The 140,809-nt window shown below is 39.5% G+C and overlaps 7 protein-coding genes across 8 annotated transcripts; 3 read left to right on the top strand and 4 right to left on the bottom strand.

Annotated features, from left to right (window-relative positions):
- Positions 1-7,217: 7,217 nt before the first annotated feature.
- LOC110960367 (keratin, type I cytoskeletal 13-like) lies at positions 7,218-9,407 on the top strand. The gene is made up of 7 exons (XM_022207588.2): positions 7,218-7,751; positions 7,918-8,000; positions 8,098-8,254; positions 8,371-8,532; positions 8,627-8,752; positions 8,850-9,067; positions 9,173-9,407. Exons 1-7 carry the CDS (start codon positions 7,287-7,289, stop codon positions 9,282-9,284), a joined length of 1,323 nt encoding a protein of 440 aa, XP_022063280.1. The 5' UTR covers positions 7,218-7,286; the 3' UTR covers positions 9,285-9,407.
- A 9,776-nt stretch (positions 9,408-19,183) lies between these two features.
- Positions 19,184-23,112, bottom strand: krt98 (keratin 98). The gene is made up of 8 exons (XM_022207574.2): positions 22,221-23,112; positions 21,582-21,664; positions 21,279-21,435; positions 20,557-20,718; positions 20,352-20,477; positions 19,566-19,786; positions 19,422-19,432; positions 19,184-19,321 (listed from the first exon to the last, which is right to left on the bottom strand). The coding sequence occupies exons 1-8, from the start codon at positions 22,554-22,556 to the stop codon at positions 19,224-19,226; spliced, it is 1,194 nt and encodes a 397-aa protein (XP_022063266.1). The 5' UTR covers positions 22,557-23,112; the 3' UTR covers positions 19,184-19,223.
- Positions 23,113-38,657: 15,545 nt separating this feature from the next.
- Positions 38,658-41,732, top strand: LOC110959192 (keratin, type I cytoskeletal 19-like). The gene is made up of 8 exons (XM_022205974.2): positions 38,658-39,197; positions 39,466-39,548; positions 39,651-39,807; positions 39,944-40,105; positions 40,268-40,393; positions 41,018-41,238; positions 41,338-41,351; positions 41,458-41,732. Exons 1-8 carry the CDS (start codon positions 38,757-38,759, stop codon positions 41,499-41,501), a joined length of 1,248 nt encoding a protein of 415 aa, XP_022061666.2. The 5' UTR covers positions 38,658-38,756; the 3' UTR covers positions 41,502-41,732.
- Positions 41,733-51,558: 9,826 nt separating this feature from the next.
- LOC110959182 (stromal membrane-associated protein 1-like) lies at positions 51,559-60,215 on the bottom strand. Its single transcript, XM_022205963.2, has 10 exons — positions 59,923-60,215; positions 59,131-59,264; positions 58,185-58,270; positions 58,002-58,077; positions 57,846-57,908; positions 57,658-57,733; positions 55,917-56,047; positions 54,723-54,939; positions 53,600-53,937; positions 51,559-52,222 (listed from the first exon to the last, which is right to left on the bottom strand). The coding sequence occupies exons 1-10, from the start codon at positions 60,038-60,040 to the stop codon at positions 52,088-52,090; spliced, it is 1,374 nt and encodes a 457-aa protein (XP_022061655.1). The 5' UTR covers positions 60,041-60,215; the 3' UTR covers positions 51,559-52,087.
- Positions 60,216-60,438: 223 nt separating this feature from the next.
- Positions 60,439-68,925, bottom strand: cenpk (centromere protein K). The gene is made up of 10 exons (XM_022205124.2): positions 68,800-68,925; positions 67,148-67,237; positions 65,864-65,920; positions 64,781-64,844; positions 64,516-64,562; positions 64,331-64,413; positions 64,102-64,200; positions 62,581-62,716; positions 62,447-62,500; positions 60,439-61,851 (listed from the first exon to the last, which is right to left on the bottom strand). The coding sequence occupies exons 1-10, from the start codon at positions 68,800-68,802 to the stop codon at positions 61,696-61,698; spliced, it is 789 nt and encodes a 262-aa protein (XP_022060816.1). The 5' UTR covers positions 68,803-68,925; the 3' UTR covers positions 60,439-61,695.
- Positions 68,926-74,793: 5,868 nt separating this feature from the next.
- lbx1b (ladybird homeobox 1b) lies at positions 74,794-128,839 on the bottom strand. Of its 2 annotated transcripts, XM_022205944.2 has the most exons (6): positions 128,737-128,839; positions 127,301-127,425; positions 124,135-124,218; positions 121,839-121,944; positions 76,754-77,110; positions 74,794-76,281 (listed from the first exon to the last, which is right to left on the bottom strand). In XM_022205944.2, the coding sequence occupies exons 5-6, from the start codon at positions 77,079-77,081 to the stop codon at positions 75,794-75,796; spliced, it is 816 nt and encodes a 271-aa protein (XP_022061636.1). In that variant the 5' UTR covers positions 77,082-77,110; positions 121,839-121,944; positions 124,135-124,218; positions 127,301-127,425; positions 128,737-128,839; the 3' UTR covers positions 74,794-75,793. The 2 variants fall into 2 exon arrangements, with proteins under 2 accessions (XP_022061636.1, XP_022061627.1); XM_022205935.2 differs by lacking the exons at positions 121,839-121,944; positions 124,135-124,218; positions 127,301-127,425; positions 128,737-128,839 and having other exon boundaries at positions 76,754-81,275.
- On the top strand, positions 119,124-140,539 carry slc2a15b (solute carrier family 2 member 15b). Its single transcript, XM_051945936.1, has 12 exons — positions 119,124-119,177; positions 121,560-121,658; positions 127,259-127,419; positions 127,545-127,669; positions 128,708-128,853; positions 129,791-129,923; positions 130,070-130,257; positions 134,044-134,154; positions 135,172-135,273; positions 135,763-135,838; positions 137,042-137,169; positions 139,511-140,539. Exons 1-12 carry the CDS (start codon positions 119,124-119,126, stop codon positions 139,736-139,738), a joined length of 1,551 nt encoding a protein of 516 aa, XP_051801896.1. The 3' UTR covers positions 139,739-140,539.
- The last annotated feature ends 270 nt before the right edge of the window (positions 140,540-140,809 follow it).

The raw sequence follows: 140,809 nt of genomic DNA, 5'->3' as shown, positions 1-140,809 counted from the left end.
AGTTTTATATGCAAGGAAATCTGAGAGGTAGAGAGATGAGTAATAATGGAAAAAGAGAAGAATAAAACAAAGTTCTAATGCACAAATCTCTTATTTTTTTCTCTAATCTATGATTTTTGGTGGAATTTTGGATCATTTAAACATTTATTGAAATTAAAAAATAAATATTTTGTGGTGCAACTCACAGATGTCTGAAATGTTGCCCCGAATACATATTGCTAAACGTAAGAAGCCAAAACGGTTTTAAAAAAATCCTGTGTTCATCCTTAATGTGCTGTATTTTGAAAGGCTGTTAAATGATAAAGGGTGTAAAATGTTCACCTTAAAAGTAACTGAAGCTGTCAAATGAATGTAGTGGAGAAGAAACTATACAATTTCCTTTAGAAATGTAGGGGAGTGGAAGTCAAAAGTAGCATAAAATGGAAAAAAGAATGTAATTACAAACAGCTCAAGCTTGTATTAATGGACAGCAATTGCTAATAATGTACTAAGTTACTTTACGTCTCTGTCATTCCTGAGTCGCCAAAAATTTCTTGATTTTGGGTGGAGTTGATGCAAGTGGAGGCTTGATGTCTCCAAACATCAATCTCTCTAATTAAATGTGTTAACCTCCTGCTTAGAATGACTCAACGGTTAATTCTTTCTTCCTTTTACGGTTCTTGCGCTGTTTTATTTAAAACACCACTGCTACTTTACAATCCGTGGGATTAAATGTAATTAACAGCCCTTTTGAACAGCGGTCCACGGTGTTCCAGCTGTTTTGTGCAGCAGTGCAAAATCAAGTTCAGGCAGAAAAGATGAGATTAATTCACCTTGCTGACCAGATGCCATGATTTATGTTATTCTGCATGACTAGGCAAGACCAAAAAGCATCGTTGTTGTACCTTTGCAGCTCATGTGCCTAAAGAAAGTCACGCTTCAAACTGAAATTCTAACCTTGCATTTGCCCTCCTGGTGTCAAAGTTGTCAGACAGGATGGACAAATTCCCAGCTCGTGTGTGTTTTGCTGTTGCACTCGCTCACCAGAAACAGAAGGCTGAGCAGTTCATTTCGCCTCAAGTTTGTCTGCATAACATGAGGAAATGTAAATCTTCCTGCAGCTGAAAGCAAACCATTGATACCACAAAACAAACATTTAAGGCTTTAACTGCCTTCACATGGGCTCCTCATTCAGCTCAGTTAATACTCAGTAAATAAAAGCACGGCAGAGACAATGAAGCTGTTCATGAATTGTTCAACCTTTTTATATCACAAAAAGAATTCTCTCTGTTTAGATTTGCCATACTCTCTTTGCTGGAAATTTCCAGAGAATTGGAGCCTGTGCATGAACTGCTGCTGTTCTTCAAGGGTGTGGATGATTGCTGCAGGGCTCTGCAAGATGCAACAGAAACCAGCCTGGCCCTGAAACAGAATAGTTTAGCATTCACATAATGGCAGGCTGGCATTGTCAGAAGCAACAGCAGATCCAGCGGTGAGTCATGTTGTCGCTCATTTCCTCTACTTTAGAGATAGAAAATGAGATGTTGTTTCGTGGTGGTTCGAACACACCCAGGTAAAAGCACCCGAGGGTTGTTTGTCAGGCCGCAGCACACAGTGTTCCCGTTTTAACACAAGCTTCTGTTATTTGTGTCAGCGAGGCACTTCGTATTCAGACTTGAATGGGCTTTTGGCATTCAGAGAGGTCATTTTTTTCATTTAGCTGAAAAGTGAATGGGGTCTGTGGTGCAGTCAATGTGTCAGAAAGAGTTACTGACATGGTTTCTGGCAAAAGCCTGCAACCACAACCTTTAACCTCCCACATGCATCTTTACACAGAACACTTCAAATTTTAGTTCATTTTAAATCTTATCTTCTAATAAACTCAAACTCGTTCCTCTCAGTGAATGGAGCATGCACCGGTTCCCAGGAGTTAAAACCCTGCATATTTCCTTCATACTCTGCTTCATGCATGACAAACACAGTCACACCTTGTACCATTACAATACCATCGGCATTAATCACTCAATCAATCACCTGAAAGTACAACACTGTCTTTATTGTCAAAGCAAGACAATGTGTGGAGTATCTGTCAGCCTGTCAAGGGAGCAGTGTTTAAACAGCACATAAGGTGTGCTGTACACGAAAATCTGAAATTAAATGTAAAGCCGGTGAATGAATCTTTTAGCTTTCATTTGCAGGTTACAGTTCCCTATTTCACAACCACAGCTGCCTCAGTTACACTTTTATGTGATTTTTTTTGTCTGTGTTTTCAAAGGAACTTATATGATTTTTTTATGCATGCATATACAAGTATTTGAGAAGCACATCTCATGGAAACTATTGGCTTTTTCCCCACATGTCTGGACAAGCAAATGTTTTATTCTCTTGGAAATGGTGATGACAGATGAAAGTGAAATGCTTCGTTGAATCATTTACTGCAAGCTGCTACATGAGGCGGTGAAGCAACCTCAAACATCTGCAGCATGGTGTGGCGCAGCTGGTTTGAGGTTCTTCTACTGAAAAAATCTTTAGTTTGCAGCAAGTATGTCCTCTGCTACTGTGGCCATACAACGCCGTCTTCAATTTATCTGTCTAGAACACATTATGAAAAAAAGGCCTGATCTTTACCTGCATGTTCATTAACAAGCTAAAGTTTTTTATTTGCTCACCTCCCATGCAGGCCAACAAAGTCTTTCTGTGTTACTGTGACACCAGCGGCTGCCTGCAGATCCTGCTGGAGACTTCTCTTCTTCTTGTAGTAAAACACTTTTTCTGGGGGCAAATCTGTACTCTTAGAAAATCTACACCAGATGATTTTTTTTGTAAATGATTTTTCTCACAGTGGAATGATTTTTTTTTTTAGTAGTTTGGAGATCTATTTGAATCCTGTACCAGAGACCTGCAGGGATCCACTGAATGTTTCCTGAGGGCCTTTCCTGAGAACTCTTTAGATCTTGCTGTCAAAAGGTAAATGTCAAAAGGTAAAATAAAACGGGTTCCATCCATCGCTCCGAGGAGCTTCCTATCATCGTCACCTCACCTGAACCTCTTAAGTAATGGATGTGAAAGTCTGACAAATATGCTTACTTTTAACTTGTGTCTGATCTGGATGACGGTGACTGAAAATACCATCTGTATTTGTCATCAAATTGAATATATCACCTTCACTAATAAATCCTAGGAGCTCCTGTTAAAAGCAGCTTGAATTCTCTTTTAGGTTCTTGAAGATGTTTCACTCCTCATCCAAGTGGCTTCTTTAGTTCAGGTGAAAACGGAAGTCCAGTTGCTTCTTACTTAAACTCCGAGGATGACCATTATCTGGACAAATGAAAATCTACAAAAGCAGATTTACCTAAAAGTTTTTAGACACAGAGAATTTAACATTGTCTTGCCCAAATATGCAAAAAAGCACCAGTGTTTCACTTTTTTACAACACATTGTGCAAGAACAGATAAAGTACCTGTAATATATATCCAAACTGATGTACAAATATCTAGTTCTGGGATTCAGTTAAAATAACCACCTTAAAAGTTACCACAAAATCAATCTCTTTAACATAACTTGCAAGAAGAATTAAAGTTAAGCCCATCAGTTTATATCAGAATGATCAGGATTTACATTTAAGCAAACAGACACAGACAGTCTTTTCCTGCAGGAAATTGAACATCACTGAAAAAGACATGTTTTTTTTTTCATTTTTAAAAATTTTGCATTCACACTCATGTAGCAGCTCTACCTATGACAGAAATGCTGCAGCTAACCTGCTAACACTGGATAAAATACACTCTGTGAAGCTTTGCTCACACAGTGACGATGAGGGAGTTAAGAAATCTTCCATTAAGAGCTAAACCATGATACCTTTATGCATAGTTTTGTTCAAGCTGGAAATGTCAACATTTGTGTGGTTATTTATAATCTTACAGAAAGTATCGGATAAAAAGGGATTTCGACCTGATGACGGCGTCTGATTAAAATCCAACAGTCCAGATTTATCCACCAAATCTTGTCCCCTCCAGTCACTGAATAAATTAAATCTACAGATAGCGTGTCCTAATGCTAATGTGTTAAATGCAACAAGTTAAATAGTTTAGACATCAACAACAACAACAAAATGGCAATCATTTCACTGTTGAGTTTTTGTTTGTCTGCTCACAGAGAGTTTGTAATTGATATAATTAGTGGCAATGACAATTCCAGAAATTCCATATACCACAGTCCAGGACAAATATCTGTGCTAGCCAGAGAATCATACAATTCAATTCAATTTTCATTCAATTTTCAATTCAAAACATCCAACAGACCCAGGCTCAGGGAAGGCGGCCATCTGCCTCGACTAGTTGGAGTAAGAGTGATGAGGATAGTAAGATAGCAAATGAAATACAAACAGAACAGATGGATGGAAATTAGAGACGGATGTTTTAGTGAAAGGATTCAACTTTACCGTGTCTCCACAGCAGTTACCAATCACTGACTTCATCACAGCCACAGAATCAGGCTGAGAAACAACAATCTAGCAGAAAAAGGAACAGAACAACTCAGATTTAAAGTTTCAGCTGCACGCTAAAATAAGTCTCTGAGCAAGAGCAACAATATCCCCAACCTGCTAAGGAAGGTGCCCAACACATCTGAATACCACACTAAAATATCAACATTACTCAGTGAATACACAGACATGGTTTATAATGCTTTAATATTTTTTCATAATCCTCCAAGGACGTTTGATGTCTTTCTATTTCACTTACAAAAAGGACTTTAGCATCAGTCATTATCACTGTTAAACACCATGCATTTGATGTCAGAAATAGGGAAGCACATATCATTTATAATTAAAAAAAAATAAAAAAGAAATTTGTAATTCAACCTCAGCTGCAGCCGTAGCCACATTCTCGAACTTTCCAGCTTTTTTGAAACTGCAGATTAGTGACAGACAGACAGACAGAACCACCTCTGAAGCAACCGTTGCCATACCGCCCGAGGAAAAATAGTTCACTGATGCTTTACATCATTTTTGACAGCAGGCAATTACTCATAAAGTGCCTTCTTTCATTGCATTTGCTAGATGTCTTTATATTTCTAAACATTGCACTAATACTATTAAATGAATTATTAATTTATAAATTATGTGGTGTGTTCAGTATTTAGATGTTCCAACATGTGAGCCAGTTTCACAGCTAATATCAGATCAGCACAAACAGGTGAGTGTTAGAAAGTCTCATTTATCACACTTAAGCCTGATTTCAGTGTTCTGTCTAAAATCAGTCACACCTTAACACGTCTTTGACATCTGTTTTTAAAACTGTGACACTAACATATGGTAAACTTTGCAAAAACTAACTAAACCAGTCTCTTTATTAACTGTATTGTTTGCACACACGTTCATACAAACAGTTGGTTCTGTTGGTGGTGAAGCTGGTGTCGTTGTTTCTCTCTCTGGTGTCCATGATGTGCAGGTGAAGGAGAAAATGTCCGTGACACTGACTTTCTTTAAAAGTATTTTATTAAAAGAAAGAGCAGCATCAGTACAGACAGAACCTGCCTGGAAGGAGCCGGCCAATTGAATCCTCCTTGCTTGACAATAGCCAGCGATCACTTTTATAGGTTTTCAACATATAGGAGGGGTCAAAACAAATGGTTCTTTATTGCCTACCATATGGGGAAAGCAGAGAGCATCCCCAAACAACTCCCCCTTGTCTACAACAGCTGAAGAATCCCTAAATCAGTATTTTAGACAGAAGAACCCTCATAAAAACACCTCCAACAGGGCTCTGTAAACAGGAGAACACTTTCCCATGGCATGGGTTGAATATAATGCAGGTTCCATCTGTGGTCAGAGACACCAGAGCAAACACTGCATCTCCTTTCAAATACTAGAACAAACAAAACAGATTCCAGTCTACTGACTTATTAAGTAATACATGTAACAGATCAGATACCACACTGGTCTGCACTAAGACAGTGAGGCTGGGGGTGGGGACGAACCAGCAGAGACAGAACTACATGGTGCAGTTTGTGCACGCAGGGGTTTAGTGTGTTGGTGAGAAATGCTGTCTCCAGAGAAACACAAACCTCCTCACTCATATATAAGTGCAAACTAATCACTATCTTAGACATAATTTATTGCTGTTTAGCACATGCATGAGATGCGTTTGCAACCTAAAAATGATAAGTAGCAGTGAAAAGACACATCTGGTTTGTATTCCTTAATTGTGCAAAGTCTGCAGTAGTCATTTGATACTTAGAGGTAAAGAAAAACTCTCTGTTAGACTTTTAAAATTATTTCTACACACTTGATGTGAGACAGTTGAGAAAAATCCTCTGAGGCATTGTAAAAGAAATACCATGGCGACATGGAAAGAAGTGAACAAGCAAGAGCTTGTTCTTTTTGGGTATGATGCACTTGCCAAAGTATAATGCCAAATCAAAGTAGAGAAGCAAATAACGTGCAGAAGCATCTGTGCTGAGCTTTCCAACAGCGTGCGTTGTGCCCAGTCTTGAATAATGCCAGTTCTCGCCTGACATCACGTAGGTCTATAAAAACTGCCTCTAACTGGCAAACCCCTGCAGGCTACTGGAGAGCACAAAACAGAAAAAAAGTTTATGATGTGAAAATACCTGCATAAAAGAATCCATGCATGAATGATGCTCTTTATGGAAGTAAACACAGAAAAGAAAGACAAAGGTGTGTGAGGATAAATCTGCTGGCTCTGAGTCAAGTAAAATAAACTTGATAGCAATTCATTCCACTGTGTTTACAGTGCTTATTGCCTTGGTAACAAAACAAGTTTGGCTGGCATGGAGTGGCTGTCCTCCTCAAGAATAAAGGTACAATATAAAACCTGTCCAATGGTGGCTGAAGGACTAAGTTAAGGCAAACAGTGATGGGTGTGGTCCTTTCATAACCTACAGCTTATGTTGCAGAAACCGAAGCTAAAGGTTCACATGGATGCCCTGGTGCACAGTGATACTGAGCATTGCAATAAAAGCTCAATATTATAATGAAACCAACACGTTTACACGTCTGTATGAGATTTGCAGCTAGTTGCTTAGTTTAAGTGAATTCTGTAAATTTCCTTATAAAATAGGGTAAAGCTTAATCATACTTTCTCCCTTTGATGATTGCACAAAAAGAGTCTGAAGGATGTGTGTGAAGGGTGGGGCTGGGCACCCATTTTAGGAAATGCTCCTCCTCTCAGGCCTCCACCCACACAGCAGCCTTGTGCAGGATAAAAAGGAGGCAGCAGCAGAGCTGTGTATCTCAGTCTTCTCCTTCTTTCCAGAGCAGGCAGACCTCCTCAGCAGCATCCACCATGTCATCGAGACTCAGCATGACAAACACTTACTCTTTGCGCTCCGCGGGAGGTAGAGGCCAGGGCCAAAGGATGTCTGCCGCCACTACAATAGGTGGTGCAGGTGGATGGGGAACAAGAATCTCGAGGGTCTCTAGTGGTAGCGGTCTTGGATTAGGTACCGCAGGTAGCAGTTATAGTTACAGTGTAGGAGGCTCAGGTGGAGGCTTTAGCGCAGGTGCTGGTGGAGGATTTAGTGGAGGCTTCGGAGGAGGTTCCGCTGACCTCCACGTTGGAGCCAATGAGAAGGCCACCATGCAGAACCTGAACGACCGTCTGGCCTCCTACCTGGAGAAGGTGCGCAGCCTTGAGAAGGCCAATGCTGAGCTGGAGCTCAAGATTCGGCAGTTCTTGGAAAGCAAGACCTCACCTTCTGCACGTGACTACTCAGCTTACTTCGCCACCATTGCTGACCTGCAAGGAAAGGTAAGTCATATAAGATATCAAAGTATGCAATGCAATGAATGCATGCACATGTAAAAAGTTGCACTGGAACCTAAATCATATGTAAGAATTTCTGTCTGTAGTTGGAGACTGATTGACGAATGTGTTGCAGTAATTATGTAATAAGAAACATTTCTCCATCACACAGATCAAGGATGCCTTTGCTGTTAATGCAGGCATCTATCTGGCCCAAGACAACGCAAAACTTGCTGCAGATGACTTCAGAACCAAGTAAGTATCAGGAGGAACGACAACTTTCAGAACTAAACACAACATGGAAGATGTATACGAAATGTAAGATGATGCAAATGTCTGATCCCTTCCACAGGTATGAGAACGAGCTTGCCATGCGTCAGTCAGTGGAGGCAGATATTGCAGACCTAAAGAGACTGCTAGATCAGCTCACACTTGCCAGATCAGACCTGGAGATGCAGATAGAAGGCCTCAAAGAAGAGCTGATCTTCCTCAAGAAGAACCACGAGGAGGTGGGCAGCAAACACTAAACAGTCATCAGATCAAATCTACATCACAATTCTTTTCCAGTCTTGAATGCAGAACAACTCAGCAGACTATAAACCTTCTCAAACAATCTTTTCAATAGGAAATGGCAGCTATGAGAAGCCAGATGAGTGGACAGATCAATGTGGAGGTCGACGCATCACCACAACAAGACCTGAACGCTGTTTTGGCTGAAGTCCGTGAACAGTATGAGGCTGTGGCCAACAAGAACCAGAAAGAAGTCCAAAACTGGTTTGATACAAAGGTAAGACTTGTTGAGTGCATGATTTAACCTTGTCTGCATAGGTGTTGTTTGAAGGTATGCTCTGACAAATGACATTTTCTCATGTCTCCTGCAGTCACAGGCGATAACCAAAGAGGTCGCAGAAAGCACGGAAAGTCTACAAACATCCAAATCAGAAATCACTGAAATCCGACGCACGTTGCAGGGCCTGGAAATTGAGCTACAGTCACAACTCAGCATGGTAAATGAATCACTCCTCCTTACTGTCGCATCTCATTTTCCCGTCATGCCTTCAGTTTATTCATTCGTTCTCCTCTGCATCTTTCTTCTCCTCGCAGAAAGCATCTCTGGAAGGTACATTAGCTGATACAGAAGCACGATATTCAATGCAGCTCCAAGCCCTCCAGATGCAGGTGAGCAGCCTGGAGGAACAGATAATGCAGCTGCGTGCCGACATAGAAAACCAGAGCCAAGAGTACAAGATGCTGCTGGACATCAAGACACGGCTGGAGATGGAGATCGCAGAATACAGGAGGCTGCTGGACGGAGAGGGCAGGTAAGGAAATGCAAGGAAAATAAGAATAGTACATAAACTATCACTGTAAACTGAAGCCTGGGAAAGATTTTAATGTAATCCCTGTACTTCTGTCTGCCCCCACAGTGTTGGTGGTTTGAGTTCCTCCACCACCTCCACCACCACCAAAAAGGTGATCGTGGTGACAGAGGAGCTGAAGGACGGCAAGGTGGTGTCCACCTCAACCGCCTCAACATAACCTGTCTCACAGAACAAACGCAACACACAGAGGCCACAAATTCACCATCTGAGCAACGACAACTTGCTTCAAAAAGTGCTTCAAAAATGTGAACACAATAAAAGCCTCTCTGTTTGCTGCCTACAGTGTTGTCCTGTTTGTGTCTACTTATTTCCAAATTATGTCACAAGATTGCAGTTTTGCTCATGAAACAAAAAAAGGTGAAATCCCATATTTCATCATCACAAACAAGCATTTGCCAAATTGCAGACATCATCACTCTGACATATGAGTATAAAACAGAATTGAATTACATCACAGTAGCTTGAAGCCGAGGTTACTTTTGCTCTCTTGACAATATGCGGTGAATATGAGGATGCTGACTGTGCTAAAAGAGTCACAATATTCTCCCCTCTGAAGAATTTCCACTGAGATGATAGTGAGCTCAGTATTTGCACTACAGTGGCCACATAACATCCAGCAGTACGATACTACAGCTTTAAAGCTGTTCAAAAGCAGCATGCACGCTCAGTAGGATGTTTCCACAGTAAATAGATCTTTAAAAACATTTGAAAACACCCCTGAGAGTTAGTTACATCATGTGCAGTAACATTAGACTCATTTTTGGCCTATACTTTACAATTTTGAGAATTAGATATAATAAAATCATCCATTCACAGAACCATTTGCTATGTATTTTTGGCTGTATTGACAGCTGCAAACAGGTGAATCATATGGAAGTGATGAAATCTTGAAATCCTAGCCTGAGTTGGCCTTAGTGGGAGTCTGATACTGGCAACGTAGCGTACACTCTTGCATTGTCTGCCAGTCATCCTAATCCCCCCAGCTTCATGCCTTGTTTAGCATCAAATTTCAGTTCTCATTCATTGCTTCCTCGTGGAGTTTTCCATGTAAATCTAACCTGCTGTTCTAATCTTTTATTTTTTTTCACATTCATAGATGTTCAGGTTTTCCAGCTGTTTTATAATACATGCTGGTAACAACATAATGGGAAAAAAGCATACATTACATCAAAAATCCGTAGCTCATACACTTTAAAAATATTTTATAAGACAGTTCCCAGTACCGATATGCACTTTTAGATGTTGTGATAGGTCTTATTTCTGCGATTAAAGCAGCATCAACCATTGTTTGGCCACTAGGGGGCAGAACATCTATATGTTTAAAGAAACGGATACCAGATCTGCTCTCAAAAAAACTTAAAAACTTGATGGTTTTAGAAACAGGGGCGGAAGGTAAAAGGTATTTTTCATGTTTTTGGGTTTTTTTTTTGGCTCTTTAACCCTTTAAGCTTCAGTCAATTCCAGCCGTTTTCAGTACAAAAAATCGCTAATATTCTATTTTTAAATAAAAAAATTCCGAAAAATACGGGGAATATTGGACGGGCATCGCGAGGTGCATTTCCTTGAAAATGACCGATTTGGGGATTTTATACCGACTTCAGGACATGTTTTGGACAAAATAGTTTACTGGCTTGTGTCATCTGGATGTAAAAGGTTGGATTATGGCCGTTTTTTTTGGAATCTTTTTTTTTGTGTGTAATAATGAACCCGGAAATGTGAGTCGCGCTGTGTGCGTTGAAGCCGTGTATAGAGAACGGATGGATGAATATTTGTTTTTGTCGGACAAATGTGTTTTTCTCACCCGCTGTAGTAATCGCATCTGAAAGTGGTTTATACCGGCGAATTCATGAGAATCTAAGCTTTCCATTGGCGTATAGTGTTTGTATAATCGTGTTTGCAGCCGTCGGACATTCTTGAAATTCCTATGCAAATTAGTAGGTGTACCGCCGGCAGTACACTGAAGCTTAAGGGGCTAACACCCATTTGCTTTTAACCCCCTCACATGCTATGTTGTTGTAAACTTACTCTTTCAAATAAATACTCGTCAAACCCTCTGGAAACCAGCATTTGGACTGTTTTTGTACTGTTCCTCACCTCCTTCAGACAGCCAGGACATAACAACGTTTTCTGGATATGATGTTTTAGAGTGACATGCTATGCTATGATGTCTTTAGAGTGAATTACTATACTATGACATTTATTGGACAACATGCTATATTGTGACGTTTTTAGAGCAATATGCTATACTAGGATGTTTTAAGAGCGGGATGCTAAACTATGACATTTTTAGAGCGACATACTATACTGTGATGTTCTTAGAGCGACATGCTATATTCTGACGTTTTTAGAGCGACATGCTATACTATGACGTTTTTTGAACGACCGGCTAAACTATAAAGTTTTTTGTCCAATTTCGGATGACATAGTCAACTATGACGTTTTTGTCCATTTTTGGACAAAAAATGACAACGTTTTTGGACGACAGGCTAAACTATGAAGTTATTGTCCATTTTCAGACAAAATATGATGTTATTGTCCATTTTCGGACAACAATTTTTTGTCCATTTTCGGACGACACACTAAACTATGATGGTTATTATTCATTTTTGGACGACACACCAAACTATGATGTTTTTTGTCCATTTTCGGACGACATACTAAACTATGATATTTTTGTGTATTTTCGGAAGACATACTAAACTATGACTTTTTTTGTCCATTTTTGGACAACATACTAAACTATGACGTTTTTGTCCATTTTCGGACGACATACTCAACTATGACGTTTTTTGTCCATTTTTGGATGACATACTAAACTATGATATTTTTGTGTATTTTCGGAAGACATACTAAACTATGACTTTTTTTGTCCATTTTCGGACAACATACTAAACTATGACGTTTTTGTCCATTTTCGGACGACATACTAAACTATGATATTTTTTGTGTATTTTCGGAAGACATACTAAACTATGACTTTTTTGTCCATTTTCGGACAACATACTAAACTATGACGTTTTTGTCCATTTTCGGACAACATACTCAACTATGACGGTTTTTGTCCATTTTCGGATGACATATTGAACTATGACAATTTTTGTGAATTTTTGAACAAAAAATGACAATTTTTGTTGATTTTCGGATGACATACTAAACTGTGACGTTACTTGTACGTTTTGGACGACATACTTGACTATGATGTTTTTTTGTCCATTTTCGGGCGATATACTTGACTATGACGTTTTTTGTCCATTTTCGGGCGACATACTAAAGTATGACTTTTTTTGTCCATTTTCGGACAACATACTAAACTATGATGTTTTTGTCGATTTTCGGACAAAAAATGACGTTTTTTTGTCTATTTTCGGATGATATACAAGCGATGATGTTTTTTATCCATTTTCGGATGACATACTAACCTATGATGTTTTTGTCCATTTTCCGACAAAGAATGACGTTTTTGTCCATTTTTGGATGATATACTAAACGATGATGGTTTTTTGTCCATTTTTGGACGACATACTCAATTATGACGTTTTTTTTTTTCCATTTTCGGACAACATACTCAATTATGACGTTTTTTGTCCATTTTCGGATGACATATTGAACTATGACAATTTATGTCCAATTTCAGATGACATACTAAACTATGACGTTTTTGTCCATTTTCGGACGGCATACTAAACTATGACGTTTTTGGTCCATTTTCGGACAACATACTAAACTATGACTTTTTTGTCCATTTTCGGACAAAAACTGACGTTTGTTGTCCATTTTTGGATGACATAGTAAACTATGATATTTTTTGTCCATTTTGAGAGCGACATGCTGTACTATGACATTTTTTGGATGACATGCTATATTATGATGGTTTTTGAACAACATGCTATACTTTGATGTTTTTAGAGCGACATGCTCTATTATGATGTTTTTTTGGATGGCATGCTATAATATGACATTTTTAAAGCGACATGCTATATACACACGTGGACAAAATTGTTGGTACCCCTCAGTTAAAGAAGGAAAAACCCACAATTCTCACTGAAATCACTTGAAACTCACAAAAGTAACAATAAATAAAAATTATTGAAAATTAAATAATCAAAATCAGCCATCACTTTTGAATTGTTGATTAACATAATTATTTAAAAAAACAAACTAATGAAATAGGGCTGGACAAAAATGATGGTACCCATAACTTAATATTTTGTTGCACAACCTTTTGAGGCAATCACTGCAATTAAACGATTTCTGTATTTGCCAATGAGCGTTCTGCAGCTGTCAACAGGTATTTTGGCCCACTCCTCATGAGCAAACAGCTCCAGTTGTCTCAGGTTTGATGGGTGTCTTCTCCAAATGGCATGTTTCAGCTCCTTCCACATATGTTCAATGGGATTCAGATCTGGGCTCATAGAAGGCCACTTTAGAATAGTCCAACGCTTTTCTCTCAGCCATTCTTGGGTGTTTTTGGCTGTGTGTTTTGGATCGTTGTCCTGTTGGAAGACCCATGACCTGCGACTGAGACCAAGCTTTCTGACACTAGGCAGCACATTTCTCTCCAGAATGCCTTGATAGTCTTCAGATTTCATCGTACCTTGCACACTTTCAAGACACCCTGTGCCAGATGCAGCAAAGCAGCCCCAAAACATTACTGAGCCTCCTCCATGTTTCACCGTAGGGACAGTGTTCTTTTCTTCGTATGCTTGCTTTTTGAGTCTATGAACATAGAGTTGATGTGCCTTACCAAAAAGCTCCAGTTTGGTCTCATCTGTCCAAAGGACATTCTCCCAGAAGCTTTGTGGCTTGTCAACATGCATTTTTGCAAATTCCAGTCTCGCTTTTTTATGAGTTTTTTTCAGCAGTGGTGTCCTCCTTGGTCGTCTCCCATGAAGTCCACTTTGGCTCAAACAACGACGAATGGTGCGATCTGACACTGACGTACCTTGGCCTTGGAGTTCACCTTTAATTTCTTTGGAGGTTGCTCTGGGCTCTTTGGATACAATTCGAACGATCCGTCTCTTCAATTTGTCATCAATTTTCCTCTTGCGGCCACGTCCAGGGAGGTTGGCTACTGTCCCGTGGGTCTTGAACTTCTGAATAATATGAGCCACTGTTGTCACAGGAACTTCAAGCTGTTTAGAGATGGTCTTATAGCCTTTACCTTTAAGATGTTTGTCTATCATTTTTTTTCGGATGTCCTGGGACAATTCTCTCCTTCGCTTTCTGTTGTCCATGTTCAGTGTGGTACACACCTTTTCACCAAACAGCAGGGTGACTACTTGTCTCCCTTTAAATAGGCAGACTGACTGATTATGAGTTTGGAAACACCTGTGATGTCAATTAAATGACACACCTGAGTTAATCATGTCACTCTGGTCAAATAGTTTTCAATCTTTTATAGAGGTACCATCATTTTTGTCCAGGCCTGTTTCATTAGTTTGTTTTTTTTAAATAATTATGTTAATCAACAATTCAAAAGTAATGGCTGTTTTTGATTATTTAATTTTCAATAAATTTTTATTTATTGTTACTTTTGTGAGTTTCAAGTGATTTCAGTGAGAATTGTGGGTTTTTCCTTCTTTAACTGAGGGGTACCAACAATTTTGTCCACGTGTGTATAATGACGTTTTTAGAGTGACATGCTATATTATGATGTTTTCAAAGCGACATGCTATAATATGACGTTAAAGCGACATGCTATGACGTATTTAGATCGACATGCTATACTATGATGTTTTTTTGGATGACATGCTGTACTATGACGTTTTTAGAGCGACATGCAATACTGTGACGTTTTTAGTGACATGCTATTAGGGCTGGACCAGAATATTTGAATATTCGGTCGTGACGGTGGTATCCGGATATTAATTTTGAGATCTGAATTCATTTATATATCATATTGATGTTTAAATAACGGGAACTGCAGCCCACTTTCAGTCAAGGTAGCCAAATTACGGATAAACAACGTTTCCAGGTTTCTCTGACAAAATAAAAGCCGTGATTTGTTTTACGAAAAAATTGCATGATTTCAAAAATGTGACTTTGAAAATGTAAATCAAACTGTAATAAGAGTTAGCTAGCAGCTCCACTTGCTCTGAATATTTTTGTCCTCGTCTTTGTCAAGCCCAAACGAAAAATTAATCCATATTCTGGCTACATTACCGACAACAGCATCCATGGAGCGACTAGAAGTTAGCCGACCTAGCGGAAGTGCTAATGAGGTCTGCTCTGGCACGGATTACTACTGTCACACATGTAGCTTTTAAAATAAATCCTGTCCAAGACACAAGGCTGTAGCTCTGTTTTAGTGTGAGGTCTCATGTTTCTCTGTGTATGTGTCTGACTTCCTCTAATAAAATCCTCTGTTTACTGGGAGATGCAGCCATAGATATCTATCTATCTACTGATTTACAGTGCCTAACATAAGTATTCACCCCCTTTGATGTTTTACCCTTTTATTGCTTTTATAAATCAATCATGGTCAATAAAATTTAGCTTTTTTAACAAAAAAATATTGGAAAAAACTCTTTAATGTCAAAGTAAAAACAGATTTCTATAAAGTAATGTTAATGAAAGAAAATTATATAAATAAAAATGATTGTTTGCATAATTATTCACCCCCTTCAAGTCAGTATTTAGTAAATGCACCTTTGACTGCAATCACAGCACTAACCTGGCACCAAAACAATGAGTCGGTTACCATCCCACTCTCCGGACTTTATTTTCCCAGTTTCCTTCTTTCAGGATCACTGGGAAACCTAAACATGTGGAATCCCTTCTCTGACCGATTTGTGCACCCAAAGGCACAACGGCCCATCATTTTTCAGGGAATTTAGGAAGCGTTGGAAGACCTGGAATTATTCTCTGCGGTGTAAACAACGTTAACAGGAAAACCCGGCATTCATGAATAGGAAACAAAATGGCACCCATAGATCACGTGACCAAAATTTTTTGGACCCCTCGGCTGAATCCCAAACCGCCCCCTACACACAATCCCTACACACTACCCCTCCGTTTGCGCGTTCCCGCGGAGGGTCCTCCATATTAAGGGCCGTCCCAAACCGCGTAGTGCGGAGGGGGAGTGGACTGTTCAGCCCTTAAATAGCGAGTCTGCATCGATGCTCACTCTGGACAACTTTTTCAGGAAGTGCAACGTCGAAATGGAGGAGGAAACAACATATCGATGTAAGTTCCACATGCGTCCTTTATTTCTCCCACGCATTTTTCACACTGACAGAACATCACAAAAAGAGTGGTGTAAAAAGATAAATCAAAAGAAAAAATCATCTTCTCTGCTAACGTTTGATTTAATTGTGCACCCCCTAACACCTTAAAATTTGAACACAACTGACAGAATTCATTTATTCATTCATTCATTTGTTGGATTTGAAATGCCAGATAACAGGATTGGAAAACATGTGAGTGAAAAAAAAAGTGGGATGCTTTCGTCTTCTGGAAGCAGCAGCAATCCTTGTTAGTTGCAACCTGTGCCACAGCGCTACAGCCATACACAGTAGGCGTTTTTGTGTTACCATGGCAATGACGTCTTCCGTTTTCGGGTGAGGCGACCGGGCGTCCCATTCCTGACGATCGTATTTATACCCTCCCCCTTCAATAATAGGTGCCCTCCACAGCTGCGAGTGTGACTTCTTTTGGAGTGACACTCGGTAGTGGAGGGGGAGTGTGTAGGGGGCGGTTTGGGATTCAGCCCTCATGTTGCCACTCTGTTATACAGGCACTCTAATCAATCTCATGCAGCTATTAGCAACCCCTGCTGGTCAAAATGCTATATACTGTAATATTAAAACATCAGTATTGGTTATTTTTTTATCTTTTCAAAGCGAAGGGGATAATTTGTAGCTCTGAAGCGCCTTCATTTAAAAAGATGCTTGTGCAATTATGTGAAACCTATCAGATTAAAAAATTTAAATTCCAGTCTGTCTAAGTAATGTTATTGTCATGATAAAAGTATTAAATACTAATGTGACTTGCATGTGTATTTTCTTTGGGGTTTTGATGGTTCACTTTGTTGTTGTCCATAATCCTACACCACTGACATGAAAGCACCCAAACAAGCAAATTTTCAAACCCATTTGAACTTAGACCTTGTAGATCTCAGTGAAGATTCAGCAACTTGACTGATTTTTTTTTCCTGACCCTTATATTTGTTTCGAACCAAAAAAAATATTTAAATGGAACAGGAGGAGGGAGGCCCAGGTTCATGCAAGCTTAACTCCTGCAACTCCAAGTTATTTTTTTTTAAACTTTATTTTTCTTATATTTTGGTACAAACATAGTTAAACATACACAACACAAACAAAAAGGTCAGGCAGGGAGTCACAACTTAGATAGGAAAAAAATAAGATAAATACATACAGTCGTCCTCATTTGTCTATCAATATGCACATTCACACAGTAAAGATGTGTCTTTGTATACACCTGCTTAGGCGAGTTAAAGCAGATAGTTTTTGAAGTTACCGGGCTGAGAAGAGAGTCCATTTTTCCCAATATCCTTCCCCTATGTTTTTTTGCTGCCTCAGATTATAAGTGATCTGCTCCATATGATGTAACTGATTCACAATATTTATAAAGGTGTCCACAGACAAGCCGTGTTCTTGAAGCCACCATCTTGTGATAGCTTTCTTGCTGGCATCCATGGAGATCTTCAGTAGATATGTGTCACTCTTCTTTAGATGCACTGGGGGAAGTCCAAGGTATAGTATGGGGAAAGACATATTAACCTCAAAGCCAAGTGCTTTGGAGATTGTTTTGGACACTTCCTCCCAAAATAATTTGATGAGAAGACAAGACCTGAAAATATGGGCGTGTTCCACCATTATTCGACCGCACCTCATTTGTCTAGATTTTTGTTTTGGGGTTATGAAAAAATGAGTAATGTTTTTCCAACAGCAGTCTCTCCAAGTTAGTGAGTTTGTGAAGGAGACTTGTGTTTCCCATTTTGTGTTCCACATTTCCTCCGTTATCTCTATTTTCATCTCTTTCTATCACTTTTGTTTTATGTAAATTGTTGAATGTTTGTTCAGATGCCTGAATATATCTTGCTTATAATGCCCTTGTTATTCCCTGATTTATAAGCATTAGTAAAAATTCTAGTGAGTGCTGATGGCTCGGTTGGGCTTGTTCCTTTTATCTCTTTCCAGAAGTAACTGCGGAGCTGGAGATCGCGGTAGAAATATGTTCTGTCCAGATTATATGTATGACGTAGATGTATTTTGCACATAGCTGTAATGCCAAGCTGAGACCATCTCTTGTATCTGGAGTCGTTATTTCTGTGTCTAAGTTCATTATGGTTTTTAAAAATCCACTATATTCCACTGTAATTTTTGCCTATTGGACAGAACGACTTATCATTTGTTAAAGTTTTTAGATAGAAGTGTGTCTTATTCAGATACGAAGATTATTCATTTCAAATTTAGATGTTTTCTTGGTTGGGAATTTACCAAAAATAACCAAAGGTTTAAGGGTTAATTGATCTTCAGCTCTATTCAAGCAAAGCTTTTTCTTGCACCAGCTGCTGAGAAAAATGTCTGGATCTTTAGCTGCTCAGTATTTGATGTTCTGTAACAACTAAACATTAATTTTATATTTCTACTGTACTTTACTCTCAGTAAATTTGTCTATCTATCCTGCAGTGGGCTTGATAGTTATAGCTTGTAGCTTATTAGCTATAATAAAATCTTTGTTCTTGCACTTTCGTGACTTTTGCACTCCTCTGTTTTTTGTTCCTAAGAGCCCTGTAACAGTAAATTTCTCCTTTGTGAGATCAATAAAGTCTATCTTATCTTAATATGATACAAAAAACGCTTAAAATACAAAATATTTCTCCATGTGTTTGTACCTGAAACTCTTTAGTCACAAAATGAATATGAAAAACAAATACTAATTCATGCAACTAAATATATTTTGTCCGATACAGTATTAGTACAGTAGAAAAAAAACTTGATGTGTGATCAGTTAGAAATAATAATAGTGAAAGGAGGGGGGGGGTAATCTGTTCATCTCAGAATCACAAACAAGCTGCACAAGAGATTTCAGTTGAACTGCATGATCTTTATTGGTTTTTGCTCCCAATTTTTCACTCAATCTCATCCACGTCCACATCAACAGTCTTGCTGCTCTGAACCACTTTTCCATCCACAACTGTCTCCACCAATGTGATGACCTTTGTGACCACTGAGGAAAAGAAAAGAAACAACATTCAGGACTTTTTCAAAAACTACAGCATCATTTTTACTGATAAAATAGGAACATATAAATAAGAAACTTTGCTTACCTTGTTTTGAGCTGGTAACGGAGGGAAGAAGAAAGAACAAATCATTAGTCTCGATCACTTGAATATATTCATTTTTCCTCTGCAATTGCTGACTCAATATTTCCTCATCTTTTCCATTTGTTCTCCCATTAGTGTTTCTCTCACCTCTCATCCTCTCCATCCAGCAGCCTCCTGTACTCTGCGATCTCCAGCTCCAGCCGGGTCTTGAGGTCCAGCAGTATGTCGTACTCCTGCTTGTTGCTGGCGATGTTGGCGTGAATCTGGGACAACTGAGCCTCCAGGCTTGTCACCGTGTTCTGGAGGTTTGCAAGCTGTGCAGCGTAACGTGCCTGAGTCTCTGCCAGGGTTCCCTCCAGAGACGCTTTCTGTTTGAAGAAGTTTTCAGGTGATTAGACATTTTTTAAAAAAAACAAACATTACAAAAATCAGTTAAAAGGCCTGCAGGTGAAAGTGGATAACTAGAACTTGGGCAATACTTTTATTTGCTTTCCTGCCAGGTGTAAGATTCTTAAAAAACACTTGTATATGCTAATAGCTAGGGAGCAGCAACTTAGCTTAGCTTAGCATAAAAACTTAAATAAACTAGCGTGGAACAGATAAAAGGTAATAAAATCCATCCGCAGGCACTTTAAAAAGCTAAACAATTCACACACTACAACTTGTGTGTTCAGTCTGTATTTAAAACTAATCCCCTTAATGCTGCAACATTTCATGCACCAAACTCTTTCTTTTGCCGCCACCATGTGGTGCCATTGTCTTTATTCTAACTGCTAAGATCAGCTAACAGGCTTCCTTGGAAAATCTATGAGTAATATCAATCTTATAACTCTTGGAAACAATTTCTTATAAACTAGAGCTTAGGAAAAGTCTTGAAAATATGCCATCACAGCTAGAGTAAATATTTGTGATTATTGATATTTGCTGCCATACCATGCTCAGGTGCGACTGCAGTTCAATCTGAAGCCTCTGGAGGGTGCTCTTCAGTTCCTTGATCTCTGTGTGGGATGTCACCAGGATCTCTGTGTTTGTGAGCACTTCCTGCTCCATTGCTGCAATCTGAGCAGGAACACAACATGTTGAAGCTCCTGTTCACTTTTCAAAAATCATTTGAGTGAGTGTCAGCTCCATCCCTCACCTTATTCTGATACCACGACTCAAGTTCCTTGCGGTTCTTGGAGATCACACTCTCATAGTGATCCCTGATCTCTGTCATGACCTGGTTCAGGTCTGTAGATGGGCAGGCGTCCACGGCCACGTTCACCTGGCCGCCCATCTGACTCCTCAGCAGAGCCATCTCCTGCAGGGGTCAAAGGGCATTGTATCAGTCCTCCTCAAAATTACATGTTTTATTCATCATAAGGAAATTAAATGTTGGTGTATTGTGTGCAAGTTGCAGGTTATTTGATCAGTGTGTGCTGGGTGGGGGTGTTGGGCAACAATGAGCTAATAGAGGGAAAGAAGAATACATGGAAGTGTGCAGAGCAGGGGAAGGTCAGCCCAGGGAAAAGGAGAAGAAGGCTGAACTGTTTTAAAAAAGTCTGTCATTTCCTCAGTGTTATCAGTGTCAGGCAGAGGTCATGTGTTTGAAATATGACCAGTTTTGGCCACAATAGATGGCAAATAGTGGAAGTTTTGTCTGACAGTGAAAAGATGGATGATGTTGAACACTGTTTCACTGAGTGTAATTGCATTCTTTGAGGTCATGTGGATACACAGAGCAGCTGCTGGCATGTGTGCAGGAATGTATCAGATGTAAATTCATTAGTTTTGCTTCTTGTAAAACTGTCATCAGCAAACATGGGGCTGGTTAAAACTGGTGCACTGCCACAGGCTCGGCATTATCTTCTATACTCTCACCTCCTCGTGGTTCCTCTTGAGCATGATGAGCTCATCCTTCAGGGACTCGTACTGACTCTCCAGGTCCATCCTGGCCAGGTTGATCTCATCCAACAACCTCCTCAGTCCGGCAATGTCGGCCTCCACAGCCAGCCTCATGGCCAGCTCGTTCTCATACCTGAGGGGGCGACACACACAATGACAGGTCAGATCAGTGTCAGTCAGTAGTTGCGATCAGAAGTTGTCACTTAGACATGAGTTCAAGGTTTGACGTGAAGTGTCGCTTGTGCTCCAGGGAAAGAAAGGCAGGGAGAATGCACTCACTTCACTTTGAAATCATCAGCAGCCAGTTTTGCGTTGTCAATGTCCAGGACTGTCTTGGCGTTGCGCCTGGAGGCGATACGGATCTGACAAGGCAAAAAAAAGTCAGAAAGTGTTAAGACAAGCACATGTTTTTCACACTATTACTGAGTACTATATATATTAATTTTATAGACTTAAACAAACCATGTTTTGGAAATTTTTGGTTACTAAAACAGATGCTTCAAAGTTAACTTGTAAAGATGGAATGCAACTGTTGACATATTGCATTACAAAGTCAACATTTATATGCTTAAATTAAGAAAACTGTACATGCAGTCTGTGCAAAACTGTAAAATATAGTTCAATTGATACATCAGTTTAGCTTCACTAAACACTTGCTCTGTAACCTTGTGTAATTATCACTGTGACATCTCATCTTGGAATGAATCTAGTATGACAGTTATGAAAGCCGCATCTGCACTTCCTCCATGGCCTACTTCGAACCTTTGACAATGATGGTTTTACAGGCTTTCAAAATGAAACAGTTGTATCCCCACATACAGTACGTATCAACATATATACTCTAACAGTGAAACATCAGAAGGTTGAGCAGAGAAAAAAAACGCTGAGACACACCCATATCTGCCCCCTTCCTCTTACCTTGTCCTGCAGGTCTTCGATGGTGACGAAGTAGCTGCTGTAGTCATGAGAGATCACAGTTCTGCTCGCATACCAATCTCTGATCTGCTTGTCCAGGCGGTCGTTCTCCTTCTCCAGGGTGCGTACCTTCTCCAGGTAGGAGGCCAGCCGGTCGTTCAGGTTCTGCATGGTGGCCTTCTCGTTGGCCCCAACGTGGAGGTCGAGCCCATCGGCGAGGTTGAAACCTCCAGGAGCTGGGACATAGCACTGGGAAGTGGAGATCCGGGTGCCATAACCTCCTGCTCCACCGTAGACGCTCATGGTCTTTTGGCCGAAGGATCTGGTGCTAAATGACATGTTGGAGGGTAGGACCAGGTAGGATCACAGGAGTTGATCTGCAGTTGAGAGCATCACTTCGGTCTCCTTGGTTATATAGCCGCCACGCACAGCCAAGTGGGAGGAGTGTGGAGGGTTAGATGAAAGGGAGGAATGTGGCTGATAGTTTACCCCCCTACTCCTCTATGCAATCTCTCCATCAGGGGTTTCTCCACCTCTTTTCAGGTCAAACTTGTGATTCCACATTTTATTGTTTCACGGCGAAGGGGCGTTCATTCTTTGAATACTCTGTAGTCTTAACCTGTTTGCCTGCTTGTTTGGTTTCCTGAAAGCAAGTTTAGAGGCTCAGACATAAATTTTCAAATCATGTGTTCTTGTAGAAGAAACTGCTGTGTGTAGCTGTTTTGTAAAATATTCACTGTAATTGCCTAACTGCTCACAGCAGTGACAGAAATGACACATACCAGTGACAATTTCACCTCAGTGAAACCTGGGACTAAAGGCAGAGGGCAAGGCAGTTAAAGCTATTTTCATCACTTGAGCTTCATAGCAACATGCTAAAGACTGTGTTAATTAAGATTTTTACATTCTAATTATATTACTTTATGAATAAATGTTTATACTAATTAATACTTTGAAATGCTCATATAACAGGAGGGGCTGAGCACATGAAACTAACTGCAAATGAAAAGTAAAATCTTAATGTTTCCAATACTTTTTAAAACTCTTTTGTGTAAATTAATCAGATTTCCATCAGGCATAGAAGTAGTTTGTTTTCGTGCTAATTAGCAAAAGTTATCAAACTAACATGCTGAGCTTAAGACAAGGTTCGAGGTTCTAGTTAGATTTTAGTGACATTTCGGGCAAAAAAATCAATTTCTGTTTCATGGACTCAAAATATATCAGTCTAGGGTCAAATTTTCTCAGGAATCTGAAAATGGAATCATTTATGCTAAATCTTTTATGATTTCCACAATACCAGATGCACCACTCACACCCTCATTGCATTTTGTTATTCCTCGCTGAAAGGCGCATTTAACAATTGATCCAATACTGTTTGAAATGTTTTTCCTTTCATTGGCCTCAAAGTACTCATATGAAACTATACTCATATGAAAGCATTTCCTTAGTTGTTCTGGCTGGATATATTGACTTTATCATTGAATAAGTTCGTGAATACATGCAAAATTGGCAGACGTTTTCGAAAACAAATATGAAAACTTGGCCGTAAAAAAAACTTGATCTCAACTTATTAAAGTTGTTAGGCTAAAACAATATAAACTGCTTATAGCCCATATATATGGGTATAAGTGATTCAATTTTGGTTGCTATACATTGACAATTGAGTGAATGCAAGTTTTTTTTTTTTTTACAACAGCATGTATATTTTTCACAAACTGAAAATTGATGGGGGTAGGGTTAGTAAAAGTTATGATTTTACTTAACTAATGTTGTAATACACTTATGTGTTGGGTACTGCTTTATTCCCAACTAAATTACAAAGAGACTGATGTATAGTACATGCAGATTTACAATGAAATCAACTCTATAGGGTGAATCAAAAGCCAAATTCTTACCTAGAGTCTCAAAATTTCAAACAAAATTGTCACCGGACATCTTCGCAAGAACTCGCTGGTATGACATCATTTCTAGTTGCAACCACTGAAACTGATACTCATTCAAAAGAACACAACATTGAGCCTTATTCTAAGGTTAATAGTAAGCAAGTAACCAATAATTTGCAAGCAGCAACAGGATTAATGTGTGTATTCAAATTATTTTGTCACCAAAATATGGTCATTTTCACCTACTTTTCAGCAAACATCAAGCAAAAGGTCACTGAAGGGCTAGTGATACACAATTTTTGGTGCTATATTCTAAAACTACACTATTTTTTCTATTAAAAAAAAAACACAAGACATTGCATGTAAGGTACCCATTTATTCCACAGTATTTTTTTCACACTGATGTCACAAAAACCTAACTCAAACTTTCAACCTTGTCTTAAACAGTAAACATAGAAAAAGTTTATGCTTTCTACATCTGTATGCACAAACCAATCTTGACCTTGAAAATGGCTGAGAGAAGCAGCTCTATTCATGTCTGTGATTATTCCAAAGCTGTGTCGAGCACAGTGGACAGATATAGCACAGGATTTCCGGAGAATTTAAGACTTCCCAATGTGCTTAGGCACCGCTGATGGACGATGACAATGTGAATGACTGAAAAGACACTCTTTCTCTCATAGCGAGCATTAGGTTTGCAAATATCTCAAATATGAGCACAACATCTGCAACGGACTTGGTTTGATGATAAACATGCTAATAATCAACATGTTAGCGTTATCATTGTGAGCATGTTAGCTTGCTAATGTTAGCATTTAGTTCAAGGTCTTACAAAAACACACAATTGACTAAACTAACTTTTCTACCAACGCATACATTACATTCTTATGTAGCCTTGTTAGTAGAGATGAATTTAAGGGCCAGTTCATGCTTTCTGCATTTTGTGATGTGGTCATACAGTAGGCCTATGTTCATTTGATTTATTTATGAACTATTATATGATTATCTGATACAAGTCATGCAACAAAGATTTGAAAATGTGCTTTTATATTTTATTTTCTGAACCTTGGATTTCGTCTATGCAGATATGTAATTATCATCGTGGTGTCCTCATAACACATCCTCATACCAGTGAAATAACACAGAAGTATTTTTTCCTGTGGTTATCTCTTTGAACAACATAGTCAGACTGCCCCAGCTGCCGTCCTCTGTCATCATTTCACAGTTTCTTCTTTCAGCAGCCATGTTGATAAGCAGGGTGAAGCCTGAAACTGGGATGATTGATGGTTGATTTGCATCTCAAGAATGCCAGTCAGTCTGCATCTTTAAACATAGGGGGAGAAATAACATAGTAGGCACATGTCACAAGTAAGTCTGACAAATAAGATCATTTATGGTGGATGATTCCTATTAATGTACTCAATTGATATATCAACTCTTAAACTATGTTGTTTTTACTGAGGACAAAAAAAAAAGAATTTTAATGACAGAAAGTTCTTGGCTTTCTTTTGTCCACACAAAAAATTTGAGCGATTGTGGCAGATAAAGCAGAAGAGATTGAGGAAGAAAGCAGCAGTATTACTTAGACGTGTGATTTCCCTGCTTGACATGTCAGCATGTGTGCTGTGAAAAAGATTAGCTGCACTTATCTTGTATTATCAGCTATGTATCGCCCGAGGTCAATGCTACTCCTTTCCTACTTCTAGGTTTATAGTATTGAAGGCTGAATCTGGTTTCACATTTCCAACATTACTTTAATCTTAAGGTTTTCTGTGCATTAGGTTAATTCTGTTTTTTTATTCATATTTTAGTAAAGTTTTGCTTCACTGTTTTTTTCTTTAAAGCATTGTGGATTTCCCAGCCCTCCAGGGATGGAGCAAGCTGATGGTGACGATTGGCTCGTAAAACAACTTTCTCATTTCCACCATAATCCTTTTAAACATTTTTCAGAGGCCATTGTAGAAAAGATCTTTTGTTTTGTGTCTTGAGGAAAAATTTTTGCTTTGGCTGTTTTTTTTTTAACACCGACACCCTTCAGAGTCACTGCAGCTTGTAACGTTTTGATAATTGATGCAGTTTGCGCATGACAGAAGTATGCCAGGTGTATTAACACACCTTTATTTACTCATGTGTGAATGGTGTAATGTTTTATGTAATGATATTTCATGAAATTAACTGTAATTTTTGTGTTGCACTGTGAACAGAACTCAGCTGAACTTTTAATCCGATGACATCATGGAAAATTCAAAATGCAGTGATGTTCAAAGAAAGCGCATCACCCCTTCAATTTGTACTTGTTGTTAGAATAACCTAAATATATGGTTGTATTTCTTCTAAAACATAAGATAAAACTGACACGCATAGGTGATGATGTAATATTGCATCAGCTATTAGTTTCAGCTAATAGCTAATAGCAGTCACTTCTTACTTGTGTCAGAATGGTAGATAAAGAGTGAGTGATAAATAAGTTAAAATAATAAAATGAAACAAGATGAGGCCTCTGATAACAGCATAAACACCAGATTGTTTACCAAAACTGATCATCTGTGCGAACTATTCCTGTTAATATATAGTTATGATTTGTATTTGTGATGTTGGTCAGTGATTTAACACATTGTCGCAAAAAATAGTTAGAAATGTGAAATTCTGAGGTGCAGCATGCTTGTTTGAACACCAATGTAGTTGAGCTGACGTGTGCAGAAAGTATTCAGTGGAGCGGAAGCATCTGTCGACACAGAACAGAACAAAAACACATGGACACCATAATTAGATTGTTGGGACATTCAGAGCCTATGACAAGAGATTACTCTACTTTTTGCTCTTTATTTTTTACTTTTAGTTGTAATGAATGAAAGTAAGAACTTATACACTGATAAACAGGTATTTAACTTTTGAATGGTAGCTTTTAAATGTATATCCATCTCAGATTTGTTGAAAGTTTGTTGCTTGTAAAGACAACAAAGTCACTTCGTGCAAAACAAGATGTCACACTGTATACTGAGGGCAGAATGAGTTTGTACATATAAGAAACAACTGAAAGCCTAAAACGGATAGTAAATCCAATGTTTTCCCACAGTTATCTGCTCTTCTTTCAAATAATCCCACTAAATGTGAGATTACAGAGGACTTTGTTGAATTAAAGCAAAACATATGAGTGTTTAAACTGGTATTTAATGTTATAAAAAATCTAACAGTGGAATTTCTGGTGTCACTTACTGGCAATGAATGTTTTAAATTCACTGTTCAGTGGTAGAAATGACCAGAAGGAGCTGAGAGGGGAGTAGAAGACACGAGCTACAGGATTCAGCTTTGGACCAATCCTGACCAAGCATGGGCTCACCGCCTTTCATCACACCCACTTTATTTTGCTGCTCAAACACGGAGCACGCACATCAAAATGGGCTCAAATTACTTTCCAGGAAGAATGACTGCATTGTGTCTTTTTTTCCCCCTCCTGCTAACTCTACGAGTTCAGATCTCTTCCGTCATTTACTCGCATTCTGCAGCCGTTTGCTCGCATTACATGTCGACTTCATACATGTGCAATGTTTTGAATAGCTACATGTGTGTCATAGGAACAGGAAGAATGAGAATGCAGCCTACTGAAAATGCATCTCACACAACATTCTTTTATTACTATACTGATATATTTTTTTACAGCATTTATTTCATTTTAGTAATTGATTCTGGGAATAAATGAGAAAGCTGATGTCACAAGTTTTCTCAGGACAACTTTCACAACTCAGCTGGGTGTGGCAGAGTGATTCACTCCTACAGGGAATTCATGCTGAATCTACACAGAGAGCAGTTTTTGCAGCGATACTTGAGCTAGATCGCTAGATGGTGCACTTCAGCTACACATGTCAGAGAGCTGTTCTACCAGAAGGGTGTGGCCATGTGACAGTCCGCTGCATTAGTAGATACTACATCAGCTGCTTAAGACCTTTTTGGATTGTTTCTTTTTCTAAGACACGGTGTTCTGCAGCGTACTCAAGGTTAAAACAATGCTGTTGCCGATGCTCTCTTGGCATGTTAAGAATGTGCCAAACAATGAGGAAAATAAACATTAAATCTAGACACTTCTAGACAGAAAAAGCTCCATTGTAACATACTTGTATTAACTGTACAGTTAGAATGAGCCACAATGGGTCAACAGACTTTTGTTTGCTTATGTTACCATGGATGAAAAGATATGAGCAAGTCTATATACACAGCTGATAATCACAGTTAATTGCCATGAATCATGACAAAAGAAAAAGCAAAAGTTGAATTTCTATGATTGTTTATTTTACACAAATTGAAACAACCTGGAATCAGCATTTACAAAATGATTCCAAATGCCTACAGGTGTCACTAATGCTGAAAATAGAAAGGCTGAGTCTTCATACCTGATACTTCATACTACTACATTACTGCATAAACACAGCCTGGAGTTCAGCTGCAATGTCTCAGAAGTTTTGTCATATGGCTGTTGGTCACAGCTAATGGCATCACAGTTTTTGTTTTTAGACAGTCTTTTAAATCCATCCATCCATCATCAGCTGACTTAGAGTGAAGGCAGGGTTCATCCTGTACAGGTCGCCAGTCTTTCACAGCGTGAGAGACAGACAACCACGCCAATCTGTTCAGTGCAAAAGGTTTATTTTTTGGCAAATTTGTAAATGGCACATGCAGAATAAACTAATCTTGATGAAATATAATAATTTTGAGGAAACGCATACAGGATCAGTTCATGATCTCCAAAAGCTAAAAATCCAAGGATTGTTTCTGCTTTTACAGTTCTTGGTTCTGATAAATTGTGTCATTTTGACAATTCTTACGGGTCAGTAGACTTTGGGGTTCAGAGGGTTAACTGTAGAAACCCATCCCACATGGAATGAGCACACAAACTCCAACATGTCACATAATACAAATAGCTTGGTAAACATCGCACACAAGTGCAATTCCAGCTCTCAGCACATTTCACTGTGGATGATCAATCAATGATTCAGTCCAGGACTCTTGTCACAGATGTTGCATGCTGGGATGCTATTGCACAGCTCAGGGTGAATAGTTGAGCAGGATGTGATAATGCCTGACGAGGGGTGTGGCTCATTTAGAGCAGGCTCTGAGGACAATGTTGCTCCACACAGACTCACATCTGCGATTCATTCTCTTCTTTTATGCTCTCCATGTCTGCAAGATCCATACTTTCTAAATAGATTTTACTGTGTTTAATGGTTTGGCATAAAAGAATTTAAAAAAAAACCTCATTATATGACTTCCAGTGGATATGGCTTTCCACTAAAAGTCATGTAACCTTACAACTGATAGACAGAACGCTCATTGTGGAGAGCCCTGCGTTACCGGCCAACACAAACACAAAAGGCCACAAAGGTTAACTGCTGTGCCAATTTTTGCAGAATGTGGTGCAACAGGGCTGCTCTGTGCTGACATACTGTTTGCTGTTTGTATTCCCCAAAACAGATATGGCAAAGGAAGTTTAAAAAACAATCAATGAAATCTATCTTTAGTTTGATTTTTAAAACTATGTCTGAATGCTAACACCAGCTTATTTTTAATGCTGCTATACAGAGAGCGCTAATCAGATTTTCATTGTTTTCTGTAACAGTGACAGCAAATACCTATTCTATTCTATTCTATTGACATGACTGCAGGTCCTGTTTACCAAGCTGTCAATGTTATTTTAGCCCGTTAGCATGCTAATCTTTGCTGATTGCAAGGTACAGCAGAGGCTAATGGGAATTTTGTTCGCTTTTCTTGTAAATCAAACAACTGCAGTTGAAAATTCGATCTGATAAGACGAGTTCAGTGGTTCAGATGACTTGATCTGTTGGAGGGGTTTACATGGAAACACATTTCACACAGGTTAGCCCGTCCGTTACTTCATACCAGAAAGCCCTTTATATTTTTTTTGAAAGGAAAACAAACACGTTGCCGTTCAAACTCAAATGCAATGTGGGGGAAGTGAACCTGTTTCCTGTTATGAAGTGTGCTGTTTTGTCTGCACTTTGTTCTAATAATCATACAAGATAAATAGCATGTCAGCCACTTTTGCTAAAATGTCATGAAGAATTATAATTTAAAACAGAAGGAACAGTAATGAGGGAAACATTAAACTGTTACCTGTAACAATAAAAGTGACTGCTGCAGTACACACGTCTGTTCGATGATCAACATTATTTATATGTTTAAGATTGAAAGAATTATTTCATTATTAGACTGCAAGGTGAGTTTTTTGAAAACTGAGAAAGTTAGATTTCTTGTTTGATTCCACAGCTGTCATTTATTTAAGGGGGATTTTCTGTTTCTTTGTTAGCTCATAATGAAGACACACCCTGATCTTTAGGGTCCCATAAGTCTGGCTTTCTATTTTGTAATGCTTTTTCTTTTCTCCATTTTTTCTGTATTTTCATGTATTTTAATGGTCCTAACATGTTTTTGTGATTATTTAAAGTCCTTATTTGTTAAAACTGCATTTTGCAGATTCATTTTTTGATTTTTACAAACATCTTAAAGCAAAAAATACATTAAGAAAAGTAAAGATGTAGATTTTCTGCCATCCCTATTACAGTAATAATAGGAGGTTCAGTGAAAATAACTACATCTCTCCTATGATCTTGGTGAGGAAGAGAAGTCCGGTTGCTTTTAACTGAACCTGAGAGGAGAAACTGACTGCTGCATGTTGCCAGTCGAGTATCAGCTCCACATCTAACAGCAGCAGTGTGAAACTTGGAGGAATTTAAACAAAGAACAATGGTGCATTGATCAACTACCTTGATATGATGTCACGTGATGTGCCAACTTGCTGGAGTGACCAGACTGTGACAGACATGGGAACAGAAGCTGCTGCAGGATGCAACAGAGAGTGACGGTGCTGGGCTCGACATAACTCAGGTACAAGAACCAGATCATCCAGAATTTAAGACAATAGACCAGATTCAGGCCCAAGTAGTGACACATCCACTGTCCTCGTTACTATGCTGCAAACAAATACTGGATTATAGTGATGTTTACAGTCTATGGTAACTGACAAAAGGAAGAAACAGAAGAGCTGAGTTCCCTCCATGTCTCATCGAATGCCTCCCCTTCCTTAGGTCTTGGCTCTCGTTGTTTTTGCATTGAATAGAAACTGTCCCTGCATTCTTTACAGCTGAGGAAAGTTGTTTTAAAAGTGAGCACAATGAACAAAAAAACCAAAGTTGCTGCCAGAGGTAAACTCCCTGTTACAGATGTCTACTTCACAGTCTCAACCTGTTCACAAAATAAGTCATTACCTACATATAATTACATGTAATAGACTTAATCACTGTTTTTCAGTTTATTTTGACACTTGCTACCATGAAACCATGTTCATTGCAATACAGTGCACTGTACTGATTAGATACTAGAACAATACTATACAATAGGCAGAACAAATGTTGCATTGTGAAAGAATAAAACGCAGGCTGCACCAATTACAAACTCCTTAGGTAAAGGTTGAAGTCTGTTTATCAGCTATTCTTATCTTCATATTCATTTCTCAGGAAGCAACAGATTGGGATTCAAAGAGGGGAGTGGTTGGAGTAATACCTCCACTGAGTCACACATTTACTAATAAAATAAATCTCCCAAAGGACAGGTGTAGACATCTTGGGGTTTAAAGGAAGTTGGACAGAATTCTTTTAAAGATTTATAGGATTGAGGTGATTTAAGTATTTAGAAATGATGTCTAGACTCAGCAATAAGAATTAATGCAATAGTTGGCATTGATTTTTTTTTTTTTTTGGATGAAATTATCACTCAACAGACAGACTATGAGGGTGATTCTGCCTCAGTCCACTGAATGTCCCACACCTGACCAGCTTTAATTTGACAGATTCTTTAAAGTGTTCAATACTGGTTTAATTGATGATGTGTAAAATCTGGGTTCATATGTAACATTAGTCCTTAAGTTATGAATTCTTCAAGAGGGAAAAAAATAACTTCATGCTTTGTCAGTATAGCAATGTTTAAAGTGCCACAATTTGAGACTTGACGTAACTAAATTCTTGCAATTTTGTAGACTCATTAATATGTACAAATGGGTACGGTGCCAGTCAGAGGTGTAGTTTAAGAGAAAATAATGATTTAAATTTTTTTTTTTTTTTTTTTTTGCATTTATGGCCAATATTAGGACAATCAATGAGCTGGTATGATGGTGAAACCATTTCAAATAGTGGTGCCAACTTTTAGTTATATAATATTGCTACTGGGCTAAAAGGAAAATCAAGTTTTACCAACTCAAATCTGCTAATAAATATATGTTTTAATTTGTTTTTTTAATTTGGTGAATTGAGGTGGAATGACCCTACATTGGAATAATGTCTACAATCAAAAGTTATTTTGTATTAATGAGATATTAGAGGGGAAATTCTGAACACAAAGTGAAGAAAAATGCAGTTATCAAGCCAATTTTATGAAGTTACCTTAACTTGAATTTAGCTTTAAATCAACAAATGCAAATTTTTCAATTTAAATTACATACAGCATTAAGTTGAGTGAATTCCCAACACCATTATGTCAATGCAACCCATCAGAAACATTGTTTGTAACTTAAAATGTTTATCTAAATCACAAAATTAGACTTTTAAAAAAAAATCATACATTTCGTGGAAATACATTTCTTGAGATACTTTTCAGAGTGCATCTATGAAAGAACATGTGATTTTTTATGGTTTGCTAAGTCCCCTCTCCTGTTTGTTTTCAGTAAACCTTCAGTATTATAGCTTTCAATCCTGCAGAGCTACACACTAAAATTTCCCAAATCTGAGGTTCTCATGAGGAGACTCGGTCATTGCACGCTTCACTCATTCACCACAGTAATTACGCTGAAAATGGCTGCATTGATTCTTCAAATGAAACAGATGAAAAAGGAAAAAAGTGGCATGCTCGTGTCCTACATAGAATATTACAGTCAGCCATGAGTGTGAGTCATATCGGTTTTTAGTGAAACCGCCCATCTGCAGTGACCAGCCCAAGTAGACATGAGCTCATCTGCTGTGCTTTAACACAATGTCAAACAATGATCTGTGTCTGAAAGGAATTTGTCCGTACCTGCCTGTTTCCCAGGACCTGTGCCAACTTTGATTCACATTGACTCAGTTAGAAAGCGAGGAAGCCTTAGAAAAGCAAAGCTTTTCTTACAGAACTGTGAGGAATCTCTTTGCACAGCAGGTTGTGAACCCAACTTAGCAACTTCTTCTGTGTTGGACAGCATATGTCACTTCGACCTTGCACTCTTTTCCCACTCATGAATGACATCTTGTAGCACCTCCCTGACTTTTGTGTGCTTTTCCCCTCTGAGCTCCTGGTGGGAGTTTCTTCTGTTAGGATCTTAGTTTAGAGGAGTCATTTTTCAATCACTGTTTTCATAATGTGGGTTCTGACAGGCCCGCTGAGACTGTACGTGTTGAGAGCAATTAAGGGCTGCACAAATAAAGTAGTCATATTTTTATCACCAGTCAAGTCCAGAACCACCTGGGAACCATGGTTTGAACATTTTGGCCTTAAACTCTGTGCTAAATATATGTGCAATGCTGCAGCAAACAAGAATACTAAAGCAAGGAATCAATTTGACAGAAGTTGCAGCGCCACATTTTGGGTATTGTAGCCACCTAAAGGAATTTGATAAGCCAAGATAAGATAGAATGAAAGTTCAGCACTCTGAAAGAAATTCTTATGTCAGATGCTGATTGGAAAAAACTAAATGCTATAAAATAAGACATGCAGTGCCGAAAAATAGAAAAGCAATAAGATATAAGTACAATACCTACATAAAAAGCTAAAATAAGACGAGAAGAGAACAGTAAAAAGTAATGCTGGCAATTATACTGAGGTAATAGGTAACATTATATAGGATGGTAAAACATTGCTTACATTATGACATCATATGTGCTTTCTGGCACAGAGGCTTCCTGTATATGAACATGCAGCTACTGCAGCAGTTGGTTTAGCTGTGACCAAAGTGCTCCAGAAGCTTCATGATGATGGTGAAATTCCAATACTGACATGAAATTGGTAATTTACTCAAACTAGTTTCCACCGTTGGCCTTTTTAGAAATGTTTTAGCCATTAGAGACTTTCAGCTTCACTCCTGTCAAACTGTGTCAGTTTAGGGTTTATTAAGTCTTACTGATCAGCCGCACAGGATCATGACTCCGGACATGTGTTCATGTTTTTTTTCTATCACATCTAACAGCGTATGTGTTTTATTCAGAGGCATCAGCCTGCTTCTTCTGTACCTGCTGTTACTGATTAACTCACGTTTTATTAAGCTGCAGTGAACACACAGTAGCAGAGTCAGCTGTCTTCACATCAAACTAAAATAGCTCTGATTTTACTAGTGCAGTTTTAGGGTGGAGCTATTTGTTTTCATAAAATCTAAAGTTCTGACCACATCGCGCTAACTAAAATGATAGATTTTGCACTTTTCTTACAAGGACTTTTTCTTTTTGGCACACATAGTTTAAAGTCCTTCAGCCACTTCTCGCTCTTAGTCATTTTGGGTGATGCTCTACAGCCACCTGTGTGTACATGTCGCTGATGAAGTCACCTGGAAACCTGTCCACTTAGTTTTGGGAAACTATGAGGTAAACAATGACTACATAGCCCTTTGAGCAACAAACTGAAGACTTTTGCCAACCCAAACCTCCCTCCAGAAAATGGCCTTGGTTCCATTTAATATTCAATATAAACATCCAATATAATACATCATAACTTCTGGTCAATATATGAAGATAAAATTTAGGGATCTGCTTCATCTAAGTACCTTTTCAGTTTCTGTGTTGAACATTAGGACAGTTTTTCCTCAGATTCTTTAATTCACGGGTTTGTTCAGCAGCTATTTACTTCATTGAGTTTTGGTCACGGAGCAGATACCGATATCGAAATAACCTTCAGTAACATTGTATATAGAAGGATTTCTCAAAGTTTTTAGCCCCTTAAATCTCCAAAATAATGTTGCTACGTATTTACAATCCGACTATTCCAGCAGGCAGTTCAAACATATAAATGTTAAATGTGGTGCACAACACATACTAATAGGCGTGTCCAAACACAAAATTACCCAAAAACAGTAACGAACATATCAGCCTAAAAAACCATTATGTTATCGTATGGTAATTTTAACGCAGACTCATAGTTGAAAACACCAGACAACATGATCTCCCTGTGTAAACTAGAATACACTGTAGGAGCAACAGACTCACAACTGCTGTCTGTGTGTTTGTGCCAAGCAGCAGACTGTTACACTGTTGCTTTCACGTGCAAACTCACATTTTGGGAATTTTTGATATCTGGAAATCATCCCTCAAGGTCTCGAAACCTTCCTGAGGAATCCAGATCTGCAATTTGAGAACTACTTGTAACAAGTATATTGCTGAACACTGTTGTGTAGCCAATAGTGTTCAGCAGAAGTCTTTTGGGGGAGGACACTAAAAGTAAAGTTGATGGCAGGTGAGCCTGTTGCGTGGAAACTCTGTCGTCTCCAGTGTGTGTATGTGTGTGAATGAGAAACACTTTTTAAAGCGCTTTTCAGAGTGTAGCTAAAGTGAAAGAGCATTGTATCTGTGTGGAACATTTTCTATTCACATGCTTACAGACTAGCCTGCGAGTACCACTGTTATCTTTGTTGTCATTGTCGGTCGTGTGATCTTCACCTTCGTTTCCCTTCGTATCAGTGCCCAGACTCAACTCATTATCTAATCATCATTGTCAGCTCGTGCCCTAAAGTAAGGCCTCCCTCTGTTTTTCAAATGTAGTTTAAAGGTTCTTTGCCAATGTTTACATTCAAAGCACAATTAAAACATTATAAAGTTGTTAAAAAAGAAAAACAGTAGAGTGTAGCTATATTATTAGTTATTATTAGCTTAGTTATATTACTTCTGTTTAACTACATTTCTCTTTAATGTTGATTAGACTTCACATGCCGCTAAAAGAAAGCTGCCAAAAAAATCTATTTTACATCTAAAAGTTTCTGGTTGCCTAAAACACTGAGGTGTAACTGAATTGAGGGTGGTTTCTGGTCATTATTTCATAAAGCACCAGTAGATTTATGGACGGGATGGATAGCATTTGTTTTTTGGCATCACTGGGCAAAAAATTTAGACTGACTTTTCATGACATTGTAATCCCAGAAGTCTCAGAAGAAACTAGACTTCTGCACCTCCACTTGGCTCCATTTTACAGACTGAAGAAACTCCAGCCCTTTGTGGTGAATTTCTATTCTGAGCACCACACACCCTGAATCACTACAACACAAAATAATCATAAAAAAGGAAAAATGGAGCAGAGTCTGTGTTCTTCAGTCCACTTCGAGCGGAACTCGAGAACAACTGAAGTTCTCACAGAAAACATCAGCTTAAATGAAATTCTTCTTCCTGCCTAACATCTGTCATATGTCTCCTTGAAATTCGATTATCGCTTATTCTGACCTCCTGTCATGAGCTGCGTCACCACATTGTGTGTGATCATCCTTGAAGACTTTTGTTTACATATACACCCTGTGTAATCTTTGTTTTCAGTATATTTTGTGATTCCAATGTTGAGGCTGGCACAAAAGTTCTCCGTCTCACCCGATAACGTGGACCGTAACTCCATTAACTGCATAATAAAGTCTTCTATTACTGCCCACAAACACTCAGATGTATGGAACAATTAAAGAAAAAATTAGAAGAAAGCTTTGAGCTGGCTGTTGTTGCTTTAGGACAATGTTTCTCTCCATTGAGTGGCAGAAGCAGCCAAATGTGGCTTTGAACTGTAGCCCCATGAACCTGACTTACCCGACCTGCACCGTCTGACTTCTGACATTCTTTCTTCTGTGATGTTTTCTGGTGAGGTGGATAACTTTTTAAAGTATCCCTGTACACATTTTCGAAAACAGTAACGAGAGATTTTAGCCAGTCACAGGGCTTTTCACTCTGATCAGGTGAGAGACATGAAGAGAAAGAAAGTCCACAGTAGAAAAATGATGTAATTCAGTTTGATAAACATGGGACTGTCACTCAGGAGAGCAGGATTTTGTGGTAAACCATAAGTGAATGGTGCCTTATAGCATAACAGTTTGCATTTTTGTGTGCATGTGTTCATGTTGTAGGAGGGGCTTAGTACAGAGAATGGAGAGCTACAGTGCTTTTGTGTTGCATTTTCCAGATTTCTACCTGCTGCCGCTGTAAAGAAAGGAAAAATTGGCTACTAGTTCTGAAGACTGAAAAGACCTTTGAGATTTAACTGTGTTTGATGTATTCCAGAAATAACCCTTTGTCCACAAGTATCTGTAATTTTTCTGCAGATTATCTAATGCTGTAAGCATAGAGTGCTGCTCATACTCACAGTACAGAAGAAACATGATTCACTTCTTCCCTCTGACTGTGAGGTGACCCCGTGTGACTGCCCCGCCCCCCCACCCCCCACCCCCCACCCCCCCACCCCCACCCCCCACCCCCAGCTGACACCAGATGTTTCACTTCAAGAGCACCGAAGCTGGACAGAACTCAACGCTGAGATAAGGACGACGCACACACGCACACAGAAATACACTTGTGTGCACACCCAACCTCCCACAAATTAGGACACATGTATGAACACATTAACTGCTCTGTGTCATCCACAGGCCAGGCCAAAAGCAACAAAGTGAACACTGCACTCACTCACTCTCTCTCTCTCTCTCTCACACACACACACACACACACACACACACACACACACACACACACACACACACACACACACACACACACACACACACACACACACACACACACAGGATACAAGACTGAGGGGGGATGTTGTGTGAGATATGGTGAACAATGGGAGCGCTGACGAGCTCCCTTGACTTAAAATATGGAGAAACAATGCTGTTTGCTTTATCTGATTGCCTACAATCAGATAAAATTAATTAAATGCCAAAGGTTGTGAATTAAGTAGTTTAGAATAAGTTACTTATTATCCCCTGCTGCCTCTAAAACTGTGTATAATCTACTCTCACTGCTTCTACAAGTGATTATTTTGCAATCGTAGCAGTTTGTCTGGAAAATGAAATTCAGGTTAAACTCTGTGGGATCAAATGTTTCACTAAGATTATCTCTGCTTGATCTTACCATCGTGAGTAATTTCTCTCTGTGATGAAAGATATTCTTTGTAAAGTGCTTCATGTCAGTGTTGACTTATGGTGGGACAGTAAAACAATAAGTCAACGCCTTTTCCATTTGCACTGAGACACCAAGTGATGGGTGTGATCACATCTATACATGCAGGTATTAACGGAAGCTTACACGACTCATGAATGCAGATGGATGCACAAACACACACTCTGCGCGACATCCCCACACAATCCTCACCCACAGACGCACACATTCCACAACGGTGTCCTCACAGGACTGGAAAGAAATTGAACCCTGGTCCTTAAAGGAAAACAAATGTAGGTTCTGCCAAGCCCACGGCTGAACTGTGAAGGAAACCTCCCTCCTTCCCTCTCCGCCTCCCTCCTCCTCCCAGTCAGGCCAGGCCCGCCCCAGATCCAGCACTATATCAACAGCCTGCCTTGCTCTATCAAACTCCACAGTCCTGCCAGAGTGTACAGCTGTGTAACGGTCCTCTCTCCTCGTGTATTCTCTTGACCAGCAAACAGTCAGCTAAGATGTATTACAGCCAGAGCATCACCTCCAGCAGTCCTATCACCAGGCAGAGCCGCAGCTTCACCTCCAGCGCTGCTCCCCAGAAGGCTCACAGCTTGTATGCATACAACGTCAGGGGAGGCCCCCGCATATCAGCCACTTCAGTACACTCAGTCTCCTCTGGATTCGGAGGCTATGGAGCTGGAGCTGACTTTGGAAGCAGCTATGGCAGGGGCTTCGACCTGTCCCTCGCCACTGATCAGAGCTCTCTGCACCTGAACGAGAAGGCCACCATGCAGAACCTGAACGACCGTCTGGCCTCCTACCTGGAGAAAGTCCGTTCTCTGGAGGCGGCCAACGCCAAGCTGGAGAAGCAGATCAGAGAGTACTACGAGCAGAAGGGGCCTGCAGCTGAGAGGGACTACAGCCATTTCTGGGCCATCATCAACGACCTGAAGGACAAGGTATAGTGTGAGCTGAAACACTAGACAAGTCAAATATTTGCTGTGCTGTCAATGATTATCAAGGGAGGGCTTTTAAAATGTAGGACTACAGACATGACAAGAGACTGCGTGATCTGTGGCACTACTGAATCCTTGGTGTTTTGATGGATACTTAAGAATAATGTCGTCTAATCAGATGCAGTAGAGAAGATATATTAGTATGCAACTTTGGCAACTGGGCAGTGAACTGTGTGATTAAGACAAACTCTGCTATTGTTGCTTTCTTCAGATCCATAACGCCACCATCAACAACGCCAACATCCTGCTCCAGATTGACAACTCCAAACTGGCTGCTGATGACTTCAAAACCAAGTGAGCACCAATTGTCAAACTCCTGTAGATCTAGATGCATGTAAGGCCAAATGAGAAGGGTGATGGTCTCATATTTGCGTTCTCTCCTCTTCAACTAATCAGATTCGAGCATGAGCTGATGATGCGCCAGTCAGTTGAGGCCGACATTGCCAACCTCCGCCGCCTGCTTGACCAGACCACCCTGACAAAGGCCGACCTGGAGATGCAGATCGAAAGCCTGCAGGATGAGCTGGCCTACCTTAAGAAGAACCACGCAGAGGTGATTGATTCACATCCTCTATTAATACGATATCTATCCGAGCTATGAAAGCAGGACAATGACTCATCACACCTGTAAAGCTTCTTAAAACTCTGCAAACAGATCTTAATGCTTGACTTCTTTTCCCCCGGTTTAGGAGCTGGCAGCACTGCGCTCTCAGCTTACCGGCACAGTCAACGTGGAGGTGGATGCTGCACCTCAGCAAGATCTGAACAAAGTACTGGAGGACATCCGCGCCCAGTATGAGACCATCACCGAAAAACACCGTCGCGACCAGGAGGCTTGGTTTAATGACAAGGTAAAAGGATTTTCTCATAAACAAAGGCATCATATTCTCACATGCTGCAAATGACCGGGTTCACTCCCTCAGCAGCATAGCCTGTAATTAAATAGAATCCTATGTGAAACCGAGACAAGCATTCACCAAGACGTCTAACCGTGTCTTTATTTCTCGCTCCAGACGGCAACCCTGACCAAAGAAGTGGCCATCAGCACAGAAACAATCCAGACGTCCAAGACAGAGATCAGTGACCTGCGGCGCACACTGCAAGGCCTGGAGATCGAGCTGCAGTCTCAGCTCAGCATGGTGAGAAAAAAGAAAAAGAAAACCTTGAAACCCAAAACCATCTGTTCACATCTCACTGATCTTGCCTTATATGAGCAAAATTCCTGGATCCCCATTCTGTCAGGGAGAAGTGGAGACAGTGATAGAGGGTAGAGAGTAGAAGGGAGGCTTTATGGCAAGAATTAAGGGAGGGAGAGGGGAGATAAGAAAGATGGGAGCAGTGGAGACGCGAGGGAGGGGTCCCTGCTCAGGGAAAACATTTCAGAGACATCTGTTCAAATTCTGGGAGACATAAAAGTGCTGGAAGAAAGCTGAAGGAATGCTGAGCTGGACGGCTAAAAAGTCATGCTCCTGTGGGTTATCTGTGCCCAGCTGGAGTCAGTCAGTCAACACTCTATGCAAAACTACGCATGTAAAAGCAGAAAAACACCTTATGTATCTGCCTTTTATTCCCTCATAAAGGGATCTGTACAAACACAGCCAAGCTTTTGTGTCTGACTTACTGAATATAGGGAGTGGCCGGCGGGTACAAACTTTAAATCTTGAGAAGTGTCTTAAAAGAATAATTGCAGCACACTGGTTTGCAGGTATGAACTGCGATGTATATGTGTCTTAATTTACGCGCATGAATTCTCTCTACAACAGAAAAGTGCACTGGAGAACACGATAGCAGAGACCGAGGCCCGTTACAGCGCCATGCTGGCCGGTTACCAGAGCACAATCAACATGCTGGAGGCAGAGCTATCCAACGTGCGCGCCAGCATCGAGCAGCAGGGCCAAGAATATAAGATGCTGCTGGACATCAAGACCAGGCTGGAGCAGGAGATCGCAACCTACAGGAGCCTGCTGGAAACAGAGGAGTCCAGGTAGACACTCAAGCCTGGATTTATGAAACCATTCCCATCATACAGCAACCATTTTTATAAGAAACTCACTGTTTCTCTCTCCTTTTCTCTCCCCTTTAGACCAATTGGCACCGGTAAGTGAAGTACATTTTAACGCTACATTACAAAGCAACAGTAAAGTCGTGTAATAAAAGCCTGAAGTACTGCTGCCCTAATTTTTTTTCTCTGCCTTTTCAACAGGGGGCTCAAAGACCACAATCACCACCACCACTGTGCGCAGCTAGAAAGTCCAGCTGGCAGGACAAGCTGTTCTCAGACGCACACACGCACACACACACTCCAAATAATAAAAGCTGTTACACGAGATGAGTAAAACCTGTACTGAAAATGTATTAAAAACTAAACCCGTGTTAAAGTTCATGAAACAGTATTTTTCAAATTTGCGGGAGAAATTCTCTTTGCACTGTGTGTGTTTGTGTGACCTGTCTGAAAAATAAATCTGCTGGTGAATATAACAGCTGTGTTGTTTTGTCACTTTACTGGTCCTTCAGAAAAAAACTGAGCTTCTACATTTTTCCATAACATCGCTCTGTTTATACAGTTGCCATGGCAACTATTAAATTTTGGGAGGAGGGATACAGGGTGGAAGTCTGTGTTATGCAACAGGATCGTAGTCAGGAAAGGCTGAACAATGGTTAACAGCTCCAGAGTGGAAAGCCTGAGTATGTGGAGGAAAGGCCCGGCTCTAAAAGCTCTGTTGAAACTGAGACTCTCAAAACCCAAACAGAACAAGGAAAACTCTGGAAAAGAAGTGCAAATAAAAGGAATGACCCCAGGGTTTGCCCAGAGAGGTTTTTCAAACAAGACACACCCATATGGTTGACTAATCTTTGCCCTGGAGGCTTTTCAACAGCATTACATGAAGTTTGAGTAATTGCTGTCACCTAGAAACAGGAACACACACTCTGCTCAAGTCAGAAACACTGAATGAGTGCAAACAGTGAACAAAGGGAGTCATTGTGGAGGTTGGTGCTATCAAGGATGCAGCTTTGTGAACTTTGATGATAGCAAATGACCAATGAGCTGTTATGCAAAAGCATCATTAAAGGTGGGGTGACTTACTGTATATGTTGTGTGAAAGAGACAGGACTGTTGTGCTTATGTGCTGTGCTTTGTTGAGCACAGAGGGAGAGAGAGTAGCCTTGGAACCATTGCACCCTGCACAGGTCAGCACTCAGAGCCTCTGAAATTACAGTGAAATCCTGTGAAGAGGTCATAATTCTCAAATGATGGTGTAATGTTTGCTAGCGAAGAGAGGAAGATTACAGAGAGGATCAAACTGCAATTTCCAACCGTCTCTAAGGAGCTTCACTCACCCATATTTGGACTCATTTTGTTGCACATCAGCGTCTCCTCGGTGCTGATAGTTCATGACAAAGCTCTCACAGTTATGCTTGTAATTTGATATGAAAATCCAAAGCAGAGGTCATAAAAGACGTTGCACCAGCGGCAGGCCTTTTTCTCCAGTTTAGTGTTGAACCCAGCAGACCTGTCAGCAGGAAACTGTGCAAAGCCATGACTGAACATTTGTGACTGATATTTTTTTGTCCTTTTCCTGCAGGCATGCTGTGGCATATTATTACTGACAATGATCATGGTATTTACAAAATGAAATACTGATATCCTGGTAATAATACACAAATACTAAAATTGTAAATGATACATTGGCAGTAACTATCTGTACAGTTATGCAGTGCAGTTATGGTAACTCATCATTTGTGTGTAATTCATTTAACGAGAGACAGAAAACACAAAATACAAAGCTAAAGATGAATTTGACTGATACCAATATTATTATAGTTGAAATTTTCTATAGACATTGGGGTAATTACTATGAATTATCGTGTAGTAAAAATCCAATATCATGACAGCCCTATGTGTAAAATGTGCTATTTTGCTTTTGTTTCATCACTTTCTGTCAAGTCCAAGCCATTTTTGTCTTTATGCCCCAATAAAATAGCACAGAATATTTATAATCTGTACAGCCTCTGTACTGAGATTGTGTGCGAAACTCTTCTAATATGCACAACAGTGTTATAATAGCAAATCCTCATGAATATATAACCTCATATAATAGAGAATACACTAAGTGCATCAGAGCATATTGATCTTTGGAATGAATAGTGCTGAATACTGAACAGGTTGAAAGTAATGATTTGTAGCATTTGCAAAAATTTTGAATGATTTGGGATCCCAAAAAATGGCACTAAGTTTAAGAAGAACATTTTAAATTTGATACTTCAGCCACCAGGAGGTTAGCTTAGCTTAGCATAAAGAGGTAGAGGGAAACAGCTAGCCGGATTAAGTCTAAATGGGAAGGCGTCATTTTAATCACCCTAAAGGTCAGCTTTTCATATTTCTGGTGCAGTGCCAATTCCAAGCGTGTCTGTTTGGAACAGACTGACAGCAGTTTGCAGCATGAGTGAGTGATGGAAGTTATTTGTTACAGAAAGAATGTGGTGAGTCAGCAAATGCACATCTGATTGGGGTTTTAAACCTTCAGCAGTGATTCCACACCATTGATCTGGAAAACTGATAACAGGCCCAAGAATCAGCTGAGATAGGCTCCAGCCCTCCTTTGACACTCTAGATGCATAAAGTGGTCATAGCTCATTAAATGTTACATTAAATGTACTAGCAACCAATTATATGAACACGTAGTGAAAATCTGTTAGTAAGGGTGCCAGAACAAGTACGTAAAATAAGGTGGAACATTACAATCTTCAAAACGGTGAAAATTGGGAAAAGAACAGTACACATCTGTAAAAGAATGATGTTTGCAGCAGATTTAAATACAGTGAGACTGTGTAATTTCAGGGTCACACATTGTCAAATAGTGAACTTTAATTGGTAAAAAATACTGATTTTAGATTTGGAGCTTACCTACAATTGTGGCCTGTTATTTTATGTCTTTTAAAGTCAACAGGTAAATTAACAGTTTTTTGTGGGACTTTTTTTTAAATGTACAGAATTTTTCTTTCAAATAACAACAATAATGATAAATATTTGTAAAAAAAAAAAAGAGATATTTTGCTGATTTAACTACAGTAATTGTGTATTTTTATGGTTAAATGTTGTAACAGATTGAATTGTCATCTTGAAAAACACTGAATTCTAATATGGACATTATTTGTACTTTTGGTTCATTTTTTTTACAGTGAAGAATTAAAATACTTTTTGGGGACTTTTTTTTTTTGCATTTTAACCAAAAAGGAAATGTCTTTAAAACTACAGTAAATTGTTAAAAAAGATACATTTAAAAACTTTTTACAATGCATAAAAGGTGAATTTGTGGCAAACCTGCACAAAAAACTAACTGACTAACTTTTCCGCAAAGTGAGTCAGATGTTCACCAGAAGTTTACAACAAATCTAATTTGCATATTTAAACATGGCCTTCACAGTAACTGCCAAAGACATGAGACTTTTTAGTGGTAAGCACAAATGCCAGACGTGATCTTGAAGATTAGAGCTTATGCTAACTGAGTCAGCCAATGCTAAATAATCAATTGGAAAGTTGACTTTTATTTGTCGCCCACTTCGACAGTAAAGCAGATAGTAGGACAGCTGACAGTCACTAAAGATAGCACCCCAAATATGTGGACCGCTCATCTGAAACACTTTAGAATCAACATTAAATGTCCTTGGGTCCTTGATGAACTGATTAGAAATGTACCACAGTACAGCTTTAAAGGTGCAGACATAAACAGTGTCAGTATGTCAGTCCTACAGGGGAGGAGTTATTATCTTTTTAATCATCTTTAATATGCAACAGTTTCGAATTGCCTGTGGTGGATTTTAAAAGACAATTTCTTTACTGAAGGGGCCAACATATGGTATTTGAATGTGCTCTTATGTTAAAATGGGACTGGGATGATGTCATTTGTAAATCACCGACATACCTACACAACTTGATGTGGGAACGATTGGAAGAACTGGTTTAATTTGTAATGGAGCTCCACCTTGTCATAATAATGTGCTGTCATCAATGGACTGCAGGGAAATGAAAAAGAATTATGGATTTAATGGATGAGAAAATGACAAACAACAAAGCAAAGAAGCCGACAGTGAATAATAGTTAGGCTATTCGCCAATTTGCAGCATGAAAAGGCAAACTGTCAGCTTGTGGCAGCATAAAGGCGCATGATAAAAAGCAGTGCCAAGCCGCCAGCAGTCATTTCAGTGTTTTCTTCCTGCTGTTGCTGCCTGCCATTCAAAGTTAGCCTGAGGCCTGCAGATAGTGAAGTCATGGTAGAAGAAGAGAAGATGCCTTCATGTCATGAAATACTTGACAGAACACAAAAGCTCAGTCCAGTTCAATTACTGAAAAGTTCAACGTGAAGGCCAGCATCGTTTGGTAACATGAATGCTGTTCTGTCTTTTTGCAGAAATATGTGCAACCCTTCTATGTCCTGCAAGAGTATCTCTGGCCTTTAGCTGTAAGTCACCATGTGTTGTAACAATTTATTTACTGTAGCAAGCTTTGAATTATGCTGAAAATGGTAGTTCAGCATTTTAGGAAATGCATTTGTTTGTTCTCCTGCTGCGTGCCAGACACTGACTGAAAATAAGGATGGATTAAACTTAGATGATTTCATCCACTGGTTTCCTGAGGAGCAGTTTTGAAACTCCATGTGGTGGCTACAGCCATCACTATCGTGGCAGTGCCTGACCCCTAACCCAACGGACTCCTGTGGATGTTTCTGAAGGTAGGTTAGCGCTGAGTTTGGGCTACAGCAGCCACTCGCAGATTAGGCTGCATCAAGGTAAGTCTTACTGAGGCGTGTTTGACACAGTTGATGGACATAGCACAGGATTTCTGGAGAATTTAAAACTTGGACATGCACAAATCAAAGCACTTACAAAGTCTGATGGCAGCTATTTCACTTGCAGTGTTTTAAATGATGATGTATTTAGGTGTAGATGATGGAGACTGTCTCTCCTTATAACAAACATTTGTTTCAAGCACCAGTTGTTTTCCTGGCAAATGTGCAATTGGAGTGCTTGCAGTGTGGACAGTTGTGGTGAAAGGTTTTGTGCTGCACAAGGACATCCACAGACTTAGGTAGATGGCAAAATTTATTCACAGTGGCCACACACTTACTTATGCATAACTTTAAACCTAAATAAAATATAAATGGTTGAGTTATTTAACAATTCACTCCCTTTAAAATTGTCGTGAATGGCTAAATTAGCAATGTAGACCAAGCCTGTTTTATGTACCAGGCTGTAAACTTGGTCATTTCTGCTGTAAAGTTGCCCATTTTAACACTGGGGTCTATGGGGATTGACTCTCTTTTGGAGACAGCCTCAAGTGGTCGTTCGAGGAATTGCAGTTGGAATTTTCCCATTGGCCTCATTTTTCAATGTTGGAGATTGGTTTCTCATGTCTGTTTCAAAACGTGACACTACCACTAGCAACTGGTTACCACAGTTTAGGACAAAGACTGGAAACAAGGGAAACTGGAGTGTTGACTAACATGTAAATGAGTAAACAGTGGGGTGCTGGTAGGTGGATCACAATAGATCTTTTTCATAGCTGACAATTTGAACTGTCACAGCGGAAAAAGCATAACAATAGCGGCATTCCACTTTGGGGAAGTCTTGATATTGTTCATGCTAGTTCACTGTGAACCCTGGAACACCTATTGAAACTAACCTGTCATTAATTTCATTAGTTCAAACTGTGCTTTTTTTCCTTCTTGTGACACGCCAAAATGTCTCATGTGAAAAAGGTCTACAGGACAGAGCTTGGGCTATCTGTCTCTAGTCTTTGTGCTAAGCTAAGCTAGCCGGCTTCTGGGAGGAGTTAATATAAGCCTACACTGTAAACCCTTCTTTGAAAATTAAGTTCCTCTGCTGCCCTAAATCTGTGAATTAATTGTATTTGTAAAAGTATGCTAAACTTAGTTAAATTAACTGAATCAGAGAAAATAAGCTCAGTATACTCAAAACATTAAGTTGAATCAACTAGTCACACAGACAGTGGTCACAGACAGAAAATGCATATTGGAGACACACAGCAAGTTTTTTTTACCATGTCTAATTTCTTATACTACAAAAAACAAGTCTCTAAGGAGTTTTATTTCTCTAACAATGCATTCTGGGAAGTGTGCATGCAGGCTAATTTTGCTTCTTATAAACCTAATTTAATCAGCTGAGTAAACTCTCACCTGTTTAACTCAGTCAAAATGCATCATTATTCAAAAGATAAAAAGTCATTTATTTCAGGTACTAAAGTGGTCTGAATGTTTAAACTAACAAAAATTTTAAGTTAATTAATTAGAACTTAGCTAAAGTCATAAATGTACATTAGATAAACTAAAAAGATGAGTTGATCTGACTAAATTCCTCTGTGATGTTTTAAGGTGTAGTATCAAACTGTCAGCACACTTTATAAAAAGTGTTTCCTTGTACTGCATATGGAAGTTTAGATGGACTGAATTAAAGTAAATAATTCAAATATAATCACAAGTAAGCCTGCAGTGTTTCAGTGTGGAAGTTACCACACTGAAATTAATCTTTCATATCAGTGAAATGTTTACTTAAGTATTAGTCACTTATGCAACAGTTAAACTGCAGGCTGACGTCCGCATCAGGAATGTTGATGTCTCAGGGTCAAAAAGTCCATTAAGGGGCTGAGAGAGAAGGAACATTCTTCACTTGGATGGCGGACTCTATTCTGGAGCAGTGTTAAGTTTGACACACCAGCTGAGAGGAATGTCTAACCTCGCTGCTAAAGGTCTCAGAAGCTGTATGGCATCAGACATTACTGTGAAAGTTTTCAAACTGGGCTCGAGCTGCAGGAAGGCGTAGGAGAGGTACAGAGTGGAACGACTCTAAATACATTTCAGAGGCTTTCAGGTGCGGCCAAGCATGAGATAGATGTGGTTTTTTTTGTCCATTTGCCGGCCTGTTGGTCCTCCTGTGCAAGCTGGAACAGGGATTATCAGTGTATTCTCACTAGTAAAATACACCTCTGCCACTAAGTACAGACTCTTAATGTGTAACCAGGACGTTTTATGAAGCATGTGGCTCTGACTTGGCAGTACATGGTGGCTGAAAGGTGGGGGTTTATCAGGTAGGGCTGGGTTGGGGAACCACGCCCCACTTATCACTTATCAGTGTATTCTCACTAGTAAAATACACCTCTGCCACTAAGTACAGACTCTTAATGTGTAACCAGGACGTTTTATGAAGCATGTGGCTCTGACTTGGCAGTACATGGTGGCTGAAAGGTGGGGGTTTATCAGGTAGGGCTGGGTTGGGGAACCACGCCCCACTTAAAATTCCAAGACCTTGAAGACCAGGACGGACCTACTTGGGCAAGATTTACAGGACTTACAGAAGCTTAGCAGTGTTCTATATACAGCGCATACTATTGTGAAAGAGTGAGCTTATACAAACAATAGGGGCTGAACCTGTTGCATTTTTCCTACAGCCGCTGTTTAACTGATTTTTCACATCACACTACAGCTTCCCATGGGCTGGGTGGATGTACACTGGAGCATATCCCAAGGTGCACTGGGTGGAGGAGCAGCCACCTACGTGTTGAGTGTATTTTAATGAAATAAGTTCAGTTAAAATCCCAATTAACATCCACAAAACTCAGGGAGTACCTACAGTAGATCGTAAAGAAACTACTGATCTAAACTGCTCAGAGGCAGAGTGAGGCACATTTTCCTTCCAAAACTGCTACGGACTGTAAACACACTCTAATTTTCCAAATTTGGTAAGTGAATTTGCCCTGTTTGCACAATAAACTTAAACAAAAAGGCATTCATTCCTCCAGCTGCACAAAAAAAGCTGTTGTGTTATTAAACTTCTGTATTAGCAATGTTAGGAAGAAGGAAAGTTCCACACCACGTGAAATGGATGAGTGAATAAATCAAATGAGGACACATTAAATCAAATTAATATAAAACAGAAATGGAAAATTCAATATGCGTACACAATAAACACTACATTAAGGTTTAAGTCTCTGGCCACAGACTTAATAGAGAATCCCCCCCACTCTTACAAAAGCAATGCTCTACTGCCACCAGGTGACGGTTGTGGAGAAAACACGAAGGGTGTCATTTATTCAGCAAGAAACATTCCAACACTGTCTCCTCAAATTAGATTTATATTTGAGCCAGATTCAAACCCACAGAAAGGCAGATGTTGCAAACTGAGTCATTCATCATGTCTGAAGTTCAATATGTTTGTACTTGCCAAAAAGAATGCATCATATCAACAGATTCAGTTTCTCAGCATCTTCATGGTTTACAGAAACTTGTGGCAGTTTTGAGATAACATCCTGCAGTGATGACTGATGGTAAATCAAAGACTGATTCATCTAACGGTGCTGCTTTTATGGACGCTGTGGTAATAGCAGTTCATAGATTTGGGCTGCACAATATTCGTTTCGGCATCGACAGCACGATATGTGCATGTGACAGTGAAAATATCCAGAAAATGCAACGTAAAGGAAGGCAAATTACCTCAAACACGTCATGCTTTTTTGCTGCTTGATACAAAAAAGAAAACTGTTAGTTTGCACGACTAATCTACAAGAGAAGGCTGCTTGATAGAACATTAAGGACTCTTGGAGATTATGCAGGTTCCACGTGTGCACAGCAAATTAAGGTGAGGAACAGGAGAAAACCATTGAAAATGAAGATTTGGTTGTCTGTGGCATGGAAATATTCAGGCTACAGAAAGGATGACCAAAAACATATACACTCTAGCAGTCTTGCACAATTGTTTCTACCGCAAAAGGCAAAACAAGTCATTTTAATCAGCACCATGAGTAGTTTAGTGGAACATTATGTGTATTTTGATACTATAACAAAAAGAAAATATCACAACGTCAGTTGTTTTTCCAATATAATGCAGCTCTAACAGACTGAAAATAATTTATATGTTGTGGCTGTTGCTAGATGGAAATACACTGTTCCTACATCTCAAACGTAAGTAAGGGGTTCAAATGTTTTGGCTCTGCTAACAGTACAGAAGAACAAGTAACTGCTTGTAGTTGCTCTTTAAGCAGGCAAGAGTGACTCACAGCAGAAACCGTCTTTGGGTTTGCAGGCCGTCGTACTCGCTACCCACAGTATGTGTCAGTGCTCACTGCATTGTGGTGTTGGGTTGCGGTTTGGGTCCTTTTAAAGACCAAGTTCTCCGATCAGGTCTGTGTGGTTGTGTTCCTGCTGGACTTTTCCAAAATGACAACACTGCCATCTGGAGGACAGAAGCAGGTCATCCGTAAAGTTGACCACATGCATTCTACAGAGGGCCAAGACTTTCCCAGCTGACAGTGGGGGAAAGGCAGGTTTCAACGTGGACAGGTTGCTCGTATGTTACTATCAGTATATCACACATACAACCAGACTTGTTGCAAATTTAGAATCGCCGTTAAGCACACATGCCTTTGGTCTGTGGGAGGAAGCCTGAGCTCCCAGTAAAAACCCACAGAGGCACAGGAAGAACACGCAAACTCTACACAGAAAGGCAACGGCTGACCAACAGGTTCGAATCCAGAATCATTTTGCTGAAAGACCATAATATTGCACCACCAGGAGCAAAAACAACTTACAGTACGATATGGCCACGCTCTGCTGCATATAACGCAAATTCTCACATTGTCGTCATAGAAACACCAAAATTAAAGTTTTGTCCAGAAGTTCTGAGTGAGGTTTGTGATCTGCAGACCTTCAAAAAAACAATGTTGTATATTCTGCAGTAATGAACATTTCAGAAAGCAGTTTTTAAATCACTTATTTAAAAAGTAGATGCCACACGGATGACCGTAAATAACGGCTCCTATCTGTTGCTCATGTTAGGGAATCTGTGTCAAGACCATAAATGTGCAAAATGCTGCACAGCTCACTTTTCAGTTTCAGTGCCGGAATAGAAATCTGGATCATATGTGAGGTAAAAGCAGCTGTGTGTCTACCAGTTTATACTTCCTGTCATCCCAGGATTCATACCAGTACAGTCAGTTCCTCCTTCCACACTGATTTGAGCTACGTTCGTCAGCAACTGAAAGCATCAACACTTTGCTGTCTGAATTGCAGCCATCATTAAGGATATCCTCAAACTTAAACACACAGCATTCATTCTCTCTGGTTGGGTCAAATAAAAATGTAAGAATGAATAACAAATTTAAAACGTCTGCTCCGGCCCTCTAATCACCTTTAAATGGTTTAACTCTAAACCCCAGAAATAAAGTTTCCTCTACTTTGAAACTAATCCTTTTAAAAATGCAATATTTGAACCACAGAAGACACATCAAAGCAAATTATTTTTTATCACTTTAATTTTATAGGGGAACCACAAGTACTTTTAAAAGAAGGTTATACAGCGCTGTACATTCGGGAGCAGTACTGACTGACTTGATAGTCAGATCATCCCCCTTTAAATACTATTCATTTAAATGTTCTATAATTTTATAATGATACAGTGATACAATAAAAGCTTGTGTAACTGGTCCTGCAGCTTTTCTGATATGTCGATGTTGGGACTGTTATTTCCTTGTAACTTTTTCCAAAAAAGGAAAATAAAAGTTATGATCAAAAACCATACGACAGGCAGAAACTGCCAGGCTGTAATCCTGTAGAGCTCCCAATTCACTCACACAATAGAGAGAAAGAGAGACAGAAAGGGAGGAGGAGGAAAAAAAGAGATACAATTTTCATGTTCTGAAGGCTGGTCCGTGATGGAAATGGACAATAGTTCATGGCGAGCTACAGAGAAGAAGCACAAGGTATATTTTGCGCTTTCTGCAACACCCACTCTTACTCTGCCCGACCACCGACCCACTCGGAGGCTCACTTCCACAGCTGTGTGCTCAGAGTCTGGCCAGATCCAGCGGCGGCCCAACCGCCCATAGCTGACGGAGGCTGACCGAAGGCCATCTGACCCCCCGCACCATTCAGAGCCAACCCTGACATCTGCTGGTTCACCTGAGGATGGTACAGACCTCAGCATGAGTAACATGAAGGCATTAAGATCACAAAAATCTCTAATAATCTACACATGACTTCCAATTTGTCTGGCTTAGCAGAGAGACCCGTCTTAATATTTACTAGTTATATAAAATCCTGCTTTGGGTTAGCAATTGATTTTTGAAGCTCTAAATAGAAGCTACACTCTTCCTGCGTCATAATGCAATACTGCCTACAATTTGAACGTATCATGCACAAAATGTTTATGCAGTTAGTGTAGAAAAAAGTCAACCTCTTCTACTGTTGCATGAATGGGAAAATGCTTAATACACGCGCAATTTGCCAAAATCCAACTTCACAAATAGACTTACCTTTAACAAAAATGCCACAGTGATTGCTTTTGGTGAGCCCAACATATAAATAGTTTAGATATTTTCACCTGTAAGCACCTCCTTCAGAGTGTGCACGCTCCAAATGTCCGTGCTTTGAACATGCATATTGACTGTTTTGAGTGTACTTATTTTGTCACGTTTGTCGAACTGCGACACAACTAATCTCCTTACAAAGAGGGTGTCTTCAGGAATTGGGACACAGCTCGAATTCTTAACCCTCCTGTTGTCCTCATTTATGGGCTCCAAAAAAAAAAATAGTTTCCTTGTCTGAAAAAAAATGAAAAAATTCTACAAAAAAAATTCCCCAAATTTCTGAAAATTTTCAAAACCTTCAGGAAGAAAAATTCCAATAACTCCTTAAGTGTCCCTTAAAAGTTTTATTTTAAAAAAATCCCCCAAATTTGGCAAGAAAATTCTTGTAAATATTTACAAAAAAATTAGTAAAAATCTTCCAAAAAAATCCTAAAAATATCTAAAGTGATTCTATATATATCAGTAAAACTTCAAATATTTTCTTTACAAACATTCACATAAAAATCAACCAAAATCCAGCGAAATTCGCTGGATTTTGGTTGATTTTTATGTGAATGTTTGTAAAGAAACGTTCTTAACATTTTTTTCCCACCAAAAAATGTTCAAAGATTTCACAAAAATGTTGAAAATGTGGACATCAGAAGTGCCACAGTGAAAATATTTTTTTCCCCGCATTTTCAAACTTTAAAATTAGTCAATTTTGGCCCGCGGGACGACACGAGGGTTAAATCAAGCTTGTGCTGCCATCTAGTGGGTGTTGTATGCCATATCGACACACACTAGAGCACAGCGGTTCACAATACGTCGTCGTGAATCATTCAAACAGGGTGTGGCCGTATGCGTAACACATCACACTTGTCATAAGTGCCACACTTGAACACAATCCAGCAGCACAAGTTTTAAGGTGGAGTCACTTCAATGATTTCACACAATGCTGAAGCAATGAGCACAGCTGAAATGGTCTCCATACCTGACCCATGTTCCACTGAGCCTGCTGGCCAGGCTGGATGGTGTACATGCCCTGAGCTGGCACCATGCCTGCAGGCATTGCGCCACCTTGTGGTCCCATCATCCTGGGGGCCATGCCCATCATACCGGTGGCCGGTGCATTCCCCATGAAGCCGTTAGGCATCGTCATCCCAACCATCATGCCCGGATTGGGCCCCATCATGGCTGCTCCACTCTGAGCCATCATGGCACCCATGACAGTAGTGGGCGGCATGGCTGTACCCATGCCAGGGAAGGCCTGATAACCAGCAGTGGCCTGGACAGGAAACTGCATCTGAGAGGGGCCCATGAACATGCCAGCTGAGGGGACAAACCACAGTGAATGTGTGAGATACAGGGTGATTTGTAAAAGTTGGTAGTGTGTTTTAAAAGAGTGTTTGTTAATCGACATAAGAAGTCAGGAAAACTCTGGGACAGAGTTGCGAAATACAAGCCTCTGCTTGCTCCTTGTGAATTCAGAGCTACTGATGTCACCATTTTCACAGATCTCCTTGGTGAGCAAAATGTTGCTCTAGCCACTTCCAGAGTATGATACCAAATCAGCTGCTATTTTATATTAGTAGTTCTTGTTTATCATGTGCCCACAGATTTACAGACAACTATCACTGGATTAGTTTGACAATGAAGAAAATCCTGAACAAAGTGATTCTTTCTATTTCCAAGTGCCCTGACAGACACTTATTTTTCTTCAGTATGAATACTACAAAATAAAAGTGTCTGTACAACCAGTTTCTGACAGCGCTGAAGCACTAAAAGCTGGCATCGACTGAGTGATCATTTGCAATCCTTTTTTGAATTCTTTGATTGGATAGTTCTTCTTTAAATCTCTACTGCCAGTTCAAGTTCTTGCACATCTACTTGTATCTAAATAATTTTCAGCATTTACACTTTGAATTTGTTTGGTACATATCAGGGAGAAAAAAGAGATGTATTTCTGAATGTATTAGGAGACTAGTATAAAAGAGTGGCGTTGCTATAGAATAATACCCAGTATGAGTTGACAACACAACACAAGAAGAGAATTTCATGACATAATGGTAAGTCAATGTCTGTATGGATGAATTTCTAAGCAGTGGGGTCCTCACCAGCGGGGGCCTGCTGGGACATGCTGTTGGTTCCATACAGGGACAAGATGGAGTCCTTCGACAGGGGCTTCTTGGCCACGTCGTCCGTTTTAGTGGTGCTACTGCTGTCACTGAACAAGTCGAGGTCTCCCTGTACTGACCCTGAGCTGGCTGCGCCTCCTGCTACTCCAGCTGCTGGAGCTTGTGTCGGAGTGCCGGCCGAGTTACTAGAGCTCACCTAGAAAGAGGAGAAATATTGTGAGGTTTAGAGGAAACAGTATGAAGCATCATCGGAGAAACACTGCACCTTGTGTCATGTCATGATGTGATGCGTTACACGTAGTTGTAGTTAAATCCAATAAGTTTGTTCTACTTTATTTGTATCCATCATCCCCAACATCACCCAAAAAACATTTCACTCTTGAGAAAAACTATCGGTGTTTTAATGCATGCAAGTTCACATATGACTCAAACAGTTCAGATTCACGTCTTTTTGCTGCCCTGTCATCACCAGCTACCAATTAGCTGATAATTTATTATTTGTCATTTGCAAAGGTCTCACAGTTGATAACTGTGTGCGATAAACTTTTATTGATCTGCATGATCTGACTAATCATGTCACTATTTTATCAATCTATAAATATGACTAAATAATTGCCTCTCTCCATAACATTTCCAATATTGTAGTGATGTCCTGTTAACTAGCAGGTGCAGTCAAAAAGCTTGACTGTAATTAAATTCCCTAGACCTAACAACAAGGCATATTAATAGTACTACCTGAATTATCTTTTACTAGATAACAATTTGTACTCAAGAAAAAATAATGAGAAAAAACACAAAAACACAAAGGAAACAAAAGACATCGTGCTCGACTTTGCAGATCTATTAATCAAAACTCTAATAAATGAAAAAAAGCTCATTAAAATTTAAATTGGTTTAAATCCTTTTTTAATATTTAGTCCAGAGTGCCTGATTTGCAGCATTCATTTTCTGAAGTGTGTTTCTGCTTTTCTTCCATTTGAGTTGACTCTCTCTCAGCATCTGTGTTGCCGTCTTGTGGCCTATTGACGCTGATGGCTATCATTTGCCTTTTTATTTTTTACTGCACACTTAATACAAGTTCTACAACGAGGCAACCGTTACTGTCGAGCCCTGCTGAGCAATACGCAGAAATGAGAATTAAATCTGAACTGGGGAACACTTGTTTGGTTTTACCTGAGAAAACTGAGCCGTGGATGTGGACGCAGGGAGGGGGTTGGATACCATGGGGCCGAATATATCCAGGTCATTGTTCTGGCTTGTGCTCGTGCTACCATTGTTATTAGTTGATGTAACTGCTGGTGCGTCTATGACAAAAAGGTGGAAAAACTGGTTTCACAGGTGGAATACAAGCATAAATACATCCATGATTTCCCAGTCATAATTAACTTGTATTCACTGAAACATCATGAAAACCCGTGGACAAAATCCTGACACAACATCTGATTGCTGTGAAAATTGGTTTAAAATCAACAGAACTTATGTTTGCTTATGCGAGAATTCAGTTTCTTTGCATTTATTTAACTGCAGAACCCTCCCACAGCTGCAAAACGGCCCTGCACAGTGAGAACAACAGTTGGTCCAATAAAAAATTAATCAGCTTACCTCATTTAACTCATCGGCCACAAAACAAAAATAACAGTAAACATGCCATGCAAATAATACAATGTCCCTCCACTTAAATATATAATCTCTTTTAAACTGTCAATGAAACTGCTTTAATGAAGTGATAATGGACATTATTCCAAAGAATAAAAACAATCACTAAAGTCACAGATATATCATTGAAAAGACAGATGGACAAGAATGTAAATGACTAGACTAAAAGGAGTACAACACTCAAACTAAACAGCTGTCTATATCCTCAAAACAACCATTTCTGTAACACAAGGCCAACTGTGAGAGATCCTGCAGTGGAGCCAAAAGAAAAGCTACACTTGAAAACCAGAATTACTTCTCTATTCACCATCTACAGCAACAGCAACAAGTGGGATCTCTGTGTTGTTCTAACGTGTGATCAGGTGTTTCCTTCTTTTATGAAGCGTCTAATATTCTTCCTTGAACCAATTCACAGCATATTATTTTACTGTTTGCCCTATTTCTTTTGTAATATTAAGCACTGATGCACCAAAGTGTCAAAATTCCAATGCACATCAAGTTTTACAACAAAACCAGAAGTTAGAAGTCTGTCGCGTTTGTAACTGAGTCAGCAGCTGCTGCACTTCCTCTTCCTCCCTTACAAAAAAAAAAAAAGCCTTGCAGTGGTTTTAATGTAATGTAGCAGGGATCACTTGGAATTAACAGCAGCTCAAAACAATTTACTGCAGCTCCGATACAGATTGCATAGTGAAGCCACTGTCTGTTAGATGCAATAACAGAGAGGTACAGTCACAGTTATGGCAAACATGTGCTACATAGCAGCTAATAGGAACCATCAACAAGCTCTTTGGAAAATGACATTTCTGTCTAATCCACCGTTTGATCAATACCTGTGGAGCCATTAGTTTGCAGCGACAACATGACTCAGCACAGGCTGGAAAACTCACAGTTTAATGGCACCACAATATGGGAAGTTAGTGCAGTTATTTCCCACTGCAAGGGCAGTAAACAACGTCAGGTAACACAACAGGCCTCAACATGCTGCAGCAAAGGTGTGAAATGGAGTGCCACCCATTTTGTATACAAAGTGCAATTCCAATATACAGTGATAGCAAAATGACATAAATACACATCAGTGTGGGCATAAATATGCAAGAATTACATGACACCCATTTTCATGACAATTTTATGACAGGCTCAACAGGTTAACAATCATCCACTGTTTTATCGTCTCCAAAACTGGCCAACAACTACAGCCTGAAGCATCGTTCAGCCTTTTTCAATAAACAGTATCTCAGTCAGCATATTTCATACTCACCAAGGCCTAGTAGGTTCACGGAGGGTTCTGAAGTCTTAGCAGGGCTGATTTTGGGAACTGGCCTAGACTCTTCACTCTTTAAAAAAAACAGTTACATTTATAAATAAAAAGCTGAACAAACTCAGCATGGATCAGAAAATAGCAGTGAGCAGCATTAATGTAAGAATGTGCATGTGTGAGGGATGTACCTTGGTGTAAGATGACACCTTACTCCCTCTGTCCGGCTCCCTCTCTTTCTTACTATCTTTTGGCTGAAAAAACAAAAAGATTCTCACGGTGTGTTCAAAAATGGCGAACAACTAAATCCATGTTTCATTAAACGGTAATGTTCTGTCAATACATACACTGCTCCCATTGGTCACATTCTTGCTGTAGTATTTCTTCTTCTCATATTTATCCCTGATGAAGAATTCAACTGCTCTGAGGTCAGAGTTAAGGAAAATAAATCGACGATGAAAAGACAAACAGAAATCCTATACACACTGTGCCATTTGTAAGCTTGTCTGTCTGCAGACAGCGAAGGATACTGGTCTGTTTGAGGTCTTCTGAAGTTGTCTGGAAGGTTGGCCTCATAAAGCTGCCTGGCCTTGGTGTTACCCATGTCCTGTATACTCTGGAAAAAAGGAAGGCCAAAGATGCATTCAGACCACAGGAACTGCTCGTATAAAATATTTACAGAGTCATTTCACTGATATTATACATGATGATTACTTTGCTCATTATCAGTAAGACACAGCCGATGGAAACAGTCGTATCATGTCTTCTCTGGATGTAGCAACAAGGGTTTATTGGCTTAATATTTAATAGAGAGTCTGCTTTCCAACAAATAGCAGGGCGTTTGTGAGATGAAAGTGCTTATCATCGAGCAACTCAAGTCAGCTTAAGTTGTCATATTAGGGCTTAAAATACTACACATTATCACCTGTTATAAAATATAACACAGTAGCACCTCATTGATCAATTTCTTTTATTTATTAGCTTTGATGACAGTGATGTAAAACACTCATATTTCTCCAACTTTTCAGGGACTCCTGTATTAAAATGTATTAAGTGGACATTTTGGTAAAAATATTTCCTAGCTGTTATTATGCCTTGGACGTATACGTCGACAGTAATTTGCTGGCTAAAAGCTGGTTGTTATGGTACCTTCTCAATGACATAAATGTGGCGTATTGATATTCTCTGAAGCTGCATAGTGGGAAAAAAGCTTGAGGGACTGAAAGCCGCTGCTGCACAGAATATTACCATCCCGTTTTTGTCCACCAAGCAATGCTAAATTATGGAGAGCGCGCCTTTAAAACGGAAAATCTGCTCCTCTACCACAGCTCTGAGGCATTCAAATGCAAAGTTTGCTGTTAACAGGGGACGGATACACACAATGAAAATGCACACAGATTTCACAGCAGTCTCGTGCTGTGGACATAAAAATATAAAGTGGTGCATTCAGTAATAGCATGAAAAAGAAAAAGGTACCTGGATTTGTTCTGAGGTCCACTGGTCCAGGTTGACTGATTTCACTCTGGATATGTGTACTCCCAGATTCCTATGGATGCCAGCACATCGGATGCAGATAAATACTCCCAGATTCCAGGATGCCCATCTTGGACCTGTTGGCAAGAAAAAAAAAACAGAATGTGATTAGATCATGTCTCTCACAGGTCCACCAAAATGATTAACTTATGGGGAGGATGGCTTAAAAAAAGGAAAATATGCAGCACTGTCACAAAATTATCACAAATGGAAACATGGTTGTTAACAAAGAACAGACATGCAAAAGCACATAGTTTCCACAGTGGTCTCTAACTAAGCTTAACATTTAAGATTATAAAATGCAGGCCATGAAAACATGATTCAGTAAGATGTGCTTGAAGAATAACAAAGATCCTTGAGATTGCTGTGGCTTAAAGTGCCAAAAGGAGGAATTCTGTACCAGTTACCCCAACAAGAAAATAAGAGTCACATTTCCTCTAAACATTTGGAGCAGTTTGTTAAACTCTTATAAAGGCTAGTGAGCAGAAGGAGGTGGTGAGGGAGCAGCAGTGCGGGGAGCTTATGTAGATTTACAGAAGTTAGCTCCCTGGTTAGCCACTTAGTTTAGCTTAAGGGGAAGAGATGTCAGCTGACGAGCCTGAGCCACACAGGCGAGTTAGCTTAGCGAAGCTAGCCAACGGAGACGCCGCAGTGTTAGTTGGAGAATTCTGAGTTAAACTGTTAACTTTATGTGGCAGAAAATGCTTTAAAAAATCCAGGGTGTGGACGTCGTACCTTTCGCCTCGCAGTCGGCGCAATACTTGTTGTCTTCCTCCCTCAGCATTTTGGACAGGATGGCCTGGTGCTGCTCGTTCAGTTTCTGGGCCTTCTCTCTCTCCGAGCGGGTAGTCATGTTCGCGGTTTTGTTGGACTTTCTTAATGAAAAGAGCTGCGTTTTACTCAGTCGTGAATCGAGAGAAGTTTCTGATAAAATACCATAATCAGCGGTCTGAACGACTCCGAGTGCGATACGAAAACACCCGGAACCGGAATCCCCTCTCCGCCCACAGCACTGGAGCTGACGCGGCGGCCGTCCTGATTGGTCCGCAGCGGTGACGTGTGTCGACGCAAGACGTTTCTGAAGAATCAAGCTTTTCATTTTCATAAAAAATAATCTTCTCTGAAAGTTTATTCACCGTCTCCCATTGATACTTTAGGCCGGGAAGAGGATTTCTGGTGGGCTGCTAACACCAACAAAAGGATGAGCGACTGTTTTATCTGCTCCCACTAAACAATAACAATATTGCAACATCATATAGGAAGTTTATTGAATATGAACAATAAAACACATTAAAAAACAAACATGAGCAAAATCTACATATATACAGTACATTACTGGGTATTAAAGAAAGTAAAAAGAGAAAAATGAAAGTCATTTTAAGAGGTGAAAAACAGCAGATTTTAAGAACTGATGAAAACAAATCTGGTGAAAAAAAGCAATGTACACTGAACAAAAATATAAACTCAGTATGTAATATATAACTAAATTCTCCAATTCCTTTTAACATATGAGAATTAGTTGTTTGTTTGTTTTTGTTCCAACACACAGCATTTCTACCACTGGATGGATGAAACAACCAAGTCCACACTATAAACATAAATGGAAAATAACAATGGGCAGATGGAAATTAATGTTATAGACCAGAAATCACAAGTCGGACCTGAAACACGTCAAGCTAATGAGGCTGTCATTGCTGGCTTTTGGAATGTAGTCCCACTTTTGGTGGACATTTTGGGGGTCATGATTGTTCTTTACCAAAGTGTCCGAAACTATTTTTCTGGACAACAAATGGTGCATTTCTGGACATTTAAGTATGTGTTTACTGATATGCCAGCTCCCTGTCTGCTCTCCTCTTTGTCGTGTCATCTGTGGCATGCTGTCATTTGAATAAAGCTGCATTTTAACAAGGCCTTTTGTAGCCACTGGTTAAAGGTATGTCGATGTACTGGTCACACTATCTGACCATTGTCTTTAAAAGCCACACCTGACCAGGACGTAGATTAACTTAATAGGTGAGAATTTGTCACCAGCTGAACAGCTTAAAAATACTTTTATGCACCAATAGTTAAAAGTAATATTTCTCTAATCATAACAACAGAAATTAAAAGTTTTTTAACCTCAAAACAGAAGTCAGAAGATTATTTGCATGCTGTGTTTATATTTTTGCTCAGTGTATAAAATTTAAAAACTATCTAGTATTAAACCAAATTCCAATGCAACACATAGTGAAGATTGCAATGTATAGGTTTTCTACTTTATAAACTACACATAATTATTTTGTACGTACAAAACACATCTTGACCTAAAAAGTACTTGAGCCATAAATGAACACATTTAAAAAAAATTGCATTTTGCAACTGTGATACACATATAGATCACGTTAATCACTTGCCCCGTTGCTTTCCCAGCATAGCTAGCCTTCATATCAGCTTGACCGCACTGCACAAGCAGACTCGAATTAGAAACACTCGTAGATAAGCGCTTGAGAGGCCTAATGCGCCAGTGGCTTAGAAAAAGGTTTCCAGGCGGATCTTGAAGTTATTCTCCTGATGCCTCACTGCAATCCCGTAGCGGAGCAGCATTTCTACGTACGGAGGCCAGAATGTGTCGTCTATCGTCACGTAAGGGTCGTGTGGTGTGTTCAGGACCTTGTTCATGAGCACCTGTAGGTGTAGAGAAGATAGAGGAGACTAGGATCAAGCACATTTTAATAGGTTCTGAGTTGTATTTTCGTTTCGTTATTAATTCACAGTAGACTGAGATCCTAAAGATGAAAATTAGGGCTATCTGATAAATGATGCTCAACACATAAATGTAACCTATTTACTTGTACATGTCATGTGCTGTGGTCACCATCTGTTGCTGAGAGGCACCATTTTCTAGCCCCGTGAACCTAAGTAGCCTTCAAAAAAAGTTTAGTACTCTTTGCTCAGTATTGCTGTTCTTGTCCTTTGCACTCTAAGACAAAATGTGACTGTACATCTATGTGTACAACTTGCCTAGGGGGACATTTTTCACAGAATGCAGGTAAACTGGGACTTAAAGCCCCCACTCTTATCCTGTAAGAAAGAATTTGTACAATTGGTTGTTAATGAAAAAATCTCTTAAAATAAATTTTCTAGAATCTCTCATTACCACAAAACCTAACGGACAGATAAGCAACACCAGGTAGGATCAGCAAAGCTAAATATTTAACAGTTTTATTCAAATGAAAGAAACATGACACTGGAATTGACTATGTACTATGTGAAAACCCACCTCCAGAATTTCATTGAGTGAAATCAGGTCTTCATGTATCTCATGTGCAACGTTCTGAAAATGAAAACAAAAGATTGTAAGAAACACTGGAGCTGTAGCAACACGGATTTCAAACGTAAACCAGGCCACTGCACCTTCTTCTTCTTGCTCGCACCGGATTCATTTTGAGGGAGAGGAACATGCTTCTCCAGGATGTCACCCAGCGAATCCATCAGCCTTTCCTGGTAGACTTTCATCTTCTGGATTTTTGCCTTTGTGTCCTGTAATACACTGTGGAACACATGCACATTAAAGTGATGCTTTATAGGATTTTATAGTTGAATTTGAGTATTTTTACATATTTGTTACTGTAGTGGCTATGTCCTGTACTTAGCACTACTGGTTGTGGATAGTGGTTACTCGAGAGTTTTGATGTGTAGTCAACTAAAAATATGCAATAAACAATACAATAAAATAAACAAACAGATTCTTAAGAGTCAAAATAATCCCAGTCATTTATTATCAATCTTTACCCGTAACTTAAACTTGATCACAAACAAAATAATAAACCGCAAAGAAAGTCGAGCACAGTCGAAAACTGTGTGGCTCTGCGTTTCTACCCAGCAACACCTGAAGAAAATCACATAATCAGTTAAATACCTTAATTTGAGCCCAGGCCGTCAGCCTCAGGTAAAAGAAATACAGCCCTCTGGGGTCTTGTGTGGTCAATTACAAAAACAGAAGCAAAATAAATAAAATATGGCTCCTACAGTTACTCTAATGTTTGCTGACTTCTGCTGGGAATATACAGTGGTCGGTCCCTCATCTATCGCCAGGAGAGTCCGTCATGTAACTCTGGCAGCAGATCAAAATCCGTGAAGCAGCGACCAATTTTTTTTTATTATTTGTATATATTTTAAGGCTTTGTAAACCCTCCCCACAAAGCACACAACATCGCAGAGCAACACTATGCTAGCGATCAGACGTCCAAGTGAAACGGACAGGGTGAGATGCTGAATGCTGCTACACACGGGAGGCAGAGGAGACTGATGCTACGGATGCTGAGCCAATCAGAGCCCAGCACTGTACTATAAGCGTTATTTCGATTAAATATTCTTTTGATATGTTTTAATCACTATCTCTTATATCCTTTTTTACATAGCTTTCTATTTTTTAGGCTAGAAAACGCTTATTTTACCGCAAAAATTAATAAAATAATGTAGCGATTGCAGAGCCGGTTGCTATGACCAAAGTGTTGTGCCCTAATGCACCATGGGAGTTGGGGGTTAGTCAGCCTAGTTAGCTTAAGTGTTAAGTTAGCTTGGTTAACTGTTTTCAGGACTGTGGGTGTGAAGTGTGTTTGATAACTTCCGGTGCATTTTTAAACTTGCTGATGTCTGTGTGTCAAAATAAAAGCATGTGCTAGCTACAGAGTGCACACTAGGCAGATGTTATTTCTCTAGTGTACTTTTCAACACAGCCTGCCACAGCAATAAATACATCAGAATACTGACATACCACAAAATCCCACGATGTAGCAAAAAATTTGCATAAATGCAAATTAAAAATCCGTGATACAGTGAGACCACAAAAAGTGAACCACGATATGGTGAGGGACCACTGTACCTCCAAAACTGAACTTCTTTCATTTAGTGGGACTTTACCATCATTCTCACCTGAGCTCTGATAATTTCTCCTTTTCCATTTGTAGTCTTTCAACATGATCACTGGCAGCGATCAGCACGTCCTTCTTCTCCTCCAGCCACTTCCGTTCACTAAAAAATAGACACGACACTTTCAGAGGAGAATGAACCGGAAAGGAAAAATATCTCTGAAGTACTCGTATACTCTGAGGAAGGACAGTAATTAACGAAATGTCTGCTATGTTATCAAAAGGTTACATACAGTTCTTTATTTTCTCTCAGTTTGTCTCTCTTGGCTTCATAACACGAAACAACCATCTCAAGTTGAGAGCACAGCTTGAGCATCTGTCAAAAGCAAGTTAGGGAAATTTTTTGTATGAAAAAAATTATGTATTTGATTTGGAATTTTAGCAGGAAATATTTCTCAGTTTTACATTTTACACATACCTCCTCTTTTCCAGCTTGAAATAAAATTTCAGGATTTTGTGCGAGCACTGGGTGAAGCAAAAATAAGATGAGTAAAAACAATCATGTCAAATATAGAACATTTTATATCAAACATTTAAATGTGAAAGTCTTGACTGATTAGCAATATTTGACACATGCGCAGCTTAAAACTGTAGCAGTGATTTGTGATATTCATATTTTAGTAGTAAATACTTAGATTACAATATGGTTACAGCTTTCACCACAGGATGAACAGAGGACTTACATTTGGGCTCCACTGTCAGCCACTGCTTCAGTTCAGCTTCTGTTGCCATCAGTCTGTTTACTGACTATTGGAGAGGAAAATCCACAATTTATCACATTTGTAAAGGATGATTACGTGATTTATTTAAATAAATGTCATATCATTTAAATAAAAAACAAATTGTCAGACAGTATTTTGTAAAGTGTGAAGCAAACACATTTTGTTGAAAATCATAATTCTAAAGAAGCTATTTTTATATACTGATTTCAACACTTAACCATTAATGTATCTCAGTAAATTTAGTTTATTAACGGACTATAAACTCCCAGAAAAATGCTAGTTTAAAACTCTACGGGGCAGAGAAGTAAAAGAAGAGAAACTGACACTTTTCTTTCTTGTTTGCTTTGACTAAAAAGTCACAAGTAAAAATTTTCACTGCATGGCACAAAAATAAGTTTCGCAAAGATCTGGTAATGTCTCAACTGGAATTGTATCAACAAGTATGTAGGAGGACCCAGATTTCTTTTTGGAAGATGGCTCACTTGGACTGAAGACTGATTCAGACAAATATTGGCAAGTGAGGATGAGTCACACTGAAACAGTGCGACACGTACACTAGCATTTAGTTTGTGTGGTATGAAACTCAGATCTTAAGATTCTATGTTATTTAACTTCACCAATTAAGTTATGCCCAGCTGCCCCTTTAGGGACACCGTTTAAAAAGCTTTCCCTCATTTAGTTTTATGAAGCCTCCCTTTAATGCTCAGCATGCTTAAAGTTAGTGGTGCTAGAATATTTAGGTTTGATGAGCTTTTTTATGGCTACACAAACTGTTAAAATAAATCTTCCTGCAGGTAGTTTTACTTGCTCCTGAAAAGACCTTTGAGACACAACATGCTCATAATAAAGGGCATCTTTGGAACAAAATGTCTTGACCATTTCATTAAAGCATGTTTTTTTTTTTACAAAGATTATACCTCATGTAACCACAGAATCCTAACGTGTACCAACAGAAATCCTGAATATTCTCTGAAACATTAAATTCAAGTTTTGTCAGTAAACGTAGAGGGCCCATAAATGAACATTCTGGTACGATCATCTCACCTGTTCTGGTGGAGTCTCACAGGAATCTTGCTCACAAAGTATAATCTCATTCTGAAGCTGCAACAGAGACAAACACAGTCTGCAGTTTGTACCTTTTAAGCACATCCAACAATTAAAGGTTCGATACTGCGCCCCTATTCAGCAAATAAATTAAAGTCTGTGCAATGTGAGACAGACAGCGTGAAAACACAGCAACCCACAGAATCCTTGTTTAGTGGTGTCAAATTAGTATTAAATTTTCCACCATCTCAACATGTCCTGTGGTATTACAATTTCCACAGAGCTCTGACCCGTGGACATACAATCAAAACATATATTACCGTTAACCACATTAGCCATACATTGTGCAAACACTAAGAGTTTTCTGATTGTTGTCATGACATTTCCATTAATAATAAAAGTAATCCACTGGGTCGTCAGTTCCTCAGATGCTGTGAATGCATATAAGCACTTCCATTCATTCCTGCAGCCAACAACAAACCATTTGGTGTATTTTCACTGAGGCTGATTCATTTCACAGTAGTCAGAAGCAGCTCTTGAAAGTAACTAAAACTGTTGGACAGTAAGACAAGCTGCTCACTGAGAATGACTCATTTTGGAAGCAGTGGGCAGTGAGGTGGCAGGATTATGCAAAATTTTCAAACTGTATTTGAAATAACAGTGCAAGTAACTTTAATTATTCATAAATTATAAATTATCCCTGACATGGAGCAAGGATCTATCAGGATCTAATGGTAAGTCAAACTGTACTGTTCTTCTCATCAGACAGGTGAGCTCTCACACACAGCGTCACAGTTTATACACTGCAGTCAAATAACTCCTTGCACAGCAGACGTCCTAAATCACAGTTTTTGAGATATTTTTACAGTAGTGTTGGTAAAATAGTCGTGAAATTGTCATCACACAGACAGAATTTTCAGTGATTAGGGAGCAGTTAAATAAACTAAGCTATTAGATGTTTTTACTAGATAGTACACATCTGTTAATAAAGGACAATATTACACAAATGACACGTATGTCTATGCTGGTGTGGTAGGTATGTCTGGATGAAGCTGTGAGGATCATTACTGAAAAGGTGACCAGTGAATGACAAATTTCTGCCACTTTAACAGATCAATGGGGGGGGGGGGGGGGGGGGCCTTGAAGAATAGCATAAGTAACCATCTTCATATATTTACAGCTTTTACTTTACACCTCCAAGTTCAAAGTAGCCCCAAAACACAACAAAATCAATTTTCATCTTATGGGACCTGTGAAGTCATGAGGTAAAAAACACGCGTTTACCTTTTCCAGCTGAGCAAACTGATCCTCACACAGGTCCAGCAGCTCCGACTGAGCAGCTTCTGACAGCTGGCCGCCTGGTTTCACCTCAGCCTGAACATGGAAAACAGGCAGGTGTGAACTTTGGTATTTTTAAATGCACACAAAAAAACGCTGAGACGGTGCAGAGACCTGTACTACAAAGCAGGATTTGGGGTTAAAGAGGTGACTTCAAGTTTAACTCTGTATGAAATATAGACGCTCCTCTTACTGACCAATTAGTTCTCTTTTAAAATGTCATCAGCCTTAGAAAACCTAGCAGAGCTCATGTGCAGATACAGAGACGGACTAAGAGTGAGAACAGGGTTTTAGAGGTACGCAAGCAATTTCACAGCCATTTCATTGCTCTATATGCCATTTTAGAGCAGTAAATTCGTAAAACGGATTAAAGTACTATAGCCCTCTGCTTCATAGGATTTGTAAGAAGCCTGCTTATGACGTGGACTCATGTTTTTACATTTTTCTTTACTTGCTCCCAAAAACAAACAAAAAAAACACAAGTTGAGAAACACAGTGCCTCGTAGAAAGATATAAGTACAATAAATTACTGAACTAATGTTCAAATAAGGCTAGAATGGAATAGTAAAAAGTAATGCCGGCAATGATAGTGAGATAATAAGTAATATCACACATGATAATGAAATACTACACAAAAAATAAAATATTGCACCTGAAAAAAATTGCACATCATACTAACATTTTTCTCATGAAAGTGAAATAGCACACATGTAATGAAAATACTGCACTTGAAAATGAAATGCTACATGACACTGAAACTTCTGCACAAACTACTGAGAATAGTAATGTTGAGAATGATATTGATATTATTGTTCACATCTAGCTCTTGTTCTTAGCCTGCATCATATATCAAGATTACAGTTTGTTCTCCTTGAGAGAAATATGTAAATTTGAATTATGTTTTATGTTTATTTTTGTTTGCATTCAGAGCGTCTAACACCACCAGTTTTGCTGCTAAAAGAGTAAATCTATCTTAGACTACAAGCTAGATGGGTACAATAACCACCTCAATCATCTGACAGAATATACAGCTATAGGAAGGTGTACTAGTGCCCTAATTATTTCGTAGTTATACTTAACATACACACAGTCTGTACTTTTTCATTTTTTTCAGGTTTCCACCCTGCTTTGGCTGCTGCAACTGTGTCACTTTTAGTCTGTGTTAAGTGCTTAAAATCTTCGCATTTCTCTATCATAATTTGCTCTTTGTTTGTAAAATATGCCTCCTCGTGCCAGTTTACCTGTCCATGTTTGTGATTGGTCACCTCCTGCCAGCCCCGCCTCTTTCATGTGAACGCGCTTATGTCCAGGTTCACAAACCCTGGTTGACTCAACGAGTTGGTAACCAGCTTCAAGTGACCGCATATCTCCACTATAGTTCAGTTAAGTTAAGCCATGCAACGTAAAGTTACTCTGGGCAAGTCTGATTTGCTTTGTACTGCGTGTTAGCAATCAGCTAGTTAAGGAAAAGTTGAACTGAGACGAGCGTTTATGAGCAGAACCGATATTCTGTCTAATAAATGACCAAACACTACGTGGTTTGTTATTACGTACATCTAGAAATCATTCAAATGCATTCAGACGATGCGCAAACTTACCATATTGATAAAATCCACAGTTTTTCTCCACTTCTCGGACCACAACAACAGACGCTGCTGCTTTTTCAAAATACCGCCAACGTTGATGACGTAGCGCTGCGACAGAGGAGTGTTGGTGAGTCTTGATGTTGCGCACAACTGCGCAGATGCGAAGGATAGGGTTTAAAGACACACATTTTTTTTGAAGATTTAGATTTTACACTCATAAGCATTTGTTCATCTTACAAAATGCAGTATAAAACAAAAGAAAATGTTTTAATAAACTGCCCAGCTAAAGTTAAGATTCCCTGACTGAGAAATAGGGATACTGAAGTACTGCATTCTGTACCGTTTCTTTGCTTCTATTATGTTTTTCCTTTCTGTGGGCACATTTTTCACTGCACACACTGCTATGGAAACACCACAACCATGGAAAGAAGTACAGATAACTCAAAAATGTACTGTATATGATATGACACAGATATAGTCACAGATCTCCAGACAAAAAAAAAAATTGAATTTCTTTGATTGCCACAAAAATTGAAAAAAATTGGAACCAACATGTTCTACATTTTCCCAAGTGTTCATGGGTGCTACCAATATCAGATAAAAAAAACAGTGGCACCCCATTTCATAAATATTTATCGTTATACATTTAGAATTTGCTTCCATACAACAAAACTGATTCTTCTTCTGTCAATGTCAATGCAGCCTGTAGTTTAGCCCAATAGTCCCAAAATTTTTGTCATGTGACTTGTACACTGAGACACGCAGAATGATATTTGATATCTGAAATATGCTGCTAATCCTTCTGTCATGTGAACTACAAGTTCTTGTCGTGCAGATTTGGTGAGGTGAGGCTACAGAAAGTGTTGTCCATGTGTTCAAATGAATTGAACAGTGAGTCAGTCTTGGACAACAGAGTGAAAAACCAAGAGAGGAAAACTATTATTATTATCCTGAACAGGGTTTCATTGGCTCCACGGAAAGAAAAGTTCACTGAGAGAGAGCGAGTTACAAAGAAAAAAGACTGTGAGCTGTAGCACTTATAAAGATACAGTAATCAACCAATATTTACCCAAATCAAACTTGATAAATTTGATTATCCAATTACCAAGAGGGACATAGTTTTTCAGGACAAAACTAAATTCTGCATTTTCTTGGGGGCGACATTCCTGTCAAAACATGGAGTGAAAATCAGGACACATGGTGCTGTAATGAAGTGGCACAATATTTACTTCTTTATGGGTTTTATTTTGTCCCTCTCACTATTACCATGATGCTCAAATACTTGATTGTATGTCATGGTATAACATATACTCAAATTTTCTTTTATTTTTTAAGGAAGGTGGTGTTTTGGTTGCTGGGGTGCTTACATAACACTTTAAAATAACAGGAAAAATAACCTTCTCATAAAGCTTTCATTTTTTTTCATTGGATTATGTGGATATTTTGACTTTTAAATGTTTCATTGTGTGTTTTTGCATGTGTAAAAGAATGAAATTAGATATTTTTATTTAGCAAATCTATGTAAAGGGCTGGGATCTTTCTGCATGGAGTTTGCATGTTCTCCCTGTGCATGTGTGGGTTTTCTCCGGGTACTCCGGCTTTCTCCCACAGTCCAAAAATATGCTGAGGTTAATTGGTTACTCTAAATTGCCCGTAGGTGTGAAAGTGTGTTTGATTGTTTGTCTGTATATGTAGCCCTGCGACAAACTGGCGGCCTGTCCAGGGTGTCCCTTGACTTCGCCCTAAGTCAGCTGGGATAGGCTCCAGCACCCCTGCGACCCTAGTGAGGATAAAGCGGTGTATGGAGAATGGATGGATCTATGTAAAGCTAGACGACCAGTACTTTTTTCCTGTTGATTGTCACTACTTGTAGCTCAACTCAAAACTGAATTTAATGTTTCATCTATTAGATATAAAAGAAATATTTCTGAAATTAAAATGAAAATTTTATGGTAAAATAGAAAAAAATGTTTAAAAATGCAGATTTTTGTAAAAAGATATGTTATTTTATCAGGTGCACTTTTGCGTTCATACTATAATTACATTTGCTTACAGAGATACACTGTAAATCTAATACAATCCTCTTAATTAACCTGATTATGATCAGGCAAGAAGCCTGTATATTATCATACATTATTAACACACACACACACACACACACACACACACACACACACACACACACACACACACACACACACACACACACACACACACACACACACACACACACACACACACACACACACACAGACAGACAGACACTCATCATGGCTGGTTAACTGCTCACTGTACTGCAGGTCATCGTCCTTTAAACACCAGCAGGTGTCTCTGTTTGTCTCTCTGCTCTGGAGCCAAGCAGCTGACTGCAGTCTGCAGCTTGTCATCATCTGCACTTCTTCTTTTTTTCTATCTTTCCAAAGCAGTTCAACATTTCATTTCACAGTGTGAACACAAACAGTTTTTTGTAACCGGCATGTTTTGCTCTGACATAATTTCAACAAAGAGTCCATCATATTGGGATGTGCGTCCGTACGACTTCCCCAATATCAGCCACCGATTTCATTTTGCCTGTTCAATTATCTTTCTTGTCTTTTTGCTTTCTGTGTTACAAAGAAATTTATGGTACTTATATTCTTAAATAACTTCACCACTTCCTTAACAATTATATCATTTTTGCCTTTAATTCTTGCTAAGTGAGTTTATTTACAATATTTTCTTCGCTGTCCATATTTATGTGCTGCTGGTGACTTGCAGGGTTTTTTGTAACGTGGGGATTTTCTTTTCTTTACATTATTTCATAAAAACTCTGAGCTACTAACACTATGCTGCATTATTCATTTTTTTAAAGCAGTATGGTCCCTGTGGTTCAGATTTAATCTACCTGCAGACTTTAGCCTTTTCTCACAGTGTATATCTAGAAAACATGGTCTTTAAACCATCCTCTTTCTTATTTGCTGTCTTGCAGTGGTTTTTATCACCCCAAATGATTTGTACCAGCCGTGGCAGTCTGTAAAAATATCTTTCCTAATTTAAAGATTGCAAAATGTACAAAATACAGCCATGATGCAGCTCTTTCTCCACACTCTCTTGTTTATTTATCGTCCACCAGCTCATAGATTTGCTGCTATTTGGTTGTATTCCTATTGATGTGTCTGTGCATTTGTTTCAACAAAACTAGATGAACAATTTACTCCAGATAGTCCAAGTGACTTTCTCTGGATGTTGGATTTTAATGGAGTGGACACAGAGCAGCAGCAGAGTCTGAGAGAACATGTTTTCTATTTTCCATGTTTTCCAGCTGCAGCCTCAAAAATCACATAGCCTTGATTATTTGAATGATCAACTAGAATTTGATTAATATGCAAATTTCTGAGCAAACCCGTTCCATTTGAGCCTTCAGCGCAGCCTAATTAATCAACAGTTAAAGGAAATTAATACATACATCAATTCTGTCAGGAACATGCTTAGTTCAATCGCCCGTAAAATTGAAGTTTGAAGTATTAACTGGCTCCACAGGAAGGCTATGATTAAAACTCTACATTTCGGCTCTATTTAGATATATAGAGTGATTTAACTGCAGGCAAATATAAAGTCATTTACAGATCTCCTTTTTGCACTTATTCAATAATAATAATAATAATAATAATAATAATAATAATAGTAATAATAATGAACTGAGGGACTTTAATCCTATGCCTTATTTTTATTTTTCTGCAGTTTGTTTTGTTTTTAAGACGACTACATGGAAAACATAATTAATTTTGATGCCCTTTTTGCTGTCACTCGCCTCAAATGCACTTTGCACCTGACACTGTTTTTCCACAAATAATAAAAGAGAGAGAGGCAGAGAAAATAAAAAAAGGGGAGGGGAAGAGATGAAAAGAGAGAGGGCTGTACTATTGTTTCAGTAGGGACTCATGCATCAAACTTCAATTTTCCGGACGATTGAAGTAGTGATTTTTTCTATCTTGAAGTGAAATACTGAAATACACTTAAGACCTCCAGATTAATTACCACGAAGTGGTCCCTCAGACTGTAGTATTACTTATCACCGGGCCGCCTGACAAGCCCTCATAAAATAAGCAAGTGAAATCCATAAACTTAGCCTGCCTTAACACTCTCTCCCTTCATAAATATGCTTGATTCAGGATAGGCTCCAGAACACACACACACACACACACCACAAAATAAGTTTTAAACTGACATGTTCATACTTGCAGGTCAATTTTCAAAATAATTGAATTGAACTGATTATTTTCTTTGCACCTTTAAGATGAAGGGATTTACTCATAAATTTGAATCACACCAGATTCAAACCTTATTTTGCTTTTGTAATGAGTATTTAAACATTTAATTAAAGGTTTCTAATGTAGCTTTAAGAGGACATGAGCACCTTTTTGCAGTGTCTGCTTAAAATTAGAACTTCTCCTTTAAGACTTATTCTGCATTATTACCACTGTGTTTTATTGAGTTGTTTTTCATTAACTCATTATATACCAGCATCCAGTTATGGATGTTGTTGACAAATACATTAATAAGCACATATTTGCTCACAATTATAACCTGTTATAAACCATGCTGCCTATAAAGGCCAAACAAAAGTGTTAAAGTAAAGAATATTTTATAGGGCTAATTTGCCTGCAGAGCTTTTACAATAACTTTGGTCGTATTAGGAGCTTACAGGCCTATAAACATATTCAGGTTGATCTGAATGTAAAAAATATATAAAAAGGAGAGGGGGGGAAAGCAAACACTATAAAACAAGTCACAAGAAGACAGCTCCACTTATCGTTTCTTTTAACAAAGAGGGTTAAACGGGAGGTTGCCTTTTGAGTTCTTCTTCTTCTGGCCACTCTGTCTTTCTCACATCACCATGTTTTCAGCTTCATTAAACTCCTTAAAGACAAAAGAAATCAAAAGGCAGAAGAAGCAAAAGAAAAGCCAGAGAGATGAGAAGAAAACAAACAAAAGGGCTCCCTAACCAGACTTTGGCATAAATGTCACAGTCTAAACTCTTTATGGCTCCCTACTTAACATTAAAAACACTTTCAACAAAAATCCATTTCTTGTTTAGGAGGGGGGAAAAAAAAGCTTCTTGGACAGAAGTCAAACATATTATTCCAGAGCTTAAAAAGGCACAGAAAGACAAGCGGCTCACAAAAAGGGGCAGTTTCATTGTAATTCATTGACTTGTTCAAAACGCCAGGCTGAAGAAAAGGGCCAGACATTAATAGCCGCAGATGCCCTCATGAAGGGAGAGTCTATGTAGGCATTATGGCCTTTGTTCGCACCCAGTTAAACTGTTTAAAAGGAGGGTTAACTCAATCCATCAAATTGTCTGAAATTGTGAGGAAATTTCAAAAACCATATGGCTTCCAAACGTTTGCGTCCTTTCTGTGCGGTGGGACACACTTGTCTCAGTATTGCTGCCTGCGGGGGAGCGGCCCTGCTCCTTTGTGGCTCGTCCCATCAGGGGAACGCTGCTCATTTGTCCCCACTTTTCATGCTTTACGCACAAAATTACGGCCCAGTCCCGCAGAACAAAAAAAGAGAAGGGGGTCTAATAAAGGACCCGGGGAAACTGGCCCAAAACTTTGTGTTTTTGTGCCATCCTTCGCCTTTTTTTTCTCTCCCCCGGCACCAGATTTGTGTTTCTCACATAAATTTTTGCCACGAATGGAGAAACACGTCTAAGGGTCAAGAAGCCACGATACGCATTTAGAGGATGTGAAAGGGGACGTGAGATTCCGGGCCACAAAATGTTTAGAGCATCCTAGCAGAAGAAAAAAAAAATCACACAAAGGGGACAAAATAAGTTCAGCATAATAACTCTAATAAATAGGCCGCTTTTGATGGGCTTTACACGGCCACGTTTGGCAAGGAATCATTTTTTCCCTGCCTTCAGTAATAAAAGAATAACACGCCTTTATACCCACAATAATAACAATTTTCGAGAAAATAAAACAAAACAGTTCGATATTAATTCAAGACATAAAAGAAATCTTCAGAAAAGCCATTTTTATTCCCATAGTAGCCTATATACATTACAGTCTGTGCATTGGTTTTTCAAATAATGTCCTGATTTTAGAAAGGCACTTACAGGTGTACAAAACATAACAAATTTGAACTGTAAATCTATTGTATCCAAACAATAAATCTAAAAAGTGTAGCCTAGAGCTCGTCAAAATCACCGCAATAAGTAGCTGCTGTTTCTCGCCATCGGTTGAGCATTTTCCATAACTGTGAGTTTGCCTTTCACCATCATCACCATCATCATCATCACCATCATGCACTGAAGGCTACAGTTAAATAATAATGATGCTGATGATGAAGAGGAGGAGAGGAGGAAGAGCCGGCAGTGACACAGTGACTCAGTGGCGATTTTGGCTCACAGAAAATACAAAAGCAATTAAATTAAAAAAGGAAAAGTAGAAATAAATAGATAATGATCACAAATCAAATCATGCATTTACATGCAAAAAATATGGAAAACTGGAGCACTTTCATTGTTGGCTGTGTTTGGAGAGAGAGAGAGGCCTTAACGGGGAAAGCAACAGAGCAGGTGTGTGTGTGTGTGTGTGTGTGTGTGTGTGTGTGTGTGTGTGTGTGTGTGTGTGTGTGTGTGTGTGTGTGTGTGTGTGTGCGCGTGTGTGTGTTTGAATACATGTGTGTGTGTGCGCGCGTGTGTGTTGGTCTATGCTGTAAAAAAATAATAAGTTACTCGTGTCATTTCAGACCATATTGCTTTGATCGAAAGAAGTCTGCTAACAGTTCGCTAATGAATACATTGTAAAATACCACTGCATATCTTGTTCTGTGTTCATGCTTCACTATGAATATCTGTGCCGATATAAAAGTCATTACATTTTGGTACATGTTCTGAGATATGGTATACAATATAAGCAGTAAGTTACAAGTCCTCGGTGGGATTTTCTTTCTTTTTCTTAAATCGCGTCTCTGTGTGTTTGTGTGTTTTTGCGCGTCGGAGCTCCTCGCTGCGCCATCAGTCATCCACATCAATCTCCACGTCCTCGTCCTCCGAGCACTCCTTGCTCGTTGTGTGGTCTGAGAATGGAGACAGCGGCGATGTCCGCAGTTTCTGAGCGAGCTCGAGCTCCTGCTGGCCTCCCCGCACGGGGGATTCGGCGCGCGGGTGGCCCAGCGTGCCGTTTGCGCATTTCTCCAGATCCGCCAGCTTGGCGAGCTTGTCCAGCGGGACCTGGCCGACGGCCTTGGCCGACTCCACGTCGGCCTTCATCTCCTCCAGGTCCCGTTTTAGCTTGGCCCTCCGGTTCTGAAACCACGTGATGACCTGCGCGTTCGTCAGGCCCAGCTGCTGAGCGATCTGATCCCGGTCGGCCGGGGACAGGTACTTCTGGTACAGGAAGCGTTTCTCCAGCTCGTAGATCTGGTGATTGGTGAACGCCGTTCGAGACTTCCGACGCTTCTTGGGAGTGCTTCTCTGGCCGAACAGAGTCATCCCGTCCCGGCCTGCGAGGAAGAGAAGAAAGAGGGAGGCTGAGTGAGAACCTTTGGTTCGTGCAGGTCCACGAATTCTTCTGCAGTGTGCGCGTAAAAGCAACGCGAACGCACAAAAATAACAATGAAAATGATTCTGTCCAAGAAAAGATAATGCCATATTGTCCTTGTGGGGATAGGTAGTTACAAGAATATTACACAGACACCACTGGGAAATATTGAGCACCAGACACACTAGGACATAAAATAAAAGCAGGGGCGACTTATTTTTTGAACGAACAGAAAATTAACACTCCTTTCTTCCATGAGATATTTTAAACACGAGAGTAAATTTTAGCTCCTGCTACTAAACAAGCACAAAGCTCAGTGTAGATATAACCAAAGTTTTTATATCTGCTACAGGCCCTTTTAAAAAGATTTTCTTAAATGTAATTCGATGGGTAAAATCTAAAAACGTGGTGTGCTTTTTGGTTTGGAGATTTACCTTCCGCAGCCTGTAACACGCTGACTTCCAGCCCCTTGAAGGTCTTGCTGGCCAGCTCCTCCAGCGCGCAGAGCGGAGAGGTTTGGGTGAGCAGAGCCCGGCTGGACAGAGGGATGCTGGACGGACGGTGCTTCTCAGAGGACGAAATTAGATGAGCCGTGCCGCAAATCGTGTAACTTCGTTTCACCGACGGTTTGTTCAGGATGTCCTCGATGCTGAAGGGGGTCAGCGGCTTGTTGGAGTTGGCAGGAGGCGGCAAGTGGTCCAGCGGACTTCGCCTCCTGTTTTCCACTGCATCACATTTGGCCACTTCTTTGGATGTCATCATTGGTTGTACGCAGAGTTTGTAGGACTTGGCTGAAAATATTCGGAGGTCAGAAACGCGCAGAGAAAAGTCACATAACAGTTCTGGAGATTCGGGGGACAAAAACAGAGATAAGGAGTAAAAGAAAATCTTATTCCAAAATGGGATGTGCTCAAAGTGTCGATCCTCGGGAGCAGCAAGTCCGCAGGAGTGAGTTGCCTCCCTGAAAATGGCGAGGTCCAAAGAGTTGACGATTACTAACAAGTTATCATTGATTGGTAGGTAATCAATTATCTCCAGTGGCACTTTCGCCCTCTTCCCTTTCACTCTTTGACTATGTTGCAGTCCAGTGCGGGGCTTTTTGCGACTGGGGGTGTCCCATTAATTAGGACGCATGGCTGGAAGGAGGAGGAGCCCGGCGGAATTATAATGCTTTGTGCTCTTATCATCTTTGGTCTAATTTAGTCGTGTGGTGAGATACCAGAATAGGTATATGGGGTAAATGAGGGGAAGCAGAGAGAGAGAGAGGGTAAGAGAGAGGAAGAAAAGAGGGAGATTGGGGAGAGAAATCACAATCTGTAGCCAATTTATGCGTTTTTACGCGCAAAAAAGTTCAGTTCAGCTTCTGCTCTTCTATTTAAAAGTATTTGGATTATCTGGATGATTTGAAAAAGACAAGTCGACTCCTGTTACTATAGGTGCCGCAGCTCTAGTCAGAAGGATGTTTTTCCTCGACCCAAAGCGTGGATGATCCTTTGTTTTGTAAAGGTAATGTGGAGCTGGGCCATATATCAGCTCTGATGATACCTCCTCTGGGGCGGGAGGGAAGGAGCAGCATGCATCCCTCTGAGCAACGCCAAACTCGGGCCATAACTCAGGCGAAAGGGCTCCTTTTATATCGTCCGAGAAATATTTCATTTCCTCTCAAATCTCCCCCGCATCCTGCAGGTTTGACATGATGGCTTTATTTTGGCGCTGAGCTGACAAAGTAGTGTGCGACAGAGAGTGTATTTGCATCGGCTGTGCGGCGAAATATGCGTTTTATTTACCATTAAAATTCCCATTTTTCAAAATACAAGTGAAAGGGAACATTTAATTTTCGTATAACGATATTTCAATTTTCATTTATTCTACAATAACAAATGTAAGTTAATTATAGTGTATTTTTAAAAAAGCGAAATTGTCAGGATGCACTCGTAGAAATGTATTATTATTCACCGTTTGTTGTCATTTTTTTCTTGATAATGCTGCTGTGTATTTTTCATAACGAATGATAAATCAAGATGCTGTAAATCAATATCGCAGTGATTATAGCTTCACGTCAGTAAGAAATAAAACATGAAGACAGAATAAGAACAAGGTAAATGTTGCTCTTTTTTAATATTTCGATTTTGCTTTTTCTGTGTTAAAACATTAGATGAAATCAAATTTCAGCAAATGCTTTTTAGCTGTTTTCGAAGTTTTTTTTTTCCTGTAGTGGTGTAGAAAAAGCTGTAACGTAAAATGAAAAGATTTTCTTTTAGAATTGCCTGCTTTCTATTATCAACATCCCTCCCTCTAACATTTAAAATAACAGACGACATTGTAGTTTGATTTCAACCGGTAGTTTTTATATAAAAGAGAGAAAAAAGAGAAACTGTCTGTCAGTTTGCAAAGGGCATCTGAAGTTATGTGGCCAGTTTAACTTTATCAGGTTATGAGGAGGAGAAAGAGAGAGAAAAAACAGCCAGACAGTTTATATTTGCTGCTGGTGGGGGGTGAGATCTAATTTCAGTGGAAACTGCTCTTTGGATGTTTGGTTGAAATATAAGCACCTGAACACTGTTTTATTTGCTTTATTTTTTTTGTAACTTCCAAACAAATGAGTGTATTTTTTTTTCAATTTAAAAAAAATCTTACTTGAATGCAAATTTGGCAAAAAACAAAACCTGAGCTGCTAATGCTAACAAACAAACACTGCTTCCCAATTCTAACACAAACTGCATCTAAAAATGAATCACCATGATTAAAAACACAATGATTTTCTTTAGCAAACATTCCCAAAACTGAACCATAAAATACAGTAAATTGCCCACAGGTTGAGCCATTGTGGAAATGTGCATCATAAAATGAAGGTGACTATTTTATGTGTGTGTGTTTCCATCCAGCCGAGCTTGAGAAGGATCCTGGGGTTCAGAGCTGCACAAGCCTGTTTATTAAAGACGGATATTTGTGGTGGTGTGTCATCATCTCGGTGTCTCACTTGCCAAGGTCAACGACATGGCCTGCCTCTCAGCTCTCCTTTAGCCACACAACTTAATCTCTTAAGTTACTAGACTGTGCAGGGGACGTTTCTTGGCAGGGGACGGTGCAAATTACGTCACAGACCGTCCTGAAAATCACTCCGTCTCCTCTGCCCATGTTCTCCTGCATCTTTATGCAATTTTGACATCTCTGGAATGAACCGGCATTGGATTTCTATTTGTAACACATCCTAAAAAGGTCAAATTTGCCATAATCCAGCAGTGTTAGTTTAATGTACTCACAAAACCCTGTAATCTCTTCCTTCTTGGACATTTATGAATGCATAGAAAACACAATAGCAATGTTTCTTCCCAACCAGGTGTTGATTTAGGCTTTCCACACTGCGGTCTGTTAGCTTAAAGTGCCACCCTGCAATGTGTGTTAGTGACCTCATGCAGGAGGAGACACAGTGCTCACTGAAGGCTCAGACTGCGATTAGACAGCTGCAGGGAAACTGTCCACATTGTAGCCATTTTGTGAGACCCCAAAGATGGGTGTCATGTCTCCCCTCTCCCAAAGGCCTGCCAGTTATCTCACATGACACCAGATACAGATACACTCAGAGGGGCTCAAATGTGTCTCTCTGTTTTAAACATGTACTGTATAAATCACACGTCATTACCAGAGGTCACTGGCTGAGGTACACCATTGGAGGGCTGCTTCGCCAGGCCCAGTCTGGTTGGAGGAGAGTGGATTTATCTGGCAGTCGGATCTCTGGAGTGGCAGCCATATTTTATGTGACTAGAGATGTAATAACAGGCCTCTGACAAATCCCCGACGGCCCGACTTCTCCTGCCTCACAGTGCAGTGCCAGTGCTGCTGGAACAGCACATCATAAGCAGCACCATTATCACTGTGGTGCTCATGAACTGCTCTGCGCTGCCCTGCAACCTGTGTTTGTCTGGAAACGTTTACTTTGAGAGGCCTACAAATCACTGCAGATCATTTTAAGCTGGATAGTCTTTCTTTAATGCGCCTAAATTCAGGATTTTTTTTACTGACTAAAAGCCATAATTGACTATAGCATACAAACAGCATATGCACTAGAGGAATGGCAAAACAGTGGCACCTGCAGGGATGAAGTGCAACGAGAAATACTTTAAAGTGAGACAATGTCCCTTTAGAAAGAGGAAGTAAGAGATAAAATAAGTCCCCATTAATCCCACAGTGGGGGAATTTGAAGCTGTACAGCAGCAAAGGGGATAATGCAAAAATGTAGGGACATAAATAGAAAAGTAAGCAAGAAGTACGATATTGTACAGATTCCTCTGAATGTGGAGTATTGCACAGCGTTATTCTATTTGTAGAAAAACATTACACATTGAACTATTAACATAACTTTAAACATCACACTCTAGTAAACAACAGAAGGTGCTTTCATTCAGTTTAATACAGGCACTTGTTTTGCTGCAGCCCAATGTGGTCTGGTATTACGACGGCTAATGTTAGCAAACATTTAATATTTTTGTGTGTTTTTTTTTCTGTGTGCCATCTAAAAATCTTGCATACTTCTAAGTCTTATAATTTACCATTGCTTGATGCCACAATGCTAAGCTACATACAGCTGCTTTAACTGAAGTAAAGCATGACTTTTTCCTTAAGTTGGCTTTGATCAGTGGTTTAAATTGTACTTTTTCAAACACAACTCTCTTTGACTGTGAGGAAACTTCACATCAAAAATTCTGCAGTGTTTGAGTGACTTATTAGAGGAATGTGTTGCTGCTCGAAGTTTTAAATATAAGTTTTCTTTATTTTGAGCATGCATGAAATGTCTTTAATCCCCACAGTTCTAAGGTTACAAGTTATTTTTTTAAACCTTGGAAGATTAAAGCAAAAACTAGCTGCTATAGGTAGGTACCTTTCAATATAGGTAAGCAAATATCAGTGGTAGAGGATGCATGCAAATTAGTTACTTTACTAAAAGCACAAATAGACTGAAGAAAATTAAAAGCTGAACATCTTATTGAAATAAGGAAATAATAGCATAAAAACTGATTAAAGCAAAGTATTAATTTTGCAGAACAGAATATGTTCTGCTGTTTCTGAAATAATTTTAGCCAATGAATGAGCTAATTTAAGCAACTTTATTGGTTGGCTTTTTGACAAAAATACCTTTTGTGATGTAATCTGATTATATTTTCTTTTGTAAAATCTTGGTGTACAAAGTAGCTGTCTAATAAATTAAAAAAAAACACTTGTACAGAATTTCCCTTTGACTTGTAATCAGATATAAAATAGGAGAAAATAAGTTTAATATGTGCATAAATGTACTTGGTTACATGAATAGAAAACGTGTTTTTTTTTTATTTGGGTGAACTGACCCTTTAAAAATTCCACCTCATCATCTCTGCTTCTTTCCAAATTAAAAATAAAAATGTTGCTTTTATGAGATCTAATGGTTGAAAAAATTACCAGACTGACTCCCTGATTGCTTCCTACTCCCCATGCTGCCTTAAAATAAAAGAATGAAAAAGAAACAGTGAAATAGGGTTGAACACAACAGCCAATCAATTACAAGTCCTGACATTGTCCCCGAGCAAGGAAAAGCAGAAACAGGTGCACAGTCTCCCAAGAAATACAAGAAGTGTAAAAGTTACCCCATGCAGAGTGCATGATGCAGAGTTATTCCCTCCTTTAGGAACCTTGTCATGGGTCTCTGGCTGTCGTAATGCAAAATATATTCGCTGCTGTTGGACTATACAAAGAACCATTCAGTCAATAAATAGTTTGACACCGGTGTTTTAATGCTAAGAGCGTGCCATCATGTTTTGAAAACAATAAAAACTGAACCTGGGGCTGTAGGATGTGTTTACCGTGTCTTACCTGGTGGAACAGTTGCTCATCTCGCTGCTCTGCCAGCCTCCAACAGACTGGCTGCTTGCCCCTGATCATACTGGTGTGGTTTGGGGCCTGTACACTTGTTGTTGGCGCAGCCTGAACATAAGCATTTCCTAATTTACAGAAGGCACATTTTGAAACTGCACATATGTGGCCATCGGAAACGAGTCCGTGCCACGCCAGTTTTGACCATTAAGCATCTCTAAAAACCTGCTTCACCTCACTTTTATCCTTCCTTCCGCAATCTGCTCCCTTTATTTCAAATGCAGCCAGATTTACAATTATACGACAGCCACTTCCACATGTGTTTTTCTCTTTCCCTGTGCTGCTCTGGCTGCTGATGAATCCCTCCACAGCACTATGAATGCCATAGAGCAGCAGTAGATAGTGCTTCATTTGAATGTTCCTCTTTTCTCATCTGCATTTCACCATAAAACACAGTAAGCAGTGATGCTGAAGGATTGTGTTATTCGGAATGGCCAGAGTGGAAAAGATTATTCAACGCCTTTGGTCATAAAAACTGCCAGAGGAGAACTGGGGAGAATTATGACAGCAATCCTTTAGTTTTTTCGTTTGTGGAGGCTGTTGTTTTTTTAATTTATTTCTTTATTTTTTCTTATTCTTATTTGATGCAAAGGAGGATAAAGAGCCCTTGAGGTGAATAACAACAGAAAATCCAATTTGTCACATTCCAAAGTGTAAATACCAGCTGCATTTCTGTTGATTACTCATATGTAAAATTGTGGATCAAACCGTATTTTTATGACTTGTTACTTACTGTTTATCGCTGGCTGCAATTACCTGCTCAACATTTTGTAACCTGCGATCCTTCATCATCCAGGCTTTAATCAGCTCAAAAAATATCACAAACTGTGCCGAATTGTGCCTGCGTTTGCTGTTTTCAGCCACACTGCAGCTTATATAATGCAAACATGTATTTAAAATATGATAAGACCACAGGGCTACTCTAATTACAAGAAGTGGGTTTGGGTTGTGTTAATTCAATGCCCATAGGGGCTTTTCCAATATGGCCGCATGGGACCGAATGCTGACAGGTCAGCTGTTCTTTCTGAGAGGAGAGGAATGTCTCTTTCTCCTCCTCTCTCCCTTTTCCATCACTCCCTCCATCCTTTGTCAATTATTTTCCTCCCCTTTCTTTCCTCTCCCTCACATTCTCTCTTGTCAAGTCTCCCCCGCCTCCCCCTACCAGCGCACACATGCATAAACACACAAACACTGTCTTTGAGAGATGGCCTCTGTCTTTCAATTAGCCTGCAATGGCCCTCTTACAAGGCTGGCGTCTGGCGAGTTAGGCCTGCAGCAGATGCTGCTGCGGATTGGCCGTTCATCTGCAGCCTGCAGACTGTATTGAATAGTCATTAGGGTGGAGCTGACTATTCATGACAGAAGAAGTGGCTTTGTGTGGGAGGGGATGCTACAACATCAGCTTATCTTTATTCTCTTGCTCTCTGTGGGGTTTTCGCGACATTCAAAGAAGGAAGGCGGCTCTGATCAGGAGGATGAACGGATAATGAAAATGTGACTCTGCTTGACACTCGTCTAGTAGTGTGAGCTCTCTTTTGAAAATGATCAGGTTCTTGAGGTCTGTTGTATAATTTTGATAAGAGAAAGAAAGAAATAAAGAAAGAAAGTGGCAGCTACGGCACACCGCCCCCCGGTGGGTGAAACAGCCACGAGCCAGTCTGTTGCATGTGTGCATGATTTGTCGACTCTCAGTGGGTCCGTTCATGAAGCACCTGGCAACCCTGCACAGAGGAATATGGTGGCTGCCATGATCATACACCAACACACACACAACCATATGCCCCCATTGTCATTCCAATGAGCTCGGACAACATTCACTTTCGCCTCCTTTCAGCCAACTCTATCAATACAAACCCCATGTGGAGGGGCCCGGGTCAAGAGGGAGTCTCACTACAAAGTGGCTGCTGACACGCACGTACACACACACACACACACACACACACACACACACACACACACACACACACACACACACACACACACACACACACACACACCCTCACTCTGTTCCTCCCCTCCTAAACCCCCCGTAGGCTGGACTGAGGAAATGTGAATTAGCTTCATCAATGCAGAGGTTAACATTGCGCAAAGATGATGTTGACCTCTCGTTGTATTCTTGGTTTGATGTCTTTCTTTGGGGCCAAATGCTTATGAATAAAAATGGCGAGGGGAGAGGTTGACAAAGGGATTTGTCTGACTAATGCTAAAGGAGAACCCCTCAGGGAAAGCCTGGTTAAGCCCAACACCACTGAATCCTGCCCCCCTGCAGTATTATCAATCATGGAGCGGCTCACATGGCGCCGTTATTGTTTCTGCCATAATTGTGTCAGAATAGCTTCCATTTGTCTCTAATGAAAAGTGTCTGCATTCGTCATGCTAATGCGGTGACAACATAAATATTACACGTGGCCACCTATAGCGCCTTCTTAAACGTGCGCCATTAAAACGTGCAGGAAACATATGTGTTGCCAGTTTGTGCCTTTGTGGTGATAAATAATTTAATTTCACTTTAATGGGTGGAAATTAAAGGGCTGGTTTACTCAAATTACACACAAAAAACCCCACATTTTCTCACTTGCAGCTAGTGGTATCCAGTTATGTGGATAGTTTCTGAAATATCTGTGAATCCTTTCAGTAAGATCCTGTGAAAAATCCAGTCCCCCCCCCAAAAAAAAATCAGTTAAATTGCTTCGTTGATATTTTATAAATGGAGTCGTGGAATGTTTTAGCACCACAAATCCAATACAAAGTGTCCCCCAGATGACAAAAGTTATCAGTTAGTGATATAGAAATACAATTTAATCACATTCAATACATCTTTTTGTAAGTGTGGAGGCAGAAATTTAAGAGAAATATCTATTGCAAAACACTGGACAAATGAAGTTAAGTAAATGTTGTTTTTTTTGCAATAAAAGGGGAGGAAATGTGCTTATTCTTTCAAAAGTAACAGAAAATCTGATTCCTGCAAAGTGGCAGCTTAATTCAGCAAATGCTCTGACAGGTCCACTGGAATCAGCACTACTTTTACAGCCAATTTAAAAAGGATTCGATGGCCTCTTCAGTAAATGTGTTAATAGTAATAACCATCGGTAAGAACATAAACAACAGAAAACCTGAGGCGAGAAGGGTGAGGCAGGTTCTCAACCTTTAACCTCGATATAATTGAAAAGCATGTCAGTGTTGGTTGGTTACACAATTCAAAATGGTTTGTCTTAGAGTGACACTAAAGAAAATCATGCAAACGTTGTGGACTGGGAGCTTATTTCAGCAACAGAAACACCTTTTTTGTGACTTTTCTCGCGTGTGACTGTCGGTGCAGGTGCTCATCTTTGTGTCTGAGTCGATTTGTGTGCAAACAAATTAAAGACTGCACACTCCCACACACGCTCACACATTATATGCTCCACAGGGCCTGAGCTTGTGTTTATGACTTTATTAAAAGCGTCTTGTTTCATATCATGCTCTCCCAGCAAAGAAACCATATACCCAATATATCACACTGTTATTGTAGGTAATTAAGTCCAAAACTTGGTGTTATACGGCGCCTGTTGTGCATAAGCAAAATTGACCATTTTAATTGCAAAGGAAATATTTGCTTGCACTTTATCTAGCGTGAATGATAGTATTACTCTTCTTAATACTGAAGGAGGAGGAGGGCCCAGAGAAGATAGCGCAGGCATTCATTATACTAACAGTCCCCTTTAAAAATGAATGGTAATGAGACACAACAGCTATTTACTTTGCTTTAATGCTGTGGCAAGTAACGAGCAGGACCCCCTCCTTCCTGCGAATGCCCCGCTGATGCCCAAAGCTTTTTAAATCTTCGGACTTGTTACACTGCAAAATACAACACTGCATTAAAAATGTAAGAGATGTAAGACAAGCGTAGACGAATCCACTTGTGCTGATTATCCTGCTAATCAAACCTCAGCGCGACACAGTGTTGGTCTTCTAATGCTGCTGTCTGTCATACACCTTTGGTCTTTTTTTTGTTAAATTTTTATTCTGGAACTCTACTAGAGTAGCTTTGTGTGATTCTCAGTTAAAAAAAAAAAATCGCATTCCGCCTGTTATGCAGTTGAAACACACGATGTTAGCTCCACACTCCATAAGGCCGTCTTCACGAAAACCTCACTTTCAACGTAGTCTCACCCCAAAATGTGTCATGGCTTCATTGGTCAGCAGCACAAAATGCACTGGTTTTGCAATAAAGGCTGTAAAGTTGTGAGATGCCAATGTTATATTTCGTAAATTTTTTTGGACTGTCTGTTTCTTTTGACTTGCTGGATCTCATGCTGAACATATGAAAAGCAAAAAGTCCGCGTTAGGAAGTTGAGGAGTTGTGACATTAGCTGTATTCTCGACTTTGACCTATTATACTGGGGTTTGAGTCCCGTGTGACACATCCTTTTTGTTTTATTTCATTTTACACCCTCTTGTATTGTCAACCCCTGTTTGATTGGTTTACAAAACCACAAGACTCTATGTTGAGGAAAAGACCATGGTTTTGGTCAAAACACACTAGCGCAACACAAAGTGTCTGACTTTTTTCCAATTTTCTATTGGTTTTCTAAAAAATCTTTTATGTTTTCCTTCATAATGTCTTTTTGTTACTAAACAGTCTTCAGAACAGTCACTTTGCATTTCACTACACATACTGTAAGATCATGTGACAAATAAAAACTCCTGAATCTTGAAGTTTCATTGTTGCTTTTGAAAGTCCTGTCTCAAGACTAACCCCCCAGAAATGTAAGCATCTCACAATTTTACAGCCTTTTCTATGAAAAGAATGTTTCTCTTGGTTCCCAAAATGGTCTTTTTAAATGCATGAAAACTTCTATGAATACACTAAAAATGTTGCATTGAGAACATTATGAGAACTGTTTGGAGAAGAACATTCACAACAGCAACATCCTCAGAACATCCTCAAAATATTGCAGGTAAAATGTTCTACATTCATTAACATGTTACATGACAAGAATGTTTAAAAACACACATTCTACCTCAATGGCATCTTAATATTTATACTTTTTAATGCTGGTTTGAAAATGTTCCTCTTTTGTTGTCAAGTAACTTAATCTTACAACATTGTCCAAAACATCTTGGTTCACGTTTAAACTTATAGGAACATTATTTGAAATTATAAATATCCATAAAAAAATTCTTGAAAACAACAGAATAAAATGTGTTCTTTAAAACGTTGGAGCTAATATGCGATGCTAGCCAGAGCTGTAAGAACATTTCCTGCTTGATGGGATGTTTTACACTTTGAACTAATGCAGCTGTGACAGAATTTGTTGTGAGACTGGGCTACCACTGTCGTCCGATTGGTGGCCTTAGAGGAAGCCTTTGCTTGTAAGCACTGCCTAATCTTCTTGCAGATGTTAAAGTTCCAAAAGCAAAGCACAAACCTACAAAATAATACAATTTCTGGTTCTTGAGTAGAAATGGCAACTTGTCAAATTCATTTGTAAACGTTCGAGCTCGAATCGATCCAGAATAAGAGATTTGACGATACGAACATCTGAGGAAACAAAGATTACAGCAGGGACAGCTCTGTTTGGCAGTATGTTACTGTGTGACATAAGGGTAGATCTGATCTTTTTTCACAGGCTGTTTATTAAAAAAAATCTGTAATATACCAATAATAAGCATATGTGTGGGAAATACAATAAAAAATACTGACTGAAGTGGAAAACATTTGCTTTCTGAAAATACCAAAGGTAGCTAGTAAAATGCTATTGTGCTGTCTCCAAACAAATGTATAGTACCTCATGCACAGTCAGTTATTTGTGTGCTCGAGGTCATTAAATGCAACTCTCTTCGACTGTTTTGCAAGAAAGTGGACAGAGTTATCGAGAAGATCTTAGTTTGACTTTTTGTGGAAAAAAGTGTTGGAAGAACCGTCTTTAGTCTGAGGTTTTGGCTCAAAATACTTTCATCTACTGCAGTATTTTTAAACTTTGGCCACATTTAACACGAGTACCATTATGTCTATGACAGAAAATAAAGGAAAGCTCAATATGCTGCTTTAAATATGGAGGGAAAAACACCACAACATCCTCCTCCATCTGTCATCATTTTCAGTCTCTTCCTCTGTTTTTGTGTCTTCTTCTTCGTCTCAGTGTCACACAGCATTGTTCACAGCGAGCCCAATAACCTGCGTCTCTCTTCCTCCCTAACAGATGAGTGTGGCCTGAAGGAGGAGGGCTGCCATTCATCCAGATCTGTGCCTGTTCCTGCCGTTTAAACCCGAGCAGGCTCGACTAATGCCCCTGCCTCACTTCTCCGCCGCGCTGCTGCTTTATAGGCTTTGTTTGAGCTCCTTTATCCCCCCTCCTCACCCTCCATCCATCTTCTTCATATTTCCACCTCCTAATTCTCCCCTCACCTTCATCTCTTTTTCCCTCTCGCCAAGCCAACTTCCACTTCTTTCTCCCTCCCTCCTCCCTCTCTTCTCTTGTGCTTTCATTTACCTCTTTTACCTTTCACATCCCCTCCTTAGCAATTGCTTTCTCCATTGCCTTCTTCTTCTTCTCCTGTTAAAAAAAAATGAAGGGGGCGAGGAGGGGAGTGTGGTTGGCGGGGGCTTAGATGAGAAGTCGGTGGCGTTGAGCCGAGGAGGACACACTCCACTTAGATAAATATCCCCATCGCTCTGAGCAGAGCCAGGGAGATTTATTCATCCGCCGAGCTGGCAGAAAATTGACTTGTTTCATGGGGGCAGGCTAGTGACGCATCGCCATGAGAGGCAAAGAGACAGGATGGAGGGAGGGAGGGAGGGAAGGAGAGATGAGGAATGATAAAGAGAGGAGGCACATGGAGAAGGAGAGAGAGAGAGAAAGAAGAGGAGAGGGGAGGAAAAAAAGGGGGAGAAAGCGATTTAGGGAGAAGGGAGGGAGAAAAACGATAAAGAGAGATGAGAGAGAGTGATGTCCCTCCCCTTGTACCAGAGGATAAAGCCAGTGGGGTGGTGAAACAGTGATGAGGGAAATGGTACAGCTGACATTTATATAAGAGGATATTGATGAAGCAGAGACACTAGCAGACTCAATCCACTCCTCCTCTTCCTCTTTTTTTTTGCCTCTTTCATCTTGTTTACTACTTTTCACTCTTCCTCTGCTTGTCTTTTCTCCTCTGTCTCCTTCAGCTCTCTCTGTCTTTGCACTGACAGAGTGCTGTTATTGGCCACTACATCCTCATTGAGGGAGAAGGGCCACAACCTTGGGTGACTTAACACTGCGGCCGCCAATGCATCACAGTGATAATCTCTTATTTTCCCACCTACCGCCCGGCGCACACACACACACACACACACACACACACACACACACACACACACTGCAGCTCTGCAGCGTCGTCCCTCAGCAGAAAAAACTACAGCGTTCCTGTGTTTCAGATCCATGCTAACACAGCAAATAGAGAGGAGACGAATGCTGCCTCCCATCGGCTTTTCTGAGGAGGTGTTAGTGAATGAAGGTGTGTGCGGGTGTGTTTGTGTGTGCTTACTTTGTATGCATGTTTGTGTGTGTATGTGTTCTGGGAGCGATGGGGCGTGCAGGATTTCTGCTTGTATCAGCACCTGGGCTGCGCTGAGAGAGAGGTATACAGTGGAGAAAGATGGGGGAACTGGGAGTCTGAGTGTGAGAGAGAGGAGAGAGGTGGGGGTGGCTAACAGGGAGTGGAGTGGAGTATAATTTAGTCGTACCGAAGCTCAAGGCTCATGTCAACCTTGGATAGGGACCCAGGATGATAATTTGAATTGGGAATTAAGTCACCAATCAATGGTTATACTTATGCTGAATCAGTGGTTTATTAAGGGAGGAGAACTCAATCATCTGATTGTGTGTGTGTGTGTGTGTGTGTGTGTGTGTGTGTGTGTGTGTGTAGGTACATCTACATGTGAGAATTAGCACACTGCTTTTCTGTTTTATGCCATAGTTGTAGGTGGAATAATGCACTGTGTGCTGATATTTGACACACAGTCCCTCACGTGTTCCAGTCTAAATGACCTGCTACGTCACTGCTGCCTAAAATACATGTGGCCATAAATGAGTCATATGATTTTTAGATTTGGTCAGGTTAAAGCACAAAAACCACTTTGTTAGAATAGGAAACGTTTATAGTTTGGGTTAAAGAAACCTTATTGGTAAAAATGTTGTGGTCGTTGCAAAACAAGAAATTCAGACAAAGATTGCAGTGATGATTAAAGCAAAGTAATGTTTAACATGCATTTATTGGTCCATCCACCTCAAGCTAGTTTCTGAGAAATATTAGCATCATGCTACTTTTGTCTTTGTTCCAGACACGCCACAATTCTCATGGAGTTTTTTTTATGATCTTTTTTTAAATAAAAAAAGTTGCTTAAATTACATTTTATCTAAATATCTCAATAAAGACAGTTTTTCTTTCCACCTTAATCTGTGAAGTGCTGGGTTATAGCCAGGATTTGAAAACTGTAACCTTCCTAATCTCCACATTAGACACACTAAGGTGGTATCATGGAATTCTGTACATAAAGCACATCACTTCTAGCACATTTTGCATTTAATGTCTGCACTTCTTCAGTGTCATTTTACCATGTTGAAATGACACATTTTCACACATTTTGAGGTTCGGGGAGATTATTCACCAAAACTACATGGAGTGCAATGAAGCAAATGCAAAAAAAAATGTGTTCTGGTAACATGACAAGTGACTTGTAGTGTTTAAAACACACATTTCATGACACCAGGTTCTCTAAGAAAGTAAAGTTACTTCCAGGACCTACTATTTATTTTGGCAGAACTGTTTTTGTGGAACCATTTCAGTATAACCGTTGTTCCCATATAGATGCATGGTATTAGCACAGCTGGCCCCCATTTCAACCATGAAGAGCCAAGTATTTTTAACCATCTAGAAAATGTTTACATTGATTTTTTTAGTTGTTCAGAGATTTCTGATTGAACGTGTATAGACAGTTTAAAAATGCCACTGTTTTTATATGTAAAATAAAAATCAATTTATAATTATTGTATCAGTTAAAATGTGCATGATTTAAGTTTAGCTGTTGATTTAGTTGAAGCTCTTGTACAGACTCTTAAAGACTATATTGAAAACCTCTGCAAACAAGCTGCTGAACAATGCAATTCTGACCCAGAACCTGCAGCCACAATACAGAAAACCCAAAACCAAAGGCTTGACAGGGCAGTGTTTCAGCATAGGTGGGTGTCTTGAGCAGAACAAGGACACTTCTTACATAACTGCCTTATATTTACTTATGCTGTAATATCATTGTTAATTATTTTATTAGCTTCATCAACAATTAAAAATTGCACATTTTCCAGATTTAAGATCAAATAATGATTGCATAAAGATGCTTACTGTAGTGTATGTGATTTTTTTGTGTACTTCTACATGGCACTCTTGCTAGAACAAGCAAATTATCAGAGTGACTAAAAAAAAACCTACTTGGCCTGCAACAATTTGCTAAAAAATAAAGACAATTCAAAATGGGACTCTGCATGACCCCAAAGTGAGAAATTATCTTAGCCTGACCATCCCAATAAAAACTGTCTATCTCTGTCATGCCTTGACCAGTTTGATTTTTTGATGTACTGAAACATGATTGCATTGTTTTACTGAATGACAAAATTAATAAAACTTGTAAATGTCTGATGTTGTCCTCAATCTGTACAAAAACATACCCATGAAGCAGCCTAACACTAGCATTATTATGATTTAAGTAAACAAACCACCTAAAGTATGAAACTGTGGACTTGAAAAGGGCCTCTTAAACTGTGTAGTTTGCATCTTTTTGTCTTTTGTCAGCCTGGTTTGCCGCCTTTATTTCATGGTGAAAAGTATCAAAATGTCCATGGAGCGTTTTCAAACCACTACTGCAGCATTATCAGTGTCTCCTATGTGCATTTGTGAGTTTGGAATGTCCCAAATGTATTTTCACCAAAATCTGGCTCCATAAATCCTCTGTTTAGTGTTGCTGAGTGCCAAAAGCATCACATGCTACCTGCTGAAGCCGTGAAATATGTTGCAGTCGTACAACATCACTAAAGCAAGCAAAACTTCTGCTATTCCAAGATTGCAGTGCCATATAAATAATCAAAATCACATGCCTGAAGTGGTTCAATAACAAGTCAAAACAAATATAAACTCTTTTTATGTCATGACTGCCAGCTTTTCTGTTCAGTGGGAGAAATCAAAGGCTTCTGAATGACATGAACAGTTTCACCCATTCTACTGCTTGAAATTAACAGATTAATAGGACGTGAATGTGACAGGGAAGATAACTTAAGGAATTTGGGCATCAAATTTTTTGATTAGAGCAACACAATTTGATAAGATTCTGTTGTATTTGTTTTGTCTTTATTACCAATATAAATGTGGAGAATCCAAACCTCAGATTTGGGCTGCCAGTTTTACTTGTGATGTTGCAACTAATAAAAAAACTGCCAAAAAAACATTTTCCACAAAGATCCCCATTATAAAAGAAAAGTCTGCATGACTGCTAACAAGGTTATGTTCTACTTTTTCTGTTCTAAATTTTTAATTCGTAGAAGTCTCATATTTGTAAAACCTTGCCAGTGCAGAGAAAAATGTGCAAGGAGTCATTTTTATTCAAGCTATTGGACATCAGTTCTCCTTAATACAGCTGTGATCCAGACTGACTGCAGCTGCTGTTCCTCAAGAAGAAACAAGCTTGAAACTTGGTGATGAGTGTTATAATTGTGATCATTTAAACATTTAGGGGAGAATGTTTTGGTAAATCAAGGACCTATCTGAGCAGAGAAAAAGTAGACGAGCCATTCTAACTTTAGAAACTTGATAGTTGTCAATCATTTTGGTCAGCATCTAAAATGTACTGAGGTGTGATATCCAGCAATACTCCACTCCACTCTGATATAACATAGCACAACTATAAAACACCCGTGAACCAACAACTTATACTCAGTTTCAAATGACCTCGGGTTTCCTTGAGGGACTGCATCGTAGGTATGTGTGTGTGTGATTTTCCACATACGAGGGTGTTTGTACCTCTGGACTCTTGACAAATGTGAGTGGCATACGTGTTGGAGAGCGCCGTGACCTTCTCTCTATGGACTGTAACTCAATCAGAGCTCAAGGCGTGACACCGTAACCCTGCGTGGCAGGAAGCGGCCTGGCTGCTCTGCTCCGCTAATGCCTTCACTAACGGGCGTGACCGCACCGCACTCATATCCCCCTGAAAAACAAAGCAGCTCTCACTGCCAGTTCCTGACCAGCATGAGATAAGCCTGCTTTTTTTCTGTGATTCGCCGCAAAATGTGTGTCCAGGATGACAAGTTCACAGGTTACCGGCTCTCAGGTTACAGATTCATTAAGGGAATTAATGATGCTTCTGTGGCAGTTGGATTAAGAGAGTATCTGCTTTCCTTGCAGGCATACTCTCCAGAAACTGCTTTGGAAACAATGTGTATTAACCGTGATTATTTTAAATGGCCTGTAAATGGACAATGACCACTTTAAAGAACATGAGCGTGGGTGTTGATTTTTCTCAGGCTATAAGGTGGCATTAGGTTAGGTCAGTAACACTTGTAGATGTTTAGATAAGGGAAGCTAGCTAATCTGATTATGTGGAGTTCATTGCTGACTCTAAATGGTGGTGGCTGGTTGTGTTTCATCAGCTGCTGAGCCTCACAGTTTATGTTGCTGTGCTTACAAACACCTGCATTCTCACTGCGTGGGTGGTGTGTGTGTGATGCTGTATCACTGAGGTATCTAAGCTGCTTTCTTTATCCTGCTGCTGCGTTAGGAGAGTTTCACATTTTCAAGTTAAAAAAATGTGTGTTTAGCTTTTCTCTTGGGTTGCCAGATTATAAAGAATCCTTTTGACTTCATAACTGGTTATTTTTCAACACATTTGGGGCATTCTCCTCGCCAAAAGCCACAAGAAGAATTAATTAATTTAGTGGTGGACCCGCTATGATAAGGTCGACGCCAACAATGCAACTACTTCCAGCTGCAGATTTTTACATATAGTAGCTTTAGTGAAGATTTATAGCAGTAGAGTGACAGAACTGACTTAAGACAAACTACAATGTAGATATCTGTGGTAACAAAGGAGCCTGTAAACCAGTGCAACTGTGCTGTTAATTTATCAGTTTTTAGACAACTGTATTGTTCGGTGGTATTGACAATGAATAAGATTTGCCAAACTGAAAACAGAGCATTGTAAGACCTACTTGTATGAATCGCTTCAGTTGGCAACAGGCAAGTGACTTAAGTTTATCCAAATATAATATGATAATAATGGCACTAGTTATAGTTAGATGTACTTTAGTTTTTTGATTCCTCACAAATGAGAGTTCGCATTGCTGAAAATTCATTTTAAGGAACCTCGAGTTTACCATTTTTGCAACTTAAGTATTTGTTTTATTCAAACCTGATTTTGTAATTAAATGTACTGTTCTTTGCTTTACACACAACAGTAAGTGAGCTATAAACCCAATTCGGCATATTTGTTGAAATTAGAACGCTTACTTAAAGGAAGTGTCATTTCAAATTGAGTCCACAAATGTAGATTCATCTGCAACAGTATTTCACTTCAACTACAGCTCAGACACACTTTTTACAGTACAGCCTTTGGTAGCACAGATGTGTTACTGGGAGCAACTTTTTACAATTTTTTCATGGGATTTGCTGAAAATTAGAAGAATGTAAAACATCACCAGGTGTCTTGTTTAGTTACGCACAAACAGCAAATCTGATAGTTACTATTTATTATTTTATAAAGAAAAATAAGTTTTTCTTACAAACTCTCCATGAGTCACTAGTTAATGGAGCTACAGCATGCATCCGGGTGTTCTGCAGAACATTTCCTTTAAAAAAAAAAGTTGAAGTTTATTAGGTGCCAGGGTGCATAGTCAAATAGACGCCACAAAATCATTTTCATTCGTAAATTATTAGTGAATGTTTCTCCATTAATTTACACATCAGGCAATAAATGAGTAAAACTGAAAGATCTAACACATTGTCATCAACAAACAATTGCAGTCGGTCAACTAAAATCTCCTGCTGCCTGCTTGAATACCCCACCCAAATTTCAATAATGTTAGCATGGCATTGCATGTAAAAATAGATAATCAGGCCTTTATGTTCATACATGTGGTGGAACAGGTGCAGCTTTTCAAACGCGATCTGCCCGTTCTGAGAACTTCTCCTTCTGAATCAGAAATCGTGAGAGGGGACGAGGTCATTCCACCGAGACCAACAGTCCTGACCCAGCTCGTAAACTCTGAGATGCCACGGATAAAAAAAAAAGTCAAAAATTCACGTTTGGAAGCGATGGAGAAGTCTAGTGTGCTATGTGTCGGAATGCACCATCAGCCTCTGTGTTCTGTTTCAGTCTGATGCCAGTTTTTGGTGGATGGACATGCAAAGTTCTGAATCAGATTACAATCAGCAGATCAGAGAGACGACGCACAAAGAAACGCAAAGTTGTGCAGGCATCCACCAACATACCAACACACGTGAAGATACTCATGTTTATTATCAGGGATGGCGTTGGGGAAAGGGCTTAGTCGCAGGGCAGAGGTCGTGGCGGTGGGATTTCATGGCTAACGCAGAGATCGGCCCACTTGTGAGAGAGTGTGGCCTCGCCGAGGTGCAAAAACAAAGACAATCCCAAATGGAAACCCTGAACAAACAGAGCGGAATAACCAGAAACAACATCGCCGAGGAATGAGAAATTGTATGTTCTGTCTGTCAGTGAAGAAAAAAACTGAAATACAAGAAATCAGACCAAACAGAAAAGAACTGAACCTGGCACAAAGGAGAAAAAACCTAAAAGTGTTAATATTATTTACTGTCCTTATTTCCCTATCCCCGTTCTCCCCCAGATTTGCATGTGTTTGAGCTCTCCATTTGTCTTTGCTGGTAAACACAATTTAATATTAGAATAAATTACAAATGGAAGAGTGGTGCCTGGCATAGATTTTTCTTGCGGGAAGTTCAGACTCCACCACCATTAATGTCCCTTGCCACTGCTGGAGACATAAATCTCTTTTTTCCCTCTTTTTGCCTTGAATCATATAGGGATATTGAATTACTCCCCCTGCTCCGCACACATAGAGGCATTGTGCATTACATTGACTGATAAGCTGTCACCAGCAGTTTAACTTAGAGACATTCAAAGAGTAATACACCAGTTGAGGATAAACTAACCCCAGTCCCCTTAGAGTAAGCTATGGCGCTGTCACGGTGAAAAATACGACGAGGGCATTTCATATAACATGCAGCATCTGGCATCTGAAAATTGAGGAAAATACCTCTGAACAATGCTTGGTTTATGGCTGTTTTCATACTGGGCGACAGTTTTACCCTTGAACATAAGGGAAAGCTCGGATCAGAGAACCAAAAGCGCCATAAAAAGGCTGATATACAATTCTGCAGGTTGCAACTTATTCATATCAAACTAATGTACTTTTTATCAGCTATTATCACTGCCTTCTTACAACATCACCGGTGGTTATAATCTGAGCTTGTCTGTGCAAACCTTCCCTTTTTTTTTACCTCTTTGCCATATTTATGAGAGCAGCTAAAGGGCCTTTTCATGCTACAATCTGGGAACAACCATTAACGCTTGGAGTTGGACCAATGAGAGCGAGCCGTCTCTCACTCGTCGTAGTTGGCATGAGAGCGGCACAGATCCATCACGGCGGGTTTGGCGGGGCTGAGACTCGTGGTGCTGTATGCCCCGGCGCTTCAGGGTGGTCTGTCCAATTCAACATCTGCATGAGAGACTCTGGCAGAGCAGCTGTGTGTATGTGTGTCGGTTTGTGTGTGTCCTGGCTTTTGTGGTGGCCTCTAAGTGGGTAAAGAGTGGAGACAATATTACACCATTAATAAAGCATTGCTTAGATTAACACAAGAGGAAGGGGCGAAGGAGAGAGGGGGGGCAATTAGGCGGAATTGCAATGTTGTGTTTTTCTGCCGTCTTTGGATTTGTGATGTTGGAGATCAATAATTGAATAAGAGGAAAGGTTGACTGATGTGTGAAGGTGGTTTCAGGTTTCTGGACTCAATTTCAGGAGTGCAGTCATGTCCTGGAAGGAGTGGTGTCAGAGCAACTAAGATGTGTTCTTTGTGGGAATTTGTATTATAGAATTAAGAAAGACACTTATATTTAGGTTGTTTTTCTGGTATCATTTGATCTGTGGTGGTGGAAATCAAAAACTGCATGAGAGCAAAGGTTGACTGATGTGAAGATAGTTTAAGATTTCAAGACTCCATTTTTAAGAGCACGTCCTGGAAAGAGTGGTGTACATTTACAACCACTAAGATGTGTTTTTTATGTGAATTTGTAGTACTAATTTTCACAAATTAGGATAAAATCACTTATATTTGGCTTGATAAAAACTCCAGAAACATCAGATGTGAACATTTAGAATAAGTTGCACGAAATTTTGCGAGATTTTGTGCATTATTTGCATATTCAGAATGTCAGTCATTCCAAAAAAAAATAGGCTTATATTTAGGTTTTTGTCGGTGTTTATGGTACAGCGATATGGAATATGCATAGAAAGCTTCTCTTGCATTACAATTGCTGCAAAGGATTAATACGGTATCTTTAAATTCAAAGGCTCAGCATGACAAAGAGACGTTTAAAGGTAAGGCCATAAAAATGTGATATAGCAAAGGACTGCCACTGACTGAGAGGCTGAGGGAGGACATAAACAAGACGGATGCCCGTCCCTTTTAATATAGCATAAAGACTGAGCTGGAAAAAATAAAACACCTCATTGTAATGAAATGCATTTACCGCAGCACAGGCTCGAAATCAGGCAGAAGTGAGCACAAATGTCAAAAGAGCTCTCCTGTTGAGCAGAGCGGCAGAATTAAGAGGCCTGATATCTAATCCATTTCCTGTGAAACCGGCGGTGTAGGGGACATCAAAGAGAGTTAAAGGGGATTCAGTGAGAGCTGCTGGAGTGGCAAGGCGGTGAAATATGGCACATTTGGTTTCTTCTCTCCCCCGGCACTGGGCCTTTGGAATAATTAGAGCCTAATTCTGTCTAATTAACGGACTCAATTACTCCTGAAGAAAGCTCATCAAAAAGATGGCGGGAAAGCAGAGAAGAGAATGGTAGCGTTTTTTCTTTAATTAATGAACTGAGTTGAATAACGGCCATGGAATTAAACATTTCCCCCAATGTGTATGAATTGCAAATTGGAGCATCGTTTTTTTCCAAGACGGGAGCCCAGGGGCTAACGCTGCTGTCAAGTAGCTCTCTAAAAAGTCAAAGCGCCGATGCAGCACTAACAAATTACTTAAGATTACCATCTTTAGCACATGCGGAGGTCCTAACGAATAGCGATGAATTAATATGCCGTCTGTGTTCCAGCTCTCCCATTGGCTATGAGTTTCACTGATCCTAAAAGAGCCAATAAACCAGGCAGCAGCGTGAACTTTATGGAACACTTTTCTTCCTGTACAATTGGTTGTCTGTCGATTGCATATTTCACATCCTTGAGACGTTGATATAAGTCTTGTTAAATTACTCAGCTGAGATAGAGCTGTGCATACACGAGTGTTTTCAGGGGTAGAAAACTTTTTATGTGCTATCAGGGCTGTGAATGTGTGTGTATGTGTGCACAAAGTGCTGTGCTGTGCTCAGCAGCTTTAAAGGCCCAAGGGTCGGCTAAGCTAACTCACTGCCTCAGCACTCTTTAGCTCAGCTCCTCAACACATTCGCTGAGGCACTGGGAAACAAACTTAAAGGCCCAATATTATCACCCATATGCAGACAAGGAGAGCAACACAACAGCACAGGAGACATTTGTAACCAGGGTTTTTCTGCAGACCAACACATCTTTTGCTCCACAGTTATTAGTCTATATATAAATGTGCAGCTAAGTATCGTGTTTCAGTCAGGCATTGTTGTGCTTCTGTTGCTCATTTTAGTCTGAATTTTAGGTTAGAATATGTCAAGCGTGTGACAACTTATTTATATTGTACATTTTCCATTTGAGAAGCAGTAGAAAGGATCTGTAAAGCTGAATCATTTCAACAACTGTAGGTTTCAGATTTTAAATCCAATCTCTGAATTTTCACACACACACACACACACACACACACACACACACACACACACACACACACACACACACACACACACACACACACACACACACACACACACACACACACACACACACACACACACAGACTTTAGTGGCTTAGTTTTCCCTTTGCTTAATCATTTGTGATTCCTGGTTGTCATGCCAAATCAGAGACTTTACTTTTAAATGAATGTAAAATTTGAAGAACTTGAGAAGGTGATGTTATATGTGCCGCTGTAGCCTGAGAGTAAATCATCTACATTTTGGCCATTTTTTAAAGAAAACATTTGATCCTAAGTGATCGTGGTTTTACATCTCCAGTCATTAATCTTCATGTTATTTTCATATCAAGACTCCACTGTAATAATCTCTTTCAGACTTTATAGAATAGGAAAAGTTGTTTTTAATCCTCTACTCTATCAACTTGTCCATACAGTATAATGTAATAACATATCAGTGGTACAGAAAGCATGTGATATCCGTTATATAGCTGCAGTAGCTAAAGCGTTTACCATTTGAGAAGAACAGTCTGTAAAGCTGGATCAATCCGCAGCAAAACAAATGTAGGTTTTTGGATCTTAATCCTGACCTCTGAATTTCAACACGCAAAGAGACTTCAATGCATTAGTCTCGACCCAGAATTTGATTCCAGGCCGTCATGCCAAATCAAGTACCTAATCTGCATAAAATGTAGAGAGAATTCTTAAAAAACGATCCAAAGCCTGAGACCTAAAATGAACCCAAAATACATAATATATATAAATATATGCTGTGCCTCATGAGATATATACTTTTACATAATTTCTTAATTTAGGTGTGTAAGCCTGAGATCATCTAAATGTTGGGCAGTTTTTAAAAAACGTTTGATTCTGAATGATTACTTTCAGTTTAAGACTTCCCTGTAATTAGTTTCTTTGTGACTCTACAGAAAAAGAGAAGTAAGTTCTATCATCTACTCCATGAACTGGTTCATACAGTTTAATATGATGACATCACATTATAGATAATATAGTTGTAGATATTTACTTTGTTTTTCCATGGCGGCAGGTAAAACGTTTTCCATTTCAGGAGATTCTGAGAAGTTACCCCACAGCAAGTCAAACGTACATTTTTAGATTTTTAACCTCATCTCGGATTTTCAACACACAGATAGACTTTCATGCATTGATCTCCTCTTCACTGCCTTAGACCCAGAATGTGATTCCAAGCTGTCATGCCAAATCAAGCATTTAATCTCCATAAAACGTAGTGGAAATTTTCTAAATACATATCAAGCCCTGAGACCTAAAATGGACCAAAAATTCTCTGCATATACATTTTGAGCTCATCTGAACCGACGTTTGTGCTTCAGATTTAGTATTTACGTTAAAACAAAAGGAAAATTAGAGGAATGAGGACATAATGCGGTTATAGATGGAACCATGGCTTGAAACTGAAGTGTAAATACAAGGTCACCTAAATTTTGGCCTGCTTTTAGAAATATTTGATCCTGTGCAGAAAATTCTCACAAATGACAGTAATATTTACCACGGTGTGATTGTGGCTGCACATTTTCTCATACATTTATATTGCCAGTTCATCTTCTTGTTATTTTCAAACCAGCGCTCCCCAGTGATTCATTTCATCTTGACTCTATAGAATAAGTGAAGCCATTACAAATCCCTTACTCCATTAATTGGTTCATAAAGTATAATATGAAGACATATCAGAGGAATATCAGGCAATTTATGGATGATATAGTAGTATTAGCCGCAACATGGTCATTTATTGAACATTGTCCATTTTTCTCTCTTAAAAAAATATGATTGTATTGTAGGCCTTGTGCTGTAAGTGACAAATTGTTTTTAATGTATAATTTTTAATATAAAAGATTGATTTAATATATTTTTATAAAGTAAAAGTCAAAGTTTGTAATAATCAACTCAAGTTATTCTAGATGCTATTAAATGAATATAATTTTGCAAGGATTTAGCAATTTTCAAAACAAAACAAAGAATTCTAAAGCACAACCTTTGTCTGTGGAAAGTTTCAGTGCTTTTTATTTCCATTTTTCACTTATTTTATGGACTAAATTGAAAAATCTGTAGCTTAATAAATTATAAAAATATTCAGTATTTTCAGCCCTTCCCCAGTTTTCCCCCTATTCACTAACTGACTTATTTAAAAAGATTATTACACCAAATTTCGATAAGTTAAAGTGTCAAATAAATGGTTCAGAGCTACATTTGGCTCAGTCTAGCGGTCTTGGTGTTGCCTCAAGTTGTTTTGTTTCTGCTCTACATTTTTCCAGACAAAATACACAGAAATGTGTTGCCTAGAGACCATAAAAGAAAAAAAAGAAGAGAAAGACACATAAAAAAGGAAGGAAAAAAAACTGTTAAACTTCTTCGAGGCATTTTCAGGAGGTTTCTTCATTTGGTGTTAGATGTGCCATGACATGCCTTGTTTACATTTGGAATTGGGAAAAAAGGACTTTCAGATCATCCAATTAAAGTTGTACCCCTCCAGAGACCCAATGCCCTTCCTCTCCTCAGCTTATTGGGTAGCACCCACTGAGAAAAAGCATTTGACTGCATTAACAGTAAATGAGGCCAACTTCATTTTGTTCATTAAAGCACCATTCTGAAGATGATGAAATTGATAATAGTCAGCAGTATGTAGTTCCAAATTTGCCCTCTTAATTTGACATTTTTCATATTTTGGAAGATCGGTGGCGGTAATTGAAAACATTTATAAAAACAAAAACAGATATTGTTACGGTTCGATTAGCAATATAAAAAAGATGTATGATCGCCCGCTATTTCCGCACTGTCTCCAATGATCATCGTTTAGGAGCACCTACTGTGTTTTTAATATCCTGTAAATCTAATTAAGAAGCAATACTGTGGTTTTGGGCTTGTGTGCAAACAAGTGTGGGCCCACGACACCGTTGTGGATGCAGAAATTTAAATTAGAAACACAGTAAAACAAAGAAATCTGAGCCCTGGTAATTGTCGATGTCAAGACGTTAAAATCAATAACAAGGAAGTTTATTAGTTGAATCACTTTGTTTGAATTGTGGGGCTCATATTCGTGAACATTCGCTGCTGGAGAAGAGTTAGCAGGTAGACTGCTGGAAGTCAGAGAGCAACCTAAACGGATTTTTTTTAAAAAAAACCCAAAACAACACAATACAGATGGTTGGGGCATCCCATCTGTTAAAGAAATGGTGCAATCTCAATCCTGAGGGTTGTTTCACTTTTACACTGAATAGCATGTGGCAGCGCATAAACAGGATCTGCGCTTATAAAAGGCTTCACTGGTTTTACCATTTGTAATTAGCAAAAAATAGACACCAGTAATTCGCCCCGTCGTAATGGCCTTACAAGAAGTCATCGGTTCATCACATTAGTTTGTAAAGTTCAAAGAGAGCCATACATAGCTCCGACTGATAATAAAGCTCCAGCTAACTGTGTGTGGAGATGAAATGTCAGAACCTGGTTTGCTGGGAAAAGAATAAAAACTTTTTCAATCTGTGCACCGAAATAAGCAGACACGCACACATAGTCGGGCCCACAGATGCACACAAATAGTCGCACACACAGACACACAAAGGGGCAGGTTCCACTGGGGGGCATCCATCTTATGGTAAGCACAGCTGAACCATTAACCTCATTAGTATAATGGTCACACATGAGTGGAATGCAGCCTCCATGCTTCATGATGGCAAATTGATGCTGATACACTCCTAATGTTGCTTTGATAAATATAGGCAGGGACAGGCAACTCACACAAAACTGGTATATATCATTGTTAATGAAAAGAAGCAGCAGCGGCCATTTAAAGTTGGCCGGCTGCAGACAGAGGCCTGGTTTTAAGGACGGAAAACACGGCAAGAGAAGTCAAAAAGGTGCCAAAACATGCACAAAATATGCACAATATTTGCTTCCCATTCATTCTCTTCTTCTCCAACAACACACACCCGCACACTCAGAGTGACCTGCAAATCCTTTTTTAAACCCATAGAGATTCTTTGCCGCATTCGTAGCCTTTTGAAGTCAACCTTAGTTCGGCATATTGAGTCAGGCAAAGAGCCTTAGAAAGACAGTCAGCGTGTCCACGGCACGGTGCGCAGGCCGTCTGCCATGACGGGGAGCGCGCGGCTCAGGCTGCGTCCCAGTGTCCTGCAGGCACCCTGTTAAAAATGTCACTGCAGGGAACGAAATGGCCGCCCCGGGGCATCACGGCCCCCTTTCTTCCACGGAGATGGAACACAAATTGCATCCTGGCAAGTCACGATGGCTCTCCAAATGTTAGATTTCAGTATCATTTCCTCGGCGCAGTGGCCTCAGAGAAAATAAATAAAGAATATGTTTATAAATATAAATACATTCGGAGGCGGCAAAACGTGTCCGATAGGGCAGTAAATGATAACGCAGCGGGGAGCCATGTGGAATGTGTGTTTATCCCTTTGGAAGGCAATGACCTCTATCCCTCCTGACATTTCCCCACCGCCCATCCCCAGTCAACACCAATGGGGTTAGAGAGAGTGTGTGTGTGTGTGTGTGTGTGTGTGTGTGCGCATGTGTGTGTCTTACTACTTTACAAGAAGCCAACACAACATGCCCCCGAGAGGTACCCTTTTCAGCCCGAGCCATAAAAACCACCAGCTTCAGCAGCCTTCGGAATCATTCAGGATGAAACATCGGCAGTTCGGTATTAAGTGTTTTTGATAAATCACTTTTATGAGAAATGCTTGGAAAACAAACCGGGGATAAACTGCAGTGGGCAATGGGCGAGTGAATTGAAGGAGAAAAATGTCTCCACCACATTTGGATAGACATGCTCATTAGTCTTGTTTACTAACATATGGCACGGGGATGAAGCAGAGCTGCTCCTCCAATGAAAAGTGTAGCTTAAAGATGCTAAAGCACCCGCATCTTTATGGGGATTCGCAGCAGACAAACAAGACAAAACAACAAGGAAAGAGTGTGAGGTGATAATATGAAAGAGAGAGAGAGAAAGGGAGGAAGGAAAGGTACATGAAGTTGTTGCATTATCCTCCTGTTTGGCCTTTTGCCAAAGCTCCAGTTTGGGTTGGATCCCTGAAGCATTAGCATCACACATTCAAGCTGTTCCAACAGCCTGAGCGCTAACGGGCTAATGGGCTAATGGCTAATGGAAAGACTGCATCACGGGCGTGGGCTCCGTCTCACCGAACCTCCACGACAACATAGACACACACGACAACATGGCAACAACAACAAAAAAAAAACTGCGCTATCATTAACGAATCCCTGGGAACACCAGAGTCAGACATATAAACCTGTTTTAGCCAACATCTGCCTGGCTAATTTTAATTATGCAAGAAAAAAATGCATCAAAACATTGAAATGTAGCTCAGTTGATTAATTTTACTTGTTCAAAGCCCTGAGTTTACTTTATTACCACTTAGCTGGAAGAACAATCTGTAAGCTTTTAAAAGACTATGTCTTAAATGTGTGTATAAAGAAGCTAGCAGCTTGTGTTTCTTTGCTAGCACAAATGATGTTGGACCGATTATTCAATATGTTCAAAATGGGAAAACTTTAATTTGGCACGAAAAAGTGCATCAAAACAGCATCGAAATGTAGCTCAGTTGATTAATTTTACTTGCTCAAAGCCCTCATTTACTTTATTACTACTTAGCTGGAAGAACAACCTCAAATAATTTGTCGTAAATGTGTACAAAGTAGCTAGAAGCTTATGTTTCTTTGCTAACGCGAATGATGTTGGATTGATTACTCAGATGGTTTAAATATTTTTATTTCACAATATTTGATACATTTTCTAATAGTTACTTAGATGATAACAAATAGGCATATTGTATTTAAATTAACTGTTGTATAGCGTAGTCTTAAGATTAGCCAGCAATAAGGTGCTTTCAATTTTGGGTTGTGAAAACTACATTTTGCAGGTTGCAGTTTGACCACTTAGTTTGGAAAATTCTCTCAGCAATCTGGACCAGTACTTATTTATTCATTCAATTATGTTTTTAGCTGCATATTCAGAGGTGTTTTTATTATTATTTTATTACGAACATTTACACTCTTACAGTTAATAGAAAGAGGTGACATTTTTCACAACATCCATCCATTCTCTATACACCACTAGGGTTGACCCCAGCTGACTCAGGCGAAGGCAGGGGACACCCTGGACAAGTCACCAGTCTGTCGCAGGGCTACATATACACACAAACAATCACATTCACACCTACAGACAATTTAGAGTGATCAATTAACCTCAGCATGTTTTTGGACTGTGGGAGGAAGCCGGAGTGCCCGGAGAAAACCCACGCATGCACAGGGAGAACATGCAAACTCCATGAAGAAAGATCCCAGGCCGGGATTTGAACCGGGGATCTTCTTGCTGCAAGGGAAAAGTGCTAACCACTACCCCACTGTGCAGCCCTTTTTCACAACATAGCAACCCCAAATTACTTTATTATTAACCTATCTATATAGCATTACCAAATTACCCATCACCACCAACAAAGCCTCTAGTTACTTTATAAAGGATGTTTTGGTGGAAATTGCTCCTTCTACCTTCTTTGTTAATTTGTTTTAGTTTGGGGGCATAAACAAAACAGTTAAACATTATGTGTATTATTTAACACTGCCAATGACAATTCTGTGACCAGATTTAATAATCTGTAATCTATTATCCCGATTAAGCCACTCATATCATTAGACAGTTGAAGTTTGTGCACTTTCATATTAGCTGCATACATACTGCCACAATAATGCATCAAATTACCTAAACCTAATTCTGCCTCGTTAATTTGTCATTTAATAGTAACTGATGACGTATTTGAAAAAGTTAAATCCCTTATCCATCCTCTCATTTATTTACTCATTCATTGATTCAGTGGCTCCAGACGCTCCGCAGTAACTGGGTGGACTGGTTAAGTTGTTCAGTGGTGTAAACTACTGCTATCTAGTGGTGTATGGATCCATTACACTGCAGCCGGAAGTGGTTTCTTTCACTGGTGATCAGAGTCACCAGCGCTTGTGTTGAAATCAGTGAACTGCAATAAAAGAGGCCAAAAAGTGGTTGGTGCACTGATTTTCTTTCTTGCAGTAAGTAATTGATCTGTTTTTTTTGTTTGTTTTTTAAAGTATAACCTACTTAATGTTTTTGTTATTTTACTAACTTTGGCTTGTAAATTTTCATTGCTGTTTTGAAAGTTTCTCATTTGTATCCTGACATCTTATATTTTCTTAATTGCCTACATTATACTTCAATGTATTCCGAGTTTAAATAATGGTGGGATGAAATTCAATAAAGCAGATTTATTTATTGATTTATTTTGTTTAGCTCAGAACAGTTTCATGGGCATTTTAACTTGTAATTTTCATCAATGTCACAAATATGAAATCCTTGCTGTTTTGATCTGAAGAAAAGAACACGAGTTCGGCAAGTGATCCTACCTCCTAGCTTTATGAACCTTTCAAGTTTGGATTTTTATGTAAAGTAACATCAACCAAAAGACAAATTACAGTGAAAAAAGTCCATGGTTACATGCTGCATATACTAAAAACTTGCTTATTTCTGGCCTAAAAAAAGCAACAAACCTTGTCAGTACTCAACATATTAACCTCACAAATGTGATCACATTTCCTAAAGATTTAAATTCTGCACTGGAAATAAAGATCTGTACAGATTGGCATCTGAAAATCATCAATTTTCTTCATGTAATCTTAGGACAAATACAAATGTCTCACATGTGAAATAATCAATGCTGGTGCCAGATTTTATATATATTTTTTTTTCTACATAAGACTCAGTTGCTTATTATAAGAAACTGATTGAGTAACAGACTTTCAGGGCCTTTGAAATCAAATCAATTTCTACAACATTTTTTAAATAACCTGAGCTGGCCACATGCTGTACATGTTCTCAGACAAGAAGCAACAAAATTACACATCACACAGAACATCAAGACAGGATAAAACTAGTAAAATCATAATTGAAAACAAAATAAAGTAGAATAAAATACTAAATCATACAAAGCAGAGTGGTAGCTTGAAAGATAAATTTCTAAAAACAATAATTATGAAACTAATTTGAGATATTAAGACCGTTAAGAGCAGCCAAAAGCCATTGAAAACATGTATGTCTTGAGGTTGAAGGTGTTTCACACAAGTGTTTACCAAATGGGATGAATAATATCGCTGGTACTAGAGTTCAACTTAACTGAAAATTTTTTGAAGATAATGGATGAACAATGTGCATGTTCTATCCACCATTATAAAAATACTATCTTTTAGAAAGACGCTGCTCTCTACAAGAGTTAATGCCAAAAAGTGCTGAAGGCTTGTTTTAACCCCACAAAAACACTTTGAGCAATATTTATCCTGCAGGTTGGATTACATTCTAAGTATATATACCTGTTTTATTGCATTATTATGCAAACTTTCAAAACTTCCACCATCTCTGATACCCTCACGTCAGGCAAACACCAAAAAAAAAGAAGCAACAAATCAGGGGGAATATTTTTTAAAAGTATGGTGTACTAATTAAGAGTCGTTCCCAATTAAGGCTGAAGGCTCATTTTAACCCCACAAAGACACTTAAAGCAGCATTTATCCTGCAGGCTGGATTACATTTTGGTCAAATATACATTATTCATTGCACTTTTTAAGCAAAGCATGCAAACTTTCATCATCTCTGATAACCTCACGTCATGCAAACAGCAAAAAACAATGGAGGTATCTTTTGGAAGAAAGGTGTTCAGCTCAAGAATTGATGCCAAATACTGCTGAGGGCCACTATTTTAAGCAAAACATGCAAACTTTCAACATCCCTGATACCCTCACGTCATGCAAACACCACCACTACTCCGCCCCTCCTCGTCCGCTGTGACATCTCCATTGTGTCCCCCCCTCCCTTCCTGTCTCCCCCCTCCTGCTCTCTAACTGAAGTGTGGCGGGAATGAGTGATGAGCCAGTGTTTGGGTTAACGACAGAGACGGGGTGTTAAACCTGAAGTGTTTAATTAACCCCACAATGGGCCTGCCTGTCAGCCCGCGCCCATTCCCTCTTGATTGAGACCTCGGCTTCACACACGCCCAAACACACATTTATGCATGCGCACACAACTCTGAGGTGTGCACACTCATACAAAATTCACATGGACGCACTCAGGCAACACAGGCCCTCAGAGACACACATAATGGCAGGTGCACACACACACAAACACACACACACATATATATAAGTGCACACACCCGGCTGGGAGGGGGAGAGGACGAGGGGAGGGGAGTAAAGTGATAATACTCCGCCACAAACGCAAGATTGCTTTTTTTTTTCTCCCTCTCCTTCTCTAAAGTCCATTTTCTGGGTCACTGCATTGCATTCATTACTGTCTTTGAAGACATTGGGCTGAGAAGGAATAATGCTTCTCTTTTCAGTCGCACTGAGAGAGAGTCGAGAGTTGTGAGCACCGGAGTCGGGGCCAGAGGCCTGAGAGGGAGGAGAGGAGGGCGGGGACGCGGTAATATGTGACATCTTTATCTGGTTTTAATTTCAGTCATAAATATTGAATGCTTTATTTGCTCATCTGCAGCTGCCTCCACTCAGTCAGGGTTTGTGTCTCTTGTCTTTTTTCTTTTTTTTTCTGCTCTGCCAGCACACGCTATGTTTCTTATGTTGTAGCTCGGGGCCAAAGCAATAGGATTAGGTAACGATTTTTCCATTTTCAAATGAACTCCAAAATGGACTTTAGCCGATTGAAACACTAAAAATCCAGTCTGCGGATCCCCTCCAGACTGAATGAATATGAATAAAGCATGATTTAAAATACTCTTGTCTCAGATCTACACCAACAGACAGGAGGAGTTGGTGAGGGGGTGGAAGGAGGCTATCGGCCGCTCTCTGAGAGGGTGACACTGACATAGCGAGCTTTATGGGAATCATCTCATCCCCTGGGTGAATCAATAGGTGCCATATGACAGTGGCTCACCCATCAAGTGGCGCAGTGACTGGGGGTGCTGCTGAAAATTTGCTTAAAGCCTACACCAATTAACTTCAACATGACAGATTCGAGCGGCCAATGAGCGAGAGCTTTGCATTCTGCCGCCGCCTGCCCTGGCTCTGTGGGTACAGAAGGGAAACCTCAGCTGTTAGACGGATGGCACGATGCTCTTTGTGTGTGTGTGAGTGTGTGTGTTTTTCAAGCATTAAACTCTTGTACATTGCGTGCTATGGTGAGGTGCGGAGGAAGGGGAATGGGAGGGGGAGGCGGTGGTGAGTAAATCTGCAGTGATTCAGGCCCTGCTCTCGCTCCTTAATGATGATGTCAATCTGTGAAAATGCACGCACACATTGGAGCTGTCAGGGCCTCATCAATCAGAGAGGGGTTTGTCAAAGGAGCCCAGGCCCAGATTAACGAGGCGGGGACAATGATGGCGGCACATTTGCATAGAAAATTACCCTCATCTTTAGGAAAGTGATAGTGCCAAGGAACAGAGGCTGACAATGGGGATGTTAGCAGGCGTTGTTGCAGCGGTTATTGAAGAAAGAAAGCACTTTGATCCCTGTTTCTGTATTTAACTCGACAGTGGAAGTGTAATTGGAGCGCTGATTGCAACAGATTTTGTGACATTCATCACTGAACAGCAAACTTCTTCTTATATTTTGACAAATCAGTTTAATCGCTTACATGGAAGCAAATAAACTGAGATGTTTTGCACTTTTAACTGCTGCGTCCACAATGAAACACTAGCGCAGTGTTTCTCCCCCTTTCTGTCCATTTGCATTCCTGCCCAAATGAGACAGTGATGAATCAAGTGGGTTTTAGCTCCATTTTTATGAACTCCTCCAAGAATACACACCGAGTCCATCTTTACCCGCAGCTCGAGCGAGCGCTCCTCCCTCCCGGCTCGCTCCATTGTCAGGCAGAGGAGACAATGGTTAAAGCTACATATTAACTCGGCCTGTTGTTCGGAGCCATTCGACTCTGCTGCCATCTGGCTGAATTGGCTGCTCTCTCCCTGACAGACAGGACAGTAAGGGTCAGGTCACCTGCAGGGACAGGCCAGAGTACATTACGGCATAACAGTGGAGCTCCAATGTGTGTATTCATGTGCGTGTGTGTGAAAGAGGGAGTCAAAAGGAGGATTGTTTCTGTTGGGGAGCGAGTAGTGTGGTGTGGGAACTGGGACTCAAAGACAGTTTGTGAGAATGATTGTGTGAATATGTGTGTACTCACATTTACATTTGCACCTGTGTAAGAAAAGAAAGTGGCTGGCTACAGTTTGTGTCATTGTGTTTGTCCTTTTACAACTGCAAGAGTAAGTGTGTGTGTGTGTGGTTCAGTGTGTGGTGGCAGGGGGCCTTCCTCACTGAGCGAGAGTCGGACAGTTAAGGTGTCACCGCCATGATGGAGAGGGTCCTCCTTCACAGGAGGCCAGCAGCTGCCAGGTTTTCAGCAGCTTGTGCCGAGGACTCCACATAAGTTAGTGGTCAGAGGTTCGGTCAGAGTGTGAAGAAAAGGCTGAAAACCACAAGATTTACAGCGGAGGTCAGAGAGCGGAGGTCAGTGTGGAAGGTCACAAAGTGCGTCTTGTCTCTCACACACAAACTCGTTGTGCACTTATGAAAGTTAATGTGAAACAATGCTGTCATGCAGTTTTGATTCACTTTTACAGTTTGAGTGTATATTTAATGTGACCTTAAAGTCTCTATTTACACAAACTGCTACAAACATGCACTTATTCTTAGTGCATGTTGATAATTTGAGATTTATTTGCCCACATTTTGAAACCTTTGACTTCAGTTGAACACAATATTTGGGCATAATTTTGGTAGGTGGCTGTTTACACCTACCAATGAATACCAAAAATGAAATTTCCTTCTTGAATCAGACTCACATCCTTCAGTACCTGCTCAGATACTACCATAAAACTGATTTTAGAAACACCAAAGTCACTGTTTAATCTTTATATTGTTTCACCACTTTGATACCTCTCGTCTTCTCCCAGTTGATTTTAGCCAATTTTATTTTATATTTTCCCTTTTGACTAATGTTGAAACTTTGTGTCATTAACTTGTACACAATATTTTTCCATTTGATTTCTTTTTTGAATGGAGTTAAATTAAATGAACACCAACCATGAGATTAGTCCTCTTAGTCCTCCAGGGTTTAATTGACCCTGAATGTAAGATAACACGCTGCAGATTTCTTTGTTGTGGTACGAATTTTTGGCAGATGAAATTAATATATTAGTCCATGCAATACTCCTGCATAGTTCATATACTGTACATATTATAGATATAAATGTTCATATTTTCTCACATACATAAAATAGGCATTTCAGATTGAGATAAAAGTTATGAATAATTTAAAAATAATTATACAATTTAAAAGAGAAAATAAAAGAAAAAATGCTTATTATTGATTGTTTTATTATTGATGTTATTAGTAATAGTAATAGTCAGTTATAAAAAGAATATAGGCATAAATTATATATTATATATTTTTTCTGTGTGTTCTGAAACTCTTAACATGTCTTAATTCTAAAATAACGGTCACAGTTGTCACTATATGTCATACCTGATTACACAGTCAAGTCACTTTTATGTTAAAATAGATGAAAATGGCTGATTTTGACCCAAAGCGCTTTCCATTTCTTACCAAGGATTAACAAATTAACACAACCAGAAGAAGATGAAGGCATCTTAAGGCACATAAAACACTACAGGTGTGTCAAATGAAATATTTTTGGTGGAAAACAACACAGAATTTGCAATGAATTACTCAGTTTTGTTGGCCTAAAAGCGCTGAAGTGTAAATGTACAGAATCACAATGCTGGAAACGGCTGAAATATGTACCAGTTTTAACTATAGGATGTCAACTCTTTCAAAGTTGCAAAAATTGAGCACACAGAACAGGACACCAGTGTCATCAGTAGAAGTTAAGGCTTTGCTATCTGCGTGACGATACACTTATAAAATTAAGGCAAACATGATTTTGCTTTGGACTATCAGCCTGTTTATATTCGCTGCATCACTCCCCTACAGCACCTCTTGTTAGCATTTTTTTTAAAAGTCAAATAAGAACCAGTGGATGCTTGGATCCTATATTTCAAGACTGACCTTTAAATCTACTTAGAGAAAAGTATCTCCACAAACTGTATTTAAGGCCAGTAAATAAATAAATAGCCTCATTAATCACCTCTAGATCAGAGTAGACACTTTAACACCCTGACAGGCGACTTGGCATCCCCCCTTATTACACTGTCATGGACCAATAAACACCCTTGCCAGCGCCACTCCACCAATCAAACATCTGGCATCTGCGGGTCGTTAGGGACGACGGCGAATCAGATCCCTCACTCACGCAGAGGAGGGGAAGTCGGCGCCGTGCCCGTACCCTCCTAATCTCACCAATGGGAATGCAGCACTCCTTGTAATCCAATTAAAGGAGCGTAAGCGGTTTGTTAGACACTGTGTGTTAATGTAAGCACTATCCAATATACTCTGGGCTGATAACAGCATGGCTGGGGATACACTTTGGTCCGTGGAACATAGGAGTCGTATACAGCTGGAGGGGCTGCTGTGGTAATATCACGATCAGCAGATTTCTGTGGTATTTGCTTTGGCCTTTTGGAGTCTCATTTGTACCATCTCAAATCAGGCTTGTGAATACAGCAGAGGGGGGAGAAGGCCTAAAGCACTCGGAATGATAATATTGCTGACCTTTGGTTGTTCTACTTCAGGCATGATGATGATGAAGATGAAAGGTGTTAGATGAAGAATAAGAAAAGTCATTTGCAAACCCATCTTTGTACTAAGGACCTTTAGACAGTACTATGATACAATGTTTGTATTTTCGGAAAGAAGTAAGCATGCAAACACCAGGAGCCTGAGTGGGGTGGTTCCTCTCATTGTTATTCAGCCTCATTCGCTCTGCAAATGTGCATCTTAATTGCATGTTCCAAGCAACATTTAATAACTGTACATTTGTACAATTTGCAAGGTAAAGATGAGTGTTTTCTCACACTGGCACCTTCCATTTCCTCCGATCCGGCAGCTGCACGTGAACACGCAGCATCTGACAAGGAGCAACTTAATCATATCTCCTTTTTTTCCCCTCTTTCCCAGATGCACCGAATTGAACTTAATTAGATGCTACATCACCTCAGTGAGGGGCTGCACGGCAAATCTTATTAAGAAAAAGCAGTGTGTATCTCCAGCGCTCACTGATTCCTTTACATCTTGGCGTCTGTGGGAGAAAACCCCACTGAGGCGTATTCTCCAGCCCCTGTAACTAATGACGGCGTTGCCCAGATCTGACAGTGAGCTGTGTCTGTATATTGTGCTTAATATCATAATAATAATGAGAGCAAATTAGAACAATCAATTTCCATGGCTGGTTGTTGATTGGAGGAGGAGGTGGAAGTGACAGGGGGTGATCCATCATCCTCGGCCAGTCACATTAAGGAGAGCGCCGTGGAGCAGGTGGGCCGGGCTGGAGGCCAGCCACAGCCAATGGGAACCGACGGGAAGGGGAGGAGGGAGAATCCATTACACCCAAATCAAGTGCTAATGTAGCTGTGAAGAGGGTAAAACACTGGGCAGAGGAGGAATGAGAGGAGAGAGAGGGTGACAGGGTATCGCCGAGACTTATGACTGGTTCAAGTGGGCTCTAGAGTGTGAGTGTGAGTGTGTGTGTGTGGTTTGCTCCATTTGTCTGTCTAAATAGCAACATGTCTGTGCAGCCTTTAGCTAAAATTGCTCATATTACCAGTGGAACACCGTTACTACGCCACCCTTACATGTTATATGCAGCATTTTGTCCCTTTTTCACTCCACGATCAGTCACTCCATCATGAACTGAAGCTCACATCCCACAAGGGGTCACTAAAATCCTCACAATCCTCCACAACTCTGTCTTTCACAGGTTAATTAGCGCAGTGAGGCTCACATTCTCGTGCCATTTGCCACTGCAGTGTGTACAGCCTGAATAGGACTGTGAAAAGGCAGATCTAACATTTTCTGTCATCAGCTGCTGACCTTTTCACCAAAGCAAGGAGGCGATCATAACAGTTGTGTTGATAATTAGTGTGACACAGAGGCCGGGCTGATGACAGTCACTCCACTTTATGGGTTTTAAATGTATAAGCTGTGCAGTGTGACCTCAAACACACACTCTTACCTCGTTTCACAAACTCACTTTCATCACACAGCAGCCCACAGCAATCACTCAACAGTTAATGTCCCAGAGTCCCACAGTTACTCGACCAAAGCCAAAGGAAGGAAAAAAAAACTGTTCCATTTAAAAAATGCAGAAAAGCATTAAGTGTATTAAGTACATTTCCACCTTTTATCAGCTTGTGTTGGAGTCTTTCTCTCTAATCCTATTTCTGCTAAACGATGGCATGGGGCGAGTATATTAGATTTCATCAGCAGCCATCAATCATGGCTGCACTTAACACGATCAGCTCCCCAGTTTATTCAGAGCGAACAATGGGGGACAGGCACGTCCCGCCTGCAACAGAGTAAATGAGGAATTTAAATACTGCACAAGAGACTACGGAGGCTCGGAGGGGGCTGACTGATTAAAGGCCACAATATCTGCTTTTCTAGGCAGATGATCTGTCAACTGGATGCAAGAGGAGGTTTATTGAAATAATGGGCTGCTAATGTGAGGTTATTCTGAGCTCGAAGCACACACACACAGAAATCCTTGTGAGTCACTGTGGCAGCATATCCATGTAGCGCGCACATTAGCACACACATTCACATGCACTCTCTGCACAGCATCCCCTACTGTCTGGTATTGATGGGTAATTTATCAAATGACATCTCCTTGACTGCTGAGAGGAAATTAAATCATGTAGTTCCAGATCCTGATTATGATCATGAGATGGCCCCCTTGTAAATTATGCAAGAATGTGAGGCATTAATTTCTTTTCACTGCTTTTTGTTTGTCGGCGTCTCTCTCTCTGGTTTTTCACCTAATCGAAGCGTCAGAGAGCAGATTCTGAGGGCAGTAATAGGAAGAAGAGCATCTTTGTGAGAGCATGTGTAGGACACTTTGAGGGGAAAAAGATTTTTTTCTTTTTTCTCTTCAGCAAAAGAAAAATTGCATCAGGAAACCCCCTCAGGTCACATGAGACTGTCTTCAGACGGAAAGGATATCAGTGAAGGAATGAGTGAAAATAATCTACAAGTAAGAAAAACTCAAGGGGTGAAAATACACTGTAAAAACACAGTCAAGTCAAATCCAGTTAACTGTATTTACAAAGCACATTTGGGTTATTCTAGCTCACATTTACTTGAAACTTTTATCATAAACTACGTGTATTTAAAATGATATCCGTGATTTTTTTTTTTTTTTTTTGCTTATACTGTAATACTTTGAGATAGTTATATCCCATCATGCTATTGATTCAGAATCTCCAATACTGGACACGTAGGATAAAATATTTTCTGATTATGGGTAAGTTGAAATATGAAAGAAAAAAGTGAAGTCATCATGAAAAGTCTCATCTTTGAGCACATGTTAACAAAACAGTTGATAATGCTGAAGTCAACTAGTAATATTTTCTGAACAATTTCTAGTTGTGTGTCACAATCGTAGAAAACTAAACATAAAATTCTGTTTTGTAACTGAGCAGATATGATAAGTTTTACCACAAAGACAAATATTGCTAGATAGCCAAATCCAAGCAGAACAGAATTCTGGAGTTTTAAAATGGTTCTCCAAATGTAACTCCAAAAGTTACATTTTTAAAAATATGGACTTTTTTTATTTTCAAACCCAACTTTATAGATTGAAGAAAAAGACTGAACTGTTGCCTATTGTGCTTATTGAATTCATAAACTTATCGGAAGACATTTTGAAGGTGAACTCTTCAGCGGTTACTATAAACATACATGTACTCACACTGCAACTTTCTGCAGAGTCCAGCTTGTAATATTGTTCTTAAAGGCCAAGCATATTTCCAATGGAGCGTAAAGCAAGAGAAGATGTCTTAATCTGTTTTAATGGGTCATTTTGAACAGTTTTAACAGTAAAAAAAATCCCATTTTAAACTGTTATTTTCATTTAACTTTCATAACTAATCGAGCAGGTATGACAAGTCGTACCACAAAAACAAAAATACTGCTAGACAGTTTAGTCCATGTAGAACTAGTTTCAGAATGACTCTCTAAATGTAACTAATTGTTGTGACATGCAACTACATATGGTTCAGAAAATATCACTAGTTGACTTCTATTCATCAGTTTACTGGTTTATATGAGCTCAAAGATGGGACTTTCCATGACTTTTTTCATATTTCAACTCAACCGACAATATTTGATCTGCTTGCCCATTACTAATGACATGATGAATGCTAAAACATCTTCAGGGGAATCAGAAATGGTCGAGCAGGAACTGCTCTAAAAATTGGATGATTTAAAACAACAGGAATTGGACCAAAGTGCTGCACAATTTTAAACAGCAACCCATGAGACACAAACACAATAACCACAAGTATAAAAAACACAATTAAGTAAAGAAAATGAAAAGATACAACACAATAAAAGATGAAGTGAGGGACTATAGCTCTACTTGGATGAAATGCTAAAGAGTCTTCTGTACTGACTTAAAAAGAAAATCCCAACTGCAAAGGCTCGATTGCAGCTCTTTGTGTCTGGATGGTGCATCTCGTTGGTTGACGTCAGTGCTCTAACTGCAGGTTAGAAATGTAAGAGTTCTGATACATTTTCTGACTCATACAGTTTAATCAAACAAGGAAAGGGTGGGCGTTGTCATTGTGTTATTCTAGCTGGTTCATTCTAAGCGTGTCTGCAATAATGTTGGCCTTCATCCAAGAAGCACAATGAGCACAAACCTGACATCCATGAAGATCCATCATCCATTAAGACACAAACCTCAGCCTCTTATTTCACTTTCAACAATTCAACCTAAACTGTAAAACCTGTTTCCAAATTACTTTAAGTCCTTCCTCTTAGAAACATCAGTGTCTTAATTCCATCTTTAGACTAACCAAAAATATTTTCTGAAAGGATGACAATAATTACTTCAACTTGCAATCACCTGACCAGCAACCCCAGTAAATGTTTAAAGCTTCACTAATAAATATTTAAAATGCCCAAGTGGTCCATTGATTGTCTTTTATGTGAAAAGGGTAGCTCGTATTGATGAACCCACAGTTAATTACCACTCTAAAATTTGGCCTCTTCACCGGAAATGCACATACATATATATACACACACACACACAATTAACTGTTTTATATCTATGCTGTCTGAGAGAATGATTAACTACCTGTGATAGTTTTGAGGTCATAGTTAGTGGTGTCATAATATTGTGTTATCGCACAAGAGTGTTTTTCCTTGTCTTTTCATTAAAGGTGTCAGACCAGTGTTTACAGAATAATTGATTTTACACACAGAAACAACACGATGCCACAGAAATTTCACAGTGATGGAAATCATATGAATCAAGCCATTTGACTGGTTGACTTAAAGTTAGGAGTAAACCTATGAGGGCTCATTGGTTGTGTACTGAAGGATTCTGTGTTAGGAATATACAAGAGAGCGTAGCAGGAAATAGCAGCAGGGAGAAGATGTTTGATGGCAGCAGGTGAAATAACACCAAAGACACAAAGATCTACACCCTGACAGAAAGTACGAACTACTTATTGACAAGAAATTTACCACGACGCTCCATTGTTTGTTGTAGGTGGCATGTCTGTGCTGTCCTTTCAAACACACACAAACCCATTCTGTATTTGATATAAATGTTATATATATACTTTTTTTCTCAATGTCCTATACAGGTCATGCATTTGCTACAGAGAAAATAAAGACTCAGGAATCCCTACAGACCTGCAGTGCAGGAATCGTATGCAAAGCAGGAGACACTGTGACTAAAGCCTGAATAGGTCCACATGCAAGACAGTCATGTGTAAGGAAGTGATCCAGATCATATCACAAGGGTGAATTATCCAACATTATTTATCTGCGCTTTGGGAGCAAAAGGCCTGGAAGCTTCATCTTTGTGTTTGAATCCCACTAGTGTGATTATTCACATATTTCAATTTTTGAGCCAAAACGGAAACACCAACAAAACTATTTTAACAGAGAATACTCCAGTAACAATACGTTTAAGGGAAAATCCGAACTGAACCTTAAATTCTGCGTACAATCTTTTTGTCTGGTCAAAGAATACTGCAACATGATATTTTTGTAAGACCGATATACAAATTAATCTTAAATTTCGAGAAAAAAGATCTTATAATGTGATGTTTTTGCAACAATAATACTGAATGAATGTTTTCATCTGTAAATAATGTCTAAAAGCAATGATTATCTGTATGTCTGTCTGTCTAATTGATTACTGTGACATCAGTCTGTTGGTGACAGCTATGGATATCTGCTAAGAGTTACAGTCAGGCTGTTTATGAATCAGGAAGAAATGGAAGACATCATGAGTGGTGGACTGGCTCTGAGCTTCTCATATTTACTAATCCTGAAAATGACCCTAGAAACACTTCAGCGAGGAATAATTGGTCACTTTTGAGGGCACTTAGGAGAGCAGTAAGAGCTACTTGGCCTCAACATGTGACGGTTCTGCTGTGTGATGTTAAATGATTGGACATGAAGGAGTTTAGTTGTTTCCCTCCCATCAGCTCGACACGCCTCCTCTGCAGCAGTGTCACTACAAATGAAGCTGTGGAGGGAAGAGTTTAGAAAAGTTGTGCAGATGAGCTGTTTCTCATCTCTACAGAGCAGATCACACAGGAGGAGCAATTATTCATGACTTAAATGGCAGAAGAACTGTTACTGGAAAGCGATGGAAAACACAACGGGGTGAGTGGGGTGAGTCTTTGCACTGAGTTGTGGTTACACTCTTCCGGTTGCTCTATTTGAAGTCTTTCATTGAGCACTTTAAGTCACATACTTTGCTTATTTATGTTGTGAGGGACTTCAGATCTCACTGTCATAAAATATAGATATTTGGTTTGTAGTTATGCTTCGTATCAGATGATTTCTGTGTTTCCTGACATGGACATTCTACAATATTTGCACAGTTCAAACCTCCTTTATGGTTAAAAATCAAAACAAATACACTAAAGTACAAGTTTCAAACCCTACAGCTTTGACCAGAGTGATGCAGCCTGTGAAGAAAAGCACATCTGATACATAATCAAGCTAAACTGATGCTGACTGGCCTGCATTGTGAGCTCAGGGCTATTTCCATGTGTAGTCGTTCAACAATCTCCACCGGGTTATTCCCGGCTAAATTAGGTTTCAGTAAGGAACTATGCTGCTTTTGTTTGTCAGAGTAAAGGGTTCCTTCTCTGTCTGCTGCTCTTTGTAGTAACACGCTGCCATCATACATTTCCACATCAATACGTGGATTTGACTCAGAATATCTACAGATAAATAAGATCAGGGTTAATGTTTCATGTGCTCAGCTACCAGCTTTTCATCCAAAGGTACAGACATTCAAAAACACATGATAATCCTCACAGGCTTCACCTCGCAGGTCAGCTGAGCTCAGTGTGTGGAATTTAGGATGGCAGCCAAGAAGGAAGCTTCAGGCCATTACTAATGAAAATACAGTGGCAGAATGAACAGGACTCATGTGACTTTGAGGTCTCTGGGTGGCCAACAGAAGAATCCAGCATGAGAGAAAACCTTTGTCATCATCTTATATAGTTATGCCACAAGTCTATCCATCCTCTATACACCGCTTTATCCTCGCTAGGGTCGTGGGGGGTGCTGGAGCCTATTCCAGCTGACTCATGCGAAGACAGGGGACACCCTGGACAGGTCTCCAGTCTGTCGCAGGGTTACATATACAGACACACAATCACACCTACGGACAATTTAGAGTAACCAATTAACCTCAGCATATTTTTGAACTGTGGGAGGAAGCCGGAGTACCCGGAGAAAACCCACGCATGCACAGGGAGAACATGCAAACTCCATGCAGAAAGATCCCAGGCTGGGATTTGAACCGGGGATCTTCTTGCTGCAAGGCGAGAGTGCTAACCACTACTCTACTGTGCAGCCGGCCACAAGTCTAAGTGAACATTATTGTCTATCTCTACGTGTGCAGAACACACAGAGAAAGTGAAATGCCCTTTTGTCAGAGTCTCCCAGTGTAGAAAAAAGAAATATATACATATATGTTATGCAAAATATAAAATGTATGGGGAAAAAGCAAGGACACGCTACAGAAACTAAAGAACATGGAGCTAAAGTGGCATAGAAGCTCTACTGCGTCCACACATGCCACCATCCTATTTAGAAATATATATATATAAAAGATCAGAATCATCTGCAATATACAGTTCACACCTAAAGTATTCATTTTTGGAGTAAAAATGTGAAGTCAGCAAGTAAATTATGTTGCTTACTGGTTAAGTGAAAAAGTAAAAAATCTCCTTTCTTCTGTTGCTAAGAAAACAGTTACATTTAAGTGTGCACAAAAAGTTGTAGAAATTCTTGACCACCACTGAGTTAATCCACTCCCTAGTCAGGCGTGACTTAAAGGACAATGATCAGATAGCATGACTAGTACACAGACACTCCTTTAACCAGAGACTATAAAAATCCACATTTATTCAAACAACCATTTGTCGGCTAAGAAATGATTTCAGACAAATTTGGATGTCTGACAACGTGATCTTGTTCCTTCAAAATGCCCACCAACTTTGCTAAATCCTTCAGAAACAGTGGAACCACATTCCACAAGCAGCATCGACGACCTCATGAACTCTGTCACAGTTGCCTGGAAATACGCCATGCAGATGTTGGACACACTGACTTGTGACTTTCTGGACTATGTCCCCACTCTCCATCCGCAAATTATCATTTCCAACATAGTGCATATGTAGCTGATTCATGGCATCCATTCTGTTGTAAAGATGCTGTTTGTTGGAGCAACAAATATTTATTCCACTATGGTTAAAAAAAATAATTAAACTTAGTAACTTATGACATGCCGTGTATATTTTTGTTCAGTATATGTTGCTGATTTCACACACATCTGTCAGATAGACTGAAAATGTTCATAACATTTAGTATCAATCTGTATTCTGGTAATTTTGATCATGTGACTTTTTTTTCGGGATATAGCTCAGACTCTAAGATTCATAGAGCTGCTTATTCTGGACAGGTCAGAGCTCCATAAAAACTGACATTTTATGATGCAGTTTTTCTCATGCCTGCCTGTCCTCATCTCCTCTACAGCACCTCACAAAATCACTACTGGCGGTGGCTTTCCTGGCCTCATTCGGCAGCTCCACGCTCTACGGATATAACCTGGCTGTCGTCAACTCTCCTGCTCAGGTTCGTGTCACTTCATCGTGACAATCATCACTGCTGTCATCATCACTGATTCCAGAGTTTTCTGGGAACCTTAAATATTTCCTGTTTGATCTCCCCAAAGCTTCAGCTGCTGATTTAGACACAGTGAGGCTCATATTGTATCTCATTGTCATGTGGAGTCATGCAAGTTTGTGTATCTACCTCAGCATATCATCGATGTTCTGTCGTGTTGACTCCATCATATGGTTCTTTCTGTTCCTTCGATGTTGGATTTGCAGCGGTACAGTGACTAAACTGTGATCCATTCCTGTTTGGACATGGGCAGAAGCACGTAAAGCATGTGAGAAAGTTCAGAGGAGGAAAATGCAGCCATAGCTTTGAATCCAAACCAGAACGATGAGATCAGACAAGATAATCCTTTATTAATGCCACAGAGGGAAAATTTACGATACGGTTGTTTTACAGACGATAATAATTATTGGTAATCAAGACAGAGCAACAACTGAGTTTTGGAACTGATACACATTAAAGGATAGATTTTACCAGCAGGTGATTGCAGAGAACCTGTTATTCATAACTAGGCTTCTTCGTTAGTAAGGATTACTGTAGCCGAATATGCACGCTAGCAATAGGACATCACAGGACTGAGATTAAACAGCTCTGTTTTATCGCTTTTATTGCCCACTAAAACCAATATCTTAAAGCATTATTAGTTATGGTTTTCCAGATACTGTATTAGAGTAACCTGCAGATCTGTGTCTGTCTCATAACTTACCCGCTAGTCATTAGTTTAGCCTTAGCCACCGTGAAAGTGGCTAATGACTTGGTTTGTGGTGACAGCTTGTGTTTCTTTTTCTGTTTTTTTGAGTTCCATCTTTGTTAGAGAAACATTTCTGAGACCACTGAGTGACTACAGGCAGCTCCATCAGACCTAAAGTGGTGCATTTAATTTACCGATAATAAAAATAACGATATCAGAAATGTTAAATATCAGCTCAGATAATAAGCAAGGCCGATTATCGGTCAGTCTGTAGTTGTCATTCACTAGAGGCTTGATGTCTACTGTTAGAGCTACTTTGTAAAGAAGTTTTATGTTATATTACAGTATTTTAAAATAAAAAATGTAGAAACCTCTGATGCAGTTTAAATCTGCTCATCTCAGGCTCATTGTAGGTCAGGAATTATCTACCACAGTGCTGTTTGATGTAATATTACATCAAACAGCATATTAGTAATATTTAAATATTTATGAAAGCTGCTCATGCACTTTCTCTGGTTAAATCCATAAATGCCACTCCCATATCTGTGTGGTAACTATGGAGTCAATTATTAGTGATTAAGAAGCAGGGGAAAACCACTGGCCTGACTCTGTCTAATGGTCATACAGTGTATTATTTCTTGACAGAGCTAGTGTCAGATCACACAAAGATAAGTTTGTAGTCGCTAAGCTAAACCATCATCCTCTCAGCTTCAGCTCTACACTGGGCATCAAGGGTGGAATCAATCTTCTCATCTAGCTCGAAGCAAGAAATTGAGCATTTTCCACAATCCTGAACAGTTTCTTTAAAAATATACCAACACTGTCTCCTCCACAGACAAAACAAACAGCAGCTTGCACGTGGCTTTGAGCTGTAATCGGTTTAGCCGTGACATTCCTTCAACAGGACTAGTGGCAGCTGGAGCAATTCTGAGTGATTTCCAAATTCAGTTTGAGAAACTATGGTGGTACAAATTAAATATTTGACCTGGATTGTGGCTCCTTCGTAGGATTCACAGCTCATCTGTGTGCACCAAATCAGTGACATGGCAGAACAGTATGTAGGTGAGTGAGAGGGGATCCTTAAACAGCCAGTTTTGTTGTGTGTTTTAAACATTAAATTTCATTATTAGAGAGCTAAACTTACCACTCATCCTCAATTGCAAATTTTAATAGCAGCTACATGCTGGAATGGAGGCGTTTTCATGGTAGGGACGAACTGTTACTTGTTACAGTGGTTAACTGCTTATCTTTTGTTTGGGTCCCACTTATCGCAAAGCTTTTTATTAACTTCAGGGATTTCTACATTTTAAAATCAGGCAAAGTGTTCGATGGTTTACAATGTCAGGAAGGTTGAGCTTTGGGATTTGGGCAAACGACAACGGCAAATATGTCAAATGATATTTTAAATGTACTGTAATTGTAGTGTATATTTCCAGTTACACATTGTAAAAATACATTTCTATTTTTAAAAGTACAGACTTTTGATGCAGATATTTTTACAGTTTTGTCCTGTTTTCCTTACTGTCAGCATAGGAATAAATACATTTTCTGCAATTGTACAGATAATGTCTTTTTTAAATTATGTTTTTGCTGATTTTTCTAAATTTATTTTTGTGGCTAGACACTTGTAGAAATACCTTCATACACTCTGTTGTTCTTGTAATTTAATTTTGACTTCAAGGCTTGAAAAAGTCAGCAGGAATTGTGGAGCAAAGCAGAAAGAGAGACAATCAATACCAGGTCATTCAAAGTTTCCGAATTGCCCATTTGACTCGTGCCTTTTCTTCTTTTGTCCTGATTTCATGTGGATCATCACTCCATCTGTTAAACCAACAACTTTCATTACTGCTCATAGACACTCAGAACACAAAGCAAAACAGGTTGCCACTGTTCAGTACACAAGATTATCAGATGTGAATTTTACGCTGTGAACACTCATGTTTCTATTGTGTCACATTTGTCAGGGAGCTCTGCAGACTTTCACTGAGGTTCTACTTTTGTGCAGGAACTTTGCACAAGACAGCAGGTTGCATCAGTGAGGGGTTTTTTGTTCCTACTGTCCTGTGTTTTTCAGTATTTTCATGATCTCACTATTAGACTTCATGGAAAGATTGGCAGGGATGCTTAGAATCTATTTAGGGATGCAGAATTCTGATTTGTTCTCCCAGTGATACTGATTCTGATCCCTTGACTTTTCCTCCAGTATTTTAAAATCTGTGGATGAAACAGGTTTGATTTTATTTGTCAGACAACATGAAGACACTGAAGAGGTTAATATCGAACGGTGAATATTAATAAATAGGTTTGCCGTGGTGCTGCTCTTTCATTTGACCAAACGTTTGTTACAGGGGGGGTGGAAGCTGGAGAACCCAAGCGCAGACACACAGAAACTGGCAGACAGGTGAATAAAGGCAAGAGATTTATTTAACCAAAAAACTAAACCAATACATAAATGGAGAACTGAACTGTGGGGACAGAACTAAACCAAACAACTCAAAACTCTACAATAAACACTATGAACACAAAAATGGAAGTCTACCAAAACTAAACTGAAGGAGAGGTACTCACAAGATGGGGGAAACTGAATACAGAGGGGAAAACAGGCTGAGGAAATCCATGGGCAAATGGAGATGAGATAGTGACTACTGGCTGGTGACTGAAGCAGGGCTGATGAGAATCCGTGAGGAGAACGGAGTCCAAACGGAATCCAAAAAGTGGAGAAGCAAATCCAAAGAGAGCACAGAGTCCATAGCACGTGAGTTTATGATCCAGTAGAGTGTGAGTGAATGACCAAGGCTTAAATACCTGAAGGCGAGGTAGTGAGCAGGTGAGCTGAGTTAGCTGATTACTGCAGCTGACACTCATTGCAGTAATCAGCAGGTAGAGTGCAAGCAGGTGAAGCAGGGAGAGCAAGGAGGTGAGTGAACAGGGAGAGAGAGACAGGTGGGAGAGATGACAGACAGAGGGAGCCAAAGAAAGACAGGTCAGAACAGAAACAGATCAGCAACAATAGGAGAAAGAAGGAAAAAGAGGGAAAAGCAGGAAGAAGGGCAGATGCTGAAACAGGGATCATAACAACGTTGGAATTTCACAGCAACAGTAATAATGATACTTATGAAGTATTTGCACTGGAGCTACAGCAATAGTGGGCTTTCTGCTGTTTTAAAAACAAATGGTTATTTTGATGTATTTGGCTGCTTTGTGTGGATAATGTTGATTCACAATAATATGATGAAGCTTAATAGCACAGTTAAAGCAACAGTCTCCATAATACTTGCGTCGGTGGGCACAGTGCAGCCACAGTATGTTGTAATTAAAGTTATGTGGGTGCAAGTCTCTGCCATGAAGTTTTATTTAAGTATAGCAGGGTTTTTTGTTTACAACATGTACTTAGAAAGACATAATATTGTGGTGTCCAAGGTCTCAGATATGAAGCTAATTATCCCATAATTATGAATATCTGGAAAATGTTCATGAAGCAGCATCACATTCAAGTAGAGTCTGACATGTATTAACGCCTGTCCGCCTTTGTTCATGCAGCAAACCTTACATAGTAGCTACATTTTTTAATAAAGGCTGGTAATGGCTTACTGATACCAGAGGGCTGCACTACAAAGCGAGATTTGTAGATTAGAGATGTTGAGCCTAAAGCCAGAGTTTTCAATGTCATGATAAAGCTGGCTCTCCTTTAACCTGCTATATCTCCATGGCAACTTATGCTGCACAGCTAATCCACTATGGAGGAAGTTCTTTTCAAAGTTTTGAATTTAAATGAAGCATCTTCCCTTTACCAGTCCGTTTCCTTACGATTCTCTGTGAGCATACAGATTCTCACCTGAGTGAAAATGTTTTATCTGTTAACCGGGTTAGCCTTAATGTTAACAAGTTTTATGTGTTGGGTTGAAAATAAAACACAGATTAGACAAGTGATCAGTGTGTTTGTAATTCATCACAGAATATTCAAGCTCGTCACATGACATGTTAATGTGAGTGTGAACAGGGAGTGTTTTTAGGTTTTGTTGGACCAGCTTACACAAAGAAAGCCTGACTGTCTCGTACACGTTTGCTCGTCTGATCCGCCTCATAAGGTTGATACTGCCATAAATCAAGAGGCACATTGCAGTTTAGTGACATGATCGACCATGCTTTTCATCGTCCAGACAAGAAGGTAAAACCTAGATCTCTTGAAAATCTTCTTTTATGCACAGTATGCTATTCTGGTCAGTTTTGATCACAGGCAGAGTAAAGATTCATATGATTCTGTGATCCACAAGTCTACCAATTAGTGCTGATACTAAAACTGACCCTTACTCTTCTCTCAGTTGTTTCAGTTGTTTGCTGTCGTGTGAATAAATCGCACCTCTTGACATGAATCAGGTTTAATGTACAGTAGTTCTCCTGAGAAGTTTGATCATTTGGAAGATTCACTGTCAGATAAACTGAATGAAATCTGAAGGATGCTCCTGAATCTTACAATACATTTTTTGCCACACTGCACACACACTCATTGTTTTTTCAGACTTGTAGTTTATGACCCCTCTCTCTTCAAATTGAATTTGACTTTATTTGACTGAATTAATGAGATGATGATGTCAAATTTTTATAGCCAACATGTTTATGCTTCACGTTCATTTGTGTGATGGGATAAAATAATTAAATCCTCTCCTTTTTTTGCCATGTTGAGTTTGTAAACAACTAGAATTTCACACCACAGTGTTTATGCAAAAATCTAATTTACCGGAAAAACATGAAAAGATGTTTGGTAATCGGGGATAATATGTTGTTATAGCACATGATCTGTGTGTGTTGGAATTGTTGGACAATGTCTGAATAATTTAATTCTCTTTAAACTCTCCACCAGTACATCAAAGAGTTCTACAACGAGACGATGACAGAAACTTACGATTGGACTCCACATGAGGAAGTTCTCACCGTCTTGTACTCGCTCACTGTGTCCATCTTTGCCATCGGTGGGATGACTGGTGCTCTGCTGGTGGGCCGACTTGTCACCACATTTGGAAGGTTAGTCTGAGTGTGGATATATTACATGTTTGTATTTATAAAATGCCATTTATTTGTGCTTCTGACCATTATGGATACCCTAATAATCAGAAAGTTGTACTATAAGAGTCGCTGTGTCCAAACAGGAAAGGGACGCTGGTGAAATCTACTGTTCTGGTGTTTATTGGTGGAGGTCTGATGGGCTTCAGCAGATGGAGCAGAAATCCTGCCATGGTCATCATCGGACGTTTCATCACTGGAGTCCATTCAGGTAGGCCTCACTCATTCCTGAATGACCCCATCAATTCCAGTGTGAATTATATCCCCTTATTTATTTAATTTTTTTTAATTTAGTATTTAGTATTTTGTTAATTCTTCTTCTTCAAAATTTAATTTATTCATTAAGTTTAACGAAACCCACAGTGACTAAGAGATGAATGGGAATAAAAGAAAGCAATACAAAATTATGAATAAAAAATTACAACACAATAAAGATGGAGTGAGAAGCTCTACTCGACTTCAATGCCAATAAGAAGAGGTGGGTCCACAGCCGCCTTAAATATTTTTAAAGTATGAGCAGTTTTTGCATGAGATGTTCAACTAAAGCTTGATGGCTAAATAAGGTGGCACCAACCCATAAAAACAAATTTAAAAATGTTAAAATCAACCCTGAAAAGGACAAGGAGCCAGTGGACAGAGTCCAATAAAACTGTTAAGTTATTATTTTGCCTTGCTGGTTATGCTTATTATAACACATGAGTAACTTTTTCTTTTTTCTTTGTGAGACATATTGGCTTCACTGAAAGAAGCTGTTATTTGAACACTGAGACGACCCTTCTGTCAAATTTGACGGAGCTGTCGACAAAGTTTTTTCACAAGTGTTTGATTTTTTTGAAGTCAAAGCGTCAAAGTAGCATCAGGGCCGTCCAAAAGGTCAAATTAACCAATCACAACAATCTCTGGCTTATTTTATTAAGACTGAGAATATTTTAAACCATTATTTGGAGGCATCCTGAATTAAAAAGATAAAATTTAGCTGCACATTTTTTATACTATTAACAGGTCTTTCATTTGAAGCTGTACTTTTTGGCTTTTTAGGGCATATTATGGCATGTATAAACACTAAATATTAAAGTGTATCACATGTGCTAATACACTGAAATGTATAAAAATGTCGGTGGAAATAAAAAATGTCAAAATCTGACCTATGACAATAGTATTTTTTTTTTTTACATTTGCTTTAGATAAAACTCGATTTTGATGAAAACAGAACACAGATAGCTAATCTTTGACTAATCACATCCAACAGGAATTTCTCTCAGTGTGGTGCCAATGTACCTTGGTGAAATTGCCCCAAAGAACCTGCGAGGCTTCCTGGGCCTCATTCCCAGCATCCACATTTGTCTTGGAGTCTTCATTGCTCAGGTCCTAGGCCTCTCTGAGCTGCTGGGAAAGGTACAGACATCACAGAGTTCAACTGCTGCACAGGTCGACTATCCTGAATTTTAAAAGTAATCCAGATTTTCTTTCTGGATTTTGAATTAAAGTCTGATCTTGCTGCAAGATGAGGGTTTGAGATCCAAAATGAGCAGCAGCCCATGCATCACTTTAACCCACAGCCCTCAGAAAAGAAAGATTCTCCTATCAAGTCTGAGCTTGACACTATTTTGAGCACACAAGCGCTTTGATGTCACGTCGCATGTAACTTACAAGCTTGAATAAGTTGCTTTATGCCGTATCTGAACAGGCTGGCCTATATTACAGAATTTTCTTTCCCTGTATCTGATAAAACGTGATCATATCTTTCCAGATGCCCACTTACAGTATGTCCAATGAGTGGAACAGCTTCGCAGAAAGATGAAGTTAAAGAAAATTCTTGCCATGTTTTTATTACTTTCTGCTAATTATGTTCATCCCATTTGAAGAAAAATAATCATTTCTGCTTATACACTTACTATGAATCATAGGTGGAATAGGAAAAGCTGCTTATTTTCATTAAAGTTGCTCTCTGTCATCAATTAAACCCCCAAAGACTTATCTCTGTGTTTTAAAGTTGCATATTTAGAAGTTTCTTTCCATGAAAAAAAATCCCTTTCCACCTCTGTCTCCACTTAGTTCTCCGCTACTCAACTCGAGCACACCAGCTCACCTACGACTCTACTCAAACACTGTAAAAGTACCCTGAGCTACACAATAGCAAGCTGTAACTTGAACTTGAATATCTGAGGAAAAATAATGATACAGAAAGCCCTGCCCTGCAAGTTTTGGTTTGTTACGTATGAAACCCTAGAAATCTGAATCTGTGTTTTGTATTCTTCTATCATCTGTAAACTGTAACACTGTATGGACATGGAAAAAAGGTAAAAAAAATAAGGTGTGTTTACCCACACAGGAGGAGCACTGGCCTCTGCTCCTGTCCCTTGTGGTGTTTCCCACCATAGTTCAACTGATGCTGTTGCCATGGTTTCCAGAGAGTCCACGGTACCTGCTGATAGAGAAGAGAAATGTGCACGCCACCATTGCAGGTTAGGAAGTGTACTCTGATTCCTCTTCTCTCCTGCAGTATGTCTTAAACTCAAACTGGACTGTTTTGCAAGCCTTTCCCACAGCACATCACTGGGTGTCTGGGATTTTAAATATTGTTGATGTCCCGTTTCTTTCTGTTCTGTAGCCCTGAAGAGGTTCCGCACTAAAGGAAACATCCAGGCTGAGGTTGAGGAGATGCAGGAGGAGCAGCGCTCTCTGTCCTCCATCCAGACCTTCTCTGTCCGCAACCTGCTCATGGACCGCTCTGTTCGCTGGCAGGTCATCACTATTGTGGTGGTCAACATCGGCATGCAGCTGTCTGGAATCGATGCGGTAAGTGAGAAAGCATTGTTGGTATTTTAGGCCTTTTGTGTGTGTGCGTTCACATTTTAAGTGCGCAACAACTGTTCAGTTATTACATGGGAGTGATGGCTCATAGTGCTACAGCTCCCAGCTGTGCTCCTCCCATCTGTCCATACATCTCACATACACCCACTGAATGATGGAGCAGGAGGCAACGTGACCACGCCTCATTATCTTCTACTCCTCTCCCTCAATGTTACCTCACATAACAAGGTCCACCCATCGGAACATACAGTCAAACACATCTTTGTGCTCATTGCTTCATGGGGATGGAAGCTCTAGGCATGCTGGCTCATATGCTTGTACCATTTCCCAGCAGGGGGACACCCTGCTGAGTGTCTCGGCTCCAGCTGTTCCACAGAGGAACACTGGAAGGCTTCGAACATGCAAAAGAACCCATGTGTCCAAATCTGTGGCGCAAAAGGCAAAAACTGACATTTTAAGAACAGGCATTTCGATTTAAATGACTTGCACAAAGAGGAATAAGTTAACAATGAGTCATTTCTGCTGCTACTGCTGAAACTGTCTTGTCATCTACATCATAAAGCGACAGCCCCACATCGAAACTTCTTCTGCTTTTGTTTTGTTTTTGCTCCCACATCTGCAAGAACTACTGAACCACACGATAAGACAAAGTATCTGCTATATATTCACATTCATTATAAAGAAATCATTGGTTAAATATGAAGAAAAAGGAATGGTACAGCAACAAAAACAGGTAACTAAATACAGTGCAAGTTCAACTGCTCTGATGCTATAATCTAAATAAAGAAATCTTCCGGATAACATAGAATCTTTCCCAACTGAACACAATGCACGACCTCTATCTGTACAGCTGACTGTACATTGTGGCACTGGGTCCTTCAACGTTAACACAATCAGCACCATTGGAAATAGAGAACAAGCCCAGCAATAAGAGCTGCACGTTCACTGAGTCCTTTGGTTTGCTGTGGATCAACTAACTTTATATTTGCATCAAAATTAAAAAGAAGCCACCAAAGTGAAGAGAAAAAGTGGAGAGTAGCATGCAAGTTGAGAAACTGAGGGCAGATATGTGCTGAAAGATTTGAAAATTTGGGTCTGTTTAGGAAGACCAAGATGTCTCAATGACGAGTGAAGCTGCTGGTTGATATCAACAGAACAAGGCAATGAAAGGTGTGGAATGCTGAGACTGATTCTTAGCACCTACCTACTCCATCCATCCATTCTCGATACACCACTTTATTCTCACTAGGGTCATGAGGGTTGCTGGAGCCTATCTCAGCTGACTTGGGTGAAGGCAGGGGACACCCTGGACAGGTCGCCAGTCTGTCGCAGGGCTACATATACAGACAAACAATCACACTCACATTCACTCCTACGGGCAATTTAGAGTAACCAATTCACCTCAGCATATTTTTGGACTGTGGGAGGAAGCCGGAGTGCCCGGAGAAAACCCACACATGCACAGGGAGAACATGCAAACTCCATGCAGAAAGATCCCAGGCCCAAGCCGGGATTTGAATCTTCTTGCAAGTGCTAACCACTACGTCACTATGCAGCCACCTACTTACTCCAAAATATTGAAACTGAGAGGTTTGTTTTCTATATAACATTAGATTATCTGGTTGCACTTGGTCCCCTCTTTGGTTTTCACTGTTCTAGAGTGGTATATGTGCACTTTTGCAGATGATCTTTCCCTTTTAACATCAAATGGTCAAACAAAGCAGAGCAGTCTGGTGATGGAGTGTGACATAGACAGAGATGGGATTACTTTAAGGCTGTGATTTCCACCTTGGATTAAGGCATGTGGTTTATATTTTAAGTCGGTAAACTAGTGGAAAATGGGGTAGTTCAAGTATCGTACAAAATCTGAAAATAATCATGGCAGTTAGTTAACAAGTAGGTTCTCTGATTCCTGTGGCCTAAAGAGCTGATTTAAAGGGACCACATGGTGCAAAGTCCAGCCTTTCTTTGTCTTTTTTATAGAATTACTTGTCCTCAAGTGTGTCTAGACACCCATAAAATGTCAGAAAAGACCATGTCCTTGTTACTTTCTTATCTCCACAGACCAAAAAATACTCCTCTGAATGAGTCATTGAAGTTTTTTCTCATTTTTGTCTTACTCCTATCTTTGTGATTCCTTGATTGTTTCAACCTGTATCCAGTGACATAGCCTTGTCTCCCTCTTTTGTACCAGTTCACCTTTTAACCTACCTTAGTGTTCTCTCCTGCTTTGTGCATTTAGTTGTCACGTTACAACAGCCTGTTGTGATGTCAAAACAGGATAAACACCCATCCCAGCTGGCTCCTCCTCCTTTTCCCAGCTCCTCTCTGCCTCTCATTCAACAGAATAGATGCAGAGAGGTGTGCTCACTGCCTTCTACCTGAAAGAAGTGTGGCAACAGCAGTTCAGTTGAATTTAAAGCTACAAACACAGAAACAGTTATTTTTAAACAGAGCTAAAACCAGAAATATTACAGACATAGTACATTAAGTAATATGTGCAGTATTTTGAGCTGAAGCCTGAACTACATCTTCCTGGAATATGAGAGACTCAGACAAACCTGCTAAAATATGGGACCTTTAAACACACTTGGGAGGAGTGAGGAGCTAAACAATGCAGGAATATCTAGCTTTCAGTTAAAACGTGTTTTGTTTTGTTGTTTTTTTAGTATAGAAGATTCTGATTAGTTGGTGTTCTACATTAGTGAGGTGGTTTAAGAACAGCTTGTATTTGGCCTGGAGGAGCCTCAGAGGTAAATGAGTCAGGACTGCTCTGCTTACTGTAGCCACCACACACACCTCACAAAGTACAACACTTTGTTATAATACTGCACCTTAAAAGTTGACCGTAGCAGTCTGTCGTGCGAAATGAGCTGTCATCTGCTGTGTGCTCTCAGTAGCTCAAGCTTCTTATGTAACTGTGCATAAGATTGTGGGTCAGAACGGCCAGAAAAGCATGCTGGTTTTCATACTGCAGAATCAGACCACATGTAGGAGGATAAACTGGTATTTTTGGCAAGCAATACTTGACGTACTGTGTATTGGGACATACTAAATCTCTTTTTGCCGTATTTTATAGTATAGCGATATGAATATTTAAATGCACAGTGTGACTCTGGGTGGATGGATGAGGAAGTCTACTTAACTACCACTTTTGTTGAGCTGTGTATAGCAGTTTTGTGAATGAATTATTGCCATGTATAAAAGCAAGATAACCTATCTGATAAGAAAAATACGTTTAACAGAAGGGATTTTTTCACCAAAGAAGGATTTTCGTCAATTTCTAAGACAATTAATGTGTTTCAAAACTGGTCTCAGTCTGAGTTGTTTGTACCCTTGTAGGCTTTCTGCTTTGATAAAGACGTGTGCATGCAAAGTTCAGCCCTGCAATGGTGATGAAACACGATATGTTTGGTTACTAAATCAACAAGAAAGCCTTTAACTGCACCGATCACGAGCTTGTCCACACCTCATCAATGATGGATGTTGCATCAGCAAAGTGTGATTAATGAGAACTCACAAATTAATTTCAAGGGGAGCACTTGTCAGGAGTCCATACTGATGAAACGCTGGATCTCAAATGCATGAGTGATGGTCGGCCTGATGATAATGATCACTTTGATGAATCACATGGATCATCAAATAAGTAGAGCGACTTTCTGGCTCCTCACAAAAACGAGGCAAACTTTGATTTTCGGCATCAGTGTGTCTGTTTGTCTACAGTCCAGCATAATCATCATGTTAATAAACTTCATTTCATGACAATTTCAGATCTGGTTCTACACAAATGACATATTTAAGAATGCAGGAATCCCAGAGCCTCATATTCAGTACACAACAGTGGGGACTGGTGCCATTGAGGTCATCTCAGGAATGCTGGGGGTGAGTAGCCACTATCAAACTTTGGAAATGGTAAGATACTGTGATTGTGACACTATTTTAAAGCTTATTTGATTTTGAAACAGCACTATGGAAACAACAGATGAATCAATGGACCAAGAGATTCAGTCAAATCTGTTAAAGTAACTACTGTAAATAAACATGCAAGATACTACAGATGTCAGAACGTGATATTACTATCTATTTAGCATTGTAAAAGAAGTGTCTTTGAAGCTTTTTGACCAGTGTTATGACAAAGCAAGCTGCTCCTTTGACTTCATTTAAAAAGCACAAGTTTTACATTTTAAAGGCTGGAATTGGAATTGCTAAGATGTTTTTTAAAAATGGCAGAACAATGCATCATAAAGCTGTTATTCTATCGTCATGCAGTGTAGGACTGATTGTATTTTTAACCTCAGTCCAAAAACACAGACGTCTTTCCTCTGTTGAAAAGCTGTTGTTGAACTTTTTACCCAAAGAACTGCAATCGTATCATGACTGAAAGGTTTTGGTTTTTTTAACTCAAGTTGAAACTGTTTTCTAAAATTGATCAGTAATGAATAATCTGATATTTTTGATTAGGTTTTTATGGCATTCTATTGTAGCACTGTGTTATTTTTTAATTGTTCTGTGTATGCTTTTGTTTTCTGTTGTCTTGTGTATTTTTGCATAAAGGCTCATTCAAGAAAGAGCACTGTAAACAAACTTTGGGTATTAATGCTCTAGCGCTGTAATAATAGAAGTAGTAGTAGTAGTAGTAGTAGTCGTAGTGGTACCAAATGCACTAGTAATCACTGATAGAATGTGTCAGATTTATCTCCAAATTGCTAATTACAGTTTATGTAAACGCTACATAAACCTAAGAGTCCATATACAGTATATTGTCTCTGCTGCACAAGTAAACATGAAACTGGCAGAAGATAAAATGATTAAAGAAATCATCTCTCTCTGGTTAATTTCTATCGTACCTGGTATTTCCAGTCTTTCACAACTCCTCCTGCTTCCGTGTCCATCATTCAGTGTTTTACTATCGAGCGTTTGGGCAGAAGACCTCTGATGATCGGTGGCTTCCTCTTCATGGGACTTTGCTGTGCTGGAATCACTGTGTCCGTCCTCTTCCAGGTACAGCTCATCTGACATCCTGCTGGTGTAGGAATATTTTACATTAATTTGCAGATTAAGGCATAAGACAAAGAGTGTATTTTTTGAAAGGGGGCTGAGGGCATTTACTTATTTACATAAACTAATATTTGTGTCTAATTTAAGAACTCAAGCCATTGGTTAACCCTTTTTTTTTGCATTAAAACATCTATAAGAATGTTATTCTCAGCGAAAAAGTGTTGTTTATTTTAAAAATAAGAAATATATGTCCTCTTCAATAAGTTTAGAAATCCATCATTTGCCTCTATTACTGTCATGTTAGTAATTGTAAATAACCATACAAACAAGAAAGTAATTATGTATAACCATGAAGTAAATGTCAGGAGCCCCATGTGGCACTAATCATGTTTCTAATGTTACATATGATCAAGAATGACTGAGTATAGTTGAATGAATAATTAATTAAAAAAAACTGTTTACATCCCATGATTTGTGTTTGACCAATCACAGGCGCAGCTGTCCTTCATGCGCTACATCAGTGTGGGCTGCGTTGTTGGGATTATTGCTGGCTTCTGCATAGGTCCAGGTAAAATGTCCCTCTGCGTCCTCAAAGACAACTCTCCAACACTTAAACACACCAGCACCGGTCCTGTGTATAAGGTAACACTGCTCCCTGCTGGAAACCGGCTCCATAACAGGCTCCAGAGCTCAGAAACCAGCCTCCCCTCCCTCCCTCCCTCCCTCCACTCTCCCCCTCTGTCTGTGTATTTCATTAGTCTTGTAAATTAGGAAATCCTAACTGCCACACTACATCCATTCCCACAACCATTTGTACACTGGATGAGATGAGCGAAGTGAATTAAGAGGCGATGGTTTACAATGTTGGGGAGCCACGTCGAGCGGACCTGCGAGGATGATGAATTGGGAAGAGTCTGGTTTACATAATGTCATTCGTCAAACAGGCAAAATCCATACCTCAGCACACGGATGAGGATTTCTGTTTGCTGCAATAATTAGACTTTTAATGGCTCATTGTTCATAAGCTAGCTGTGATGAATACGGTTTCCTTCAGACGAAACCTTGCTTGCACAATGACGCCCTCCCATATACATACCGCAGATGTTGACAAATTACGGCCTAGTTATGGCTTTGACAATATTAAACCTTCTCTCTCTGCAGTTATCCTGCACAGATAATGAGGACATCATTTGGAGAGCTGATCATTAGAGCTTTTGCTAATGCATATTTCTCCTTCATAGCCTTCACTTCTAACAATGAGGAATCATGTGTTTAAAGCTGCGACAACATCTCGTAGATCCGGCGTATCAAACTAATGAATTGCACAAGTCCTAGCAATTCGGTTTCTTGCGGTTTTGAGTTGGAGTTTTGCCAACTTGACAAACACCTTCCTCTCTTGTCAGCCTATGATTACTGAGTAATAATGAACACATAATTAAGTGCGCACAGAAAAAGGAGCGTAATAGAACAGCACTTGAGTTTGAGGAGTGTTTGTCATTTGTCATATCATCTTCTGTTTACTTTGAATGACTGCCAATGAATGGTCCTGCGTGGGAATATTGATATAGTAATTGAGGAATGAAGATGCTGGTGTTAATTTCACAACACCCAGTAGATTCTTATAGCTGCACTGAGTGAGTCAGTGTGATATGTCTCATTACAGGATGTGACAGGATGCTTAGTTGGATCAAACCAGGAGATATGACGAAGTTTGTGTCAAAATGTGACCTTTTAAAAAGAACAAAAAGGTGCTTTTGTCTCATTTGTACAGCTGGCGTTCCTTTCCTGATCACTGCAGAGCTGTTTAAACAGTCTCACCGGCCGGCTGCCTACACTGTGGCTGGTTGCCTCAACTGGCTGTCCAACTTCACCATCGGCTTCGTCTTTCCCTTCTTAGAGGTCAGAACAAACACTTACTCCTTTTACAGTTCTGGGTACACTTAGATGTAATTCAGATTATACTCCTCTGATGTCGCTCTGTGTGCTCATGTGTGTGTAATTTTCAAAATCTTTACCCTGAAATGATCAAAATGCACGTAACTGTGTGACTAATCAGGCCCAAAACATTGTCAAAAGACCAACTTTTGCCTACAAAGGTTTCATTTATTTGAATCTTCAGCCTCATTGGCACTGACTACCTTGGCATTGCATCCACACTCTGTTGTTTCCCCCCTCACATTGTCAGACATGGGGCAGGTATGATATGGGCTGTGTGAGTAGAGGTGACTCCCCAAATACCAATAAAACTGCCAATTAAAACCACGACCTTGCTGTCTGGCATCGTCCTCAGTGTTGTTCCAAGCGAACAGCCACAAAGTAAAGAGGATAATGAACTCGTCCTTCAGAAAGTGACCGTGCAGCTCTACATTAATTCAACACGGATCCTATAAAACATACAGGTTCTCTGTCAGATCATTTGGTTCTTAACTATTCTATTTTTTAATTTTACAGAAAACAGAACAACTTCATAGCTGCTAGAGGCCATATCTTTGTCATTTGGAGCTTATTTGGCATCTAGTTTTTTGAGATAAGCTCAGCTAAACATGCTGTCCTGGATAAATTTTTGTAATAAAGTTACAGAAAAGGGAATTTCAAACAATTTTCACACATGACTTGGGTTTGGAAAGAAACAAAAATAAAATACATAAACTTTCTCGTATTTTTTTTAACTTTTATTTTGCAAGTCCTTCCATTTTTCTTTGACCTTCTATAATCCAAAGCAGTTTCTGGGCGTTTTTTTTTTTTTTGCTACTGTCACATTTTTATTCACTGTGGGCTCATTTTTCACTGCAATATAAAATCCTGCACTTATATGGAAACAGTACAACCATGACTAGAAGCAGACAAAACTCAGAGATGTCTGTGTGCAGTGTGACACAACTATAAACTATGTATGTCATAAAAAAGAACAAAAACTAAAACTGAATCTCTTTAAACATATATTTTACAAAAATCTGAAGAAAAAAATGGACTCAACGTGTATAACATTTTGAAAATGCCCATAGGTTTTATCAATACTGAAAAAAATGATGACTCTTTATACTGCAGATATTGTACTATTAACATTTCACATCTATCTGATCTGTGTTAACACAGCTTGCAGTTCAACCCAGTTCAGCAAACAGAAGTTTCAGAATTTCCATTATACAGCTGTTGACCACAGCTGAGTCCTTATGGATTCTCTGTTGGGCCGAGAAGCACAGAACTGTTTGTTTTTTGCAGAATTTGGTCAGTGATCAGTTATCAGTGGTCAGTTTATTTTTGGTGTTTATTTTTAAATGCTGAGCAGAATAAAGATTTTTTTCATGAATTATCATGACTTTTAGCTCAGTTTTGGTTATGTTATGACAAAACTCATGCTCACATGATAATTCAAAGGCATTTTAGGAATTAGAAATCCAGTGACTCTTCCTGTTTTTACAGTTTCTGTTTCTAAAATTGATCAATTTTAGCGATAGATAGCGAAGATGACATGCCTTTTAAGCTCACCATCAAGTTTTGGGGTTCAGATATTTTCATATTAAAAATAGCTCAAATAATTACGATGTGTAATAGGAAAGACAAAATTTGTGGTAACATTAGTGTTGAATATCAACCTAATCTGCAATTTTCCTCTTTGCAGAAGGTTTTAGCATCTTTTAACTCATTGCTTTAGTGTTTTGCTTCACTCTGCTCTGACAATGTGTTTTCCTGCAGAAAAAGGCTTATTAGCAAAAACATCACTGAAAACCCACTGACAGACACAGTTAGTGACTAGTGAAAGATTTACCAGCTAAAGAGGCAGATATTTCCCTCAAGAGTTAGTGTAGGCCATAACAGACTGGAAAAGAGAGGGGATATTTGTCTTAGATTCCCAGGGTTGTCAGGAACATTACTCTAAATGAATGCTAATGTTGTTCTGTGCCTGGCTGATGTGTCAATAAGCAACTGTTTGCAAACAGCAAACAACTTTATGCAGTGATAGTACGCCAGGATTCCGTTTACAGCTTCTTTTTTTTTGCAGCCTGGAAAAGTGGAAAAAATAAAGTATAGACACCTTAACATTTTCAGCCCTCTGGCACTTAAGTTAACTAATCCATTAAATTGTAAATAATCCATTTACATTGGCCTGATTTTCATGTTCTCAGATCACTGGCTTTCATTAGCTTCACTGCTTGTCTCTGTTTATAAAGCAAGTCTTCGTTTTTTGTTTTTTTTAAATAACTATGCATTTGTATTACTTTGTGTCCTCCCACCCCAGATAGCTACGGGTCCTTACTGTTACCTGATCTTCTGTGTGATCTGCTTGGGAGTGGCCCTCTACACCATCTTCATCATCCCCGAGACCAAGAACAAAACCTTCATGGAGATCAGCCAGATGTTCGCCGACAAGAACAACATCCTGGAAGAAGAGCAGACGTTCAACGCTCATCTGAAAATGGCTATGATGAACGGTTACGGAGCCCTGGGCCAACACGACGAAGGCTAAGAGCTCAGAGAGGAGCTCGGCCGACGTCTTTTTCATGAATAAGGGGGTAAATGTGGCCACGAGATCTGCTGCTTTAAGTCTAATGCGCTCACAATGCACACAGCCATACACACACATTTACATATCTATTTTTACACATAAAATACCAGTTCATTTTTAGTCCAAGTGTAGCTCCTGTACATTATGTGAGACAGAATTTATACGGTCACGCGTTTCAAATCAGCCATCAGTCACATTTGAATCCATTTCTTCTAGGTTTAAAGCATATTTATGGGAGCTGAGTTGGTTTTTCACAGACGTTTCTACCCTCTGAGTTCTTCACATGATCATTTAATTGTTCACATCCAGTGTTGTCCTCTTGTTGCTCACTACAGAATGAATGTTTATTTAATTGAAATAGCAATAACCCATCTGACGCAGTGCTTCCATCAGCTTACTGAAGGAAGCTATGAAAGCCAAAAGTCACAAGGCATCATGTGAATAAAACATTTGCTGTTACTGTACGTTTACACTGAGTTCAAGGTTAATTCCTTGACAAAGTACTTGATTTATGTTGTCTTCACTGATTTTTGTCGCTTTTTATGCAAGAGAGCTGGGTATTGTGGCTACTGTGGTAGTCATTTCAAGTGTCTTATCCAAATATATGCACATGTATACAAATATTTATCACAAGTTTTTTCAGTTATTTTTAAACTGCTGTAGACAACTTTGACTAATATATGGAGGAGATATTAATATAAATAAATACGCTCCAAAACACAGATATTTGAACATAATTTTGTCTCTTTGTTCTCGGAAAGCCGATTTTCTGACTGAGAGTCACAATCACGAGCAAACATACAAAGTAAGCGGAGGAAAAAAATCCTGTTCATATGCAGGACGCTGTATTTCAGGTTTACCCTGCTGTACCATCAAATGCACAGCAGCACTGCTGAGTTATTGCAACACTTTAGCTTCTTTAGGGGCTTTTGTTTACTTCACATTCATATTTAACTGTGATGATGCTGTAACAGAAAGCTGTCCCCATACGTGGAAAATTAAAGAGAAATATCATTATGTGGCATTAGTGCC

The sequence above is a fragment of the Acanthochromis polyacanthus genome, chromosome 3, assembly GCF_021347895.1.
Source record: "Acanthochromis polyacanthus isolate Apoly-LR-REF ecotype Palm Island chromosome 3, KAUST_Apoly_ChrSc, whole genome shotgun sequence".
Taxonomy (NCBI): Eukaryota; Metazoa; Chordata; class Actinopteri; family Pomacentridae; genus Acanthochromis; species Acanthochromis polyacanthus.
The sequence above is the reverse complement of the archived record's forward strand: the minus strand, read 5'-3'. Positions and strand labels throughout refer to the sequence as shown.

Bases quoted from the DNA above. Each gene is read 5' to 3' on its own strand.
- slc2a15b (XM_051945936.1), top strand. From the start codon at position 119,124: ATGGCAGAAGAACTGTTACTGGAAAGCGATGGAAAACACAACGGGGTG. The intron at 127,670-128,707 runs GTAGGCCTCACT...CACATCCAACAG, and splicing joins CATCACTGGAGTCCATTCAG to GAATTTCTCTCAGTGTGGTG. The intron at 128,854-129,790 runs GTACAGACATCA...TTACCCACACAG, and splicing joins TCTCTGAGCTGCTGGGAAAG to GAGGAGCACTGGCCTCTGCT.
- LOC110960367 (XM_022207588.2), top strand. From the start codon at position 7,287: ATGTCATCGAGACTCAGCATGACAAACACTTACTCTTTGCGCTCCGCG. The intron at 8,001-8,097 runs GTAAGTATCAGG...TCCCTTCCACAG, and splicing joins GCAGATGACTTCAGAACCAA to GTATGAGAACGAGCTTGCCA. The intron at 9,068-9,172 runs GTAAGGAAATGC...CTGCCCCCACAG, and splicing joins CTGCTGGACGGAGAGGGCAG to TGTTGGTGGTTTGAGTTCCT.
- LOC110959182 (XM_022205963.2), bottom strand. From the start codon at position 60,040: ATGACTACCCGCTCGGAGAGAGAGAAGGCCCAGAAACTGAACGAGCAG. The intron at 54,940-55,916 runs GTAAAACCAAAC...TCCTCTTTCTAG, and splicing joins CCACGGCTCAGTTTTCTCAG to GTGAGCTCTAGTAACTCGGC. The intron at 53,938-54,722 runs GTGAGGACCCCA...TTGTCCCCTCAG, and splicing joins GTCCCAGCAGGCCCCCGCTG to CTGGCATGTTCATGGGCCCC.
- LOC110959192 (XM_022205974.2), top strand. From the start codon at position 38,757: ATGTATTACAGCCAGAGCATCACCTCCAGCAGTCCTATCACCAGGCAG. The intron at 39,808-39,943 runs GTGATTGATTCA...CCCCCGGTTTAG, and splicing joins TTAAGAAGAACCACGCAGAG to GAGCTGGCAGCACTGCGCTC. The intron at 40,394-41,017 runs GTGAGAAAAAAG...TCTCTACAACAG, and splicing joins TGCAGTCTCAGCTCAGCATG to AAAAGTGCACTGGAGAACAC.
- krt98 (XM_022207574.2), bottom strand. From the start codon at position 22,556: ATGTCATTTAGCACCAGATCCTTCGGCCAAAAGACCATGAGCGTCTAC. The intron at 21,665-22,220 runs GTAAGAGGAAGG...TTGCCTTGTCAG, and splicing joins TCGAAGACCTGCAGGACAAG to ATCCGTATCGCCTCCAGGCG. The intron at 20,719-21,278 runs GTGAGAGTATAG...TGACCCCTGCAG, and splicing joins TCAAGAGGAACCACGAGGAG to GAGATGGCTCTGCTGAGGAG.
- cenpk (XM_022205124.2), bottom strand. The intron at 64,845-65,863 runs GTGAGATGATCG...CCTCTCCAATAG, and splicing joins GTGAGACTCCACCAGAACAG to TCAGTAAACAGACTGATGGC. The intron at 61,852-62,446 runs GTGGGTTTTCAC...CTACACCTACAG, and splicing joins CACTCAATGAAATTCTGGAG to GTGCTCATGAACAAGGTCCT.
- lbx1b (XM_022205944.2), bottom strand. From the start codon at position 77,081: ATGATGACATCCAAAGAAGTGGCCAAATGTGATGCAGTGGAAAACAGG. The intron at 76,282-76,753 runs GTAAATCTCCAA...TCTTCCTCGCAG, and splicing joins CGTGTTACAGGCTGCGGAAG to GCCGGGACGGGATGACTCTG.